General features: G+C 46.3%; 1 protein-coding gene across 1 annotated transcript; it reads right to left on the reverse strand.

Annotated features, from left to right (window-relative positions):
* Nucleotides 1–3,262: 3,262 nt before the first annotated feature.
* Nucleotides 3,263–68,034, reverse strand: LOC147751132 (uncharacterized). Its single transcript, XM_086937844.1, has 4 exons — nt 67,905–68,034; nt 63,833–64,032; nt 44,311–44,451; nt 3,263–5,996 (listed from the first exon to the last, which is right to left on the reverse strand). Exons 1-4 carry the CDS (start codon nt 68,028–68,030, stop codon nt 5,939–5,941), a joined length of 525 nt encoding a protein of 174 aa, XP_086793970.1. The 5' UTR covers nt 68,031–68,034; the 3' UTR covers nt 3,263–5,938.
* Between the last annotated feature and the right edge of the window lie 76,145 nt (nt 68,035–144,179).

Consider the following 144,179-nt stretch of genomic DNA (forward strand, 5'->3'; position numbering starts at 1 on the left):
CGTTTACACTACATTAGTGAATAAGGCACAGTTTGGCTGATCACTAGATTCTGGCAGGGATATAGCAAAGGACCGAGGAACATATGTACAAGCCCCTATCACCACCGGAGCATCACTTTTTGTTGACGTTCTGGGGCATGGTGCCATTTCCACTATTTACAAGGTGGCGCTAAGCTACTCAGCATGATTTCATGCCATCAGTATTTATCCAAGCACCTACTTCATGTGATTGCTGTCTTGTTCATGCTGTGGTCACATACCTGAGCAGAAAATAAACCCAGCACTGTTCTTGCCAACAGAGGAATAGGCAGGTGGCCAAACGCCACAGACTAGTACCTGGCAATTCCTGATTTTCTTCCAAAACGTCCTACTCCAGAAAGTCTGGTGATCCAGTTTTCCACCATCAAAACGAACCTCAATTCATTGTCTACGACTCTCCCAGATAGGGAGGCAAACAGAATTGAGGCGCTCGAAAAACAAAATTTCTATTCAGTTAGCCTAACCTTGAGGTCAATCAATGCTGTTTGTTTATTGGGCAGATATAAGCACACCTTCTGGAACATGGCCAGCAGGATTTTGCCAGAGATTCTGTAAGAGCTTAGGACCTCTTTGGGTCAGACCATTCAAGATGGTCAAGATGGGGCCAAATATGTGATCCATGCTGACCATGGTACTATTGATTGTCCGGGCTGTGTGGTTTGAACCAGTGTGGTGCTCCATCACCATGGAGGATGCAATTCACAGGGTTCTCAGGAGACATTCAAGCCTCCCTTAATGCTATGCCTTTTGATGGCTCACCCCTATTCTTCAAGAAAGCTGATTCTGCTTTGAAACGTTTCAAGAAGTATAGGGCTTGGGAAAGTGGTGAGCTGCCTATTAGATCCGGGATACTCTTGCTGAGTAGCCGTGTGCTTTACAAATGTCAGTTCGTTCATTTACTTATTAAGGCACCTAACAAACAGCTTCCTCACCAGCTTAGTAAATACTGAGTTTACTCGAAGGAATTTGCATATTGGCAATACCAGTCTCTTCAGCCCCTTTGTAGTCACTCCAGTCCTTTTGAGACCAGATTAGTTCATCTGGCAGGAAATGTGTAGATCCCCCCCGAGACAGCAGTCCCTCAAATCCTCTGACCCTGCTGCAATAAATTCCAAGGCAATTTAGTTGCCATTAGAGGTGCATACCTGCCCTGTGGGAGGTAGGATTCATCACTTTCTCGCAGAGTAGAGATACATAACATACTACAGATAGGTCCTCAACTGTTCCGCATTGACTATGCCCTTCCCTATATTTGTGCCCCACCGAATCTCCCTCCCAGACCAGAGTGGCTTTCAGAGGTGCACTTGTTCGTTCTAATGCAAGAGGTACACGCTTTATTCTCTAAAGGAGCCATCAAGAGGGTTCTGGACTTATAAACAGGGACATTGCTACTCTTGCTATATCCTTACGATGAAAGAAGGATGGAGGCCTTCAGCTTATCCTAGATTGCTGCCTTCTGAATGCCTTCCTACGAAAGGATAAACTCAAAATGCTCACCCGCGGCCGGATTCTGTCTCCACCGGACCCGGGCAACTTGATGGTATCCTTAGACCTGCAGGAGGTGTATTTTAATATACCCTCCTACTGTCTCACAGACGTTACTTGCAGTTCAGGGTAGGCCAAGAAGATTTTGTGTTTGCAGTTTGTCACCTTAACAGTGCCACATGGATGACCACAGAAGTTATGGCAGTGGTCACTGACCATCTTTGAAGGTTGGGATTTCCTGTATTCCCATATGGAAAGGACTGGCCTTGAAGGTAGGTTCACCACAATAATCCTAGACCACCTCCAAACATTATTGGGGGGTTTCGATCAATGAGCCAAAGGCCCACCTGACGTCCTTACGGAGGCCTTCTTTTATAGGAGCTATTTTGGATACAGTGCATTTTAAGGCCTTCTCCCTGTTGTAATGAGTCCAAGACATGGGCTATAAATCTGATGTTTCAGCCTTGGTACTGGATCTCATGAAAGCAGCTCTGAGGCTTCTTGGCCATTTAGCCTCTGCATCCTTCTAGATGACTATGCCAGATGGGATATGTGGGATCTGCAATGGAATCTCAAATTTCAGTGGGCCCAGCACAAAAAAAACTTTCAGATACCATTGAGATTTTGCAGGAGGCTGCACACTATTTACAATGGTGGCTGATTGACTGCAATCAAACCAGCGGCAGACCCCTCTCCCTTCCCCATCCAGACCTGACGGTAGTAACAAATGCATCACTGCAGGGTTGGAAAGCCATCTGGGGGAGGTGGAGATCAGAGGACTCAGGTCTGTGGTGAAAACTTGGCTCCCTATCAATCTGTTGCAGTTAATGGCCACTCAGCTACAGTTGAAGGCCTTTCTGCTTTCTATCAAAGGGAGGCTGGTGCAGGTTCTCATGGATAATACCACTGCCAAGTGGCACTGCAACAAGCAGGGAGGAATGTGGACTTGGGCCCTGTACTAAGAAGCCTTGCTGCTTTGGAGCATCAGAGATCTTCCCTGGTCATGGACTATCTGGCTGAATCTTTGAATGCCACAAAGGATGAGCTCAGCCATTAGTGTCTGGTGGATCATGAATGGCATCTGCACTCCAAGGTGGTGCAGAGCATTTTCCAGCAGTTGGAAGAACCCTAACTAGATCTTTTCACCTCCCTTGAGAACACTCATTGTCAATGGTTTTGTACATTGGAGTTTCGGCAAAGAGATAACTAGGAAATGCATTGTGGCAGTAGTTGAACACACAACTCCTGTGCATCTTCCCACCCAGCCTATCCTAGTCTGAGATCTGAAAAAGGTCAAAAACAACAGGACCCAAGTCAACTAAGTGCTCTAGGTTTGGTCAGAGGGGTGTGAAACCCAGAGCGTCTGGCCATGTGCGTTTGCCCTCTGATCAGGCTACCGCTTCAGGAGGATCTCCTATCCCAGCAGAAGGCCAGGATCCTTCACCTGAACCTGTCCAAACGACAACTGCATGCTTGGAGATTGAGCAGTGGAGGACAATTGCATTTGATCTACCACCTGAAGTTGTGGATGTCATGCTGGCTGCCAGTCGCTCTTTCACCAATTGATGTCGGTTGCTGGGACAAATGTGTGACCTAGTGTGGAATCCGCAAAACAGACCTTGTTTAAGCCAAGCTGTCGGATGTTTTATTGTTTGTTTTGTCTTTGGCCCAGCAAAGACTTGCAGAGGGCACTGTTAAAAGTTATTTGTTGGCCCTCTCTGCCTTTTTTTTGTTTATTAGACCAATCATACTTGTTTAAATCACATGTTGTCATGAGGTTAATTAAATCTTTGACTTACATGTCCCCTCCCAACCATTTTTGATGCCGCAGTGGGACTTTAACTTAGCCCTGAATTCTCTTTTATGTTCGCCCTTCAAGCCGGTGTACAGCTGCTCATTGTATCTTCTGGTTAAAATGATGCCCTTCCTTATTCTGATCACTTTATCCTGTGTGGGTAAACTTCAGCCGCTGCCTGTGCAACTGCCCTACACCACCTTTTTTCCAGACAAACTGGAGCTGAGAACTCTTGCTTTAGGCTTTGACTTCGATCTTACAAATGACCAACAGATGGACGACCAGGTCTTTGTGGCAATTCTCTGGGGTGAAAAAAGAAAAGCAGTGCATGACAGGACACTGTTGAAGGAGATAATCCTATCCATTATTATGTGCTACACACTGGCTATGAAGCAGCCTCCAGTGGGACTGAGGATCCATTCCTCCAAGGCTAACGCTGCTACCACTGCATTGGTACCAAGAGTGCCTGTCCTTGACATCTGCTGGGCTGCATCATGGTATTCAGTGCATACATTCACGAAGCACTACTGGTTCCTACGGGAAAAGCATTTGGCCTGTTCGGCCCTGCAAGATTTTTTGTTTCTGCGTCCTCTCCATTGACCCTTCAGGTTTGGGAGGTACTGCTTTCATATCTATTCTAAAGGTGAGCAATCTGAGGTTAGAAATATCCATCAGTAGAACACATAGCTTACCTTTGGTAACGCTCTTCCTGGTGGATACTTTATCTAACCGCAGATTCCTCACTGCCCTCCCCATTTAGTAGAGTGGCCTCATGTTGTTTACCATTTAAAAAGTTCCCGAGTGATAGATATGCAGACTGGCAATGACAATTGTTAATGGTCTATATCTGAAGACACGAAAAGAGTAAAGCATGGAACTGACATCAGCATGCAGAGGTTGCACTTACATGCAGCTTTGCTTCATCCCTTCTGGGGGCGGTGTGGAGCTACACAGTGCCACGTAGCTGCACATGGCAGTACTACTAAGACAACTCCGGGATTAAGTTTGGTGCCCTGGAAAATTCTAAAGGTGAGGAATCTGCAGTTAGACAGAGCTACCAGAAAGAGTCTTAACGAAGGTTAGTAACTTAGGGGCAGATTTACAATAAAAGTGACTCAGTGAGTGCCGCAAGCCATTTGCCGTCACCGCACTGAGTCACTTTCAAAACACAGAGATGCAACATATTTACAACAATATGTTGCATTTCTGTGCTTCCCTCTGCGCTGGCGGACAAACTGCTGCCATGCGCCAGCGCAGGCCCCCTAGCACCATGGTGCAAGAATGACTTCATTGTGGGGAGATTGTTTATGTGCAGGAAGGGACACCTTCCAGTGCATAAACAATCACCAGAGGTGATTTCCTCTTTCCATGGGAGCTGCAGAATGCAGCACCCATAGAAAGAGTAAAACAACTAGGATAAATGAATACATTTCTCCTCATTGTGCCTCTCTATGCCTCCCTTGGGAGGCGTACCATTCAGACACATTTCCTGATTTACGATTTCTCATGTCTGGTTCCATGGGTGTTTCATGGGAACACCCACAGCAACACCCATGGAACTCCCCTTTCACAAGGACGTGGGTGGCAGGGTGGCTTTTCCTGTCCTTGTAAATATGTGGTAGTAAAATGCACCACTGGTGCATCACAAAAAGTGACGCACCTGTGGCGTAAGGGGCTTATAAATCTGCCCCTTAATCTTCACAGATAAAATTTTCCATATTGGGAAGGGGTTGCTTTATTTGGGGGGTGTAATTACTTTTGCATTCACTGCTTTTTACGCTACCATACAGGAAGCTGGAATATTGAGAAACATGGGCACAAGTAATGGTGTAGTACGTTTTGTAACGAAAACCTCAATAACTCTGCTGAAACATATATTTGATCTCGAACATCACAGCTATTTTTCCCTTATAGAGGTGCTGCCCTGTCATCTATTGCAGGGTATAGTCATCTTAAAATCAGTGAAATGTATGTTGATATCTAAAGCCATGGTAATCTTTTACCCTACCCATTAACAATGAAGAATGCTCTTAAGACAGTGACAACATGACTCGATAAAATCTATGCAATCTATACTGGCATTTGAGCATTAAAAGCCTCTTTACAGCAAAATAAAGACTTTAATGTGTTATATGCACAAATAATCTCTATTTAAATTTTATTGAAGGAGAGATTCACCCTGCAGACAAAACACTGATGCCTCCTAGTCACCTACAATGCCTCTAATTTTAAGAGGCCTAAGTAATTTTAAGAAGATGCTTACGTTATTGGTGTCTGCCATTTGGTACACTGACCACCCCGCATCTGGGAGATGCAGGATTATATAAATAATAATTGTAAATGTAGGCTCTTTTGAATAGTGTATGCATTTGCAAGCGGTCTAGCCCGTGACAAAATATGCACCAAGGCTGGTAAACACAGAGTAATTTAGTGGTAAATAAATGTGACATTGCAGGTGGTGTACTCTGATGTGTGTGTGCTTGGTAGAGGAAGGAGATTTTAGCAAATCCGAATACATTTTCACTTCAATGCTCCCACCTTGGCCTTGCTCAGGTGAGTATGGAATGATGCTCAACAGTCAAAATGCCTGCAAATGTCTTCTTCATTCTGTGCCATCTGTTATTTGAAAGGCTGTCCACAATAGGAGACAAACTTGCCAACTTGTTCCATTTCGTTCCTTGTAGGGAAGAGATAAAAAAATGATTTTTAGTTTCATAGTATGAATTTCACAAAACGTATGGCACATTGTCTTTATAGGAATGATAGAACAAAACAATTAATTCTAATATTTTATGGTTTAAATCTTTTTATTGATTTCAAAACAAACAATAACCCAAGACCCTCGGCTCCTCAGATACATTGCAAAAGAGACAATAAAGTTGCGTTACATAGTTACTGTTGGTAATAGGCATGGAGCGGGTCCACGGAATAAACAAGGGAAGGGTCTAGTGGAAGATTGAAAATCTCCTCCCCAACATACCCCCTCACCCTACCCTCCACCCTCCCCACCCACCCCTTGTCCACCTTAAACTAAAAAGAGGGAAGGGAAACATGAATGAGAGCAGCCTGGCATTTAGTGAATTCTAATATATTAAATGATGAGCTTGGGTAGGCTTCTCAAAACACATTAAAAGCTGATTTTTAAATAATTTAATGCAAGAGGTGCGCTCATCGAGGTAGTACGTTCCTGGATAGAAACCACAGATCCCTGCACAAAGACAATCGTCTAAGTACTGCTCAGCCTTCTGAATAAATCACTAATGTAATTTAAGCCCATAATATATTAGATTTAATTCATCATATGTTTACTTTTTTTTTTATTATAAGCTTCGAAACATAGATTAAAAAGCAACTCAAAGAAAAGAGAAAAAATTGACACTTCGGTCATGACAGTTATAACACAATAGAATACATATGTAATACACATTAAAGTAAAAAAATGACGAACAGCAGTTTAGCACAAATCAAAAGTACGAAAAAACGAATTAATCAACCAATTCCTAAATGGTGCCCATATTTTCAAGCCCCTCTAACGTCTCCTCCTACCACTTCTCAATAACACAGCTGATTCCAGATTATACAGAGCTAAGATCCTTGCTCTCCAATTCAAAAATGTAGGAGGGACCGGGTTAATCCATTCAGAGGTTATGCATAACCGTACTAATGCCATTACAATACAGAGAAACGCGGATTCATGAGCTGATCTAACAGTTTGCGTTTCAGAACCCATTATTACCAGCTCCGAGGAAAATACAACAGAAATTTTTATGGAGTTGTTAATGGATGATTGTATATCTAGAAGAAATTCGCCCAAATTAATACATGAAAAAAACATATGTATATCATTGGCTGCCGGTAGACCGCATCTTGGGCAGCACTGAGCCCAACCGCCTCCCCATTTAGATATTTTAGCCGGGGTATAGTACAGGTCGAACAGCGCCATAAAGCTTTTGGAGCGAAGGCTCCCTGATATTAAAACCAAATTTGAAAGCTCCAAAGCAGAAACGCTGTCTGTGCCAACTTTTCCTAATTTAATATCCAGTTTTGAGTTCTGGGAGGAAAGATCGTCAGGGAGGCCCGCCAATAAGTTCTGATAAAGAGCCCCAATACGAGCCTTCCTCGGGATCAAATCCATGAGTGTGATTTTCCCAAGCGCAGTAGGAGAGTTTTGCAAGTGGTTGCCTATTTAGCTATGTAACTGTAAGTATTTGAAAAATGTGTGCGTGTCCAAACCGAACTTATCTTTCAAAGATATAAAGGAAGCCATATTGCCATCATAGGCTAAATCCCCCAACGTAAAAATATCATGAGATCTCCACCTAATTGTGACTGCATCCTGAAAAATAGAAGGCAATAGCCTAGCGGCTGCCAAAGGTGTATAGAAATTAATATTAGGGATCAGCCATTTCCGACGCACCTTCCTCCAGTCTGAATACATTGCTTTAATCACCTTAAACTTAGTTTTTTTATAGTAGCTGGACTCCAGGACTGAGGAGAGAATGCGCTTATCCTCCTCCCCTAAACCTATCTCGAATATAGAAGGACTAAGTGCTGGTGGAAGTGGGGCCCGCAGACCGAAGAGTGGCTGAGAAAGATGTTGCAGAAGCGCAGCCCAATTGTACAACTAGGAACTGCCCACCCACCCCTGTCCAAAGGCAGCCTTATCCATTTAGCAGCCCTTCGAGGAAGGTGATAACTCCATAAAAACCTATTGTTTTTTTGTACTGTATTGCGCACAGCTACCCGCAGTGGGTTTCCCAGCGCTTGTATGAATACCGCAAGGGAACCCTTCCTGGCTTTCCCTGTGAAGTGTCCACTCCTGGGCACCCCCATGGTGCAGGCCAGGCATCCCTCGCGTTGTGGGGGTCGTTGTGGAGACTAAGCAAGCTATTGCCCAGAGTTGCAGCGTGGGACCTATGATCAGAATAGGCACTGAGGCGAGAATATCCGGTCAGGGGAATGAGCCCGAGACCCACCGAGGCAGGAATCGAACCCTGGTCCCTGGCCAGAGCTCTGCATCGAGGTCTGCCTGCTCTAACCATTGAGCCACACTTCTCCACACAACATTGCAACATCTTTCTGCACTGTAAAGGCTGGCCTGGGTGAATTCCAAAGGAATAGTCTTAAAAATATACAGAAATTTTGGCAAGATCAACATTTTTAATACATTCCTCCTGCCAAATAACGTCAGATGTAAGTTGTCCAACCTGCGGAGAGTAGAATTGACAGTGTCTATTATGGGTAAGATGTTTATATCCGGTACCTGCTCTACTGCAGCCGTGATTTTAACGCCCAAATAAGTTGTACTCTGGATGATTGGGGCATCTGAAGGGTCCATAGTGGATGACTGGATGACCCAGTGCTGGCTCACTCGACCAGGAGACTGGCCGCCATCTTGCCTCAGACCTTCATCATATGTTTCCTATGGAATATATTTTAGGTAGACATGGAAGGATAAAATAGCTGCAATATTTTTGGTGAATAGGTAGCCACCACTTTTAGGTTAAGTGTTCCAGGCAGTGCACCATTTCTGGTTGCAAAAGATCTATTGACACATTACAAGAACTTACAGCCCACACATTGCTTACGATTGGTTGGCTTTAATGTCACTTTCGTTTGCTTGCCTCTCATTTGATGGCTTGCCTTGTCCATCTAGTGTGCATACCTCTCCTGGAGCATAGCCTTTTAGTTGTTTCGTTCCACTGCTGAAGTTTTAGGGGACTCGTTTTTCCTTTTTGCTTAAGTACTTCATGACATTGTGTGTGTTTTACAGGTGTCCTTCGTGTGCTTCTCTGCACACCCACAACCATGCTGCTCACTCTCATCCATGTGCTTCTCTCTCCCCTTGCTCCGTGTTGGTTTCTCCCACCTGTGCGCTTCTCCAATTGCCCGTTTTGTTCTCTCCCTCGTGTACATCTCCTTTTGCCACCCTTGTTGCTCCCTCCTTTTGTGCTTCTTTCCACTTTTTGCCCCCACCTCCTACCCTGACTGCCCCTGCATTGCCCCCTTAGCCTCCAACCCATACTCCTTTAAATATTTTTAATTGTAGCTTTTTTGGGGAGGGTAAGCCAGCAAATAGATGTTGGCTTCTCTGATTTTTTTTTATAAATAAAAGCACTTTTGCACTAATTAATTTTCTCTTTTTTTCAAATTTGCTGATCCATCTCGGATCAGCAAATAATAAAAAATGGCGCCCACATCCCGCAGATGCATCATGTCACATTCAAACACCCACAAAAGAGTCGGCTGCCAGCAACTGTTTCGATGCACATTTTTACCTTTTGTTCATGCTGTACCGCACAAGCTTTTTTTGCTAGTGCTTGTACACTGCACAATAAGAACAAAAGGCACTGGCAGAACCAACGTGGCTTTCTACTGCTTTCTGATGCACCCATGACAACAATGTGTAAGCATAACATGAACTTTTTACTGTATTGCTTGTACTCTATCTTCTGTTGGCCATATTCATTCTTTACTTCCCAATGTAACCCTGGATAAAACAGCTGCTCTCCGTGATGAGATCCGGTTCATCACGAGTGCTCATGCTAACAATCCCACCATCCAACAAACAGCCCCCCTTCCATCCTAGACATGTGTATGTGATTTCCTGTTTTGCTTGCGCTCGAGATGTTCTGATTGCACTTCAAAACATGACTGATGCAGATACAATGCAGTGTGTTTCACATTCTATAACTATCCTAAGTATATCTTTTGTAGAAAAAGAAACAATGCATTTTTGCTTGAGTAAGATAACTATTAGCAGGTTGAATGTATTATCGTGTTTATCTAAGTGTATGTTTAGTCTGTGTATACACAAGCTTGGTTTGTCCTGCTGCAACGATTATTTTTCCATATTCCTGTATATACAAGCTCACAGAAAAACGAAATGCATCTCATAAGTGCTTTAATAAATGGAAGAAGAATGTTCTATTTTTTTCTATATTTGTAGTTTACTTTTACGTACATCAATGATTATTATTATTTACATATCCTCACACTGGGCAATATGTGTTCATCATCGCAGATGACTGTTATGTACAATGAGGTATACGCATATGTGAATTGTGTCTATGATGAGTCAGGGGTCCTTAGCAGTGCAACAGGTGCAGTGGCACCGGGGCACAGGGCTGCGAGCACAGCCAAAGATGGATGTTTTTTTAATACCAACACAAGATATGAGGGGACAACTTTCATAACTTGGACCAGGGCCAAGGCATCCTTGCTGCACCACTGCTCTCAATTTCCCTGGTAGATAACGACCTACTATAATCCAATCAAAATGCGGCATTCTGGTTCTGTGCACTTTTGTGATATGAAGCAAAACATGTTTACCTGAATTAAAATCATTGCTAAATGCAGTGACTTTGGGTATGACCCACAATTGTAGGGAAGGGAATTGGCAGCTGTGGGTGCCATCTGCATAGGGCAGTAATGCTAAAAGAACATGCATTCTTCAGAGTGAGAATACAAGAGAGAGGTTAGCACTGGGAGCTAGAGTTCAATCAGTACAATGGACACTCGATCTATAAAGGGATCAGTGGAGCAACAAATGTGCACAGAGGTGGACTCCACATTGTGTATTTTGGTGCACAAATACGTTGCGCTTACTCATGACCTGTAACTTTTCCTTCAGCTTGTAAAGAAGAATCCTTAATCAATCATCAAGGTTTGACGATTATACTGTTCTTGTAATGTAGGGAGGTGGTTACGTCATGCATGAAAGAGCGGACTAGTGATTACAGCCAGCGGCGGTTCCTTCACAGGCGCGCAAGGGTGTTGACCCGCTACTTCTGTAAGCCACTGCATCCCGGGCTCATTAGTTAAAAAAAAATGCTTAAATAGCCCCGTACCTCCATTCTTTCTTCATTATGGGGCGGGGATGGTGGTCTGATGAAAGCCGTAGGTGGGTGGGATGAGCAGCTGGGGCTTTTAAAGGAGCTGTGCATGTCAGATTGACAGGTATTTTTGTGGTGGCCAATCTGACATGCGCAGTTCAGTCTTCCTCATTAAAGCCTAGCATGGAGCTGCGTAGGCGAATACACAGCCCCGTCAGCCTTCAATGGAGAGTTGGGTCTGCCATCGAGGCCGACATGACTTACAGGTGGGGGGCAGTGGTCCCGCGGGGTAATTTTAAATAAAAAATAAAAACTTACCTTCGGCGGTCGGTCCAGCATCACGTCACGCATGCAGCCTACATGCAGAAAGCAGGAGAGTGTGCATGACTTGTTTGGTCGGCCCTGGAGGTGACCAAACAGTCAGCACCCCAACATTGGGTTAGCCACTCTTCCCCAACTCACCCATGCGCCTGCCCACAACCAAACCCTTCTTCTGCTTTCTCGCAGTGTGAGAAGCAGAACCATAAAATGGTATTTATACCATTTTTTGAGTTTGCTTCTCGCACTGCGAGAAAGCAGTGGGGTGAATCCCTCTGCCAATATGGATAAGCCGCCCCTGCATGTCTGTGTACCCCAGCCAATCCAAGCCCTGCTGTTATCCTGTTTAGTACTATAAGCAGCATAAGAACAGTGCTTGGATTGGCTGTTTATCTAAGGTTTGTTTTTCCCCTGCCAGCACACACAGTAACGTTCCAGTAGCGTGACTCCATGAGGAAGGAGGATTTAACCTCAGGACTCAGAGTCTAACAGTGTGCTGAATCGCACATTTTATCACAGTAACTCGCCATGAGACTTCCAGTATTCACCTTATTGCCCCACCACTTTCAAAGTCAGAAGCCACCATTGATTACAGCCAGTTTACATATACAGCTTGAAAATAATGCTCTGTTGATTGATATCATGTGAGTTTGACGCTTCCTACTTGACACAGAGGCAGGAGAACAGCACAATTAATTTAAAAATAAAATCACATTTTCTTTGAACAAATAACTTTATAGTTTAGCTTTGAACAACGTTAGAATGGAGTCGGGTTAATTAAAATGGGCCAAAATAAAATAAATAAGGTTCTGAGGTCCAAAGCTATTTTGTGATCGCAAAAGCTCAAATGAGTTCGCAAACGCCGAAATTCGCAGAATTTCGGCGTTTGTGAACTCATTTTCGCTAAATGGTATGTATGAAAGAATTTGGGTGCAAAATAAGGAATTGCAAAATTTGTGATTCCTTATTTTGCGATTGCATTTAAGGAATCGCAAATTTTGCGATTCCTTAAATCCTTGCGATTCCTTAAATGCAATGTATCATGCAAAAAAAATTGCTAATTGACCTTAAGGAATCGCAAATTACCACCAACTTCAAGTTGGTGGTAATTTGCGAATTCCTTGAAAAATGCACTTTTTTGCATTTTTCAAAGTGCACCGTGAAGCACATACCACATGTGCACCCATGCTGTTTTCCGGGGTGCAACAGGGTGTCCTTTGGACACCCCTGCACCCTTGAAATTATTCTCAATTTGCGATTCTCAAATTGCGAATCGCAAATTGAGAATAACTTCCCATTCATTCCTATGGGCCTCCTGGTCCATAGAAATGAATGGAAAAGTATTCCATAATTGCGATTCGCAATTTGCTAATAGCAATTATGGAATTTTAAGAAATCGCAAAAAAATTCGATTTTCTACATATATACCAATTTGCAAATCTCAAATAGCGATTTCTTAAAAATCACTATTTGAGATTCGCAAATGGGTACCTTCATACATATGGGCCCCAAATCATAGGGTTTGCAACTGCAAATGGCTTTTTTTCTATTCAGTAAAATCCATTTTCCAAGTTGGAAAAGCCATACTGAGTCGCAAAATTGGCTTTGAGTCAAACTCTGAGTTGCAATTAAGGAGATGTTTAAGAGGTGAGGTTCTGCAAATCCTATCTTGTCCCGTGAGGTTATGGTTCCGTCACGATTTTGGTGATGTCGTACCGTAGTTAGTAAGTTCGGCTAATATGGAGTGAATTCGTCACGTTAACTAGCGAGTTCATTACGTATTCAGAGACTTTGTCTCGAATATGGGTTCCATTTTGTCCGTGCCTCCATTTTGTGTTGCCATCACGTAGGCCGATGAATGTGGTCGAACGAATAAAGCGACCTGGCCTTTTCGTACCGGTATACATTAACTAGGTTCTTCTTGACTCTAAGGTGAACTGTAAGGATCTGATTCCTTCACCTGAAACTGACCCTGCTAAGCCAATTTCATTGATTGATCGTTGTCTGAGATTGCCAATCAATGTTCAGGACATCGTTAATTTTTAGTTTCTTTAAACATGCCTTATCTTGCTCGTTATCTGTCATTGTTTCCTTTCTATGTTTCTTCATTACATGCATTGTGCTTTCAATTATGGGTTTGTCCGGTTTGTGGAGATTGGATTTGGGACATTCTTAATAATTTACTTTGGGTTAGGTTATTGCAAACTGAGTTTTCTGTCATGTGATACTTTGTTTGAAAATGTACCTTATTGGTTAGAATTTGGTGCAGTGGGTGTCCATTTATAATGTGAATATTGGGTATAAAAAGGGATGTTTCGCCTTAGAAAATTGAGCAGTCTCCTGAGAATTTACACCGTGATGTATTTCCAGGATCACTGTTACTAGCCGCAGCTAATAAATTATGGTCTTTGACGGCACCCAGAAGTATTCCGTGTCTCTGTATACCAAGACAGGTGAATCCGAAGACTTTTGTGCGTGCCCCTGGTGCCGCTGGGTTTAAAAACCGGTTCTTCAACTGGCGCCCAATGTGGGGCGACTTCAGTGGTACCGGTCCAAGCCCGAAGATTCGTGAGGAAATTCTGGAGGAGGGCCCCCACTTCATCGACCCCTGCATGTCGAACGTGGACTGAAGGTTTTTACTGCAAAGCTTCCCCTTTCCGACGGCTACGAAGGACTGCTGCCCTGACTGTCGCCCTGCCTTGGACCGTCTTGTGATGATTTGTAAGGCAAGACTTTAGACGGTCTTCTGGTGGCGTGACAGACATTTTGGTTAAGTACAAGTGGGTCGCTCCCACGACTTTGTTTTGTTTCTTGGGTTTCTTTGATTCGGTCTTTGCAAATACCGAAGCCGAGGGGCTCGTAAATTTGCGAGTATATCGTTTTTGATAACCCCTTGAAGTTTGAAGCTAGATTAGTGAGCTATAAGATGCCTGTCTTAGCAAATTTAGGAAATGGTTTTGTTGTAGTTGTAACAGGGATTCCCGATTTGATGGCTCGTATCCGATACCTCTGGTTGGAACTCCGACTTATGAGCTCTATTCAAAGCATGGCGTGGGTCCCATTACGTTTAATGAAGTATGGGTCCGCTATACGAAGATGGTATCTTACAATGGCCCCAACATGGTAGTTTCGAATCAGATGTTTTAGACAATCTAGAAGTTGCGCTATTTAAGATGAAAGCCCGGCCGGCGATGTTTGACTCTTTCCGCCTCTGGCGTAAGGAAGCCAAACAGCGAGAAATTAGGCAAGCTAAGAGAGATAGGAAAGAATAGAATATTGCCCTGCCAATTGTGCCAAAAGCCTGGGAGTCGTCATTAGTAGTGACCTTTCTATGACGCCCCAGATAAGCGCGGTAGTCTCCTCAAGCCATTTCCAACTCAGGAAAATACGGAAAATCTCCCGCCTACTTACATCCGAGGCCCTTATCTTGGCCCTGCTTGCGCTAGTCATGTCTAGGCTTGACTATGCCAATGCACTATATGTAGGCATTTCTGCTTACCAACTCAGGAGGCTTCAGTTGATCCAGAACCAGGCTGCCCGCCTGATCCATTTTCAACCTAGAGATCAACATGTCCGCCCTCTCTTAAAAAGTCTCCACTGGCTTCCGGTTGCTGCCCGCTGCAAATTTAAGCTTGGCTGCATCATCTCCAAATCCCTCGCTGGTCATGGTCCCCTCTTCATTTCTTCTCTCCTCCACCCGTATGTTCCTTCTCGAACTCTTCGGTCATCCCAATCAGCCTTGTTATCAGTCCCTAGATACAAGAGGAAGAAACACGGCGGCCTCAAGTTCTCCTTTTTGGCCCCCACCTTCTGGAACTCCCTCCCCCTCCCTCTTAGGTTGTCCTCTCCTTATCCCAAGTTCAGATCCTCCCTCAAAACTTTTCTTTTCACTGAATCCTATAAATAACTGTTTCTTCTGTTTCCTCATCTGCTCTCTCCATTACAGCGCCAAGAAACCTAACGGTTTTAGTTGCGCTCTAGAAATTTATTTAACATAACATAACATAACATAACATTGATAATACAAGCTGCTAGGCAGTTTAAAGAAGAGGAAGAAGATCGTGCGATTGAGGTGTCAGATAGACAACATTGCATGGCCATTGACAAATGTTACCCGGCTTTGCCACCTCTTCTTCCAAATGTGACTAATGACCCTGAAAAGGATCCCTTGATGTCGCATTTGTTGAGATTACCACCCCCTTATGTGCAGAGTGCTACGGCACCTCCGCGACCCCCAGTTGTTTAACTCCCTGTTGTTGCCCAGCCACCCGTTCCTCCACAGTTGGTTCTTCCTCCCCCGTCGCAGCCCCCTCCAGTGCCGCCAGCCTTGCAACCAGCCTTGCCTCAAACTCCTTTGCCTTACTCTCCTTTAACTTAGACTTCCTTTGCTACTGACTCTACGTCTCTGTCACCTCAAAAGACTTTGTCTCCTGTCCTCATGTCAACTTCTTCTCCTTCTGCTCGACAACGAATGACTGAGACTGTCACTAGCCTTTTGTCTCCTTTCTTTGGGTCACTGAATATGACCCCTGTTTCTGCACGTAAACAAACGCGTAGTCAGCTCCCTAGTTCTGAGGAGCGGACAGTGTTAGATCTCCTTGCTCGTAGATGGGTTTTGAATGCCTCCAAGTATAGTCCACAAATGGTTATGGATGTCTTCCTGCAGTGGGAGGCACCAAAACAAAGGTATGTTTTTGATGTTATGTGTACTTTCCTCCGTGAAGAATGGGCAGAAAATGAATTTAGTCCAATTCCATTGGAACTACTTAATGTTCAGTCTGAATTTGCTAAAGGGACGATAGTGGGTCCCGATGTTGAGGAAGCGGTAGAGACGCTTCTTACATTTTGGTGTAGACTTCCTTCTCAGTCGTTGTTTGAACCTGATTCTTCTGTTAGGAGAAAAGTGAAGCAGTACCCGATGAGAGAGGTTCCCCCTGTATGGAGAGAGGCAGTTTTGACTGATGCCGCTCATGGTATTGCGGCTGCACCAGCTCATTTTCAGCAAATGTGGGTACATGTTCCTTGGAAGAGAGCTGAGGTCCTGGCTCTTAAGCAGACTTTGCCTGACCCCCGTAAAAATCCTGCTGGTTATTATAAAGAGTTGTCCCAGACAGTTGATGCGTGTGTTATGAATTTAGCTGACATAGATATGTTGTTGGGTAATGTAGTTCCTCAACCTTTGTGGGCAAAGATCCGTCACGAGGATCATGCAGTAGAGTTAGGAGATACATGGGTTAATATTGCTGCTGCAGATGGTCGGCAGGTAGGAGGGGCCAAACCCGAGCCTTTAGTTGCAGATCTACCAGGTAGAATTATTAATTTAATGAAAACCGTGATGCCTCCTATGCGAGTGAATTAGGACAAGTTAGCAGCATGCAAACAAAAGAAATATGAGAGTGTGTCTGATTTCTTCACCAGGTTTGAGGAAACATTCATTGATCATAGTGGTCAGGACATGAGTACAGAAGGTGGTCAAAGGTTGTTCGTAGATAGGTTTGTCTTTAATTTGCTTCCTGAGCTTTCTAATAAGTTTAAGGACTCAGAGTTCATGGGCTGTTTCTTCTTCGGCCCAGATATTGGCAACTGCACAATACTATGAGAACAGAGATACAGATGAGAAGGATAAAGCAAGAAGGATAAAGCAGAAAAGAAGACTAAAGAATTAAAAACAAAGGTTCTTCTACAACAGGCATATCCGCCTCGCCCTAATCAGCGTCAGTTTCAGCAATCTTCCCAGTTTCAGCAGCCCCCACAGTTTCAGAGATTGTTACAGAAGCCTGAGTCTTTTCCTCCGCGACTTCCGCTAGGCCCTAATCAGTGCGCTTATTGTAGAGAGGAAGGTCACTTTAAGAATAGTTGCCCGATTTGAAGGACTGGGTTGTGCTAAGACCCAGCGGTGCCAGGGATAACACCTAAAACCTTTGTGGGTAACCTGTTCCGGCGTACAAATGACAGAGACACGGGACACTTCCTTCGGCGTCAAGGATTCGAGGTTTATTACTGCAGGGAACACAGAAGTCACAAGAAGTACAGCATGTGTAGGTTCGAGCAGTCTGATTCAATTTGTACCTGTGGATCGCTCCTTTTTATACAGTTTTCATGCATAGGATAACATGGTGCACAAAGGTTTACAACTTGGTTCCCATCGTAAAGACCATAAGGGGTTGCTTTCATGTATTCAGGTCCCGGAACATAAGTACAGAAACGTTTGGTAGTTCCCAACTGTAAAAGCCCATCTTCCCACCATTAGTACATTCCAATCAGTAGTAAACGAATCGAGGAAGAGACAGGAACAGGTGCAGAGGAAGACAGAAACAGTGGGGAGATCGGAAAGGGTGTAAAAAGGGGTGGTATCGGGAAACACGAGCTGCAGGCATCAATGGGGACGTGCTTAATGAATGCACAGCTAAGACAATAGAGCGGCACGGCAAGATGAGCCTCGAGCGGGGCCATCTGCCTTACGGTGCCATCCCCCTCATCATAAAGACACTTTCAAAGGAAACGTGTCTTCCGCAGGAGCTTGGGAATCCCAGGGTCGCGAAGCGGACAGCGTCCGTTCGCTGGCTACTTGAGGGCAAGAAACAAAATGGATGCTGTATCTAAGATGGAACCCGTGGGTTCAGATGAAGAAACCCACGAAACAAACGAACGGTTTAGGCTAGCACAACGAAGACGCGTATACCCACTAAACTCGTCATTTGCGGTTCATAGATACCAGACTCGACCATATTCGTGCGAGTCAAAAACACCACTTGCGATCGTCACGGAACCTCAGACGCTCCTTTTGCCCTCATGTAGGCAAGCACTAGTCGGAATCATACTCGATATTCATCAGACCATCTAGATGTTGCTGTAACATAATTCTATCCATCAGAGTTCCTTTGGTAACAGGCGGCTGTCTTATACACGTCGTAGCACAGAGGCCACATAAGGCAGGACCACACTGCACACAAAGACAACACGTGAACAGGAATGCTACAACAACCCCAATGATCATCAGAATTTTCCAACCCCAAGTCGACCTTAGGCCCCAAAACCACCCAAGTAGCGTCCAATCCCCTACGTCCACGTGTATGGACTCAGAGATCTTATGCAACTTTGAGATAGCTTGATAGACAGTCGGAGCGTTATCTGGAATTAAAATACAGCAGCTCGAATGGATCACCTTACATACTCCACCTCGATCTGCTAAGACAACGTCTAAAACCATACGGTTTTGTAACGTCATAAGCCTATCCGCCTGTAGCTCTGCTGTGATATTACCAAGGGCACTGGCAGTGATATTAGCTGTCGATTCCACCACTCGAGTCAACTGTCTCAGGTTCCTACTATTGACCATAGGTCCCCAAAACGGAAAGAAACCCTTGAAAAAGTCTCCTGCCTCTTGACCGGCAGTGTCCTCTTCGCTAATCACGCCCCTCACAATTCGAGTCTTGTGGTAATCGGAGGCAACTGTAAAAGTCGGCGGCAACAAGTTTGCAATATAACATGTGCCCGCAAAGTCAAGGGGCAACCATGTATATGCACGATCATAACAGACAAAGTACGTACCCTTGGCAGTCAGAAACACAGGGGAAGAGAGCATTGGTAAGACATACGTCTCGGAGCAAGCACTCTCTCCAAGATGAGCTCTCGGGCTTCGGCCACGACCTTTTAGACAGAAATTACCAAGGTGGGGTACGATCCATATTGGAGACAAGCTTTTAAGCTGTCTTTCACCCACGAGCGCACTATACTCAGCCTCACTCAGATCCCTATAGGCTTGCACCTCTTCCTCTGGGATGAGCGACGGCTCATAGATATCCCTATCTAAATCAGCAATCGCTATGGCCAAAGGCTTGTGGTACGGACCGGGACCAAAGTGCGGAGGACGTGGCTCTCGATTGGGGTAGGAATCTAGTGCACTTCGAAACATTGTTTGGAATGCTCGAGCTGAACCCTGGGAACTATAAGGAAGAACCAAGTATGGAATTCCCTTATCGGTGGTATGTGGCATTAACCCACACACCCAACAATTGGTAGTGTTAACCACCAACTGATGCTGATGAAGGAGCTGAACAAAGGAATTATTCATAAATTCCGCACGTCGGACCTGCTCGTGTTGAGGTAGGATGTGGAAGGAATGAGGAGAAACAGTGGATGTAGGTTTAGGTTCAGAAGTAGGGGTAGGTGAGGCAGAAGGCAAGAACGACTGTATCATGTAATACACCCCACCCACCAATAGCGAAGAAACAGTTAAGAACAGAAGGAACACCTGAAACATGAAGCATTTTGTACGAGTAATTTGCTGCAACTTGAATCTTTGAGTCTGAGCTTTTTCCAAATCCACCAGCTTAGAGAATACCATCCTCTAAAACCGTCCGCAACGTTTTTGACGCACTTCGTTCTGTGTAGCAGTAGTCAATCCCCAGGAGTTCCCAGTAACCGACGGCCTTCGACCTAGTGTCAAGACCTACTAACCAGAAGGAAGTACCCGCGCGGCCCTACGGTCCACCCGGATGTAAGGTATTTTTTATTTACAAATATATACAAAATCTTCTAGCTGTGGAAGCAAAAACACATATGGAAACAAACTCACAATATTACAAAAACCCACAATTATACGAGTGTGTTCAGACTGAATGGTGTCAATGGGGTAACGTAGATGTCAAAGGGGAAAGCAAAGCTTTTATTAGTCTTTGGTATTGGATCGCAGAAAATAGCGGCTTTTCCCAGGACGTGTCTGTTCGTCAAACAACTGATCCGATGGTGGGACAGAGTTCTGCTGATCAGTCAATTGTTCAGATCTTGAGCTTTTCGATGGCTAGTGTTCAACAATGTCGTTCTGCTGCACTGAGGGCTCTCCAACAGGCTGAGCGTCGCTAAAAAGGGACGAAGGTCTGCACAGTTTCCGTTTCAGACGAAGCAATGCCCTTCCTCACCCACGAGTCTGCTGATAAAGGTATAGGTACCTTTTTAGTATGGGTGGCGTGCACCCAGTTTTTCCGTCCTTCCAATCGAACAGCAGTCCTCGTGGCAAGGAGCACTTGGTAGGGTCCAGTAAAGCGGGGTTCAAGGTTGCGCTTTCGTCCAAAGTTGCGTGTTACCACCCAGTCTCCAGGCTGGAGCTGGTGGCCTGGACCCTCCGTCTGCGTCGGCAGTGCTTCAAAAACCTGTTGGTGAATTAACCTCAGTTTAGCAGTCAGATCATGCAGATAATCGATCAACATTGGGTACTCAAGATCAGAATACACACTCGGTCTAGGGACCCCCCAAACATTTGCAGGACGGCCGAACACTATTTCGTAGGGACTGAGCCCTACTCGGGAGTGTACAGTCGCCCTAGTTGACAGAAGAGCTAGAGGCAAAGCGTCAGGCCACGAAAGACCAGTCGTAGCCTGAATCTTCGCTAACTTCAATTTAAGGGTGCCATTATACCCTTCAACCAAACCTGCTGACTGGGGATGATTGGCGCTATGGAATTTTTGAGTAATTCCAAGGCCCTTACACACACTCTTCATCACACTCCCCACAAACTCACTTCCATTATCAGACCATACAATCCGTGGCATTCCATACAGAGGGAAGTATTCCTTCAGTAGGATTTTTGCAGTGGACAGAGCAGTGTTATCTTTGAGAGGGTAGGCTTCGATCCATCGGGAGAATGCGCAAACCACAACTAAAACGTATTTCAGGTTATTGCATCGCTCCATATGGATGAAGTCTAGCTGAATTACCTCAAAGGGACATGAAGGGGGAGCAAAATGGCCAGGAGGTGTAGGGGTTCCTTTACCAGGGTTGTACATCATACATATCATGCAATTCTTGACCAATCTCTCAGCACACTTAGTAATACCGTCATTCTTCCATACAGTGGACAACAACTTACAGATACCTTTCGCACTAATATGTGCTAAACCGTGTGCCATCGTCACAACAGCTAGTACATACGCATCTGGCAACATCCACCTCTTGTTCTCCGACAAATCGATCCAACAACCGTTCGCATCCAACTTTCCCGTGCTCTCTTTCCACTTCGTCTTTTCAGTCTCGGTGGCCTCGTTCTGAATCGCTTTCACACTCTCGATGGTGTCCTCACACATACCAGTCTCTGTAGGCCACCTAACCGAACTCGTCACATACATTCTTGTGCTAAGGTTCCGGGCAGTCTCCTTAGCAGTCTCATCCGCAAACGCATTTCCACGACCAACATCATCTGTCACCTTTCGGTGCGCACTACATTTAACAATCGCCACCTGCTCAGGCAAAGTAAGTGCATCCAAGAGATCATTCACAAGCTGTCCATGCTGAATCTTAGTGCCATGCGACGTCATAAAACCTCTCTCTCGCCACAATCGTCCAAAACTATGTGCGACGCCAAAAGCATATTGGCTGTCGGTAAACACATTCACCCGTTTCCCTTTCGACAACACACACGCTCTAGCCAAAGCAATCAGCTCTGCCGCCTGAGCAGAATTCTGATTCAATCTCGCAGTTTCCACAACAGTACTCAATGTCACCACAGCATACGCAGTCGTTACGTCACCATTCGGTAACTTAAAACACGACCCATCCACATACAAAGTCCCATCGGGATCTTCCAATGGTGTATTTTTCAGGTCCACACGACCTTTCGTTTCTTCCTCCATTCGTAAGTAGCAGTCATGAGGTGCTACTTCGTATGATTCCATACTGATTGGCAACAAAGTCGCCGGGTTCAGGACGTTGCAACGTTTTATTTGAATGTGACTTGCCAAAAGCGTCAACTCATAGCCAGACAACCTTGCACTCGTCAGGTGTTGAGTTTTCGTACGATTCAAAAGAGTGTCAACTGCATGCGGAACCATCACCGTAAGCATATTATCCATGACCAATCCTGCAGATTGTCGGATGGACACCGCAGCTGCCGCTGTTGCTCTCAAACAACTCGGCAATGCTCTAGCTACTGGGTCCAAGGTCGAGGAAAAATATGCACATGGACGCTGCTTACCGCCGAATTGTTGCGTTAGGACACTCAACGCACAACCTTCCCTCTCGTGAACGTATAGTGTAAACGGCTTACTGTAGTCAGGGGTACCTAACACAGGAGCCGAACACAACGCGTCACGCAGTTCAGAAAAACTTTTCTGACATTCTTCCGTCCATGGCAAAGGAGTTGGAACATCCTTGCACGTAAGAGCCACTAATGGTTTCGCTAGCAATGAAAAATTTGGAATCCATTGCCTGCAGTATGACGTGATACCTAAAAAGGCACGCACATCTCTCTGAGTCGTTGGCGCAGTCATTCGAGCAATCGCTGCAATTCTCTCTGGGGTCAACCTTCTTCCCTCCTTTGACAATAAGTGACCTAGATAGGTTACTTCTTGGCAACAATATTGCAGTTTAGAAGGTGACACCTTGTGATGTAAGTCACAGAGATGTTGCAACAACGACACCGTAGCAATTTTGCAAATGTCCTGAGTGTCTGCAGCCACCAATAGATCGTCGACATATTGGATCAAGGCCGCACCGGCCGGCAACACAAACGCATCAAGTTGGCCTTTCAAGGCTTGACTGTATATCGATGGACTCTCACAGTAGCCCTGAGGAGCGCGATTAAACCTAAAGCTGCGGCCACCAAGAGAGAAACCGAAAAGGTCTCTACTCTCCTCAGCAATCGGGATGCTGAAAAACGCATTTTTCAGATCGATCACTGAGAACCAAGATGCGGAAGCTGGAATCAGAGTCAGTAGAGCCGTAATGTCAGGCACCACAGGGAACTGAGGAATCACAATTTTATTCACCTCCCGTAAATCGATAACAAAACGATAAACAGGAGGCTTAGATGGATCAGTGCGCTTCAGAATGGGTAGCACAGGACTATTGCACAAGTTTCCCCGAGTCTCCTCAATGACGTCTTTCTCAATCAAATCGTAGATGATTGCCAACAGCGCCCGTGCACCATCAAGGGAGATACGATACTGGGGAATACGTGGCAAGCGCACATTAGATTTCAAATGAACAACATAAGGGGAGATATCAAGCAGGCCCACGTCATTGGGACCTGTCGCTCACAAAGATGCAGGAAGAGAACTCAATTCCGGTGGAAGCTTGTCGAGGGACAAGTACATAGGAGAGATAACTTTCTCCCCCAATGTAAGTTTAACCCCCGCAGGAGAGCAATACAAAGTCGCATACAGACGTTTCAGCAAATCCAGGCCTAAAAGATTCTCACCACAACCAGTAGTCAGAATCAAGGGAGCTTTGAGCTCACGAGGCCCAATGGTAAGTGGCAAAGGGCATGAAACCGGATTGCTAACAGGGGCGCCAGAGAATCCAACGGAAACATTTGTTAAGCCAGACAAGGATGCGCCAGGGAGTTTCGAATGCATGATGGAACTTTTCGCTGCACCAGTGTCCAACAGAAAAGGCTCAACGACGCCCGAGGTGGCAACTGCGACGTAAGGCCCTCTCTGATCGACCGGAACTGATACTACTCCCTCTCTTTGTCTATGGCTGTCCTAGTAATTACCATCGTCGATGTTGTGATCGACGTAATAATCGTCTACATTATACTGAGCAGATCTGCTTTGTGATGATCCACGCTGATCAAAACAATTGTTAGAATCGGAAGAATTATTGGAACGATCAGTTTGAACACCACGACCTCTACCACGTGATGCTTGTTGGGGGCCGCTACGACCTCCTCTAGATGAATTGCCACTGTTTATATCACGCAAGACTGGACAATCGAATTTCAGATGACCCTCGTTCCTACAATAGGCACACTGATTGTACCCCAATGAAGATCTGTCAGAAGAGGAGTCATTTCGGGATTGTGACCTATTCGACTGAGACTGCGATCGATTCCGCTGTTGCGAATCGTTCTGATTCGAACGTGGAGGATACGCCTGCTGCAACAGCACTTTCGTTTTAAAACTCTTTCGTCTTTTTATCGGCACGATGATTTTCCTCTTTCTCTCTATTCTCATAATATTGGGCCGCAGCCAATATTTGAGCAGAAGTAGAAACAGCCCACGCACTCTCAGAATTTCTCAATTTGTTGCTTAAGTCCGGTAACAAATTGGACACAAATTTGTCCACGAACAACCTCTGACCTCCCTCAGTACCCATATCCTGACCACTATGATCGATGAATGCCTCCTCAAATCTCGTAAAGAAATCAGAGACACTCTCGTCCTTCTTTTGTTTGCAAGCGGACAACTTGTCCCAATTCACCTTCATAGCTGGCATAAGTGTCTTCATAAGAGTGATTATTCTCTGGGGGAGATCGGTAATGAGCTGTTCAGGCTTAGCCCCACCAATTTGACGGGTGTCTGCTGCCACAAGAGCAGGCCAGTCACCACCCAACTCTGCTGCATGATTTTCTTGACGAATTTTCGCCCAAACTGGTTGCGGAACTACGTTACCAAACAACATATCGATGTCAGCAAGATTCATTATCGTAGCATCTACTAACTGAGACAATTCTTTATAGTACCCTGCAGGATTTTTGCGAGGGTCAGGCAAAGATTGCTTTACCTGCAAAACTTCCGATCGTTTCCACGGAAGATGTATCCACACTCTCTGAAAGTGTGGCAGAATCGGTGGAGCTCGAGTAGCATCACCCGGCATCCACACTGGTGGAACTTCGCGCATAGGATACTGACCAGGCGCTTCTAGCGGTCCCTCAATATCTTCTACAAACAATGCTTGAGGCATTATAGAGGGACGAAAAGACAGTAACTGCTCAACAGCATGTTGAACATTGCTACCCACTATCATTCCGCTCGCAAACTAAAGCTGAAGATTAGTTAGAGCAGACATCGTTTCTTCAGATGCATCAACTGATATTTGGTCACGCAAAACCTTACACATTTCCTCAAACACGAACCTCTGTGTCGGTATATTGAACTGAGAGAACGTCTCAATCACCACACGTGGAGGATTCCTAAGGGGATATTTCATCCAACAAAAGGGAGGGAAGAGGAGAGAGAGTCCATTCGTTTCCCCTTAACTGGTAACTGTTAATCAAAAGAGAACGGACACTGGTATCTGCAAAAACCATTAGTTTTTATCGAAAACCCTCATAGACATCCTGGAGTTGTTATAGCGGTATATCTTTTCATCCGCCCCATCAGGAGTCTTGGCATAGTCATAGGGTCAACGATTGACGTGCAGTATGCCTGCCTCACCCGAGGCTACTTCTGGTGTGTGCAGAAGTGTCCAGAAATGAAAAAAGGAATATTTTTAAAAAATAATGACTTAGCCTAGAGGACTTGGTTTTTAATCTAAAAAATTGGACTAGTCACTAATGTTAAAAGAGATTCGGATATTGAGGTAGTTGAGTTACTAAACTACCATATCACTTTTGACAGGAGTCGACATGTTTCAGCTCTTCGGGCCCACAGAGGGTCAGTGGAGCTTTCGTCAGGACATAAACAAAAAACATATGAACAAAAAGTATAACTCATACACCCTTTATGTGTATGGTGAAAATAACACAATGGAATTTCCGATCTGTGAAAGAAATCAATAAAGTCATTGTAACAACAGTGCGTTAACTGGGTTAAGGCAGACATTTATAAGTAGTAGCATTGTTAAATGCGAAGACGGGAGTAAACCTAATTATGGCTTGACTCTCGTGGAGTGAGTACGTAGGAGAAAACTCATGGGTTTGGAAGCTACGGGCAAACACTTCCAAGCTTTATATTTTTCGGGGTTCTTTGTGACATAGCATATTTACAAGTCTATTGCGGGTGAATGATTTGGCGCGGAATTCAAAAGTCGATAGAGGTGATTGCGGACAGTTGCAACAATTTAGGCTTAAAAGTAAAAAGGCATGGTAATAATACATATCGCCGATTGTGAGTCAATACATTATATAATAAACGACTCGCGTGTTCAGTGAATCGCGGGTGTTGGGAGACCTGGGTTTTACAAAAGGGGTTTACAACATTTGTGGTTTGTGCTACCAACTCCATGCACACCCCAAAGAAAACCCGTAAGGTACCTGGTGTTTTCAGTAGTTTTGTATCCAACAGGGAATCAGAGTCGCATCTGGATTTACTCTACATTCGAAATAATATATATTCATTCAGGTTATTATTGGCCGTCATCTTACCTCATTTCTTCGGGAGAAATCAAAGAACGCCATTCTTACCCATGCGGCATCAATCTGTGAGCCTTGTGCTGACTCTGCCCCCGGCTGTGGGCGGGTCATGAATTGCTGGTCTTTTGTACTGGCCAACGACACAAAGGAAGGACCAGTTGTTTATGTGGCCGCTATAGTAGGCTAGTGTATTAGACTTACGGAACCTGCTTTTACGTATCCTGAAACCTATATTTTGACCACATATTCATGTGAAATTCTGAGATGCAGTATAGTAACAGTTACAGATGGAGTACATTTTTAGTAAAGGTGATTCCACGGAATGTGGTCATTCATTCCTATTTCATCAGTCTTAAGGCGATCAACCCATCTCTGTTCTTTATTAAAAAGAACTTGTTCTGCGTTTTGATCCTTGATTTCAAGCATTTCTAGTACTGTCCACTTCAGCTCATCACATGTATGGCCCGCTTCTATGAAATGGGTGCACAGTTTGGTTGTATTCTTTTTTAATCTGACATTGCTCCGGTGTTCCCCTATGCGGAGTTTGACTTTCCTGCACGTCATGCCAACATACTGCTTTTGGCAAGGGCATGTGATCAGATATATCACGTGTGAGGAGTTACAGTTAGTATGGCTCCTTTGAGTCCATTTGAGATTGTCATTTAACTGTAAGGTCTTGGTACTCGACGTGAACTTACATACTCCACACGTGCCACATGGATAATGTCCAGTGACTGGCATCATATGTACATCTCTGATTGTAGATTTTAAGGGTGTTTTTCTAGGTCTTGTGTGTACAAGGAAGTCTTTTAAGTTCTTGGTTCTTTTGTTGGCAAAGCGCGGCTTTGGCCAGTTTAATGTTCCAGAGGTCAATATCTGCCAATTTTTCTTTATTAGTTTCTGCACCTCATAGGTTGCTGGGCAAAACGTAGTCACGCAGGTGACGAGATCTTTGACTGGTTCTTTTTGTATACTTTGTAGTAGACAGTCTCTAGGTTGGTTAGAGGCTCTTTTTTTGCATTTCGATATTATTGATGATGTGTAGTTCCTCTTTTTGAGTTTTTGGCTCAATTCGTCTGCTTGTTTTTTATAGTCCTCTTTTTTGCTACAATTCCGTTTGTGCCTCAGGAATTGACTATATGGGAGATTGTCACGCAGGGGACGGGGATGGTAACTGTGATAGGACAACAAACAATTTTTAGCTGTTGGTTTAGTAAATGTTTTTGTCTCCAATCTCCCGTTTTCCACAAATATGGTGAGGTCCAAGAAATCAATTGTCTCCTTGTGTGCTGTGGAGGTGAATTTTAGCCAGCGGTCTCTGCTGTTTAGCCATTCCAAAAATATTGGGAGGTCAATTTTGGTATCCCAGATAAGGAGAACATCATCAATATAACGTTTCCAGTATTTTATACTGGAAACGTATGGGTTGGTTTCGTGAAGGATGCTTTCTTCTTCAAGGCGGCTCACGTAGAGTCCCGCCACCGAAGGCGCAAACGCACTCCCCATGGAGGTGCCATGGCATTGTAAAAACAATTGGCCATTATACTCGAAGTAATTTTCTTGCAATGCAAGTCTGCAGCATTCGAGTATGAAGTGACGTGGGGTTTTGTATGTCCAATCAAGCTTGAAGAGCAAGTCCTCCAACATTTTTAGAGTGTCTTCTTGAGGTAGGCTGGTGTAAAGGGATTCTACATCCAGCCCTACCAGTAGCATGTTGTTTTGGTCAAAATTTACATCTCCAATCTGGTTCAGCAGGTCTCTAGTGTCCTTAAGATATGTTGGTGTCTTTTGTACCAATGGTTTTAAGAACTCGTCAGCAAATTTGGATAGGGGCTCGAGTAAGGAACCGATTCCCGAGACTATCGGGCGTCCAGGTGGAGGTGTTTTGTTCTTATGGGTTTTAGGTAATGAGTAGAAGAAAGGTATTTTGGGTGTTTTTGGTGTTAAAAATTCGGCCTCTTTCTTCGAAATCCATCTATTCATTTCTGCTTCGTGTACCATCATTGCGATTGTATTGGTCAATCTCTCAGTGGGATCCACATCTAGTTGTTTGTAGAAGGTTTCGTTGGACAATAAAGTCAGGCATTGTTCATTGTATCCTTCTTTGGTAAGGATTACCACCCGCCACCCTTATCAGCTGGTTTAATTATAATCTTCTCATTGTCTCTTAATTCGAGCAAAGCCTGTTTTTCTTTTTTGCTCATGTTGTGGTAGACCTTTTTGTCTTTGTCCAATTTGTCGATTCCTTTCATTATGGCTTGTTCGAAGGTTTGAACTTCGATTGGTACTGCAGCAGGGGGAGGACAGAATTTAGATTTTCTTCTGAGATTGGTATCTCCCTCCATCGAGGGGTTGTCGGAATTGCCAAAGAAAGCTTTAAGTTTTAGGGTTCTGCAGAACTCTGCTGCTTCACATTTGAGTTTGAAACGATCAGTTGTAGGCGTTGGCACAAATCCAAGTCCTTTGTTAAGGACATTTTGCTGGTCTTCGGTTAGGGTGATTGTTGTCAGGTTCACTATGAGTGAATCTACTTGCTCGGTGCCGGTTGTGCAGAGGCCATGCTTCTCGTTTGCACGTTGGGCTGTTGGTCTTGCCACTTGAGATTTTTCTTTTTGCCTCTCGTGGTGTTGTGGCCTCTCCCTCTTCTCTTCTCACCTCTTCTAGGGGCAGAACCATCAAAACTCGCTTCTGAGCCGTCTGAGGAATTTCCTCCAGATGTGTCTCCATCTGTGCCTTCGTTGGTAGCGGTAAAGTCTTCCTTAGAATACGGGTGCATTTTCTCCTGGCTGAACTTTTTTAGTTCTTTAGCCAGTTTCTGAAGTTTGTTTTGTGTAAGATATTCTTGCATATCATCCATTTCTTTATTGATTTCATCCAGGCGTTTCTTGTATACTTGCGGATTGATGTTTTTCTTTAGTTCATTTTCGCAATCTTGTATTTCTTTCAGAAGTGCGTCCGATAATCTTTTGGCTGTTTTCACTATTAATACAAGATAGTCCAGTGTGCATTTCCACGAGATGGAGGACCAATCGCGCCGGAAGACCAAATCGTGCAAAAAGATTCTAGGTGCGTTGGTGATCCATAAACCCTTTGGGGCGGATTTGGATCTCAAATATTCGGTCATTATTATTCCGTGTATTGCTGTCCGTATTTGCTCCCGTTTTTTGTAGTCAGAGTGTCCCACTCATCTGTCTGTGCGATTGTTTCGATAAGTTCTTGGTTCTGTAGTAAAGAATGGCCTGCTAGAATTTCGTCAATGTCACTGCCTGTAAAGCTTAAACCCATATTATTCTCCATGGTTCCTCAGTCTAAACGATTCAGAGTCTAGTATGCACTGTAACTAGGTCTCTTGGGAATCCCTGCAGCTGTGCGCTGCTTAAAGACTTATATCAAACAAAAGGGAGGGAAGAGGATAGAGAGTCCATTCGTTTCCCCTTAACTGGTAACTGTTAATCAAAAGAGAACGGACACTGGTATCTGCAAAAACCATTAGTTTTTATCGAAAACCCCCATAGACATCCTGGAGTTGTTATAGCGGTATATCTTTTCATCCGCCCCATCAGGAGTCTTGGCATAGTCATAGGGTCAACGATTGACGTGCAGTATGCCTGCCTCACCCGAGGCTACTTCTGGTGTGTGCAGAAGTGTCCAGAAATGAAAAAAGGAATATTTTTAAAAAAGAATGACTTAGCCTAGAGGACTTGGTTTTTAATCTAAAAAATTGGACTAGTCACTAATGTTAAAAGAGATTCGGATATTGAGGTAGTTGAGTTACTAAACTACCATATCACTTTTGACAGGAGTCGACATGTTTCAGCTCTTCGGGCCCACAGAGGGTCAGTGGAGCTTTCGTCAGGACATAAACAAAAAACATATGAACAAAAAGTATAACTCATACACCCTTTATGTGTATGGTGAAAATAACACAATGGAATTTCCGATCTGTGAAAGAAATCAATAAAGTCATTGTAACAACAGTGCGTTAACTGGGTTAAGGCAGACATTTATAAGTAGTAGCATTGTTAAATGCGAAGACGGGAGTAAACCTAATTATGGCTTGACTCTCGTGGAGTGAGTACGTAGGAGAAAACTCATGGGTTTGGAAGCTACGGGCAAACACTTCCAAGCCGAACAATGCCACTCAACACCAGACACAGCCTTTTTTAGGGAGAGGCCACAACACCACGAGAGGCAAAAAGAAAAATCTCAAGTGGCAAGACCAACAGCCCAACGTGCAAACGAGAAGCATGGCCTCTGCACAACCGGGACCGAGCAAGTAGATTCACTCATAGTGAACCTGACAACAATCACCCTAACCGAAGACCAGAAAAATGTCCTTAACAAAGGACTTGGATTTGTGCCAACGCCTACAACTGATCGTTTCAAACTCAAATGTGAAGCAGCAGAGTTCTGCAGAACCCTAAAACTTAAAGCTTTCTTTGGCAATTCCGACAACCCCTCGATGGAGGGAGATACCAATCTCAGAAGAAAATCTAAATTCTGTCCTCCCCCTGCTGCAGTACCAATCGAAGTTCAAACCTTCGAACAAGCCATAATGAAAGGAATCGACAAATTGGACAAAGACAAAAAGGTCTATAACAACATGAGCAAAAAAGAAAAACAGGCTTTGCTCGAATTAAGAGACAATGAGAAGATTATAATTAAACCAGCTGATAAGGGTGGCGGGGTGGTAATCCTTACCAAAGAAGGATACAATGAACAATGCCTGACTTTATTGTCCAACGAAACCTTCTACAAACAACTAGATGTGGATCCCACTGAGAGATTGACCAATACAATCGCAATGATGGTACACGAAGCAGAAATGAATAGATGGATTTCGAAGAAAGAGGCCGAATTTTTAACACCAAAAACACCCAAAATACCTTTCTTCTACTCATTACCTAAAACCCATAAGAACAAAACACCTCCACCTGGACGCCCGATAGTCTCGGGAATCGGTTCCTTACTCGAGCCCCTATCCAAATTTGCTGACGAGTTCTTAAAACCATTGGTACAAAAGACACCAACATATCTTAAGGACACTAGAGACCTGCTGAACCAGATTGGAGATGTAAATTTTGACCAAAACAACATGCTACTGGTAGGGCTGGATGTAGAATCCCTTTACACCAGCCTACCTCAAGAAGACACTCTAAAAATGTTGGAGGACTTGCTCTTCAAGCTTGATTGGACATACAAAACCCCACGTCACTTCATACTCGAATGCTGCAGACTTGCATTGCAAGAAAATTACTTCGAGTATAATGGCCAATTGTTTTTACAATGCCATGGCACCTCCATGGGGAGTGCGTTTGCGCCTTCGGTGGCGGGACTCTACGTGAGCCGCCTTGAAGAAGAAAGCATCCTTCACGAAACCAACCCATACGTTTCCAGTATAAAATACTGGAAACGTTATATTGATGATGTTCTCCTTATCTGGGATACCAAAATTGACCTCCCAATATTTTTGGAATGGCTAAACAGCAGAGACCGCTGGCTAAAATTCACCTCCACAGCACACAAGGAGACAATTGATTTCTTGGACCTCACCATATTTGTGGAAAACGGGAGATTGGAGACAAAAACATTTACTAAACCAACAGCTAAAAATTGTTTGTTGTCCTATCACAGTTACCATCCCCGTCCCCTGCGTGACAATCTCCCATATAGTCAATTCCTGAGGCACAAACGGAATTGTAGCAAAAAAGAGGACTATAAAAAACAAGCAGACGAATTGAGCCAAAAACTCAAAAAGAGGAACTACACATCATCAATAATATCGAAATGCAAAAAAAGAGCCTCTAACCAACCTAGAGACTGTCTACTACAAAGTATACAAAAAGAACCAGTCAAAGATCTCGTCACCTGCGTGACTACGTTTTGCCCAGCAACCTATGAGGTGCAGAAACTAATAAAGAAAAATTGGCAGATATTGACCTCTGGAACATTGAACTGGCCAAAGCCGCGCTTTGCCAACAAAAGAACCAAGAACTTAAAAGACTTCCTTGTACACACAAGACCTAGAAAAACACCCTTAAAATCTACAATCAGAGATGTACATATGATGCCAGTCACTGGACATTATCCATGTGGCACGTGTGGAGTATGTAAGTTCACGTCGAGTACCAAGACCTTACAGTTAAATGACAATCTCAAATGGACTCAAAGGAGCCATACTAACTGTAACTCCTCACACGTGATATATCTGATCACATGCCCTTGCCAAAAGCAGTATGTTGGCATGACGTGCAGGAAAGTCAAACTCCGCATAGGGGAACACCGGAGCAATGTCAGATTAAAAAAGAATACAACCAAACTGTGCACCCATTTCATAGAAGCGGGCCATACATGTGATGAGCTGAAGTGGACAGTACTAGAAATGCTTGAAATCAAGGATCAAAACGCAGAACAAGTTCTTTTTAATAAAGAACAGAGATGGGTTGATCGCCTTAAGACTGATGAAATAGGAAAGAATGACCACATTCCGTGGAATCACCTTTACTAAAAATGTACTCCATCTGTAACTGTTAATATACTGCATCTCAGAATTTCACATGAATATGTGGTCAAAATATAGGTTTCAGGATACGTAAAAGCAGGTTCCGTAAGTCTAATACACTAGCCTACTATAGCGGCCACATAAACAACTGGTCCTTCCTTTGTGTCGTTGGCCAGTACAAAAGACCAGCAATTCATGACCCGCCCACAGCCGGGGGCAGAGTCAGCACAAGGCTCACAGATTGATGCCGCATGGGTAAGAATGGCGTTCTTTGATTTCTCCCGAAGAAATGAGGTAAGATGACGGCCAATAATAACCTGAATGAATATATATTATCCCGAATGTAGAGTAAATCCAGATGCGACTCTGATTCCCTGTTGGATACAAAACTACTGAAAACACCAGGTACCTTACGGGTTTTCTTTGGGGTGTGCATGGAGTTGGTAGCACAAACCACAAATGTTGTAAACCCCTTTTGTAAAACCCAGGTCTCCCAACACCCGCGATTCACTGAACACGCGAGTCGTTTATTATATAATGTATTGACTCACAATCGGCGATATGTATTATTACCATGCCTTTTTACTTTTAAGCCTAAATTGTTGCAACTGTCCGCAATCACCTCTATCGACTTTTGAATTCCGCGCCAAATCATTCACCCGCAATAGACTTGTAAATATGCTATGTCACAAAAAACCCCGAAAAATATAAAGCTTGGAAGTGTTTGCCCGTAGCTTCCAAACCCATGAGTTTTCTCCTACGTACTCACTCCACGAGAGTCAAGCCATAATTAGGTTTACTCCCGTCTTCGCATTTAACAATGCTACTACTTATAAATGTCTGCCTTAACCCAGTTAACGCACTGTTGTTACAATGACTTTATTGATTTCTTTCACAGATCGGAAATTCCATTGTGTTATTTTCACCATACACATAAAGGGTGTATGAGTTATACTTTTTGTTCATATGTTTTTTGTTTATGTCCTGACGAAAGCTCCACTGACCCTCTGTGGGCCCGAAGAGCTGAAACATGTCGACTCCTGTCAAAAGTGATATGGTAGTTTAGTAACTCAACTACCTCAATATCCGAATCTCTTTTAACATTAGTGACTAGTCCAATTTTTTAGATTAAAAACCAAGTCCTCTAGGCTAAGTCATTATTTTTAAAAAATATTCCTTTTTTCATTTCTGGACACTTCTGCACACACCAGAAGTAGCCTCGGGTGAGGCAGGCATACTGCACGTCAATCGTTGACCCTATGACTATGCCAAGACTCCTGATGGGGCGGATGAAAAGATATACCGCTATAACAACTCCAGGATGTCTATGAGGGTTTTCGATAAAAACTAATGGTTTTTGCAGATACCAGTGTCCGTTCTCTTTTGATTAACAGATATTTCATCCAAGCCATCGCCATGTTATACAGACAGTCACGTTCCCTACTACTGGGAAGTTGACTTCGCCTTTGGGGGCCATTGGAACCAGCGGACTCAAGAATTGGTCCAAGAGAATTGAAGAAGTTAGCAGCAACAGAAGGGACACAACGTCCAGTAGACGGGGTAGTAGAGTAACCCAATGGGGTAACAAGAGAAGTATCAGAAACAGAGGGAACAGCAGGAGAAACCAGAACAGTAGAGGCAGCGGGAGCAGGAGTATGAGGAAGCGGAGGAGCAGTAGGGACAGATGCAGGCAGAGGAGCAGGAACAGTTGGAAGTACAGGAACAGGGGCAGGTTGGGGGACAGGGGGAACCACAGGAGCTGCGGTACCCTGTACATACGGAGGTGGTGACTTCATGAGATAAGACATTAAGGGGTCCTCTGTAACCTCCTCCTTCTTATCCGTATCGGCCGGTAAAACGGGATAGCACTTATCTATAGACATGCGCTGCAATCTATCGAAAACTTCCTTTTCCTTTTCCTCCTTATCTCGCTGGAACTGCTCTGCATTTCTTACCGTAGTAACAATACCTTCTCTCTTATTACGTTTAATCTGTTTGATTTCTCTCTGCTTGGCTTCTTTACGCCACAACCGAAAGGAATCAAACATGGCCGGCCTTGCTTTTCTTTGAAACAACTTAGCTTCAAGGTTATCTAAAATCGGAGTATCGAAACTACCATGAGGTGGCCAACTAAGGACACCGTCTTTCTTAGTGTATCGAACCCAACACTCATTGAACGTAATCGGACCTAATCCATGCTTACTGTACAGCTCATAAGTTGGAGTTCCAATCGGAGGTATCGGACGAGAGTCCTCCAATCGGGAATCCGCATCACAACTTCTAAGACAACTGAACAAAGTACTACGGCTAGGCATCGTGCACACTAACCGAGTTTCACAAACGTCAAGGGTTATAGGATCACAATATCCCTACAAAGAGCAAAACCCTCGGTTTTTGGCGACTGCAGACGTCAAATATCACAACAAAGAACAAAGTACCAAGAACCACAAATGCAATGGAACCGTGCAACAACTAAGCACCCACAACAACAAAGGACTCTGGGAGCGACCCACAAATACTTAACTCAAAGATCGATGGCGTCACCAGGAAGGCCCGTCTATCGTCTCGCTGTACCAAGGTCTACGCCAGGCGCCAAAACAGGTCTACAGTCAGGGCAGCAGTCCGTCGCAGCCGTCAGGAGGCGGGGATCTTCGCGGGAAAAGTCGTCGGGCCACTTGTTTCGACAACAGGATCGATGAAGCGGGGTGCACCTTCCCTCGGAGATTTCACACGAAGTTCCTCACGATCGTCGGGCTTTGGACCGGTACCACTGATGCAGCCCCACGTTGGGCGCCAACTGAAGGACTGGGTTGTGCTAAGACCCAGCGGTGCCAGGGATAACACCTAAAACCTTCGTGGGTAACCTGTTCCGGCGTACAAATGACAGAGACACGGGACACTTCCTTCGGCGTCAAGGATTCGAGGTTTATTACTGCAGGGAACACAGAGGAGAAGTGTGGCTCAGGGGTTAGAGGCGGCAGACCCGGAAGCCGAGATAGGCCCTGGACCAGGGTTCAATTCCCCGCCTCGGCGGGTCTTGGGCTCAAAAATTCCACGGACTCGATAATTCTCGGTCCGGTGCCTTCTCGACTCACGGGTTCACACTCTGCGACTCTGGGCAATAGCTTGCTTAATCTCCACAACGGCCCCTCGCAGCGGGATGCCTGGCTTTCACCTTGTGGATACCCTGCCGGGGTTATCTCACAGGGGAATACCAGGACGGGTTCCCTAAGCAAGCGCTGGGAAACCCTTTGTGGGTAGCTGTGCGCTATATAAGCTCAAATACATTTACATTTACAAGTCACAAGAAGTACAGTATGTGTAGGTTCGAGGAGTCTGATTCAATTTGTACCTGTGGATCGCTCCTTTTTATACAGTTTTCATGCATAGGATAACATGGTGCACAAAGGTTTACAACTTGGTTCCCATCGTAAAGACCATAAGGGGTTGCTTTCATGTATTCAGGTCCCGGAACATAAGTACAGAAACGTTTGGTAGTTCCCAACTGTAAAAGCCCATCTTCCCACCATTAGTACATTCCAATCAGTAGTAAACGAATCGAGGAAGAGACAGGAACAGGTGCAGAGGAAGACAGAAACAGTGGGGAGATCGGAAAGGGTGTAAAAAGGGGTGGTATCGGGAGACACGAGCTGCAGGCATCAAAGGGGACGTGCTTAATGAATGCACAGCTAAGACAATAGAGCGGCACGGCAAGATGAGCCTCGAGCGGGGCCATCTGCCTTACGGTGCCATCCCCCTCATCATAAAGACACTTTCAAAGGAAACGTGTCTTCCGCAGGAGCTTGGGAATCCCAGGGTCGCGAAGCGGACAGCGTCCGTTCGCTGGCTACTTGAGGGCAAGAAACAAAATGGATGCCGTATCTAAGATGGAACCCGTGGGTTCAGATGAAGAAACCCATGAAACAAACGAACGGTTTAGGCTAGCACAACGAAAACGCGTATACCCACTAAACTCGTCATTTGCGGTTCATAGATACCAGACTCTACCATATTCGTGCGAGTCAAAAACACCACTTACGATCGTCACGGAACCTCAGATTCTGCTACAGCGTCGGAATGGTATGTCTGGTTTGAGAGGTCGTAGTGGTTTCCAGCAAGTACCTAGGGGTAGGGGACTTGGTGAGTTTCCCCAGAATGAACGTTCCTTTCCCCCTCAGAATTCTATGATTTATTTTGATCAACAGAACGTTCCGTCTGTTCAGTCTGCTCAATATTACACTGATGATTATTATCTTGAAAGCGAGAGGGCTGATTTTAATGATAGCTAGGACAGCCATGGACAAAGGGAGGGAGTAGTGTCAGTTCCAGTAGACCAGAGTGGACCTTATGTTGAAGCGATTACATCAGGTGTGGCAGAACCTTTTCTTTTGGATACTGGTGCAGCAAAGAGTTCTATCATGCACTCTAAACTCCCTGGCGCACCTTTGTCTGGCTTGATGAATGTCTCGGTAGCATTTTTTGGCGCCCCAGTTCGTAATCCGGTTTCTTGTCCTTTGCCTCTTTCTATTGGGCCTTGTGAATTGGAAGCACCCCTTATTCTAACAACAGGTTGTGGTGAGAATCTGTTGGGTTTGGATTTGTTGAAAAGATTGCCTGCGACATTACATTGTTCTCCTTCGGGAGTACATCTTACGTTGGGTAAGAAAGTGATTACTCTGATGTATTTGTCTAAAGATCGGCTTCCACTGGAATTGCGTTCTCTGCCTGATACTCTCTGGGCTACAGGTCCTAATGATGTTGGCCTTTTGCAGATTCCACCCTACGTTGTTACCCTCAAGTCGAATGCTAAGCTACCTCGCATTCCCCAATGCAGGATCTCTAGTGATGGCGAAAAAGCTCTTTTAGCGATTACCTATGATTTGGTTGAGAAAGGTGTGATTGAAGAAACAAGAGGTAATGTGTGTAACAGTCCTGTTCTGCCTGTTCTTAAGCGTACTGACTATTCCCAGCCACCTGTGTATCAGTTTGTGATCGACCTTCGAGAGGTCAATAAGATTGTTGTGCCACAGTTTCCTGTTGTCACGGAGATTACGGCCTTACTGAATATGATCCCTGCCTCAGCTGCTTGGTTTTCTGTTATCGATCTGAAGAACGCTTTCTTTAGTATTCCGATTGCTGAAGAAAGTAGGGGTAGTTTTGGCTTCTCTTTAGGAGGCCGAAGTTTTCGGTTTAAGCGGGCTCCTCAAGGTTATTGTGAAAGTCCCTCCATCTATAGTCAGGCTTTGAAAACTCAGCTTGATACTTTTGTCTTTCCTTCTGGTGCGACTCTTGTTCAGTACGTGGATGATTTGTTGGTCGCTGCTGATGATGAAGAGATTTGTAAAGAAGTTACTCTTTCTTTGTTACAACACTTGTCTGACCTTCACCATAAAGTGTCACCTTCAAAGTTGCTGTATTGCCGCCAAGAAGTGACCTACTTAGGTCATCTCTTGTCGAAGGAGGGAAGACGATTGACCCCCAGAGCGGATACAAGCGATTGCTCAAATGACTGTACCATGCACACAGAGATAGGTGCGTGCTTTCTTAGGTATCACCTCGTATTGTAGACAGTGGATTCCAAATTTTTCTTTGCTAGCGAGACCTTTGTTGGCACTTACTCTTAAGGACTCACCAAACCCGCTTCCTTGGTCTGACAAATGTCAGAAGAGTTTTTCTGAATTGCGTGATGCGTTGTGTTCTGCTCCGGTGTTGGGTACTCCCGACTACAGTAAGCCTTTTACACTCTACGTACACAAGAGAGAAGGTTATGCGCTGTCAGTGTTGACGCAACAATTTGGAGACAAACAGCGCCCATGTGCGTATTTTTCAGCTAATTTAGATCCGGTAGCTAAGGCGTTGCCTAGTTGTTTGAGAGCTACAGCGGCAGCGGCTGTTTCTATCCAACAGTCTGCTGGTTTGGTATTGGATAATACATTGATTGTGATGGTCCCACATGCAGTGGATACCTTATTGAATAAAACTAAGACTCAACATCTTAATAGTGCGCGTTTGTCAGGTTATGAGTTGACGCTTTTGGCTAGTCATGTGCACATAAAGCGGTGCAACACATTGATTCCAGCTACATTGTTGCCGATTTCTGTAGAGACAGATGCTCAAGAACAGCATGATTGTTTTCTCCGGACAGAGGAGGAAACGAAGGGTAGAGTTAATCTGAAAGATACTCCTCTTTCAAATCCAGATGGTACCTTATGGGTAGATGGTTCATGCTTTAAGCTTCCGAATGGCGATACGACTGCAGCGTATGCGGTTACGACTTTGCACACGATTATTGAAACTGCACGTATTGCACAGAATTCAGCTCAAGCAGCAGAGTTGATTGCACTGACGAGAGCGTGTGTGTTGTCGAAAGGAAAGAGAGTGAATGTGTATACTGATAGCCAATATGCATTTGGCGTGGCTCATAGCTTTGGACGTTTGTGGAGAGAGAGAGGATTTCTTACTTCCCATGGTACGAAAATTCACCATGGACAATTAGTGAATGAACTTCTTGAGTCACTTACTTTGCCGACACAAGTTGCGATTGTGAAATGCAGCGCACATAGGAAGGTTACGGATGATGTTGGTCATGGAATGCGTTTGCAGATGAAGTAGCGAGGGAAACAGCGAAAGATGTGACAAGTCGTATGTATGCTGCAGGTCCTGCTAGATGGGTTATGGCATTAGGAATGTGTGAAAACACAATAGAAAGTGTGAAATCTATTCAGGCAGAAGCTACTGAGAAAGAATTGAGTGTGTGGAGAGAGACTACGGGAATGTTGGATTCGACTGGCTAGTGGGTTGAGTTGTCAGAACACCAGCGATGGTTGTTGCCTGATGCGTATGTGTTTCCAGTGGTTACGATGGCTCATGGATTGGCTCACATCAGTTCAAAAGGGATATGTAAGTTGTTGGCTCCAGTATGGCAGAATGCTGGAATTCCTAAATGTGCTGAGAATCTGGTTAAAAACTGCATGATTTGCTTGATGCATAATCCCGGCAAGGGAACCCTAACTCCAGCGGGTCATTTCGCTCCTCCAACGTATCTGTTCGAGGTGCTACATTTAGACTTTATTCACATGGAAAGATGCAATAATTTGAAGTATGTCCTTGTGGTTGTTTGTGCCTTTTCCAGATGGATAGAGGCCTACCCCGTCAAGGATAATACTGCTTTATCTACAGCCAAGGTTTTGCTCAAAGAGTTTTTCCCTAGGTATGGATTGCCAAGGATGGTATGGAGTGACAACGGAAGTGAATTTGTGGGTCAGATTATGAAGAAAGTGTGTGCGGGTTTGGGAATCAGGCAGAAATTTCATGCTGCGAATCACCCCCAGTCAGCTGGCTTGGTCGAATGCTACAATGGCACTCTTAAACTTAAATTGGCCTTGTTACAAGCGAGTCTTACATGGCCCGATGCTCTAACACTGGCACTTTTGTCCACAAGAAAGACAGTACATTCTCGTGTGGGACTTAGCCTATACAAGATTGTTTTTGGTAGCCCGGCAAATGTTTGGGGTGTGCCGAGGCCAAATAAATACAGTGATATTGAGTATCCTATGTTGGTTGATTACTTACATGACTTGACTGCTAAATTGTGTGTTCTTCACCAACAGGTGCATGATATTTTACCTTCATCCTCTGTGGATGCAGGTCACTCGATTCAACCTGGCGAGTGGACCCTCATGAGAAACTTTCAAAGGACAAAGAATCTGGAGCCGAGGTGGACAGGCCCGTATCAAGTATTATTGGCGACTCGGACTGCCGTCAAGGTTTGCGGCAAGAAAAACTGGGTGCACGGCACCCATTGTAAAAGGGTACCCTTACCCTTACCATACGATCAGTGGGTCAAGGATGGTATTGCGGATTCTGAGACTGAAAGGATTCCGAGATTTGTACCTTTTAGTGACGCACATTTGAAATGTACTCAGTTGGAACGTGCAGATGACGAAGTTTTGCAAGAAGCTGTGCCGCCGCATTTGAGACTTGATACTATGCACCCAGAGACACTCTTTCAGGATCAAACTGTGCCTGGTAAAGAACGCTACAACTTAAGGACTAGAATGGACAAATAAAATTTGAATGTTTTTTATGAATTACACTCTTTCAGACAAGAGATTTATTTTTTTTCCTTTATCTTTTTCGAGCTACCATCCGGGTTCAGCTACAGGGTCACGGTATACGTTCTTAAGGGGTGACCTGCGTATTGACGAAAAGTCTGCGGTTCTAGGGACGTCTAGGATGCCTGGACGCACACTTAAGTGAAGAAGGAAAATTGCCGTGAGCAGCACGTTAGAGGATGGAGTCTTCTGTAACTGAGAGAGCTGTTGAAAGAATAGATTTTAAGATAAGATTTTGTAGATTGATCCGTAACAAATGTTTTATTATATTGTGTTCTTTTATGTTTTTAAGTATCACATTAGCTTGTGTGGGTTGGATTGTTTATGAAACACCACTGATATCTGCATCCACCTCCCAACCTATGCTTTCCTCTACTACTGTTTCTTTGCACCAATTTTATACGTTGCCTGAACATGAACAGACAAGGAGGTCAGAATTTGTCAATAATTTGTTTATACAGCTGTTGCATCAGCATCAGTTGTAGTAAATACCACTAATTGTTGGGTTTGTGGTCTTATGCCTCATACGACAGAAAGAGGTATGCCTCATCTGGTTTTGCCTTTTTCTTTCAATGGGTCTGTATGGGCTTTTCAGACTATGTTCATCTATGCAAATGAGGTATATCCCTTACGTTCCGTGAAAGACAATCTGAGTATTAGTGCCTTGATAAAGGGAATAGTGGATATGATCCGAGATATTGATGCATATAATGCTATCCCTAAGGATGAGGCACTGGCTTATGTTGGTTGAAACGTGACTGGATATGGTACCAGTTTGACAGAGAAGTAGAGACGAAAAAGGTCTCCCCCGATTTGGATTGTACCCCATCGAGGCCACTTTTGTTTGCAAGGTAGTGGTCAAAATTCGAGAGCTCAGCTAGGTAAGAGTGTGTGTACTCAAACCTATGTCTATTCATCTCAGACTTCTCCTCCTTTCGTGCCAGCTAAAGGCACATATTTTGTTTGTCACGACAGAGCCTACACATGGTTGCCGCCTGATTTTTCAGGAACATGCTATGTGGCGTTTCTGCTTCCCCCTACATACACTACTACTTCCGACTATCATAGAACAAGATATGGTAGAGGTGTCTTCGATCAGGAAGATACTGCAGCACAAGAAGTAGGAGACTTTTTCAAGGGTTTCCTACCGTTTTGGGGTCCTATGGCCAATAGCAGGGAATATACGACAACTTACGAGAGTGGTTGAGGCCACTATAAATGGAACTGTAGTAATGTTACAGCCGAGCTTCAAGCGGACCGTCTTATGACGTTGCAGAATCGTATGGTGTTAGACGTCATACTTGCAGATCGAGGAGGGGTATGTAAATTGATCCAATCTAGTTGCTGTGTTTTCATACCAGATAATGCCCCTACAGTGTACCAAGCCATCTCTAGATTGCGTAAGATCTCTGAGTCTATACATATAGACGAAGGAGACTGGTCATTGTCTGGATGGTTTTGGGGACTACTGTCAAAATGGGGATGGAAGATTCTGATGTTCCTTGGTATGGTTTTAGCTATCCTCTTCTCCTGTTGTCTTTGTGCTACCATGTGTGTGCGGAGACCTGTCTCGAGAGAAGTGGAGAGTAACAGGATGATGCTCCAACGACACCTTGATGATCTAATGAATATTGATATAGACCTAGATTCAGATTAACGTGAGTTTAGGACTATTGCCTACGTAATGGCAAAAGGAGGGTCTGAAGTTCTGTAAATCCTATCTTGTCCCGTGAGGTTATGGTTCAGTCACGATTTTGGTGATGTCGTACCGTAGTTAGTTAGTTCGGCTAATATGGAGTGAATTTGTCACGTTAACTAGCGAGTTCATTACGTATTCAGAGACTTTGTCTCAAATATGCATTCCATTTTGTCCGTGCCTCCATTTTGTGTTGCCATCACGTAGGCCGATGAATGTGGTCAAACGAATAAAGCGACCTGGCCTTTTCGTACCGGTATACATAAACTAGGTTCTTCTTGACTCTAAGGTGAACTGTAAGGATCTGACTCATTCACCTGAAACTGACCCTGCTTAGCCAATTTCCTTGGTTGATCGTTGTCTGAGATTGCCAATCAATGTTCAGGACATCGTTAACTTTTAGTTTCTTTACACATGCCTTATCTTGCTCGTTATCTGTCATTGTTTCCTTTCTATGTTTCTTCATTACATGCATTGTGCTTTCAATTATGGATTTGTCCGGTTTGTGGAGATTGGATTTGGGACATTCTAAATAATTTACTTTGGGTTGGGTTATTGCAAACTGAGTTTTCTGTCATGTGATACTTTGTTTGAAAATGTACCTTATTGGTTAGAATTTTGTGCAGTGGGTGTCCATTTATAATGTGAATATTGGGTATAAAAAGGGATGTTTCGCCTTACAAAATTGAGCAGTCGCCTGAGAATTTACACCATGATGTATTTCCAGGATCACTGTTACTAGCTGCAGCTAATAAATTTTGTCTTTGACGGCACCCAGAAGTATTCTGTGTCTCTGTATACCAAGACAGGTGAATCCGAAGACTTTGAGCGTGCCCCTGGTGCCGCTGGGTTTAAAACCCGGTTCTTCAGAGGAGCATTTCCTAATTGCAGTTTGCAAACCAGTGATCGGTTCAAAGGAACGGGTTCCTTTTCGTGAATCCTGTCGGGTGACCTCATAAGGAGCAGGCAGTGGTCCAGAGTACACCGATGAAAACAAATTTCAAACTATGCAAATCTGTTTTCCACAACATGTTCATTTTCTCCTCATGGCTTCATCAACAATGATAACAATAGACAGTGTGTGCTATGTTCCCTAGCAAACACGTGTGAGAGCACACCACACAAGTAAGTCATAAATATGCTTAATTGCATGTTTTATTACACATATATGAATTAATTTAACACTGGTTTACACCTGCGTGATATCTATGATATTTCATAAGGCATATGTCTACGATGAAGATACCAACTCTAGGTTACTCACAAGATGGATTACCTTTGGCTAAGCTGTAGGGCATGCATCTTTTAAGGGTTCAGTCCCTTCACCTTCTACTTATTGTAGCAATATATAACGCCTTAGAAAGCACCACACTTTACAACATTCAAGCTATGGTTAAAAGAAATCACCGTTTAAATATTTCTGAAAACTCTCCATCAAAACAATGACCCAGAATACCTGGTGGGTGTTGGCTGCAGCAGCCTTTTGCAGGGTTTCTCCTGTTCCTTCTTAGAAAGCCTAATATGGTTGAGTGAAAAGGGGTCTGTAGATGCTTTGCAAATGTTGAAGCCTGTAATCATCAGCTTTTCTGTTCCTTCTCTGCAGGAAAACGAGAGAGTAAACCATGATAATACCTATGTGGCTAAATGTGCAAAGACAACCCCTTCACCAATCCCCTTCTTAATCGCCAGATCCATATTTTCTTGCAGGTCATCAACTGGCTTACTTCTGCTCAACTGCAGGTGGCCCTGACCTGGGTAATGTTGAGCTTAGCAAAAATGGAAGTAAATTATTTCACCTCCATTCACTGCTCCTCACATGATCCAAAATCCATTCCCCTGTTGATCCATATTGCCACCACCTCCAACAGGAACCTCACAGTGCAAAATAACAGCCACATGGTGCTGTTCTCCTTTATCACCTGCACTCTCTACCATGGTTTGAACAGCTGCAAATGCAAAAACAACTGTTGATGGACAGAATGCAGAACAATGTCAATCATTCACCCCAGAACAGAGATCTGGGCACAAATCCATCGTTTTTTTGCTCACTGTGCCATTCCAGTTTGAACCCAGCCATATGCAAATCAGTCTTGACCCTGTGGCCCATGGGAACAGTCCAGCCTGAACTGCCAAGCCAGGTCCTCCCTGGACTGGAAACAAGCATCCTAGGATGGCTTGATTCCAGTGGCATAAAGTGCACGGGACTCACGTCTGAGCATACCCGTCCCACTCGGGGTGACAAATGTAAAAACAAGCATTTGCAATGCAATAGGTCTCGCATTTGCGAGATTCTGAGCTATTGACATTGTAAATGACAATGCCTTTTATTTATGTGTTTAAAAAAACCTGCAATAATAAAAGGCATTGTCATTTGCAATACCAATAGGTCAAAGTTTCTAAAATGCAAGACCTATTGCATTGCAAATGCTTGTTTTAGATTGTTCTGGTCAGTTAACATCATATGATCGGATGTACATGCAATACAGCACTATCAAATATTAGTGAAAGATTTGGTTGCAATGTGGCTTTATGCTATATACATATAAATACAAACACTTGCTTCACGGTTGTACAAATATTCGGCATGTGTGAAGGATGATTATATAGCTTTCTTTGAGACTGTCTTTAGCGACGAGTGACAGGCCATGTTTTTAATTTATCTGTTAGAGAAGCTTCATCTGCGATGTTGTGGTTAATGAACTGGTAGCATATAAAGTATTGGGATTGTCTTAATTCACAATAAAACAATTCAAATGGTTTGAAACTAAGATGCATTCCGTTAGGAAATGACGAACAAATAAAATAAAAAATAGGGTGCATTAAGGCCGAGCTGGCAAAGAAGTTATACACGTGCCTTTTATGTCAAGTGTTTAATATGATCCTTCCCATACTTGGCTGCGAGGAGTGTGTACTCGCTCTTTTAACCTTCTTTCTAGGGTGTCTTGGAGAATGTGTGCTTACGCCGGGTTAGGATTCTGAGCCTGGGGAAAGGAGAACTACACTGCGTTTTGCAGGACTTGGGGTAGGGAGTGCAAACTTTCCCTTAAGGAAAGGTCCAAATAATAGACTCTGGTGTTTGTCACAAATAGTGTGTGTTGAGGGGGGGGGGGAGGGGGGGGGGGGAGTGGAGCGTGGGGATGCATACCGACTGCACTGAGAAAGCCATGTGCTTCACGACAGCCGTAGATGGACTGGCAGTTCCCTTACATTCCAGTCACATCCTGCTCCTTAATCCTAAACAATTCTTAAAAGCTGATGGATCCCATCTGGGCTGCCTGCCTGCCAAGAAATTATTATCGCTTCTAGAGCCGAAAGGTAGTTTTTTGTGGGTAAAATCGCTGTAGGGCCGTTGAGGCTCAGATAATGTAAACCCACCCCCCAGACTTCCACGGCTCAGCAGTGAGCGACCCGCGGCTCCTCAGAGGCAGGTGCACGAGCATTGCATTGCGGGGTGTTCTTACCGGGCCCCGCACAAACAGCGCTGCAGCGAGCAACGCAAACACTGCTAAATGCACACAGTAATTACCGCTTCCACCCACCAGGCCAAACCACCACGTTAAAAGGAGTCAACCAGGAACCGCTCCAAAATAACCACGCTGGTTTATTCACCCAACTGCCCTCATGCGAGGCATTCAGCTGACCACAGAGTTATCCCCGCACACGACCACTTAGAAAGTGGTCCACACAGCAGCGCACGCTGAAGGTTGCATTAAAACTAAGCATGGGGCGAGCACTCACACCTCAACTAGCGGAATGACACAAGCGAAGAAACCCGTAGTTCCGCAGTGTTCCTGTCCCAAGTTAACTAGACGAACACTCATGCATAGAGCAGAATGAGGTAATTGTTCAACAATGTAGAAAACTGCCACAGAACAGGGGCACTTGGCCGTGAGGGATACAAGTCAACAGCCTGAGAGCACAAGTGCAGCTCCTACCTGAGCGCCAAGAGGTCAAGTCAGCTGTACGGAAAGGATGACCGGCAGCGAGCACAAGCCACCCACCCCTATCTGGGAAAGTTGCTGAGTTTACCCCATAGCAAGTGCAGGGTGTGAGTAAGCGCCCCCGCCTGGACTTCAGCAGTGCACAGGTGGACGATGGAAAGAACTGAGGCAAAGGGAGCGCTAAAGGCTCCAAGATAGGAAAAACAGTGATTCACGGTTTTTCGGTCATTAATAAGAGGCTTTGGCCCGCCGCACAGCTGTCTAATAAAAGCAAAATAACGAAGACTGGCGCTTGTTCTTTATTTGTAGTCCGTGATCGCAACATGTTTTACACAGTATTTAACATGCTGTGATGGCTGCAGCGGTCGCAGGCGCTTCACGTTCCTTGAACAAGTGCACTCATTCGGGGGCCAAGAGACGACGAGGTGCAGCATCCTGCCTGTTAGACCTGACATCATTGGCTTGAGTCTCTCCTCCATTTTTTCTGTTTGCCTCCACAGTTTTTCGATGTTTTGCTGGTATCTGCTTTGGGCGCCGTGCCACTGCTGATCAGTGCCACAGCGCAAGTGCTCCCGATGTTAAATTGATGTATCGATTGTATCCATGTTTGGCCTATTTGGTTTACTGTCAGTTCCTAGTCTAGTGCACCAGGAGTGCCGGGGCTTGTAAATACAAATGCCGCTCGTGGGCTCGCAGCACGTGTTGTGCCACCCACAAGAGCGGCCTCGTAAAAGAATCTCTTCGGGTCGGTCATTGCGAGACCCAAGTGCAGCCTAGTGCTGTCGCCCAGGCTGCGCAAGTATACCTACTTGCCAGCCCCTCAAACCTTCCCTTAACTTCATGTTAGTCACCCCTATGGTAGGCCCACGGGCAGGGTGCATTGTAAGTATAAGGTAGGACACGCCTGACCAAGTTGGCATGTCCTAATAGTGAATTACAGCCATCTTCGTTCTTCACTATTGCGAGGTAGCCTGCTCTCCCTTAGTTAGGATGGGCCGCCGGGATTATTAATGCTATGATCCTAGCTGGCTCGGGGAGCATGGTGCAATGTCGAGTTTGGTATCCCTGAACTCAGGGTTTAATTACGCATCCGTTGGTGTGGATGGTTTTTGGACTCTGGGTTTGAAAATAGCACTTTTAGAAAGTGTCTATTTTCTTGTCTAACCATATCTGGTTTCTGCTGGTCTTGCGTGTGTGTGACAGGAGCTGGGTGGCTCCAGAGGTCTGGATGAGTCAGTCTGGGATGAGTGGGACATTTGCGTTGAGAGTAGGGGGAGAGTAGTTGCTGATAGCCTGCCCTGCCTGATACAATGCTGGCTCCACCTCCTGCCAAGCGGCTGATGGCTCTGTGCCTGCCATGGACGATCGTAGCCCCACCTCCTGCCAGGAGGCCGATAGCTCTGCTCCTGCCAGTGTCAATGCTGGCTCCACCTCCTGCTGGGCATCTTAGGACCCAGCCCCAGCCCTGCTCAGTGAATAAGCCAGGTACTTCTGTCTGGCTCCGCCCACAACAGACCCAGGATGTTAGGAAAGTCCCCGGCATGGACAAAGGGATCAAAGCCGAAAAGGGGTATAAGAGAAGGACCCCTGAACTAAGAAATCAGATCACTTCTGACAAGGAACCCTGTAACCAAGGACAAGAGGCCTGCTGATCTGAGGACTTGCCTACCCCTTCTGCCAGTGTGCTGTTTGCTGGGGGGAATCCTGCAGTGCTTCTTTATTTTTGCCAAGGAACCAGGGGAGAGGAACTGTGTGTGTACTCTCACGCTTGCTAAGAAAATCTCCAAGGACTGGAAGAGTGCCAGTCTCCTGCTGAAGTCACAGGGCTAAAGGACTTCATCTGCTTAAAGTGCTATTTGCTGGAACCTGTGAATCCAGCACCTCTGAAAGAGCCAGCAATCTCGACGCCGACGGACGTCGCCGAATCCAGCTCGACGTAGTGGGTAACGGCCCCAGTGTCCCGCTTCCTCGACGACCGGCCGCAGGGCCTGATCGACGCCAGCAGCAACACCAGTGAGTGGGAGTACGGCTCCAGCTCCAAGGGACCTCGTGTCTGCACCGCTGCTGATCGCATCGCCCTCGTGCCCTCTCGACGCCGTGAGTGCTGCTCAAACTTTGCAACCGCATCATCGACAACGACGCCTGCTGAGGCCTGATCAACACCGAAGACGCAACGCCGGATTGCTCGATGTCGCTGATCATCGTGTGCTTCACTTTCCAAGGTACTGTGTTGTTGGGGGTCCGTGCGACTCCGGGCTCGACGCAGCGCTCCTCGCGGTCGACGCCGAAACCTTTGGATTAACTTTGCCTCGACGTATTTATTCCGATTGTGTACATTTTTGTCGTTATTTGGTCTTGTGCTAAGCCTTATATAAAAATCCTTATTTTTATAATACTACTGTGTCGTGTCCATTTGTAGTGCATTCATTTTATTACTGTATGTGGTCATAAATGCTTAACACACAGCCTCTGAGATAAGCCTGTTCTGCTCTGCCAAGCTACCGAGGGGGTGAGCAGGGGTTATCAAAGGGTGTGATCCCCTTGCCCTGACTAGAAAAGGTGTGTCCCTATTTGTCAGAATTGTATACCTCTGCCAACTAGAGACAGCCGGTTCTAACACTGCCGAGTCCACAGCCACAGAGCTCGTGCTCTCCTACACTCCTCGTCTTCCAGGAACTTTTCGCGACAATGAAAAGTAAAGGTGCCCAATTCTGCCCCTCAGGACTTAACAGTCACAACAAGCTTTTCTAAAAGTTTAAACAACCGCAAGAGGGAGCGAGCCGCCGAGCCGTAATAAATCCAGCGCGCGGTGGGAGACACCATGCGCGTGCACATCGCCTGTCCGGCGGCGGGCGTGCACATGGTTTGTCTCCCTTAGCGAACTAAAGCAACAAGGAGCAGAATGTAATACATCCGGGTACCGGAGGCGGGGAGGCGGCTGGAGAATTTCCGGGTCAGTAGAGGCGGCTGCTACAGGCAAGGGGTGCGCTGGGGACGCGGCATCCGCTTCCACTCGGTTTCGGCGCATGGCTGTTGGGTGCCGTTTCAATTATGCTGGCCAGGCGATGCGGTGGAGATACGGGGAGTCACGACAAAAGAGCCAGGTGAGTGGGGGGTGGCTGCGTGCATGTGTGTGTGCGCGTGTTTGTGTGTGTGTGTGTGTGTGTATATATATATATATATATATGCAGTGTGTGTCTGTGTGCGCATGCGTGAGTGAGGCTGTGAATCTGAGGCATGGCTTCTGCACGGCGCCGTGCGCGCCCTCGAGGGCAAATCGGAGACGCTCGTGCCTGTACGCTGTCTCACATTCCCCCGAACACGCTAACAAAAGGTCCTTCACTACGCTCGACCTAACAACAGTTGATGGACAGAATGCAGAACAATGTCATGTATTCACCCCAGTACAGAGATCTGGGCCTAAATCCATCGTTTTTTTTGCTCACCATGCCATTCCAGTTTGAACCCAGCCATATGCAAATCAGTCTTGACCCTGTGCCCCATGGGAAGAGTCCAGCCCAAACTGCCAAGCCAGGTCCTCCCTGGACTGGAAACAAGCATCCTAGGACCAGTTTCGGGCTTTCAGCCCTCTTCAGCAACGATAGCTTGATCCAGTGGCATGGACAGCACAGGACTCATGACTGAGCATACCCGTCCCACTCAGGGTGACAAATTCAAAAACAACAGTTGATGGGCAGAATGCAGAACAATGTCCTAAATACATCATTTTTTTGCTCACCATGCCATTCCAGTTTGAACACAGCCATATGCAAATCAATCTTGTCCCTGTGCCCCATGGGAACTGGGGTGGCTTGGTGAGCAAAACAACAATGGATTAAACCCAGGTCTGTGACTGAGGGTTAATGTTTTGCCTTTGTGCAACATTCCGTCAATCATCTTGTGTGTTTTGCTGTTCATCCTATGTGAGAAGGGTATGCCCAGACGTGGGTCCCGTGCTCACTACGCTACTGGAGTCAATCTATCCTGGCTGAAGACGGCTGAGAGCCAGAGACCGGTCCTAGGATGCTTGATTCTGGTCCAGGGAAGACATGGCTTGGCAGTTCGGGCTGGACTGTTCCCATGAGGCACAGGGTCAAGACTGATTTGCTTATGGCCATGTCTGAACTGGGGTGGCTTGGTGAGCAAAATAACAATGGATTAAACCCAGATCTGTGACTGGGGTGAATGTTTTGCCTTTGTGCAACATTCTGTTCATCATCTTGTGTGTTTTGCTGTTCACCCTATGTGGGAAGGGTATGCCCAGACATGGGTCCTGTGCTCACTACGCCACTGGAGTCAAGCTATCCTGGCTGAAGATGGCTGATCGCCAGAAACCAGTCCTAGGATGCTTGATTCCGGTAAAGGGATGGCATGGCTTGGCAGTTCGGGCTGGACTGTTCCCATGAGGCACAGGGTCAAGACTGATTTGCATATGGCCATGTCTGAACTGGGGTGGCTTGGCGAGCAAAATAACGATGGATTAAACCCAGATCTGTGACTGGGGGTGAAAGTTTTGCTATTGTGCAACATTCCGTCCATCATCTTGTGTGTTTTGTTGAACAGCTGCAAACTCTATGCCACTTCACATTCCTTTTGGTGCACCTCCGAAATAGTGCATGAAAAACCTTGTGCTTCAATAATATGCAACAAAGAAGGGGATGGAAGGAATACTTGAATTAATCTCAACCAGACATCTTTCGGCTTGCACTGGCTTCCTCAGTAAAGGATGGATGGAGTCTTGTGGTACAATGAGCGTCACATCACATCAACATTCCATCACAAGAGCAAAAGCACTGGCTAGCAATAATATTGTTTAAACTTATTTTGTCTCCTAAGTATATTAAGTGAAGCATTATTCAAGGATTAGGGCTGAGTTAGGGCTAAATGTGCATTTATATTTTAGTATGTGCTTCATATTTACCATTATTTTGTCTATACCTATATTGCATTTATATATATAAAAAAATGTAATGTATTTCAACATAAATGCAGATGATATAATGGTAACAGTAATATACATATCACTTGCACACAAATATTACAGTAGTTGATACAGACATTCAACCATCCAACACAAATGGTTCCTCTTCCTTGAAAGCATCCTTTGTCTTGCCTCCCTCATAGATACTGACCAACTTGGCTGGTTAGAGGTTCTTCACCCTGATATAATGCTACTTACAGAACATTTCATGCACTTAGTTAAGACCATCTATCAATGAACCACCACCCACATCCTCCGCTGTAGTCTTAAACCTCCCTAGTAACCCATAACGCTCAGATGACTGCCAGGTCCCACTCCTCTGCCGCTCTTGTCTATGTGCTGGAACATCCAAGCAGTGGACCTAGGACTATCACCATCTCTATTGGTGCTTATAACTGCACCTAAGGAACACTAATTTCATTGTGAGTCATTCTGACAATGAACACCTTAATCCCTACTATGTAAAATGCCTCACCAGCTATGGGCTTCCAAGAACTTTCAGTTTTCAGCTAAGGTGTTTGTCAACATCCCAGCTACCCCATTCCACCCACATTTGTTCCATGGGTTGTGTTTCCATGTTTTGTATGGCAGATATGTATGTACTGCATTAAGGATCTAAATATGGAATTTTTGTATGAGATGTGATTCTTCAAAATATACAAATACAAGCTTGTTTTTGTATCTTATTTAGCGTACCAGAGAAGCGAACGAGTAATAACAAGACAGTAGGCAATCCTCTTTTCTCTGTCCCAGCACCATATAACATAATTACACTAAACAGGGGTTTAACTTTAGGCAGGTTTTAAGGGTGTGGTACTCCACAAATAAATACATTCCTGACTTGGCAGATGGATCTGGGGGCCCTGAGTCGGGCCTGCTATGTCTGTGTTGGGTTTTAGAGACAGTATTAACTTGTTCATTTTTTGAATCAGGAATTTAAAGATGTATTGACTTATTTACAAAGAAATTAGGTAATCTGCAAACCTAGAAGACGCTCTTATGAGCAGGTGCAGATAACCACTATTTGTAATTCACAAACATTGACTGGAACAGGCTTGGACAGATGCTCCAGTCTCACTTTTCCAGGAACACTACTGGACAAGCCAAGTGACATTCTGGTTCTGTGTGACATTTTGGATTGTACTATTTCCAAAATGCAGATTGCACAAACAGTACACTTTCTGCTTATGGATTTTTTTCCTGCAAAGAGAAACCCATTCCCTTGCAAACTACAACAATTTGGGGTGTTCCGTTTCTCTTGCCACTCTTAAAACGGATTTACTTCCCGTCTTGCTGGAGCAAATCTCTGACTGTCTAAAATGTGGAAAAGGGCCTGATAGGAGTTTGAGAATACCCCAAACACTCACAAGTTGGTGGGCATTCACAAACTCTCAAGGCAGACCTTGGTTGTGCCTTCCACATCCAACTTCTTTCATTATGCTACTGCATAATTCTACAAAGTGACATACAATCCTTTGGTGGATACTTGACAGGCATGTGTTTACGGTCATAAAACAGGATTTGTGAATTGGGTCCACAATGTCAATATGTTATGGAATGGAGGAAGCCAATGTAAATAGCAATGGCTTACATTCCTGTTTTGGGGGGAGGTGGTGTATGAAATGAGACAGCAGGTCAAAAGAACACAACACCCCATACTTTTTTAATTTAAAATTGCAGAGCTAGACTGTGAGCTGAAAACAGCCCTGGAAAATGCTATTAATTTCAGTCATTATTCCATTGACCAGGAGCAACACAGAAAGGTAGTATGACCCTTTCCAGAAAGTTATGGGCAATCTCACCAGCAAAATCAGAAACAAATTTGGGACTTAACAATTAATTTGGCAGCACATTTTCTAAAAGACATTATTGGTTAAAAAGTGTCAGATTTAAAGAAATGTCAGGAATTAGCACAACAGATTTGGGTGCTCACATATGTGCTGTATCCCTTGGTCATCTCACTCCTCGATCTTGTCAGCAACCTCTTCTTTAGTTGGGAAATTTGCGGTTCACACCCTCTGAATCTCACCAACTACGCTAAGCTACAACCCGGTGCTAAAATTAACAAGTTGAGTTTGAACACATGCATCGCTGCAAGTTCCTTGGCTGGTGATAAAGATAAACAAAATTGTTTTAAATCAATTATCTATATAAACCGGGAAGTCATATTTGTAGAAACATCGCCCACAATGTACATTGTCCTGTGCGGTCGCTCCCCTCGCCCTCTGCCTCCCCCAGACGCTGCACTCACTGCTGACTGTTTCCGCGCCTGCCTGCCTGCCTGCCTGCCTGCTGTTGAAGCGCACTCAGCGCTTGGTATCGTTTTGCAGTTTATTTACTTGCTATTAAATTAGTGCACTCGGCGCTTGGTGATATTTGCCTGCTTGCTCAATATTGTTTTCCTGCTGCGCATCACTGCTAGTTGGTGAGGGGAAGAGACGATTGTGTGGGGTGCATTTCTCTGTATTTTGTAGCGTGTTGCCCACTCCGGCTGTGTCTCAGTTTCGGTTCTGTTAACCCTCGGCAGCCCGTGGCTCCTCCCAGATCCCGCCTCCCAGCTGCCCCTCCCACGCTCCGCCCCCCTCCACTCTCCATTTATGTCAGATGCCCCAACGCGCAGCGTCCACGCGCTGCGGCCGCGCCGAAGGTGCACCAAAGGTAAGCCCGTCTACGCCCGTCCGCGCCTGGCCAGCGCCCAGTGCCAGACCCCCTGCTTCCCGCAATGCCCAGCCCACTCGCATCACTTACGATGCCACCACCCTCCTAGCCCTTAATCCCGGCCGTTCCCCCAACTGCGTCCAAGCCGCTCCTGGACACACCCATGGACCCTTCTCTTGCAACTCCTGCAAGTTCGACGGCACCAAAACCAACTCCTCATCCACCAACACCAAACAGAGACCTGACACCAACCACCTAAAATGCATCCTGCTCAACACCCGCACGGTCCACAGACACGCCATCGACCTCTGGAATCTACTAGACACCATCTCACCGGACGTCGCCTTCCTAACAGAAACATGGATGAATGCCTCTTCAGCCCCAGACATCACCATTGCCATCCCGGAAGGATACAAGGTCATCCGTAAGGACCGCATCAAGAAAACAGGAGGAGGCATCGCTATCGTCCATAAGAACTCCATCCGCATCTCAACCAGCTCAGACGTCAACCTTGCCAGCGCCGAACACCTCCACTTCCAGATCCACACCGACCCCAAGACCACACTCAGAGGCACCCTCCTCTACCGGCCTCCAGGACCCCGAGCACAATTCAGTGACGACGTCACTGACTTTATCACCCCACACGCCCTCCCCTCCGAGGACTACATTCTATTGGGAGACCTAAATTTTCACCTGGAAAAGAGCAATGACAGCAGCGCCACCACCCTTCTGGACAATCTCGCCAACCTCTGACTCAAACAACTTGTCACTACCCCCACCCACATTGCAGGTCACACACTCGACCCTATCTTCACCTCCAGCAAACATGTCTCATTCAGTCACACCACAGCTCTTCATTGGACGGACCACAGCTGCGTTCACTTTATCTACAATAAGACCACAATCCACAACCATCCTCAACCCACCCTGCGAAGAAACTGGAACAAAATCACCATCGACCAGATCTCCTCATCGCTTCTTCTAAACCCCCCCACCCACTCCTCAAACCCCGACCAAGCAGCCATTAACCTCACCCAATGGCTATCCAACAGCGCCGACATCCTAGCACCGTTGAAAAAACGTCAAATCAAACTAGGCAGCAAAAACGCCTCCTGGTTCAACGATGATCTTAAGAAATCGAAGAAACTCTGTCGCTCCCTCGAGAAGGCCTGGAAAAAAGACCCAAACACCAGCACCAGGGACGCCTTCAAAAACGCCACCCGCATACACCACCAACTAATCCGGTCTGCCAAGAAAGCCGCATTCAAAGACCGACTAGATAACAACGCCCACAACAGCAAGGAATTATTCAACATCGGCAAAGAATTTACAAACCCATCAGCCAACTCCAACGACATCACCCCTTCACAAGCCCTCTGCGACTCCCTAGCTTCCTTCTTCCACAACAAAATCGCAGACATCCACAACAGCTTCGACAACCGACCTGGAGATCAACCCACCCAACCTTCTGCAGGACCTTCACCCCCCTTGAACATCCTTAACGACTGGAACCCAATCTCCACTGAGGACACCATCCGCCTGATGAACTCCATCCACTCAGGATCCCCAACTGACCCATGCCCTCACCACATCTTCAACAAAGCAGACTCCATCATAGCCACACACCTCCGAGATGTCATCAACTGCTCCCTCAACTCCGCCACCTTCCCGGAAAGCTGGAAACACGCAGAACTCAGCGCCCTTCTGAAAAAACCCACAGCTGACCCCACCAAACTCAAAAACTACCGCCCCATCTTGCTTCTTCCATTCCCGGCCAAAGCCATCGAGAAAGCTGTCAACAACCAGCTCGCCACCTTCCTCGAAACCAACAAATCCCTCGACTCCTCACAGTCCGGCTTCCGAGCCAAACACAGCACTGAGACCGCACTTATCGCAGCAACAGACGACATTCTAACTCTACTGGACAATGGAGACACAGTCGCCCTCATCCTCCTCGACCTCTCTGCTGCCTTCGACACAGTCTGTCATAGCACCCTGCTACAGCGCCTCAGAAACGTCGGAATCCAAGGAAAAGCACTGGAATGGATCACCTCGTTCCTCACCGGAAGAACCCAGAGAGTCCGCCTCCCACCATTCAAGTCAGAAGCCTCTGAAGTCATCTGCGGCGTGCCACAAGGATCGTCACTCAGCCCCACCCTCTTCAACATATACATGAGCCCCCTTGCGGCCATCGCTCGCCAACACAATCTCAACATCATCTCCTACGCTGACGACACTCATCTGATCCTCTCACTCACCAAAGACCCTAACACCGCCAAAACCAACTTACACGAAGGAATGAAAGAAGTAGCCGAGTGGTTGAAGCACAGCCGTCTGAAACTGAACTCAGACAAAACAGAAGTCCTCATCTTAGGCTCCTCCCCTCCGCCTGGGATGACTCTTGGTGGCCGGAGGCCCTTGGAAAAGCTCCCATCCCGACGGACCACGCACGGAACCTGGGCGTCATCCTGGACTCCTCACTCTCGATGACCAGACAAGTCAACGCCGTTTCATCATCTTGCTTCAACATTCTTCGCATGCTCAAAAAAACATTTCGCTGGATCCCCACCGAAACTAGAAAAACGGTCACCCACGCACTGGTCACGAGCCGACTGGACTACGGAAACACCCTATACGCCGGTACCACCACAAAACTCCAGAAAAAACTCCAACGCATCCAGAACACTTCAGCCAGGCTCATACTAGACATCCCACGTAAAGAACACATCTCTGGTCACCTGAAAAACCTCCACTGGCTCCCCGTAAATAAGAGGATTACTTTCCGCCTCCTAACCCACGCACACAAAGCACTTTACGAACTTGGACCCGAATGCCTCAACACACGACTGTCCTTCTACACCCCCTCCCGTCAGCTACGATCCTCCAACCAAGCCCTTGCCACTGTACCTCGCATCAACAAAACCACCATGGGAGGCAGATCCTTCTCCTACCTGGCAGCTAAAACTTGGACCTCACTTCCCACTCACCTTCGCCTTACTCAGAACCACATAGCATTCAGAAAGCAACTTAAAACTTGGATATTCGACAAGTAATTCCCCACCCTTCCTCAAGCACCTTGAGACCCTATGGGTATGTAGCGCGCTATATAAATCTCTTGACTTGACTTGACTTGACTTTAGAAATTAAAATTTGTGCCTGATTACAAGTGAAATACGACTATGCCAGCACTTCCAAATGCTTGTATTAAAATATGCTGGCATAGAGAGAGGTGCAAAAAACACAGTTGATGGACAGAATGTACAACAATGTCATACATTCACCCCAGGACAAGGATCTGGGCCTAAATCCATCGTTTTTTTGCACTCCACACCACCCTGGGTTAGACACTGGCTATATGCAAATCAGCTCTGACCCTGTGCCTCATGGGAACAGTCCAGTCCGAACTACCAAGCCATGTCTTTCCCAGACCGGAATCAAGCATTAAAAAATAGCGACTCACAAAATAGGGTTTAGTGACTCGCAATTAGACGCAGGTTTCTCGTGATAGTGATTTCTGCTACGCTTATGATCTCAGGACCTTGAGACCTAAGCCCCTTATGTGGGGTTTCACTCTTTTCTTGCTTATATTGGAGCTTCTATCTGAACCTGGATATAAACCTTTGGAGATTTTTTATTTTACATGACTATTTGCTATGCAATATGGAATTTTGATTGCAGTGTGAGAATATACCTTATTAGAATTGCCCTGAGGAAGTCTTTTCCGTATTCCGCTTTTAGACGAAACACGTGTTGGCTAGGATCCACAAGGATGCTACTATGAAAAAATAAAGGAAGAAGAAAAAGTAGACGTGTGGACTTGAACCTTTTGTTGGACATTTACTTGTAAACAATTGTACTTTTGCCTTTGCTCGGGATACAACGGTTTTAGGCATCCCTTCCTAGTTGCAACTCGTAGCCCTATGTATTAATGTTTTGTGACCACAATTGCGGTCGCAAAACACTCGCAGTTTACAACCCTTTTCAAGATGGTGGTAATGCAGTCGCAAATGCAGGGGAAATTATTTTTGGGGGGCAGGCAGTGATCCCACGGACCACTACCTGCCCTTACACAATGAAAAGAAAACATTTCATTATTTCTTTTTTTAATGCATCCCGTTTTCTTTAAGGAAAACGGGCTGCATTAAAAAATAAAAAACTGTTTTATTTAAAAGCTGTCCCAGACATGTAGGTCTGCTGAGCCCAGCAGGCCACCATACCTGGGAGGGCCAGCCATTCCCAATGGGGTCGCAAATTGCGAGTGTCTCATTAATAATAATGAAGGTTCGCATTTGGGACCCCGCTGGGAATCTCAATCAGTGTCTCAAACACTGTTGTACATCGTAGATTGCGAGTCGCAATTTGCGAGGCGCAATTTGCGAGTCGCAATTGTGTGCAAATTGCGAGTCGCAATTTATAATGATCGCACATTTTGCCCTTAGTCTTTTTAATAGAAATTGAAATTCTTCAGCAGGGTGAGGTTGAAAGATGCATCTGACAAACCCCTATATAAGCTGGATAGCCAATGGATGAGGTTCCGCTGGAGCTATTGGTGTTGACAGGAAAAGCTCAGAGCAGGAAATATTAGATTTTACAGTTGCCAAAGTCCCGAAAGGACAGTTAGGTTGTGAAACTTAACCTGGTCAAGAGATTGGAATTTTCTTTTTTAGAGCCCTAAATCGTCAAAAAGGGCAATTCTGAAGCTGTATCCATCAAAGTTCCTCTAAAATCAGACCCCTTTGCCATGAGGTTCTGTTGAACCTCCGAAACACTTAAAAGTCCAGGAAAAAAGACTCCTGAAGCTTTTTATGTCCCTTTAGCCTCACTGGAGTACAGTAAATTGCACCATGGAACCCAAATCTTAATTCTGGGTGCGAGTAAGAGCAGGTCCTTCCCTTCAGGTCTCCACACAGATGAGACAGAATTTCCAGTTCTCTTCTGTTCCGCTACAGGCCCAGAAAGTGCCCTGATGACCTGTGTGTGAGATGCTTATTTTGTTTAATTCACTAATTAGGTGATATGGGAACTCCTGGACACTTCTTGACTAATGGGAGAAAAGTCCTCAAGGGTAAATCTTCTCACTTTTACAGCACATTTTGGTTGCCTCACTGCAACAATTCCACCCCATTCTCAGTAAAATCCATCATGGCAAAATCTTTGCGCCCCTGTAGGGAGCTTGTGGCGCTCCTGGGAGTGTGTTTAGGGTAATTAACAGTCCCCAGGCACTCCAAATTGGTTCTGGGGCCAGCTACTTCCTCCACTGAGGCTAAATTAAGGAGTTAAAGTGTATTTTGGAATCAAAAGACCACTTGTCTGCAGGCTTTGCTTACCACGAAACTAAAAATGTTTGCGACAATCGTGTACACTCCTAAATTGTCCAGCCTGCATTAAGCTGGGTTACATTCCTTCCACACCCTCCTATAACCCCTATGAACAATCCAGCCAGACTCAAGCCATTGTCTTCGCTCTGAGAGAATTAGTTCACACCTCATCAAAGCTGCATTGGCAGGCTAGCTGCAAGGAGGCCAACGTGGGCTTCAGGAAGGAAAAGTATTACTTTTTAAAAATTACCTTATATATGTTTATATCCATCTGTCAAAAAATCAACTTCACCATTGAATCAGATTTTTTATAAATATTAAAAAGCAGTGGTCAAACCTTCTCTTTAGTGTATTCCAAACCAAATACACAAGACTAACACATTAACAGTACTTTAGATTGTTCTTGATAGAACTAGCTAGGGCCCTAAAAATGAAAATAGCTTTCGAATAAAGGTAACTGTAAGAACATGCAAACTTTAAAGTCTTACATGTTCCACTTTTACGTACCATGGAACCTGGCTTTGATGGCTACAAGTCTACATACTTAATATTTAAAAGTAGGGGTTCCCTCTTGCAAAATAGTTTCTTTTGGCAAGTATACCTATAGTTTAAATGCTGCAGGAGTCAGTCTACACATGTATGCTTGAAGCCATGTTTTCCTTCTCAGCTTAGTGAATGACACAATATGGGCTGCATTCCACAGGTGACATTTAACTTTTCATGTCATTGGTATATTTCCTGTGCCCTCTACTATGGCTTTTTTTTTTTTTTTTTACAAAGCTTTATTTCGATATGATAATATCTTAAAAGCACAAAACAGTTAAAATACAATTCATAATATTAAAAACACTCAATAAATAATTAAAAAGACAGTTTAAAACAGTATTAAACAATTTACAGCTTTGAGTTTAAAAGAAAACAGGATGCCAAGGATTGCCTGAAAGAGGGTTCATCGCATAGCTTTACATCTGATCACCCACGCCCAACTAAGAAATTTGGCTACCCCACACGCCAGTACTGTGTTAGAATCTGATTGCAAGATTCTTAGAGCTGGGGCATAACATCTAGTCTTGAGAAGGAGACAAACAGGTTTTAACCATTTAGATCTGGGCTTGTTGTAGGCACAGCAGACGAAGAAAACATGTGGGATAGTTTCCAGTTCGGTGCTGCAGTGTGGGCAGGTGGCAGGCGTCTGGTATGAGGGTTTCCATTTTGAGGTGCGTTCGCGGACTGGTAGGGTTCCTATTCTAAACTGTACATACAAAGCCCTGTCTTTTGGTTTTCTAATAACGTCCAGGTAGGGTTCAAGAAAGGGAACAGTTTATGCAGTCGGAACTCATCGGTGAGCCTGCCCAAGTTATCCGCTCTAGATTCCTGGGCATCCACCCACCGCCGATAAGCCCGATTGACTTCTAATTTGGACAATGAAGCACCGGACTCCCATGCCACCCAAAGGCCGATGGCCAACAGGAGTTCCTTTAATTTGGAAAGCCAGGCTATTTTATGTGACCCCTGCAAGCTCATGATTTCTTTGAGGCCGTCTGCGTAGCTCTCTAGCTCCGGTGTACGCCACAGGCGAGCCCAATAAAGAAGCGGACGCAGAATTATAAGGTCTTTGATAGATCTGCGTCCAAAATCGTATTGAATGGGCTTGCTAGGGGAACTCCTGGGGATGGACAACAGCTCTTCATAAAATTGGTTTTCAGCCATTGCTAGCAGGTCAACATTGCTAAAACCCCAGAGCTCTGCCCCGTACAGTGCACTGCCTACTGCTTTTGCTGAATAGATCTCTAGAGCAGGGGCTATGGGTCTAGAAACTGAAGATCTATGCTCCCTGCTTATAGCACCCACGACCCGTTTGTGGTTTAAGGCCATTTTTTCAATGTGGGTTTCCACTTGAGTTGGTCAGATATCCTAATCCCAAGATAATCAAACGTTTTGACCCGCTCAAGCGGCTCTTCATTGAGGGTGAGCGTGCGATTAGCTTTTTTGCTGGGATTGAAATAAAGGAGCTTAGTTTTGGAAGTATTGATGACCAAGCCCCTTAATTTGCAAAAGTCACAAAATCGATCTAGCAATTTTTGGAGCCCCATGGGCGTTTTGGAAACTAATAACGTGTCGTCAGCAAAGAGCATGGCGGGGACCTTCACACCGGCCAAACTAGGGGCGTCAGCATCGATGTCAGTTAAAAAAGAAACCACCCCATTGACAAATAGGGAAAAGAGGGTCGGCGCCAGAACACACCCTTGGCGGACACCTCTGTTCACCGGAATTTTTTCTGTTAACTGCTCCTTCGTGCCCCACCGAATGCGTGCGTAGGTTCCATCGTGCATGCGAGCCAGCAGGTGCAGAATGGGCGGAGGGAACCCCATCTCGTGAAGGACTGCCCACAGCCTCCCTTGGGGGACCAGATCGAACGCGGTCTTCAAATCGATGAAGGCCAGGTACAGACCACCCTTGCTAATTGAGACGGTCTTCCAATGCAATAGTAGCAGTCTGAAAGCCTGGTCAACAGTACTTGTACAGGCCCTAAACCCCGCCTGGAAGGGGGAGATGATGTTATTCTCCTCTGCCCAAGATAGGATCCTTTCGAGGAGGACTCTGCTAACCACCTTCTGACCAGCGTCAATCAGGCTGATCGGCCGATAGTTGGCAGGGTCACCCCTCGGCCCCCTCTTATATATATAGGGATCACTTCTGCTCCCTTCCAGGAGTTTGGGACTGGAGACCCTTGGAGAAGGGCATTGGTCAAGAAGGCGAAGAACTTGGACCATTGCTTAGGGCAGGCACGGAACAGATCGTCAGGAATGCCATCCTTGCCCAGTGCCTTGCCTGGGACGATTTTGTTGATTGCATATTCTACCTCCCATTGCCCTATTCGGTCCATGAATGGGGGTAAGTCATGGTGGAGTGGTGAGTGTTCAGCTGTTACATCGGGATTCTCGGGGGCCCCTACCCCTGCATACAGTTTCCTGAAGTGATCGTACCATTCCCCATCCGTGATGTGGTTGGGTAGTTGGTCTGTTCCATCGCCATTATTATTTCTCACTAGAGCCCAAAAGCGTTCCCCATTCCTATTCTGGCTAGCCAACTTTAACTCCTCCCAGTGGGAATCATCCCAAGCCCTTTTTACCACTAATAGTGCGCGCCTATACACGGCGCGAGCTAGGCGAACCTCAGTTGGATCTCGGGTTTTGATGGCACAGATTAAATTAGACTTAGCCTCCCTGCAATCGTGGGTATACCACCTGGCAGCAGGTTTCCTTCGTTTCTGCTGGCTTGTCCCACCTCTGTCATGGAAGAGGGCGGCCATTCTATCTATTGTCTCCTCATATACCATATTAACCTGAGCGGCACATCGGCACAGAGTGTAAACATGGAAAGTAGAATAGCCGGGCTTATATACTGGTTCCAAGCACCATGTCTCTTGGAAAATACACAGGTCGTACCTTTCTATCAGTTCATTCCAATCAGGGAGGGTTATTTTATTCCTGAGCCCTGCGATGTTCCAAGAAACCACGCTCAAGTCTCTACTTTTACCATTTGTGGGTATTGTGACAGGTTCAGTCCCGTATCCAACTGAGGAATTTGGGGTGTTGGGACTGGCGGGAACTATGAGCTCCTCGATCCCAGCGTTACCTGTAACCTGCGGCGTATTACAATCTGCCTCAATTCTACTCTCGTGTGTGGAACAATTATTGCCCTCTGCTTTATGGTTGTCATCCCCGGTTACCAAATGGATGGGCATTGAGTTACCACAGTCTAGACTTAAACTCTGTAAGGTACAAATTTGGTTGTCTGTAGTTTCAGTTAAGGCTATAGGTGAACGAGATGTTCCCGGGGATTCCATAAGTCAATCAACGGCCTCCAGTGCACTATACCTATTTTAACAGGGAATGGCTTTAGTAGAAGGCTTAATATGTATATTGAGGATTAGCCAATTTAGGCAGTCAAAGCACAAACGCTGAGGCAGGTCTGCAGTGCCTCAGTATGCAGAGTTAAAAAATCAACATTATCAGTAATAGGGAGATCACGCAAAAAAGAGGTACTTTCTCTCTAATGGATTTCCAATGCAGTTACCTTGTTGTTGCAGGCCACAGTGGCTGATCGTAGTTTGGCTGATGCATTCTTCCCTCATCTCTAGTCCATTTTGCCCTGGAAATGGATTCAGTGTTATTTCTTGCACTCTTGACACTTTGAATGCTTTTCACACTTTGGTCATCATCGTCTCCATGAAAATCTCTGACATTGTGTAGTTTTACTCTTCCCTTTGACCTACTCTAAAGAAAAAGAAAAAGAAAAGAAAACGATTTAAAAAATCCATGTTGTACATGTCTACGAATAGGAAGGCCCCTATGAAAATGGTGAAAGAATATGTTGGGTTGGGTAAAGGCCCTCTATGTCTCTGGTATGACTAAACCTCATATGTAAGTTATGTAACAAGAAAGGAAGACTCTGGTAATGAAGAATACTTCTGTATAATTCAGGCACAATAGCGAAAAATAGCAGATGGGATGGGACTACATTTCCTTAACACAGTGATAGAAATGAATGTTTTAACAGCATTATTCTAATGTCACTCTTTTCATCTTCTAATGTTTTCAACTTAATCAAGTCCTGTCCCCTTAAAAAGAGTTACTGCTCTTTTATGAACTTTCTTTGTGGCATGCTTTTGGGTATGTTACTTGTAAAAACATGTTTATATCTGTTTCTGGTGCTCTATAATTTATTCTTCTTCAGATTGCAATTTGTATTTACTGCTGGAAAGAGCCACATACCTATGTTGTAATTATGTCTTTTGTAAAGAGGGAACACTCTGACTACTACTAACATTGACTCCTACCATTTATGATGGAGGGTAGGAGTGTATCACAAATGATAGAACTAAAATGGAATTATCTGCAAGTGAGACCAGCATAGTACAACACGGTCTATGTGGATGAAGAAAACAGTAGTGTTAAAGGGGTTATTAGGGTTCATGAATAGTTAGTGTTCAAGAGTAGCAAGGAGTTCCTAGGATTCCAGGAATGGTAGCTTGAAGGGGTGATGGCGCAAGGTGGGAACAATTTTTTTTTATATACCCCTTGTAAAATTAACTATCCGTAACAATAGTATGTACTAAACGTGTGGTTTTGAAATTAACCAACATGGAATAGAATGCACATACACAAATACACTTGGGATACTAATTTGCATGAAGTTGCCAAGCATAATTTACTAATTTGTCATATATTGTGTTATAAAAGGTTACGCATTTGTCGTAATCTAATAAAAATTTGCATGAATGTGCTTTTAGTCTGTTTATTTGTGGCATAAATCATGAAGATTGGTAAGTAAACACACGCATATGTGTTGCTTAAAGGTAGGTAAATACTAACTGGGATATTATTAGAAAGGGGAGGTACACAGAAAGGCTTTGTTTTGTAAATGTATGTTTTATTTGTGTTTGTTTCTGTAATAGTTCCTAAATTGAGGCCTGTGTGAGCAAACAAAATGGGACTGACTCTAATTCCGAGGTGGCGGCCGAAGCCCGCATGCGCAAACTGGAGATGTGAGCTGCCTGTGCCAGAGCAGTATGGGTCAAGGACAGCGTGCCCTGCTTCATGGGGCACATGCCAAGTTTGTTGAAGTCAGCAAGTTAACTCGTGGGAATGGGACATCGAATAACAATTTAAAGGACACTTCGAAGGAAGTAAAGTACGAACAATAGCACCACTATTTTTTGTGCCATAATGATGACTCCGCACAAATTGAACAGTAAAGCGATGAGGTGATGCTCATCCAACTCTAAATTGACCAATCACGGACGTTTTAGGACAAACGTTACAAATTTAGACAGATAAGTTAGTGAAAAAGGGTATAAAAGAGGACATTTGGGAATTTGAAGGGAGCTTGCTTTTTGACTTGATCGTTGCACCCCGAGATGCTGTTGGTCTGCTCAATTTTCCTTATGGCGCAGAGACTTTGAAATTTTTCTGAACTTTAACTTTTGAAAGCGTGCGAAGACATATGATTTTACTGAATTGTCATGCTTATAAATAAATGTCTTGAATTTAACCTTTCTTTCAGGATTATTAATGCATAACTGAATCATTTCTTTCGAGTAAAAAACATATAGATCATGCTAGGAGATTTAATCTCCAAATAAAAATTAAATGAATGTAGAATTAAGCAGGTCTTGTTGTCCTTTAATTAACTTTTACTAGCTGATCCATCAAAGAAATGAATAGTGGGGTGTTTTCAATCTTTCTTTTAGAACAACCATGGTATTAAAATAAAACTGCAGCTGTAAATAATGTATGCATTTTAAGTTTAGGCACTCCACTGTAGCACCGCGGCTCTCCTTTTAGTTCTTCACTGAATCCTCGGAGTAGAATAAATGTGTGAGTGGATGTAAGGTAAGAGTTATGGGCCCAGTTGTGAGAAAATAGTGAATTGCTCCGTGGGTTAAGGTGATGGTTTATAAAGAATTTTTGGAGCTGCGTTGCATCAGGGGCAGTAATGGTGTTTTAGCAATAAGGGATGTACAATATAACACTAAGGCGTATTAAATAAGTACATTTAACTTAACGTAATACATACAAATATTAAACTTTAAGCAAATTAAACATATTAGTAAAGTAATTTTTAAAAATTATATAAATTTACCATTAAATTAACTTTTAGGAGCCAGGAGCTTAAATAAAGGCCTCTCCAATCTCTTCAACTATGATTAGAAAGAAAAAAACATTCTCTCAAGGAGTGCCACGTTAAGGCGTCTCTGAGGTTGGAAATGGAAAGGGAAGAGGAAGTGGGTTGAACAGCAATACAGCAACACATTCCTCCTGACTGCCCTCCTCTCATCTGTACTGCTGCCAGAGAAGAACAAACACCATAGTTATGGCATGTGTTTGACCAAAAGTTCAAGCTCTGTTGTGACAAAATTGATGTGATAAAGAGCTCTGACTCACGCAGCTTGATAAACAAATGATTACACAGCTCTTGAAGAGTAAGTGCATTTTAAGTGAACACATACAACTTCGGCCCAATCAAAACATTCACTCCTGTTCACTAACATGTGGGCGAATAAAAAGCCCCTCTCTGTAGTACTCATGAAAGCTTGTGCTTTTGGTTGATACGGTCTGGCAACAGCGACACTACCAAACCAGACCTAAACACATATGGAATAGGTGCTCAGCTACTGCTTTGCGTTAGCATCTGCCATTTACAGAATACTTAGAACAAGTGTTTTTTTGCCTAATGGTCTCATTGAACAGCTCCTTGAGTGGGTGAGGCTTCACTTGCACACAGGCATCCCTCATATAATGTGGTCAGACATCTGGCTCAGACAATTCTGAATAACAAGTAAGGCATTATGAAGTCACCAAATCCGCAGAGGAAACCAATGAAAATTAGACCTGCTTTTTACAGACCTAACTTATGAGGGTTAACTAAGAGGCATCAATGGACACTTAGGGCCAGATTTATCAAGGTTTTTCTTCACCCTCAAGCCACACAAAGGAGCACAAGGGTGACGCCAAACCGTAGTGAGATTTATCAAGCCACACAAGGCCACCTTGCATGGCCCTCCATGGCTTGATAAATCTGGAGTAACGCAAGGCAGCGCAAATTGCTGCCTTGCATTAATCTGCCCCAGGGAGGCGTTCCATGGGTGGAGCATCCACCCAAGGATTTTTGTGCATTCCCAGATTTACAAATAGTGGTAGACCTGGTAATACGTCAAAATGCTATGTCTTCCCATGTGAGGCGTAACAAGAAGAATTTTTTTAATTTCTCCTTGCTTTTTCCTCTTTCTACATGTGCTACATTCTGCTGTGCACATAGGAAGAGGAAAATGCCTCTGAGGATTGTTCTTGTGCAGGAAGGAATTTGACCACAGCATCCATTTTACTATTGGTCCGGCCCAAATGGTATTTTTCATAATCCCTATCTGACTGGTTGAGCCTTCTACTTGCATACATACATACATATGTGTACCATGGTGGAAGGTAAAGTGTATGGTATGATGGTGGAGTCTTAAGAAATAATATGTTCCATACCACACAATGGTCAAAAACTGCAAACCATGACAGACAAGAGAATATTGACTGGTTCGTTTCATCTTAAAGGCCCTGGGGAGGGCTCGGTTTGTGGCCGAGCAGCACATGATTACCTGATACCTCACGGACGATGCCAGTGAATACTGAGATGGCACAGGGGATCCACGGCCTTCTGGAAAAGTGGCTCTCTCCAAGTCCTCTCTGTTTTCGGAGCTCGCGACCTTATCTTCAAAATTCATCACAATATTTCTGCAAGGAAAACTAACAGAAATGTAATTTGTTAATCTATACAAACTTCAGTTATACAATAACCAACTATTAATGTTTTCAATATGCCCACTCACCACCAACCATCATTTTATGTCCAACAATTGTGAAACTAAATTGCATTCAGTAACAGCAAAAAAGTGACAAATTAGTAAAATTCATTAATCTCAGTGTCCTTTTTAGGTCTCGCCTGAGACAGCGCATGCTGTCTCTTCGAGACATTTAGTAAGTGGCCTTTAAAAGTGCCACCAGAGGCTTTTGCTGGCATCCAGCTTGCGATCCCGGGCACGTGCACAGCTGCCATCTGTGTTTTTATTGCTGTAATCAGGCTCCTCTGCTCAAACTCCCCCCGCCCTTCTCCCCCTCCCTCTTCGTCAGTTTCATTTGTGTCTTCTATAGCTGTGAATGCTCCTCTGCTCGCACTCCCACCACACTTCTCCCCCTCCCTCTTTGTCAGTTTCATTTGTGTCTTCTATTGCTGTGAATGCTCCTGCTTCCACCAGGCACACACACCACCAGCCGTCAGTGCATGCTTCCACCAGGCACACACACCACCAGCTGTCAGTGCACGCTTCCACCAGGAACATACACCACCAGCCGTCAGTGCACGCTTTTCCACCGGGTGCACACACCACCAGCCACCAGTGCACGCTTCCACGAGGAACATACACCACCAGCCACCAGTGCACACTTTTCCACCAGGTACACACACCACCAGCCGTCAGTGCATGTTTCCCCACCAGGCACTCACACCAACAGCCATCAGTGCACGCTTTTCCACCAGGCACACACACCACCAGCCGTCAGTGCACGCTTCCACCAGGCACAGACACCACCAGCTGTCAGTGCACGCTTCCACCAGGCACACACACCACCAGCCGTCGGTGCACGCTTCCACCAGGCACACACACCACCAGCCGTCGGTACACGCTTTCACCAGGCACACACACCATCAGCCGTTGGTGCATGCTTCCACCAGGCACACACACTACCAGCCATCGGTGCAAGCTTCCATCAGGCATGCAGCCCCAGCCGTCAGGGAACGCTTCCACAAGGGCAAGCACCACCAGCCGTCAGTGCACGCTTTTACCAGGCACACACGCACCACCAGCCGTTGGTGCATGCTTCCACCAGGCACACACACCACCAGCCGTCAGTGCACGCTTTCACCAGGCACACACACCCCCAGCCGTCAGTGCACGCTTCCACCAGGCACACATACCACCAGCCATCAGTGCACGCTTCCACCGGGCACACATACCACCAGCCGTCAGTGCACGCTTCCACAGAGCACACACACCACCAACCATCAGTGCATGCTTTTACTGGGCACACACACCACCAGCCGTCAGTGCAGCAGGCAGGCTCTTCTCAGAGTTTCTTGGTAAATATGTGTTCGATGTCTGGGACGGAGTGGGTCGAGTTTCCTTAAACCATGCAGAGTATGCAGGTGCAGTGCATGAACTCCTGTATGAGTGAGTCAAGCTGCCTGGGGCTCACTCACTCCACACAATGCGCCAGCACCAGGCTTTTTCTCATTCGCAAAGTTGGGCGCATGGGCAGCTCCAACACCCCCGGGAATGACTGCTTCCTACAACCAGAATGGAAACAACATTCAGAGCAATGAAAACAAGTTCATTTGATGCAAAGAACTGTTCACAAATACCATGTCCAGCTATTGTAAATCTGGCAACTTAAACAAAACAGCAACAAAAAACAAACAAGCATTGGCATAGTCAATAGGTCTCGCTTTTTGGACCCTATAAGTATTTAGTTATGCAGCAGAATACCCTTGGTGCAACAACACTAACTGTTGCATGGCTAAACACTTATAAGGTCCCAAATGTGAGACCTATTGGCTATGCCAATGCTTGTTGTATTGTAGATCCTTGACTTTCAAAGTCTTCCATCAACGTAGCAGATAGACCAGGGGTCGTATCATTCTTGATAAAACCTTCTTTTATTATCACAGTGTCCCCACTTCTTAAAAGTGGCGACGAGGATGGGATCTGAGGGGTGAGGACATTTGGGGGCATATTTACAAGGAATTAACACCACCAGAACATTACTTTTTCTGACGCTCTCGTGGCATTAACTCTTTCACCTTGCTTACAAGGCTGTGTTAAGCCACTTAATGTGGATTACCACCACCTTGTAAATAATGCCCTTTCCCACGCAGAACTTACCGTGAAAGGGGCATGTAATGGGTGTTGTAGTGGGCATTCCACCACAACACCCATTGCTTTTTTACGCTGCCCCATATTTACAAGGTATGGGGCAGGACCAAAAATACAGCCTGGGAATGCCTGGTATAAGCAGGCGATATGAGGAAAAATGTTTACTTTCTCCTCGTATTTTGCTCTTTCCACATGTCCTACATTCTACAGCACAAATAGAAAGAGCAAATCACATGTAAAGATTGTTTATGCTCCGGAAGGTGTCCCTTCCTGCACATAAACAATTACCCCTGCAGTGCAGGCACCCTAGGCAAATTGCCACTAGGGTGCCTGAGCTGGCATTAGGCAGGTTTTTAGCGCCAGTGCTAGGGGTAATGCAGGGATGCACCGCATTCTTGTGAATACAGCGCATCCTGTGTTTTGAAACTGTTGGAGTGCGGCGTCACCAATTTTGGCTTAACACCGCAGTCCGACAGTTTCTTGTAAATATGCTCCTTGGTGTGAGGAGGTCCTCAACCACATACCTGGAGGCTGATGCTGTTTTTTCTTCCGGAAGCATGCTGGTTGCAGCTGCAGGTCTTTGGATCGGTAGCTTCTGGCTCCTTCGGATATCACAAGTTTTTGTGCGAGAAATGTAGGGAAATTCGAGTACAGAGCTCTGCGAGTAATGCAGGCTAGTTTAAATTGTATTCTGGCCTCTAGGGGAAGCCAGTTCAGAGCTTTGAGGTGGGGAGAGATGTGATCAAATTTTTTTGAGCCCATTAGGAGTCTGGCGGCGGTGTTGAGGCAGGCTTTCAATGGGGCCAAAGAGTTCTTGTGTAGCCCTGCAAGAGTAGAGCATCCATATTCAAGTCTGGAAATGACTAGGGCCTGGAATGCCGTTTTAAGGTCGGACGCATCGAGGAAGGGTTTTAGGTTTCTTAGGTAGCTCAGGTGGAATCTAGCCATTTTGGCCATAGAATTTATATGGCCTTGCATATTCAGGATGCCTTCAAGGGTTATTCCAAAGGATTTTGCTGAGTCAACAATGGTAGGAGTTCAGTTTAGTGCTATGATGGTCTTGATCCATTCCTGGATGTCTGGATTGGGTTTGGATTGGGAGATCAGAAGAAATTCGGTTTTATTTGCGTTGAGTTTCAGCTGGTAGGCAGTGAGCCAATGAACTGTCAGTTTCAGGGCCTCGTTTAGGGAGAGAATATCCTCAGGGAAAGAAATTTTTATGTAGACCTGTGTATCGTCGCGTACATGGGTAGGAGATGTTGGCAGCACAAAGCACGTCTGTGAGAGGGTCAAGTTAAAGGTTGAAGAGGGTGGGGGAGAGGGTTGATCCTTGGGGGACTCCAACAGAAACCAGAGAGGGGGCGGATAGATCACCATTGATGAGGACTCTCAGTGAGCGGTTTTGGAGGAAGGATCTAAACCATTTAAGGACGATGCCATCCAATCCCATTCTGAGTTTGAGGCGTTCTAGGAGAATTGAGTGGTTCACCGTATCAAAGGCGGAGGAAAGGTCTGGAAGGATTAGGAGACAGGTTTTACCTCAGTCTAGGGCTTGGAGGGTGTCATCCACAATGTGGAGGAGGATGGTTTACGTGCTGTGCCCAGATCTGAAACCTGATTGGAAGTCATCTAGCAGGTGAAAGTTGTTGATGTGTAGGCTTAGCTGCTGTTGCACACATGTTTCGAGAACTTTGGCAAGGGGTGGGATGTTGGATATGGGTCTATAGTTCTCAGCAGAGGCAGGGTCCAGCTTGTTTTTTTTAGGATGGGCGAATCAGGGATCGAGCCCTGTAGGAGGGAGGCGTTGATTATTACGGTCCAGGAAGGGATGATAGCCTGAGAGGCGGCAGCTAGATAGTTAGAGGGGAGAGTATCATTAAAGTGATTGTTCGGTTTTAAGGAGGCAAGAATTCTCGAGATAGAGTGATCGTCATAGATTTTAAAGTTGGACCAGTGCGCTAGGTTTTTGGGTGAGGGTTGGGAGGACAACACGGAGAGAAGATGTGGAGCTGGCTGATTTTGATTTTGGAGGTGGGTTGCGGATTTAAGTTCATTTCCTAGGGCAGAGATTTTGTCACAGAAGCCCTGCGCCACATTATACCTGCGCCTGGTATAATGTATGCAAAGAGGGCCTTCCCCCCCGCAAGAAAGCCTCGTGGAAATGTTGCAGTGAAAAATATGAGATTTCACTGCGACACTTCTAGGACGCCACTGCTTCAAAACCTTACGCCTGACTCATGGCAGGCATGAGGGTGAAGCAGTGCCATAGGCACAGGCCTACCCCATGCATTGCTGGAGTTGCGTCATGCTTGCGACACAACTCCAGTAATGCATGACTTTTGCGCCAACAGATACATCAGGATTCCTGACATATCTGTCTTTCCTTGCCACATGGAGAGCTGTACATTAAATATGGAGCATCCATTGTGTCACAAGGAGGGCTCAGTGAAAACTGTTGAATGGCTGTTTTGTTGCAGTCATGCAACAGTTTTCATAAATGAAGCCTGCAGTGTGTTCACTGTGTTGTCTTTCTTGGGAGTGAGAAGACTGGAGGAGTTCGGGGGGCACTTGTCAGGTTTCGGCGTGTATTTGGGCAGGAAGGCACCCCTGTGTGAGGCACATGATGCCTTAACAAGTTGTAGCCATTTCAAATGTCATAGTGCATTCTTGTGACAATGCTCGTGAAAATGTCATAGCGCATGCTTGTGCCAGTTGCTGAGGAGGTGGCAGACTGACAAGGGGTTGTTGTATCCTTCTTAATGTATAGGCATTTATATAGCGCACTACTTACCCGTAGGGTCCCAAGGCGCTTCAACCACTGCGAAACCCTTCCTGGCTTCCCTGAGAGATGGTCCCTTAATGGGTATCTCCAGGGTGAGACCAGGCATCCCCAGCGGTCTGGTGGGGCTGTTAGTGAAGATGAGGCAAGCTAATGCCCAGAGTTGCCGAGTGTGATCGCTGATCAGAGTGGGCACTGAGGCGAGAGAATTATCGAGTCCGCTGACCCTGGTCCAGAAACCTGCCGCGCCAGGAATCGAACCCTGGTCCCGGGCCGTCCTCTGCTCTCGGGTCTGCCGCCTCTAACCAGTGAGCCACACTACTTCACTAACCCCTCCTTTTATTATCACAGTGTCCATACTTCTTAAAACGTTGCTTTATGTCGACACATGCTTTTTTCATGTGGCAATTGATAATAAGCTGGCTTTCCCAAAGCTGTGTGGGTGACAGGCAACTGTGAGGGGGAAGCACTCGAGCGTAACAAACCCCCCACCCCCCTGCCAGTAGCCAAAAAAATGAAAAATAAAATCATCATAAACCCGCGTTTATTAGCACTGTTTTTCTCCGTAGCATCATTTCCAGGGAACTGGGCCATGTGGATGACAGGCAGAGGGGGAGTAGTAGGTGCATTGTTGTCAGTATGCATGATGGTTTGGCCGGCCGTCTCAGGACTGCAAAACAGTCATGCACACTGAAGCGGTTTCCAACTTCATCTGCATTGCCGGGTTTTAGACAGCAGGCACCCGCACCCAGTCTACCTGGGAGGGCAAATTCAGGGTACTCTGGCCAATCCTGATGCTACTCCTAGCATGGGAGCAGTGTCAGGATTGGCCACTGGGAATTCTGGAAGCCTGTGCCTGCAGTGCACGAAGCCAAAGAGAAACATCTGAGGGGCAGGTACGGTTTTTTTTTGGTTATCGGTCGTCCCCAGCCCACCCTTCCACCGACCCTGTCATTTTGCAAGGACACTGGCTGCCACTGGGTGTTTACAGGCAGGGGGGGGGGGGAAGAAGCACATGCTGGGGAGAACACGAAATGTAGGAGAAAGGGTGTTAACCTGGGGGAGAAGCACACCAGGGAATGAGCAACATTGATAGCAGGTGTGGGGGAAGCATTTTAGGGAGAGAGCAACAAAGGGCGGGTGGTTCCAAGGGAGAAAGCACACGAGAGAAAGAGTTTCAAGGAGCAGTTATTTTTATTTTTCAGAAGGAGCAGATGCACATGAGAGAGAAAGCAATGTGTAGTGCGGGGCTGTACAGGCACGGGGGAAGCAAAGCATCAGTAGATGGGAGGGGTGTCATGAAGGCTGAGGAATGAGCAGCGACGGGTGCTTTGGATTAGGCCCATTTGGGAGCTTATGCCACAAGTCCTAGATTTCCAGCCTGGATGGGCCTTCTAGATCTTCCAATATTCCCTGGTTAATATATTGAGTAGCACTGGCCAATAGCAGCAGCTGATATTCACAGTAATTGAAAACCACAAGACTGTGGAAGCAAATGCAGGTTTTACCTCCTCCCAGCAATTAGAGGGCAGGGGAGGGGAGCTCGCAAGTTTCAGAACACACTTCAAAGCAGTCCAATAAAACGAGCCTGGCACGTGATTTAGTGTTTGCATAGTACAAAGCAAATGTGGCTTTTATTGGAATATTGTCTTTCCCTGGAACATCATTATCGTTGCACAACCAACAAGCTTCAAGAGAGCATCGGTGGGGTGGGGGGCGTTCAAGAGAAATCGGTTCACATTTGAAGCCCTTTACTTCCAAGCCAGCAGATCCAGAGTCATGGCTGATACAGGAATTCATTCATGGGGCAGATGAACAAGCCCCTTGCAACATTTTTACGACACGTTGCATCACTTCTGTGACGCAGCAGCCTCGTAAAAAATGAGCCACTACTCGACAGATTTAGAACGTGTCGCATCTTGTGAGATGAGTCACGTTGTAAAGCCTTGTGCTACATTATACTTGCGTCCGGTATAATGTAGCGCAGGTTGGGCGTTCCATCGCAAGGAAGCCCCGTAAAAGTGACGCAGAAAAATCTACAAGTTTTCACTGAGTCACTTTTACGTCTCCGCTGCGTCAAAACCTTACGTCTGCTTGAAGCAGGCATAAGGAGTGACGCAGCATGTTAGGTATTGCTGAGCATTGCTGGAGTTGAGTCGCACTTGCGACACGACTCCAGCAATGCGCTGACCTTACGACATAAGATGCAACACGCATCTGACTATCCTTGCGCCATAGTGAAAGTTAGGGACAGGCTTCCAGTCGAGGTCAGTCTAACTCTGGACCAGTTTTTTTCAACTTTACTAGTTTTGCCCTTGATGAAGCTCGGGGATTTTCGAAAAATTAAATAAAATTATATATCATGATACTTCCCAACCTTAGACAACCCTAAATACAACAGGATGCATTTGATAGGAAAGTGGAACTTCATACAGAAAAAAAAGACTGAAGCCGCTTCATGGGAAATTGTATTTAAAAAATAACCTAGTCAGTTCTGCTACTTCACAAAAATATATGCACTCCCAAACAGCATTTGATAAAATGGTGTCATCAAAAATCATCAAATGTGTGTCAATAGGCAATCAAAATGTACCACTTAGATGTTCTTATGGACAGAGCAAGCACCTGGAACAAGATTCAGAAATGAAAGAAGGTTTTAACGTTTATTTTTAAAAAGTAAATTTTATCAAAATCTTCTAATGCGCATTGTTAGCTGATTCTAACCACGAAGGAGTTTTATTTTTGAAATTAGGACTGCATAATATTTTACAAGAATACATTTGAAAATACACTAAGGTAACCAATCATCTGAGAAAAAAATATCTAATGGCAGTTTATATTTCATTACAGGCATGCCAAATGTATTATATATTACATTAAGGCAGATTTTTCACATTTTTTCAAAGAAAAAACAATTGTTACATTGTGTTCATTGTGCTGCTCAATGTTGCTTTTTGTACCCAGTTACCAAATAGTCCAAAGCTTGTGTAATTTTAGTAAAATCAAGCATGTCAATAAGTTAATCACTGGCTTACATTTCATATTTACCCAACTTCACACTACCAGATCTCCCACTCCCATTTTTATATCACTGAAGTTGCTACAGGCCAAGCTTGTCCCATGTTTGTTGACGGGTTGGTGTGAGACTTTTTTGACGATGATCTTCAGTTTCTCCAAATGCAGCGAAACTGCATTCCAGAGTAACTTTCACTCCTATGGCTGTGTTGTAAATTGCCATCAACGGGACAGCTATGGCATGTGAAAAGGGAGGTGATATGGTTTGTCGCATCTGTGCAGAGAATGGCAGGACAGACAGAGAGACGATGAAGATTGTGATTTCAAGCTATCGCTAGAGGGGAAACAGGCTTTACACCGCGGCTCGAACCACGCTGTGCCTTAACAGCGCAGTCCCTACCACGGATGCGTCTCTACAATCCATTCCTTTACCACGCAACTCGTTACAATGACTTGCCCTAAGGAAAGCGTTGTTGGTTTGGTGTTGGACTTTAAGTCCAACACTTTCTCTGCTGTTGCACAGACCGGAGTTGAATAGTAAATTATACTATTCCAGTTCCAGCAATTTTCCAAAGGTAGTCATTAATACGACCTGCGTGGTAATAGAATGCGTTGTAAAGACACATTTGTTGTTTGGCAGTCGGGTCAGCATGACTCGCTGGTGGGTTCGTGGGGAGGGGAGGGGGGGCGGGGATGTTTTTCTGCTGAACAGGAAGCAGCCACATGCAGCCTCCCTCCCCTCCCCTAGCCAATCACAACGCTGCAATGGCAGCGTTGTGATTGGTGTGGATGGCGCCCAGCCGACGCCTATGGGGAGGCCATTTTCTCTTTGTAGGCTGCGTGTAGCCTACATAGAGAAAAGGCACAGTGTGCATGACTGGTTTGGTCGGCACCAGAGGGCCAACCAACAGTCAGGGCCCACATCATTGGGCAAGCCACTCCTCCCCTACCCGCCTACCCGCCTGCCCCAACCAGGCATACCCTTCTGCTTTCTCGCAGTCCGTGAAGCAGAAACATAAAATGGTATTAAAAATACCGTTTTATGTTTCTGCTTCTCGCACTATGAAAAAGCAGTGGGGCGACGCTCCTCCGCTCTAATGGAGAAGCCGTCCCTGTTGTTCGGACCACGTTATTAAGGCAGACATGATTAACGCCTGCGTGGATCCGACATACAACCTCAACCTTACTAGAGGTGTGGGGGTCGTTATGAAGGATGATCCAGGGTTGGAGCATTGCATATTCAAGAGGAGATGCTTAGATTTGTCGTGGGCTGGAAAATGGTTAAAAAGAGTGAGAAACGCCATGGGGAACTGAGGCCACAACGGTGCAGAAGGGCAGAAAGAGGGAGACACATTTCCAAGACAGGAAACAGATGGCCGCAGGAGACAGACTGAGAGCTGGCGAGGATGGAGGTGAGGCTGCACTAGGTGTGATACAGAGACCGGAAATGAGGGAGCGGACCAGAGAACGAAAGGGAACCTGGTGTGACCCATAGGGAGAGTGGTAGATGGACACAGCAGGAATCAAGTCAGATGCATCCATTATGTCCATATATGACCCAACTGCTCACAGGTAGCTGTAATAAAAGAAATTAGTAAACCAACAGAGAACAAAAGCTTGATAGACCAATGGATATTAATAAAGAATTCATGTGTCTGTCCAGGTCTAGTAGGCCCACCTGAGTGATGGCGGCGCGTGTCGGGGTGCGCAAAGCTGCGACCGTGGTAGCTGGGCTCTGTTCATGCTCAGGGTACTGTTCCTCTTTATGAAGTAGTCGATAATGGTTGCCAGCGAGACATCAGCTTCCTTGATGGTTTCCCTGCTGGTACTGCTGCTGATTACCGGAAGCTGTGGCTCTGTGGTTGGCATGTTAGTTTTCTTTGCGTGCTGTTCAACGTTCTGAAATGGCAAATGAGGATGTAATTAGAGCATTAAGTGCACCTTGCTCTGGTAAAAGCAAGAGCAACTGACCTAAGGTATGCTCAAGTGCACATCACCTAATATTTTATTGAGAAGGAGAGTGCTGTCTGCATTGATTGTGATCACAATTAATAACTACCAAAATGACCGAGCAAACAAATGCAACGAATTTACTTTTTAGCTTACTCCCGGTGTACTTTTTTTGAAAATGTGTTTTTTACCCTGAAGGAAAATTGATCAGCTATTAAAAACTGCTTTTCTCCCTGTAGTTCTTTCTTTCTCCCTTGCGTCGCACATACACAAACCACCCGTGTCTTTTAGGTTTTTTTTTAACTCCCTTCAGCCTATTGTTGCTCCCAGTGCAGGAAAACAGTCAAACATTATAACCTGCCAGCCTATTGCATCGTATCCTTGAAATCAGAGTGAGACAGACCTCAATATTGAAGTAAAATACCGGACGTCAACATGCTTTTAAAGCTTGCATGCAACGGTCGCCATGTTTTTATGTCAAGTTCTGTTTTTTTTTGGCTAGTAACTGGTTGGACTTTGTCATGTTTTCAAAGTGCAATATATGTATGAATGTTTGTACCAGGGGACTTTCCCAGTTGTTTTCTTCTACTGGATGCACAGGTTTATCAGCTTCTGATGGTTAGTCATTTAGGAGGCAACATTAGCCGATTATACCTTTGAGACAAATGGTGTGCAATATATGTTATCTTGTTCTGAATGCTTAATATGCAAATTGGTGAGAGCATATGGATGCGCTATGAGGTGGCAATTGTTAAGATACTGTCTAGATTTGGTATGACCTCAAGACTAAGCAGCTTCCAAAAGATGTATGGCATATTTTCCATATTTTAGGATGCATTTTCAACTTGCTGTTCTGCTTCAATCCAATCTTGCACCTGGGAACTAAAAGCAGGCAATCTGCGTCAGCAATCACAATTCTTGAGAAAACTGATGATGCTGGATCTTAAGTGAATATGCTATGGCTGCATAAAGAGTTTTCTCCTTTTAATCTTGATTTTTGATTACCTTTACTACAAGACAACATAATAAGAATGGCCTTAATTTTTAAGTTTAGACAACAGACAGCTTTTATCTGTCTTGCCATCTTCATTTAATCAAAACGTGTCATATAAAAAATAAATAGATATGTAAAGGAGTTTTGGGGCAGCCCTCTTCATTAATTTGTCTCAGAGTGGCACTCCCAATTTGCTTCAACCAATGTCTGTAAACGGCGTGGGGGAGTGGATCAGCCCCGATCAGCCATTGCCTGTATTACACAGTGTGTGACAGTATTTGTCTGATTGCAGGTTCAACTAAAATTACTCTACTGCAGAGCTAGGGCTTTACTTTTCAGTTGGCTCCTTTCATTTATTTTTTAAAGATTTTATTAGTCTATTGTTTAGATTTTAATTTCCGAGGCATATACTAGGAAAAGTATATTGAATGTTTCCTTAGACCAGACCTATTAGCTTTGCCAATTAGTGCTACAATGTGGTGTAAAGGAAACAAGAGTAGCAACTTATTTTATATCCATGGTTTTCAAAAGCAGTGGTTTTGCTGTAGTGCCATTTAATGTACCTTGGTTCATTGAGCTCAAATGAATGAATGTGGTAATGGGATGCTTCCGCTGTCAGGAGGGGACTTCGGGCCGGATTTGCTAAGCTGCTGCATCGCCATTGCATCGTGCAAGGGCTTAAGTTATGTTATGTTATGTTATTTTTATTTGTACCGCGCACAGCTGCCCCAGCAAAGGGGCGTCCTGGCGCTATGAGAAGGTAAACACAAAACCGCATTAAAAGCGGGCAGAAAGGAGAAGAGACACAACAGATGAGCTAGACAAATAAAAAGGTCTTGATAGCCCGTCTAAACTGAAGGAGCTCATCGATGGCCCGGATTTGTGGAGGAAGAGAATTCCACCAGCTCGCTGCCAGGACTCGAAAGGAGCGGCCACCAATTCTGCTCAACTTAAAACGCGGGACCACTGCTAAGTTCTGGCCTAGCGATCTAAGAGTGCGAGAGGGGACATAGGGGATCAGCAGTTTCTCCAAGATTTGTGGGGAAGTACCCTTGAGGATTTTAAATGCAAGGGAGAGAACCTTGAATCTAATCCTCTGCTGCACAGAGAGCCAGTGGAGAGAGCGCAGGGCATTGGACACCGAGCACCGCCTAGGCAGACCTGTCACCAGTCGGGCCGCAGCGTTTTGAGCCCGCTGGAGCCACAGAAATTCTGACTGGTTAACCCTCGCCAGTAGGGAGCTGGAATAGTCCAGCCTGGACAGCACTGATGCTTGGACCACCAGCTGTCTTGTGGGTGCATCAAAGAATTTGAGGATGGGTCGAAGTCCTCTGATGATGCCATAGCAAGAAGCCGCCACCTTCTTGGTATGGCAGATGAAACTCAGAGAAGGATCAAGCCACACCCCCAGGTTTTTTATCTCTGCCACTGGGAGGGGAGTCACACCCAACTCCGAAGGCCACCATTTGTCACCCCACAAAGCCACCTGTTTACCAACCACCATAATCTCCGTCTTCTTGGTGTTTAACTGGAGACAGTTGGAATTCATCCAGTTAGCCACTTCCCGCAATCCATCACAGAACCTGGGAGCCTCCAGGTCTGAGTCCCCACTCAGTGTGACCGCCAGCTGCGTGTCATCTGCGTAAGAGACCATGGTCAGGCCCCACCGCTTGACGACCGCAGCCAATGGTCTCACATACAGATTGAAAAGGGTGGGACTCAGTGATGACCGCTGTGGGATTCCCTGGTCTAACGGGTAGGATGACGACTTACCGGGCGGGATCGCCACCTGGAATGACCTATCCGTAAGGAAGGATCGAAACCAGTGCAAGGCGGAGCCAGAAACGCCCACCTCTTCAAGACGCCGAATCAGAATCCCGTGCGAGACCGTGTCGAAGGCGGTACTGAGATCTAATAACAATAGTGCCGCCGTCCGACCGGAATCCAGCACGGAACGCAGATGCTCGACCATCGAGAGAAGGGCCATCTCCGTGCTGTGACCCGCACGGAACCCGTTCTGGGTAGGGTCGAGAATGTTAAGCCTACCAAGATCGTCTGTAAGAGTGGCATTCACATGGGCCTCCGCTATTTTCGTGGCCCAAGGGAGAAGGGAGATAGGGCGTTAGCTTTCAGGTTTAAGGGGGTCAAGGGTCGCCTTCTTCAGAATTGGCATGACTACTGCCTGCTTCCATCTGACGGGAACCACTCCAGAAGAGAGGGACAGGTTGATCAAGGATAGCACCCGGGTGCGGCAAACCGGCGCCAGGGTCTTGAGTTGGGCCAGTTTCAGAGGGTCTGCCGGAGATCCAGACTTGATTTTGGCGCTGAGAGAGTCAAACACCTCCAAAGATAAGGGGGGTAAGATAGAAAGACATTTCCCCTCACCTAAGGTGCGACCAACCTGCTCTAACATCAAGGAACCCGTTGGAAAAGTGCGATAGATGGCTTGCACTTTTTCATGGAAGAAAGAGGCCAAACCCTCACAATGTGAGTCCGAGCATATTTCCACTGCAGTTGCTCTCTTCGCCATCAGGTCCTTTAATACTTTAAAAATAAGTTTAGATGGATTGGCAGGATTCTGAAACTGTTGAGCATAAAAGGAAGCACGAGTTTGACACACTGCCCTGTGGTAGATCTTGACCTTGGCCAGATAACATATCTTCAGATCTGGGTCGTACGACTTCCTCCATAATCTTTCGGCCTGTCTACAGGCCCTTTTCAGAGATGCCAAGGAAGTGTCATACCAAGGACTCGGCTCCTTCTGATGACACTTGGACCAACACATAGGAATCAGAGAATCGAGGGCACCAGATATCCACTCACAGAAGGAGTCGTATCCACAATCGACCTCGGTGAACGGACCTAAAGGAACCTCCTCGAGCAGATGGTAAAAATCCTCCAGTCTTAATTTGTTCCAGTGTCGTTTAAGAACAAGTCTGTCCTGAGATAGAAAAGGAGAGTCAGACAAAGAGCATGCCGTTTTCACCAGCATGTGGTCTGTCCAGACCAACTGGGAGGAACCAAGAACTCTGAATCCTTCTAGATTTGTGAAGAACGGGTCAAGAGTATGACCACCTCTATGTGTGGGGAAAGTAATCATCTGCGAGAGCTGTAGAGCCTCAAGATCCGCCAGAAAGCGCCTAATAGAGGGTAAAGAAGGGCAGTCCAAATGGAGATTAAGATCTCCCACAACATTAAAATTTGCGCATCCTAGTGCCTCTGTACTAATGTACTCAGGAAGAGCAGCCCTAAAAACAGAGTCACAGCCCAGAGGCCGGTAAATTAATAAACCAGAGAAGGTAAACTGGTGACTAAACGCTATTTTAAATAAGGCACCCTCACACCCCAAAAGTTCAGCGGCTTTCCACTCGCAGGGATAACACCGTTTGGTGGCCATCGCAATGCCTCCACCTCTAGTCGTCCGATTTAAAGTAAAAATAGCATACTCTGGGGGAAAGGCTGGGTTAATTATCGAGGAGTCAGAGTCCTGGAGCCATCAATGAGAAGGTCGTAAACCTCCTGATGGTGCTTTACCACTGATCTGACGTTTAAGCTCCAGATACTCCGGTCCCGTTGTCCTACTCTCTTTATAACAGGCCCCAAGGAGCGTATAAGAGAGGGGGGTTCCAATGACCAAGCACCACACCTACAATGATATGGGCCACAAAGCGGGACTACAGGCGAAAACTCGCAATGTGTACATCGGTCCCGAAGGGCCAGTAGATCGGCCCTACTATAAGTTCTCAAAGGTAAAGTCATGATGGCCAGGTCCAGAGTTCTGCAGCGGGCCGCGCCTCCTTAGCGCGGATGGGCGCAGACGGGCAGGACTCTGGCACGACTCAGGCACAGCGAAGGCACGCCCACTGCACGTAACCGCTGCGCATTGGAGGGAGCTTTAAATAGGCGTCCCTCCACTCAGCCGGAGCGCTAGACCGCTCGTCAGCAACACCCACCCAGAGTGAGCACCACTCCAAGATGGCGCCCAAAGTGAACACCACTCCAAGATGGCACCCAAAGTGAACACCACTCCAAGATGGCGCCCAAAGCCAATCCCATCCCAGAAACCGGACCCGCCAAAACAGCGGTGAAGGAGCCGATTAGAGTGCAGGTGAGGGGGTTACAATAAGTCCTATTAAAATCAAGGCAAAATACAACTAAGAAGAACACAAATAGTTATAAGGGTAGCTTTAAAAATGATAGCGCGGTATTTAGGCTCATAGCGCGATGCAAAGCGCGAGTACCTTCTCAGGGCAGTCCACAGGGCAGGTCGCCTTAAATAGGCGTCCCTCCACTCAGCCAGAGTGCTAGACCGCTCGTCAGCAAGTGAGCACCACTCCAAGATGGCGCCCAAAGTGAACACCACTCCAAGATGGCGCCCAAAGCCAATCCCACCCCAGAAACCGGACCCGCCAAAACAGCCGTGAAGGAGCCGATTAGAGCGCAGGTGAGGGGGTTACAATAAGTCCTAGTGAGATTTATTAAGTCTTGCACAGTCACCTTTCTTAGCAAACCCAGAGCAACCCAGGCTAGCGGAAATCGCTGCCTTGTGTTACTCTGCCCTGGGAAGGATTCCATGGGTGAAGCGCGGCATTCCCAAGTATCCACTCATGGATTTGAATAAAATTACAGATTTACTAAGGGTAATAAACCTGGGATTTTTTTAAAAATGATACGCCTCCCAAACAGAGGTGCAACTGGGAGAAGTATCTTCATTTCTCCTTGTTATTTCCTCTTTCTATGTGGGCTGCTAAATGCCTCTAAGGTCTGTTTTTGTGCAGGAAGTTTCCCTTACTGCACAAAAACAACTCTGCCTGTAACATGGCAGACGGGTGCCTGTGTTGGCACTTGGCAGCCCTCCGCGTGCCAGTGCAGGAAGATAGCAGGTATAGTCATCTCGGTGCCTCTATGGCGCATTCTTGCTGCTCCCTCTCATGAAGCGTAGCACTGGAAGTTCTGTTGCTGTGTTACATTGCGTGACGTTTTGATGAATCTGCTGCTGTGTCTACACCTCATTAGACACGGTTGTCTCTGTTGGTGCTTTCACACATGGCACTTAATTACTGGCATACAAACACTTAAGTACGTAGTGTAATCAAATCTCACCTTATTTAGGGCAGGCTGTGGTGCATTGATACAGTGTGATGGACAGCCTTTTGTTTGAAAACTAGAAGGAAGCACTCCTCTGTCTGTGATGTTATGCAGTTCAGGACAACAGCTCCGAGGCTTGCCCTCTCTTGTGCCACCACCATCTTGGCACAGATATGTTTGTGCTTTTCGAGGTGCTCATCTGTTTGATCGGGGGCTTGGTTTTGCTGGGTCTGCAAACATCCTTCATCCAGTTCATTGCTGCGAAAACAGGTTCCCCCCGCATGAATACCCACGGGCTGTGATGTCAGCCGCTGGCCTGCATGTGCCAGCATGCCCCTAATGGTTACTCATTGAAGGAATTCCAAGCTGCATTGGAAACCCTCCCGTCCTACACTCTCCAGGTGTGCATTTCCCTTTTCACATGCAAGTTAGATGGCATTATAAAAGATACTGATGTCATACATTACCCTCCTCCATCCCCCACCTTCCAATAACCTTGCCTTCAGCAGGCAAAGCCATGTTCACTCATTCATTTCTTGTCCTCCTCTCGTGTCCCTTGAATGCAATGCTTGGGGTTCTCTGTTGATGCAGTAACACCAGCCTGCCTGCCTTATGGGCTAGCCCAAGCTCTGTTGTTCCCCAGCGGATGCAAGGACAGGGAGCACTTACTGAATTCCAACAACTCTTCAGTGTCGACTCTTAGAACTACAAGCTGTATTTGCCATAACAAACTAAAGAACATATTGCTGATCCCTCTCATTTCATTCCATAACAATCTAATATATGATTCCTTCCCCTTTCCAAACCTGTGGTAAGTGTAACCATGAGCCAATGAAAGGCATTTTAAAGTTACTATGCTACCCATACCCCCGCCTGTAGAACAATCAGAATCATGAGGAAAAGACATGAATGAAGGGGCATGGCTTGCATAAGACACAGAACCCTACCAGACTCTGGCAGTGGGGTATAGGAGCAGTTGTACGCCAAAATATAAACCACAAAGATCTCAAGCTGCAATAAATGACTACACAATCTCCTCATCGAGCGCCTCCGTAGTGGGGTATAGAAACGCCACATCTACTTACCTTGATAATATTGTGCAAATCGACGATATTAGGGCAATTTGATACCTGAAAGTCAATATTATGCCACCACACTGAGGGGTGGGAGGAGGAACAAAATCAGCACCACTGAGCACCACAGTGGAGAATTTGCAAAGCTCCAACTCCACATGCAATACTCCTGGTCAGGCAATTTGCACGCCTCTCAAGGGATCGCAGACTGCAAACCCGTGACCTCTGGTCCTCCAGTCAAGACGGCCATTAATGCAGCACAACAGCATGTCAAGCGGTAAAGTCCATATGGCCAGCTTAAACCGGACAAAAAAGATCACGGCTAACCAGTGCTAATCCTGCATTACGCAAGTTAGGTACTAGGAAGGAGAGGTCTTCTCAACACCCCAGCAGAAATTAGAGATCCCTAGTCAGACACAAAAAAAGGTCACACATCCAGGGCACTGCAGCAGCTACTACTTGTTGTCACAAAGATTTAGGCAAATGTCTCCAGGTCAAAGTTTTGCAAACGGGCCCAAATTTTCATTTCACCCAGATAGGAAATCAATTCTTAAAGGATGCAATCACATAAGACTGTGATCCAGGAGGGACCATCTCACTGCTTCCTGTCTGTCTCGTTACTAAACCATGTACAATTTAGATTCTGCCACTATCGCTGTCAAGTAAATGTGTGTGTCTTGTAAAGCGCACTGCTACCCGGAGGTGTCCTGGCGCTATAGACCGCTGGGGAACCCGTCCTGGCTATCCCTGTGAGATGTTCCCTCCTAGGTATCTCCAAGGTGAAACCAGGCATCCCCAGCAATGGTGGGGGGCCGTTGTGGAGATGAGGCAAGCTAATGCCCAGAGTTGCCGAGTGTGATACCTGGTTAGAGTAGGCACCAAGGTGAGAATTATCGAGTCCGCTGACCCTGGTTCACGACCCTGCCGCGTCGGGAATTCCCGGGCAGTCCTCTGCTTCCGGGTCTGCCGCCTCTAACCAGTGAGCCACACCACTCCACTGCTGCTTGGTGTCACTGACTTCCTCACTGGGATTTCCCATTGAACCTTCTCCTGTCCATGACCTTGTGCACCAGTGTGAAGTCTTAAGACTCCCAGCCAGGCTTTACTTAAAGTGACACACATCTGAAAGCATTGGTGAATCTTAACCATATCGCCATCTTTTATTATAAACGTGCGCCTTTCAAGTCTGGCTAGATTGAGAGTTAGCACCTTCAATATTATAATGAAAATGGTATTATGAGAGTAGCTCAAAGAAAGAATACTGCAGCACATGGCAGTAGCAACGGTTCAGGTACAGGAAGTCCTTGGGCATAGCACACCTTCCGGTTCATTCCCTGGCTTTCGCGTGGCATAAATACAGAACTGTTTGCACCGTGCCCCGGCGTCCTTGTGTGTACGTAGGCGTTTGAGATGATATAATGTGTCCTCTTAGAACCCACGTATCTATTGCTCATTCTACAAGTATGTTACGGTCAGCTGAGGGCCCAGGCTTCATATGTTCACGGCTACTTCCGGTACAGTGTGCTTGCTCGCAAACAATAGCAGCCTGCCCTGATAGTCTCCTGTCTCATGGCCCCCTGGTGCAAACGGTGGTGCGTGCCCTGCTTAAGATCATAAAGCGGCTGACCCCAAGAATGACCTCATGAATTAAAAAAGATATACATAAATTAAAGTGAACACGTGTGCATAAATGCGTTTACAATAATGGCTTTAGTTCCAGACAGGTTGAACACATACATTATTAATGTATTCTTGGAACCTGTCAAACTCCTGATAATCGTTTGCATTAATTATAAACCAGCAACCTGCAAAGTAGTTCCGGTAACACAGGATAGCCCAATGCCTCTTACACATGCTTACATGATCAGACATACAAGGTGGCATCGAATAATGGCCTTTATATCTCTTATGTTTTTCAGAACTACACTTGGATGCCAAACAAAGAATAATTGTTTTGAAGTTTTCAAAAGTTTTTCCAAAAAGTGATTTGAATGATTAAATCTATTTTTATGAAAGGGTAAGGTTTCTGATGTCAGTCCCACCGGGGATTGGTGATGAGAGCTTCAGAAAATACTTACAGCTGTTTGTGTTTTTTTTTGCTCAGGAAGCTTTCCAGCCAAGCCTTGGCCGATTTAAATGACAAACACCTTTCTCGCAATGGAGATAGTGCCTGGATACCCCTAGGTGTGAAAAGCGCGCTCTACAAATACATGATTTATTGATTGAATTACTAAGTTAATCAGGTCTGCCCAGTGGTGAGTGGTCAACTAGTGGTTCCTTGTTGGACAAGGGCATGTTTAACCACAGCGGGCCCACCTGCTTACATTATATTGTTGGGTCCGGTCATAGTCGGCAGTGAGACCTCCATTGTTACCATCTTTCTATCTCGAGCGTAGAGTGAGGTCACTGAACTGGGGAAAAAAGATTGGTCATTGCGAATGGTCACCTTAGAACAGAGGTCTTCAAACTTTTGAAGGTTGAGCCCCCCCAGCTGAATTTTTTTAAATGTCGGGCCCCCCCCACCACCTGACAGAAATTTCTGGAATCTGGTACACTACATAATCGACCGCCACCCGCATATCCCGGGCCATATCTTGCAAAAAATGTCCAAAACAATGAGTTTCCTCCTTCTCCATGAATTCCCTCACTACCACTCACCAACAATGCACCTCATCTCGCAATATCACCTTTCCCGTTTGTGTGGGGGAAGCTTGCACTGCTAACCAATGCTCCATGATGTACATATATTTGGGGAGAGCTTGTAATGTTCGCTGAGTGTGAAGGAAGCTTAACCTGCTGCAGTCTGTTTCATATCTGCGCTGCATACATGAAGGATACTTGTACTGCTGTTGCCACACCCCTGGAATCCCAGCTCCTTTCATATGGGGGAAGCTTGCACTGCTGCCCCTATGTTCCACGATGTATATGTATTTGAGGAGAGTTTGTACTGTTCTCTGAGTGTGAAGGAAGTTTGTCCTGCCGCAAGCTGTATCCTAACTGTGCTGCATGCAAGAGGAATAAATGTACTGTTGTCGCAACACTAAGGAATCCCTTCTCTGTTTGTGTGGGGGAAGCTTGCAGTGCTGATGCATGTACTTTGCCTTTTCTCAGTTCGTGAGGCTATAGTGCACGGCTCCCTTTCTGTTCTTGCTCTGTACTTGTGAGCATGTTTACACTGCTCCTGTCCCTGTGTGTGAGGAAAGTCGGTCACAGTTTCCAGTATAAGGAAAGCAGTGCTGCTGTATCTGGTGTGGGTCTGTGCAGCAAGCTTCCACTGCTGGAGACTGTCAAACCAGTGTACCGTGTGAATGAAGGGCGCTTGTCCTGCTGCCAGCGGTGCCACTCATGATTCACATCTGTGTGTGAGGAGAGCCCGTGCCGTTGCTCCTTAGACTGAACTTGCTGGAACCACTAATGCATGAAGTGGTTTGTGCAAAATCCACAGATTTAACTGAGCACAAAATGTGGTTTAATTGTAGATTTCCGTTGCTGAAGGCCCCTAAACCTGCCATTTAACAGAGACACCTTTTCCATGTGTTGAATTGTGTTTGCTCCTCACCGAGTCCGCCTCCCGTGGGGTTCAGGCACCAGATGTGAGACAAAGACAGGTGCAGTGTGAGTGCTTTCACTTTGGTATCTCCCCACTATCCCTTGAGAGGCCCCCTCGCCTCTCTCCATACGTATAGATGCTGCTGTGAAATATACTCCTGTTGTTGAAATCCCGGCATAACGTGTTAATCGCAGCTCAGAATCACGGCAGGGCCAACTCAGCCTATTATCCTTTTCAACAAAGGTAGCACTGTAGAACTTGAGATGTACACATCTGTAATTTAAGGTGTCTAGAAGGCTCAGTGCCGCGTCAGCGTGCTGTAGTCCTCTGGTACATGCCTGCCTTGTGCAACAGTAATAGGGGAAACAGAGCAGTGAGGTCATGTGTGCGGTAACATGTGACGTGTATGTTACTGCCTGTACATATCTGACTCATTCAAATCCGGGTGAGAATCCGAGGTGCGGGTGTGTCATGAGGCGCGCGGGGAAGAACGCTTACCTATGTGTGCGGGCTTCCCTCTGACATGGAAAATAATTCTGGGCCGCGGATAGTGCAGTGTTCAGGGTGTACTGCGCATGCGCACTGTCCTTCCTGAGGGACTGATCTTGTTGGCATTACCCCCTTTGTTTGCTCGTTACTGTTCTGCTCCTGTTACGGGGCAATGTGTATCGACAGTTGTATTTCTTTGGTGTGTTTGCTCTTGTGTGCTGTTTTATACGTCTAAGTGTCCAGGGTAGTATTTTGCGCACTGTGTGTATCTCCTAGAGTTAGGAGCATAAGGTGGGCAGGGAGCTAAGAACTTCCAAGAATCCAGAGTTTCCGAGGGTGGCTGAGAGAAGGGTTTCCAGATGGCCAAGGCTTTGAGGGTTAAAGGGTGTCCTTTCACTGCTGAGGTTATGTGAAGGTTGAGCATGTCTGAGATATAAGTTTGCTGTGATTCGTGCTGTGTCGTTATCCATACATAGCATTTCAGCTGTAGGAATTAACTTGGTTTGCTCGGTTGAAATTGCAACAGCCCCTCCCCCGACCCCGTGTGTCAGCCCGGGTTCAAAACAAGCAAAGGCAATAGTGCCAATATCGGCCCGCACCCGCTTACACACAACCCCCCCCCATTGCACAATAACGGACACCACACAAGTTGATGGAGAAAGTTGTTGCAGTTTATTAGCATATACATTATGCCAACATGTTGGGTTAACTTATGGGCGATCCAGAACAGGCCGCCCCTCGCGACCCGCCCACCTGACCGAGCTATAACCCCCGCGGTGTTAAACCTTAGGGGCGTTATCAGTTTGGGGGGGAAGGTCTAACCCCTACCCCCGGCAAACCTCTCGTTCGCCCATTTACTCAAACCCCCCCCCTCGGGGGGCAGAGCGTTGGCAACCCCCGGTTGCTCAGGTACACAACCGCCCGAAGGACTAACGGGGCGCCGCCAGTCCCCCAGGATCCTTTTACTGTGGATCTCCCTGGGGGATATATCGCTCACGCACCCTTCCGGTGCTCCTGTAGAGGGTACCCTTCTGTACCTTCCTGTATTGGATCGCCCTGTAACTCCGCCTGCAACACAAAACAATTCATTAGAAGTAGCCCCCCCCCCACCCCGATCTGCCCAAGAGCAGGGTAAGCGGATGGGAGGGAAAAGAACGCCGGGCAGTCCGGGTCCGCGCTGTGGGATTCTCCGGAGGTGGGGGGGCGAGGGTCTACACGCCGCTGCACAGGACCAAAGAGGACGCCAGACCCTCGCCCCCCGGACTATATAGCCCTCCCCCCTTCTCCCCCAGGACAGGAAATGATCTCACGCGTGGGGGGAATCCCAGGTTGTCCACTGGCTGACCACCTAGTCAGCCAACCACTAGACCGCTCAGGGTCCGTGCCATCCTATGGCACTAAGGATGGCCGCCCTCGCAGGTAGCCACCTTTGGTGTCCCGGGGCAGCCTGTCATAGTGCCAATATCGGCCCGCACCCGCTTACACACAACCCCCCCCCATTGCACAATAACGGACACCACACAAGTTGATGGAGAAAGTTGTTGCAGTTTATTAGCATATACATTATGCCAACATGTTGGGTTAACTTATGGGCGATCCAGAACAGGCCGCCCCTCGCGACCCGCCCACCTGACCGAGCTATAACCCCCCGCGGTGTTAAACCTTAGGGGCGTTATCAGTTTGGGGGGGAAGGTCTAACCCCTACCCCCGGCGAACCTCTCGTTCGCCCATTTACTCAAACCCCCCCCCCTCGGGGGGCAGAGCGTTGGCAACCCCCGGTTGCTCAGGTACACAACCGCCCGAAGGACTAACGGGGCGCCGTCAGTCCCCCAGGATCCTTTTACTGTGGATCTCCCTGGGGGATATATCGCTCACGCACCCTTCCGGTGCTCCTGTAGAGGGTACCCTTCTGTACCTTCCTGTATTGGATCGCCCTGTATCTCCGCCAAGGCTCCCGGTGCGGCAGCCGCCGTCCGAGAGTCCCCCCATCCCTTATCTGTCCTCCATTTACAACCCGCTGCTCCCATCGCTTCAGATAGATCCAGCAGGAAAATGGCTATCCCTACTTCTGATAGATGAACGCCATCCTCATCAAAACAACCCGTACACTTGGTGTGCAACAAACTGTGTCTTATGAAGCCGAATCCCCTCTGCTCTGTGAATTTGCGCATGGCACTGTTCACTCGTCTGCGGGAAGTTTCGACGGCCACCCCTGATCTAGCGCCCTTCCAATGCAGTCTTGGAGTGATCTCGGACCACCATACTTCGCACCGCCCCAACAGATTGCTCAAATTGCTCAGCGTGCCCCTCATTAACTGCAGCAGGGCCCTGCGCTCCAAGTCTGGGTCCGCGCTGTGGGATTCTCCGGAGGTGGGGGGGGCGAGGGTCTACACGCCGCTGCACAGGAACAAAGAGGACGCCAGACCCTCGCCCCCCGGGCTATATAGCCCTCCCCCCTTCTCCCCCAGGACAGGAAATGATCTCACGCGTGGGGGGAATCCCAGGTTGTCCACTGGCTGACCACCTAGTCAGCCAACCACTAGACCGCTCAGGGTCCGTGCCATCCTATGGCACTAAGGATGGCCGCCCTCGCAGGTAGCCACCTTTGGTGTCCCGGGGCAGCCTGTCAAAGTCTGGAGTGCAGTTGGCTCCCGAGTACAACGTTAAAAAAAAACCTGCTACAGTGAAAAATACAAAAATACGTTTTCTATATACAATGCACTTTTGAGTTAAATAATTCAATGTGTGCTAATTAAGTGTACTATTGAGAAGTAAAATGGCCACTCATGTATTACAGTGCAAGCACTCCATACAAGGTGAATGATACAACAAACTGTCAGTTTCATCAGGTGAGAGAGTAATAGTCTTCTGCACGGAGCCACAGCCCACATTATGTATATTGTAAAGAATTATTAACAATAGATCTCATAGATAGCTACGCTGTCAAGCAAGACATATAAAGAATTTCGTGAGTGGAGTAAAAATCCTTATTGCTCTTTGCAAGTATAGGGCTTACTGAGGCATTTCCAGTGAGAAGCCGATGCACGTTTTTAATATGTTCGCTGACTGCTCGTCTTCTGATAGGATGAGAAGTCTGGAAGTGCTGGCCCATTTGTTGTACCCAGTGATTGTAAATCTGGAGTCAAAAATAGGAAAGGCCCATTTAATCAGCTGGTGTGCACCAACATATTCAAGCCAGTAAGTAGCCTTTTACCCAAACCTGTGTTATTGTGTTGACCAAGCAGATGGTCCTGCGGTTTATATACGCTGCTGTGTATACAGGTTGTTTTTGCAGTTTGCATTCTCCCAGGATGTCCTACTTCTACAAACAGGCTGCTGAGGTCTGTAAAACATAACCCTACAGCACATGATAGGGCTCCAGCTCAGCATTCCATTTCCAGGCCCCCAGGCCAATACCACCTCTGTCATTACCCATAGTCCGAGACAATGACTGCAGGCCAAAACCACACTGTTACTAAACTTGAAGATCTCAGATGCTGCTGCAGCCAAAACTCGCTGGTGCTGCTATAGACATTAATGCAAACAAGAAACCAGGGCACCCTGCCGCCTAATTGGGTAGTAAAAGACAGCCATAATTGGGGTATCACTGCACCTGCTGCACCAATGATGGCTGTGTCATTGCTGGTACCCGACGAATGTCCCCTAGCACTGAAAGTAGGACAATAGCCCATTGCCTTCTCTTATGAAAATTCAGAGTCTGAGAGTCCGGGCTGACACCCCTGTGTGTCAGTCCGGGCTGAGACAGTTTCCCCGCACAGCTGCACCAGAGTATTTCACAGGTCATTAAAATACCATTTACATGTTAATGAGGCTTTTTAAAAAAAAATATTTTTATTGTAAAAAGAAAAGTTTTTCGGCACACACATAGCACAGAATACAAAATATTGATACAAATATTAAACCAAAGTTACTATCAAGAAAAACTATATAACGATAAACAGGAACTTTTTTCTTCCACATAACCATCAAAGCATAGAGAAGGAAAAGGAAAAAAATATTATTAAATCAGGCAAGGCTTTCATTTAGCATTTCTTTCCAACGATGTACAGGTTCCCATATCTTCCTACCCAACCTCTTTGCCCTTTTGCCTTTCCTAGCATATATACCCTTTTCGAGATTGAACGTCCCCAATAGCAAAGCAATCCACTGTTGTGTTACAGGAGGTGAGGGATCCAGCCAAACTCTAGCAATCAACAATCTGTACACCGCCATTGCTACAAATAAAAATGTATTTATTTACGAGATTTTTATAGCGCAACAAATAGCCTGGGGTGTCTCGGCGCTGTGGAGCCACTGGAATCAACCATCGTCTTACTGGTTAAACAACCAAGTTTTTAAGAGCCTGCGGAAGCTCATCAGGTTAGGGGCGGTCTTAATGGCCAGTGGCAAGAGATTCCATAGTTTTGGAGTGGCCACCAGAAATCGCCTGTCTCCCCATGTGACAGTTCTAGTGCGCGGTACAGGGAGGAGGCTGGTGTTTGCCGATCTTAATTGCCTCTTGGGAGTGTGGGGCTGAAAAGCTTCGGTGAGGAACCTGGGTCCTATGCCATGCACTGCTTTATAGGCAATGCAGAGGGCCTTAAATTTAATGCGGCTCTCGACTCTCAGCCAGTGGAGGTGGCGAATGGCCGGGGTGGTGGGCTTGCGGCGGGGGATATTTAGGAGGATCCTTGCAGCCGCGTTCTGGATAGACTGCAACTTCGTAAGGACACGCTTCTGAGTATGTAGAAAGAGAGCGTTCCCATAGTCAATTTTTGAGAAAACTAAGGTGGAAACCAGAGTTTTCCCGGCTGAGGTAGGGAGGTAAGGCAGTAATTTCTTAATTTTTTTCAAAATAAAGAAAGATGAGGAGACAACCTTATTGGTATGGAGGTCAAAGGACAGTTTGCTGTCAAAGATCACTCCCAGGTTTCTGGCTTTTTCCACTGGGACAGGTGGGGGACCCAGCTTTTCAGGCCACCAGGTGGAGGACCATTCAGGGGAGAGCCTGCCGAAGGTCATGATCTCGGTCTTATCCGAGTTGAGCCTCAGACAATTCGAGGCCATCCAGGAGCTGACCTCAAGCATGGTTCTTTGGAAATTATCTGCCACAGTAGGGCCATCTCTGTGGATAGCCAGAACCAGCTGGGTATCATCTGCGTAAGATGTGAGTCGTACCCCATGGGCCTTAATTACCCTCGCCAAGTCCGCTACGTAGATGTTGAATAGCAAGGGACTTAGCGAGGAGCACCATCAAATCCCCTAACCCCTAGCATAATTACCGTTGGTGTTAAAATCACCTTCAGATCAAGTGTGCGGACCATCAATTCTTCAATACCCTTCAATAACATTCTTAATTTAGGGCATAACGCAGTTCCCCTCTTCTCTTTGCACTTTATATGGATCTGTATCTACGCTACCTTAATCTTAGTCCCAGTATCCCCGCCTTGTGCGTAAATGGGCTAGAAGTTAATGTGCTGGCGTACGCAGATGATGTCGCTATAATTACCCCTGATCCAGCAAAGGCAATTGGAGAGATAGAGCAAGAGGCCCTTAAATTTGGCATAATCTCTGGATATAGACTTAATAGAGCAAAAACACAGATTATAAAAAATGCAATGGTTCGATGCAATGATTCACGCGTGGTCTTGGCAGCAGTTTACCTAGGGGTTGAAATCTCGCCTAATTTAGAGACAGTGGTAGAACGAAACATCTCCCCCTTAATGAGGAAAGTAAGTCTAGATTTGGCTAGGCTAAACAATCTTAGACTCACGTTAGTGGGCCGCACTAATGTCATCAAAATGCTTATACTCCCCAAATTTCTTTATTTTTTTCGAACGATACCTCTTATGTTTGAGTCGATCTGGTTCAATAAACTGGAGTCGATTCTTAATAAATTCATCTAGTCATATGGAAAGACCAGACGGGCTTATAAATTTATGACTTTACCAAGGGATAGGGGAGGATGGGGGGTTCCTGATTTTAGGTTATATTACTGGGCTTCGGTACTTCATTATATTCAGGGTCTGATTGGAGCAAGCGAAGGGGATTTGAACGTTAAAGCTTTCTCAACTATGATTTATTCTATTGTATTGGGCTCAGATACTGCGAATGCTTTCTTAAACTGCACTGACTCTTCATACTATAAACGTACACGCTTCAAGACAGTTGCTGCGGCACATAACATTTGGTCAGCTGTAGCAAAAAACTGTGGATTAGGAAGATATAACAGGTACACAAGATTATATAGGAACAAGACTCTATCACCTTTAATTTTTGCCGATGCCACTATGGCAGAATGGGATAGAAACGGTATTAAGAAAATAGGAGATCTGCTGGGCTTAGATGAAAAGATATTGCAATTCTCAGATTTGGTGGCAAGATTTAATATAGCAAGACAAAGCTTCTTTAAGTATATGCAGATCAGGAGCTTTTTCAATAGGAAAAAAGGAGGTGAGGGAGGACTCGGTAAAAATAATATTATGGAAGCAATAGCGCAAGGCGGGGTGTGCTCCATCCGATATTTCTATGCTAATTTGGCAGAATTGATGAAAGATGATACTGACAAATTTGGCAATAAATGGGCTGGGAAATTAGGGATACAGAGTCAGTTTTTCCTGGACTCATTGGAGTTAGGATGTTCTGTTTTTCACTCTGCCTCGCTCCAATCCCAACATTTTAAAACGCTCTACCAACTCTACTATACACCGGATCGCATTGCACAGTGGGGTGGTACTACAGGGACTACTTGCTGGCGCTGCAATGCACCGGCAGCGGATAGCATCCATATATTTGCGTTACATGTTAATGAGGCTTTGATGGTTTTCACCCCTTCTTAGGGCCCCTGAAGCCCCACTCTGCCGTTTGCTTGAAGAATAAAAAAAAAAACGCCCCTCCCGAAATTTGATTCTAGGTGCGCGCGCCCCCCCTGAGACGGTGTCGAGCCCCCCCAGGGGGGCGCGCCTCACAGATTGAAGAACTCTGCCTTAGAACCGGAGCGTGACAGAAATTCAGTTGTCTGTTTTGTCTATAAATGAGCGTGTTCAGACCTATACCACCATGGAACTTTGACTACCTGTTATAAACAAGCATTGGCAAAGCCAACTGATCGTGCCCATGGCTGTTGTGCAGTGTGCCTAGAACTAATAAAAAATGTGTTTTTAAGTTTTTTTGTTTTTTTTTTAAACAGCAGGTTTCACCATAGCACTTTTTTATTGCAACATGGAGTGAGGAAGGGATGGGGGAAGATAGGGAGGAAGGAAGAGAAGGGCATGGTTGAGGGTAGAAGACTGGCAAAATGGGATTGTCAACCACACAGCAACAGAGGGTGCGTTGTAGGGGGGGGGGGGGCAACTACATAGACATAAATATATTTGTACAGCAACGACTGTCTGACACATAGCGTGCTCTTCGCGCTACACTGATTACCTCCCACAACGCTCTCCCTGCTCCTCATGGCCTCCTCCACCGAGAACTGAACATTCCCAACTTTGAGAAGGTAACTTTTTCAGTAGGCCTAAACTGATGCCTGTAATCAGTCGGCCTGAATTTGAGACTTTCCCCCTATCTAGCATGACAGATAACCATAAGTGGAGCTGTGTGCTTTTAGGAGCTCCACCTACCTTAAATCTTTCAAATTGCATATCTCCGGTTCTACAGATATGATTTTGGTTGTTTTGGTGTCAAATTATTTAATACGTTTTACTCTATTTTCCTAAATTGATATGGGGGTTTTCTTGTTTTTTGCTTTTCCTTTTTTACTGTTTGTGTGCTGTGTGCTTATTTTGCAGATTTAATAATAATGGTTCTGTCGGTACAAAATACCTGATGCTTTGGTATTTCACCGATATTATTTGTTTACTTTGCCCCTGGAACAGAATACAAAGTTAGCACAATTTATGGCTCACACAATCAAAAGCACTGACCAAAGGCTAAAAAGAAAGCAAATTTTTACTCAAATACTTTCATATTTTGAATTGAAACATACAATACAACAAAAGCTGTCCCTAAAACATACTTAAAATATAATTTGTCATACAAATGTTATGCAAATGATTGATACACAATAAAAACAAAACAATCACATTTGTTATTTCATATTCTCATTGTTGAAGACAACTACATATACAATAATCTAATAGGTGCAATGATTCGATGTTGGTTCCTAAGAGATTTTGAATAGTTGGTTCAAACAACGAAAGGGATGCGTCGACGTTTCGACCCTGGGAAGGATGCGGTGATTTAACGCATCAAGGGCGGGTCTTCATCAGGACTGTATATCTATATAGGACAGCCTGTTGGATATATAATAAATAAATATCAAGAATTGGTCAGTGGACAAGTGTCTTAATGGTTTGGGGGCGTGTTGATTCGCTCTCCTCTTGAGAACCTGCTCCGCTCGGAGACCTGGTCACTTTCTGTAACGAACTGTTGGTCAGCCGACTCAGACAGCGTAGATGCTCTTCTTACCTATAGTTTAAGATACGGTAATCATCCATTCAATATTTAGCCAATCTCTGAGTTATTCAAATGGTATTCCACATTGCTTTGTGTAGATACATACCTCTGTAGTAATTTATTTGTACAGGAGGCAGAGCAAGACGATTATTCTCCAATTTATCTATGAATTAAATTAGGCATAGTATTTCAATTGTCAGCCCATTCTTATGTAATTACTAATCACATTTTACTTATACCCATGGGGACGAACCCTCTTAACCCCGAGTCACTGCTTGGATTTTAAACGGGCTAACATTTGTGTACCAGGTGCTGATGTTGCTAATTTCCTTCTATCGATCACGTCCGCGTGGCCATCTGGATGTGTGCTTATTTTGCACATTGCCTCTAAGTTAAGCCTGTCTGCTTTTGTACAAAGCTACCAGAGGGTTAAGCACAGGTTATTTTTGTGATTTACCTTGATAGTAATTGTGTGTGTGCTCGAGTACGGTTGCACCCCTTCAACCAGTATCTCAATTTCTCACAGATTTCTATGAAAATCATTGATGAACTGTTGCATTAAGGCAGCACAAGCATGGTTCTCCTCTATAAAATTAACGAGTCTGGTTAATTTTGGAAATGAGACATGCAAAACAACGCTACATGTTTACAGCTTTGTGGTTTAGTGCTTTACGGGTCAATGAGGTTTTACGTATTACCCGTGCTCGAGGTGTGAAATGTGTCCTATTCTCAAACACAGTAAATTATTTGTCGACGTTACGTTTTTGCTGTGTTGGAGAACTGTACAAGGCAGAGGCAGCCGCATAAGCAGTAAAGTTCTATTAAAATAAACACACAAAGAGCTGCAGTTATGCAGAAATTGTAACTTTGTTCGGCTTACTCATATTTATTGTTTGTGACTTTCTAAGCGACACAGGGCCCATGCCCAGGCAGTTCCAATACATTGAGACACATCCTTTCTTTGCAGAAAGGAGAAATTCAATGACAATTTTCAATGTGAAAAAGGAACGTTCGTTAATTGGATGAAAATACTCTGGGCACTATGGGTTTGTGCAAAGTTTAAAATTGGTAAATAAAGTCAGGAATCTTTACCTTTGTGATGGCAGTGAAAGATTCCAGACCTAAAGTCTAACTTTCTGCCATCCACTCCCCGCAGCCAGATGACCCTCATGAGAAGTGCAGAATGTTATGTTGCAGGTAACTCGCTCCCAGGTTTTGCTCATTACCCCTCCGGGTGGCCCTTAGTCTCGGAAGGTCCCGCTGACATTGAGGAAATGCTTCAGTGCCACTAATCACCCTTTGCCTCACCACGGGAGTCCCACCCTAAGAAGCGGGACTTCTTGCAGGCAAGGAATGCAAGTCTGCCCCCATGGGAAAGTCATAGTGAGCAGTGGTGAGGCTGTGCTGGCAGGGTCTAATAAAGGCTTCCAGTCCAGAGTGCAAATATTGTCTTTCAGTTGCATATGGTTCTATTTTACTGCATTTTAAAATGCAATTTATCATTTTCACACTTCCCAAGGTGGTGGAATGAAAATGTACATGATTGTCTAAAGCCTTCTGAGTTTGCAACTGAGCACGAATTTTATCTGCTGTGCGCAGCCCACTTGCATTTTATAGTGTGGGAAGGCGAAATGCTGACTTGATGCATGAAAAATCAGTAAAGAAAGAAGATATTAATTGATGAAGATATTAATTGATGTATCTTTATTCAGCTCTCTTTCAGAGCAGTGACTTGCAAGAGAAGGACTCTTGGTGAGAACACGTGTGCCAGAAACTGACAGGGTTGCATTAAAGCATTACTTCTATTGCAGCTGAGCCTCTTGCATTTTTTAGGGGTGCATTAATTGAAAATGTTTATTGGATACATTTAAAATAGGGTCAAAGTAATTTGAATTATTGATCTAATAGATCAAGCGTATAAAATATTTTCCAGAATGTATATTATTTATTATTTATTATTTAGAAGTTTTCTATAGCGCTAACAAGACCCGAAGGTAGCAGAGCGCTTTACAGTAAAGGCATGAAAAGGTGGACAAAAAGACAAGTAACAAATAAAGGTGATCATCAAATGACAGTTCGTACAGTAGGACTTCTTGGCAATAGGATACAGAGTTCTCACATAGTTCTGGGGATGGATGTTGATCCTAGTTACCCAGGACCTAGGGAACGGATGAGGAACAAGGATTTGAGTTGGCTCTTGAATTCCGCATAGGACGGTATGGTTCTGATATGCGGGGGGATAGAGTTCCATATTTTGGGGGCATTTCCTGAGAAGGAGCAGTCCGCAGTTTTCTTCTTTCTGGTTTTTGGTAGGATGAGCAGCAGGGAGTTTGAGCTTCTCAAGATTCTACTTTGGCCAGCTTTTGTGAGTTTGTTTGCCAGGTATTCTGGTTTTCCGGTGTGGAGGGCCTTGTGGGTTAGACAGGCAGTTCTGAAGGTGCTACGCATATCCACCGGGAGCCATTCAAGTTCTTTGAGTGCAGGGGAGATGTGGTCGGATTTTTTGCATCCTGTGATCATTCTTGCTGCCGCATGCAATGTTGTTTTTAATGGGGCCAGGTGTGATTTGGGGATGCCTGTTAGGATTGAGTTCCCATAGTCCAGTCTAGATAAAACTAGTGATTGCGTGGAAAGTTTGAGGTCCTTGTTGGGAATGAAAGGTTTGATTTTATTCAGCAGTCTGAGGTTAAAGAATGCGCTTTTTGCCGAGTTCTTAATGTGGTTTGTCAAGGTTAGTTTGGGGTCTAAGGTGAAGCCCAGAGATTTTACGGAATCAGCTAGCGTGAGAGAACCTTTAAGAGCATCGATCGACTTCAGCCACTCGATGATTTGAGGGTTGTCTTCTTTGTTTGAGATGAGAAGAGTTTCGGTCTTGTCGGGATTGAGTTTCAGGTGATTCTTTGTCAACCAATCTTGAACATCATTTAAGACGGCATTTACTCGGTGGATGTCGTTAATAGAAGAGGTTTCCAGGTAGATCTGTGTGTCATCCGCGTAGAGGTGGAAGTGGATATTGGCATTCCTGAGTAGTTTGGCGAGTGGTTCCATATAGATGTTGAAGAGCTGAGGAGAAAGTACTGATCCTTGGGGGACACCCCTGTTGACTTGCTGGGATTCGGAGGTGAAGTTCTTCATTTTTATTATTTGCGAGCGGTTGTGTAGAAAGGAGGAAAACCAATCGAGAACTACCTCGCCGAGGCCAGCTCTTACTTGCAGAGTCTTGATGAGGAGGCTATGGTCCACCGTGTCGAAAGCTGCGGATAAATCAAGGAGTATGAGGAGGCAGCATTTGTCAGCGTCAAGGGAACCGTGAATATCGTCTATGATGTTCAGCATCGCGGTTTCTGTGCTGCGGCCTTGTCTGAAGCCGGATTCGAGGGGGTCTAGGAGATTGATGTTATCCAGATGATGAGTCAATTGAAGGAGAACGCATCGTTCCAGTGTTTTGGCAAGTAGAGGGAGGTTAGATATCGGTCTGAAATTGTTCAAGTCAGTAGAGTCAAGACCGGGTTTTTTCAGCAAAGGGGTGACTTGTCCCATTTTTAGACAGTCGGGGACCACTCCGCTTTGTAGGGAGCTGTTTATGATTTTGCCCCAGATAGGTGCTAAGGTGAGCTTCATTTTTTTGATTAGTGAGGGGGGAATGGGATCTGAGATGTGAGCTGATGGTTTGGAGGTCGAGATCAGCGAGATTATCTCAGTTTCCTGCACGTGGCGAAAGCTTAGCCAACGGAGGGGGGAGGAGCCGGAAGGTAGGGCCTGAGGGATGGCCGCGTTGTCCTTCGGGAGGAGTGAGTTGTTGATGTCTAGAGATAATTCGATTTTTAGGACTTTGTCGTTGAAGAAGGTGGCGAAGTTATCGCATAGTTCTTTGGACTCCTGCAGGGGTGAGGGCAGAGGCTTGGATGTTTGACGTCTGATAATGTTGTAGAGCTCCTTAGGTCTGTTTTTGGAATTGGCTAGTGCCTCTCGGAAGAAGCTGGATTTCTTGTTTTTGATGTGGTTGTTGTATTTCCTGCGTGCTGTTTTTAGTTGTAAGTGAAGGATGGCTGTTGGGTTGTTTCTCCACTTTCTTTCTTTGGCTCTCAAGGATCTTCTTTCTGCGTTGAGGTCCGCATTGAACCAGGTTCTGGAAAGGGTGGCACGGCTTCTTTTGAGCTTTAGTGGAGCTAGATTATCGAGAATGGAGACTAGCTCGGAGTTGTAGTGGTCGATGAGATCATTGGTCGAGAGGTGCAAAGAGTTGTCTGGAAGAAGTGAACTTAGTTGGCCTTCTAGAATGTCTTGGGGTACTTGGGAGAGGTTTCTTGACCATTTGGGGGGGTCTTGGGGAGGTTTGAGCGGGATGATGGGGTGATTGATGTGAAATAGGATCAAATGATGATCTGACCAGTCAACAGGTAGTATGTGGTTGACCGTGATTGAGTTCTTTTGTGCGATGATGGCGTCCAGTGTGGCTCCTTTGTAGTGCGTCTCCTCAGTGCAATGTTGAGTGAGGTTGTTTTCGGCGAGGAGGCTGGATAGCGATTTGATTAGAGGGTTGTGGATTTCGTTCCATAGGAGATTCAGGTCACCAAGAATTATGTTGTTGGAATCACCGAGGGCGACTTGTGCAATCAGGTTGGATAGTTGATCTCCAAACTCGTTGTTTCTGCCCGGGGGGTGATAGAGTAGATGACACAGTAGAGAGTCGTTGTCTTTGGTTTTGATGACAGCGGATAGATATTCGAATGAGTTGTACTCGAAGGAGGAGGTTTCTGTGATGCACCAGCTGTCCTTGTGGATGATAGCAACCCCACCTCCTCGTTGATCAATCCTGTCTTTGGAGATGAGGGAGAAACCAGGAGGTACCAGCATGTCAAGGCAGGGAGGAGATGCCTTGTTTAGCCAGATCTCCGTGAGGAACGCAACGTCAATGTCATGTGTGAGGATAGCTTCGGCTAGGTCCGTTGCATGTAGTGAGGCCGATCTGCAGTTGATTAGGAGGCAGTTGGTGATTTTCTCCTGATTGCTGGTGATTTTGTCTTTAGCCTCTCTAGGTATGGCGGTGAGGACTGGTAATCTCTGTCGTTTGAAGGTGGGTAGGTCTTTCCGGTAGCTCGTGATTACTTGGATATTAGATTTAGGTGAAACTGAGATGGTAGGGTCGTAGGTAGTGGCTAGTAAGGTTGCTTCTCTGTCTGACATAGGAGCTTCTGATCTGCGCGGTCTGGAGGTCCGGTGTTTTGAGTCTGCTAGGGAGTGAGAAGAGATAGTGGTCGGGGGCCTGATGCATGGGGCTCTGGAGTGTTCGAATTTTTTGGGACTGGAAACCGGGTCCTTGGGATATGGATCGATCGGGTGGGCATTGAGGGCTACTGTGGGCCCCTGGGTGGTGTTGGTGTTGGCGTTGGCGGGGAGTGGGGTTCGGAGAGGGGGTTTGTGGGGTTTGCAGGCTATACCGAGGTTAAGAAGGATTTCTATTAAGCCTTGAGTGATAGTGTCGACCTGGTTTTCAAGAGCTGTGAGCCGCTTTGTTATGGAGTCAATGGGGGGGTTGTGAGCAGCTGTGGAGGGGCCGAGCGTGTTATAGTTAGAGAGGGTGGGTTGAGAGATAGGGATCGGGATAGTGGGAGGGGGAGGTTTGGGGAGAGGGCTAGGGGGGGGTTAGACGTGGGAGAGATAGGGAGAGGGACAGGAGGAGGAATGGACAGGGGAGGTTTGAGAGTAGGGGGGAGACTAGAGGGGAGGCTCGTTGGCTGGGGACTGCCTGTTGGCAGGAAGGGAATTGTCCTAGGCGGTGGTCGGTGGCTGTGGCTGGGGGGGGTGAGATGGTTAGAGGGCGGGGTGGGGGGTGAGGGTTGGGATTCCTGTTGGTGGTGGATGGGTGGGCGAGGGGGATGAGATATGGTGGGCGGGGGGGGGAGCCTGGCAGGCTGCGAGTGGATCGAGAAGGGGCGTGTCGAGGTCTTCTCTGTGTGCTGAGAGAGTGGTCGGTGAGGGTGAAGAGGCGAGGTGTGGAGGGGTAGGGAGGGCTGCCTTGAGAGAGGGAAATAAGGAGTCAAAAGCTTCCAGGTTGTCATTGTTGGCTTGTATGAGGACTGTGCCATTGGTGAAGATAGTCACGGTAGTATAACCTCTGCCAGCTGATCTGAACGGAAGAATCGCAGTTAGTTTGCAGCTGTGAGGAGTGGAGGTAGTTTTGGCGATGAGCATCCGCGTTCTGATCGTGGAGATCCAATATTCGGGTCTTTCGGTGTGAAATATTAGATCCATCTTCATCGGTCCTAAGGAGGTCGAGTGGTAGATGTCAGTGATTAGGGTTTCTTTATGTTTGCAGATGAGTTTCTGTTTGAAAGTGCGCCGAAGCTTTGTAGAGAGAAGGGGGGGGTAGATGATGGTGAAGGTGTTCCGACTGTGAGGTTTGAGGTGGGCAGGTGGGGCTGGAGAAGGTGGAGGAGGCTGGTCCCGGGCCATCATGGGGATGGAGAGGGGGTGGGGGGGGGGGGGAGCCTGATTGAGTTGCGATGAGGGGCTTGGCGCTATATGGGCCCAAGGTGGCGAACCGTGGGGTACCAGAGGAGCGAAGAGTGGAGCGAAGAGGGTGAGGCTCCAGGCCTAGGAGGGGGTCTTAAAGCCCGGGTGATTCTGCTTAGGAGTTTGTAGGTAGCCAGGCTCTAATTGGCAGTTGGACCTTTGTGAGCTAGCACCATGGGACTGGTGTGTGGTGGAGACTCTGCGCAGGAGAGGACATGCAAACTGCCTCCCGGGCAAGCACTTCGACAGTCGGAATAGTGCAGGGTCTAGCCTGACGCCGTTATATGCGATATGTGGAGAAGTGTGGCTCACTGGTTAGAGCAGACAGACCCTGAAGCAGAGGTCAGACCGGGGACCAGGGTTCAATTCCCGACGCGGCAGGGTCTTGAGTTCAAATGTCCATGGACTCGATAATCCATGGACTCGATAATTCTCGCTTCGGTGCCTGACCTAATCATGGGTTCACACTCTGCAACTCTGGGCATTAAGCTTGCTTAATCTCCACAACGGCCCCCCGCGGCGGGATGCCTGGCTTTCACCTTGGGGATGCCCTGTAGGGGCTATCTCACAGGGAAAAGCCAGGACGGGTTCCCAAGGCAAGCGCTTAGAGACCCCTGGGTTATAAGCGCTATATAAATCCAACATACAATACAATACAATTTATATAACTTCAACTCGGTGTAAATATTCACAAACCAATCGACCTGCAGCAAGTTACAAGAACAGCTTTATGAAATGAGGCAGGCTCTCACAGTAATAATAAAAAAACGAAACCTTACCTACCCTCTAGCGGTGCCTTTTGGTCTCCAAAGGTTTGAATTAGGGCTCTGGGACCCGAACCAAGCCTTGCAACCAATTCCTCTCACCCCATTACCTACGGCACGTGGCCTATTGTGCCTAGAGAGCACTGGGCAAAAAGAGTGGCTTGTGGCCAGAACCCATTGCCCCGTTTCTTATTGAGCATGGTCTAATGTCATGCTCCCTTTACATATGACCCACAGGTGGAAGGTAGTTATGCCCAGTGGGTATATGGCTTGGTTGTATTCTGCCTGGAGCAGCTACAACAGTTTAAAAAAAATCTCAAATCTGACTACGGGCTTCAGAAATTTTGATCTTGCATTGTTGACACCACTGTCAATAAATGAAGAGAGTTTCTTCAAGCACATGCTGTCTAAATATAGCTCTGTCGGCTACCCTTGACCCGTTTACCCATTTTCAGTGCCCCAAGTCCCTTCTTTACAAGATTTCTTCCCAATGGCCCTATTCCCATGTCTACCTGACATGGTGGGTGGCAGCCTTTTTTTAAGTTCTTACTTTCCAAGAATTCCCTATACTAATTTAAAAGGCAAATGTTATCAATCCACAGTTAACTTACTTATGTAAACAAGAAACACGAAACTCTCCTCGATATTAAGGCTAACAGGACTACATACTCAGCATAAAACATTAACAGTTGTGGCTGCTACCTACTAATGTGTTCTCACAACAACTCGCACTTACTAACCTAAGCAAACAACAAACACTTCTTTCTACCAACACTGGGTCTCGCTAGAGTAGCGTGCTATCTGTCCTCAAAGCCCTTCGGCCCATTATCATAGTTATTAAGAGCTATGCAACTAACCATACCATTAGTTTGATTGCCAACTCACAAGGGACGATCTGTTTTTTATTTGGTCTTATACTTGGGATTGCCAAATTCATATTACAGACAAACCTGACGAGCCGATCTGTAGGCAATGGATTCGTTTTCATTTATGTTAAAGGAATATTTTTTTTAAAAAGTTGAGCACATGTACATCAAATCAAAAGTCCGACTTCATATTCAGTATTGTTCAACCTGCAGGCCTGGGGATACCTTTTTGCAGAACTCTCCCTTCTTAATCTGAATGGGAAATATTCTTTGCAACCACAACCTTTCTTACCACCCATGTGAACTATCTGCTTGAAACTCTCCAGGAGTCGGTCAAATGCATGCACTCCTTTGTTTTCGAAAGTTTCATGCAGAGTTTTCAAGAAGGACCAGTATAATTAGTGATAATAACGCTCTTAATAAACACCAATCCTTTAAATCATATCAACAGAGTTGCCATTAACACTGGGTAATATTGGAGTTTAATGCATGGGAAAATAAAGGTTTGGAGGTTGGTGCAAGGCCATGATGTTCTTTTTCTCCATTGCTGACAGATGTACAAAGATTGTTGCAGTCACACTCACCCTTCCATGCAGACACACGTCCTATCATGACTTGGGAAGAAGCAAGAGTCCTTCTTGTGTGTAGACATCAGACGGGGATACCAAAAGTCAATCTTTCAAAAAAGAGACGTCTTTTGTTGGGCTGGAAGAGGTTGCAAGGCGAGCTCGCTTATTCTGGGATTGATTGTACGGACTGACTCGCCATCTTTCACACCCATCAGTACACTGTGCATTAGCGAGATTTAAAATGCATATAAAATGTTGCAGAGTGGCACAGTCATGGCTTAGTTCTCTGTAGTACTAATTGAAGGCTTGCAAAGAATGGCACTTTTCCACCCATCCCTGCACTTTGGCACACATTTCCTAGCTGCATGGAAAAGAGAAGTGCTCGCCGTGCGTGCAGGTGGCAGGGACGGAAATGAACCTGCGGCATTTTCCACAGAAGCGCCCATGATACGAGGAGAGGTATTTCGCTGGTAGTGGGAACTCCAATTCGCAATTGTGAGTCTGCGCTCGGACGTTTTAGGTCTGAAAACGCTGGACCCGATAGTTTTAGGCCTGCCCTGCCAGATTCGCCTCGGGAGCAGGGACGGCGGGCAACAACATTGCCACGCGCCCTATAGCAATATGGGAGTGGGAGGATCAGAACATGCTCCCCTCGCATAGGCACGAGCGTGCCCCAGAACTCTACAAACACCCCACCCCCATTGCACACTGGCATCCCAGTTGACACTTCTGACTGCACAGAGCAGGCAGAAAATGTCAGTGTCTTTTTTTCCAAAATATGGGAACACTGACCATTAAAGGCCCTGGTAACTCCGAGGTCCGAGCAGTTATTCCCCATTTTGGCGGGGAAATCTTGCAATGGCTGGATTTGGGGCAGAAATACCGACCGGTGACACAGATTCACACTAAAGTCTGGCCGACTCTTGAGGATTGACAAGAAAGGGAGTGTGCGCTACCTGCTGGCATGGAAAATAAGGAGTGTGGGGGGTAGAAATGAAATACATATTCAAAATTCCATGATCGGGGGCCTAGGTCATCGTTCCCTACAGGGGGTCATCAAAGGCACACATCGTCTCACAAGGTCATTACTAATGTCCAGCAGTCATCATAAATTGAAGAGCGCATTGGTGCAGGTACACCTCCAAATCAAACTGTCCTATTTTGGTAGAGACCGTTTAGTGGTTAGATCAGGATCCGTGGATATAAAGACGTAGCTACAGACAAGGGAGTAGCCATAATATTAAAATAGCCCCTCCCCCCCCCCCCCACTTGAAACATACCTCTCTCTGATCAGAGCGAGTGCGCATAGCTAGCAGATACAAGCTTCCTAAAAAGAGTTCCTTTCACTCTCCTTTCATTTATCCTTCCATCTATTCATTCATCCATCTGCCCATACTTTCACCTTTACAGATACCCACCCATTGCCCCATCAGTCCATCTTTTCATCCAACCTTCAATATGTTCATGTATCCTCAATCTTTTCACATCCATTCACTCTCTCTTCTTCATCTGTGCATTCTTGAATACTCCCTTCCATTGACACTTTTATCAGCCAATCCTCTCCCTCTTCCATCGAGTCATTCATTCACCCTTTCATCCTACCTTTCTTCCATCTTTCACTTCACGTTTCCTTCCTTCTTGTCACCCCTTCTTTCTCTTTCCGTTTACTTCCTGTTATATCTATCCATCTTTTTTTCTACTTTTTATCTTTTTTGTGTATGTCTTTCCATCCCTGTGCAAGCCATCTGGGAGCTCCCAACACTCTATCATGGTATTTGGTAGCAGTGTCATTTATTGTCATTTTGTCTGCAAACCTGCAGACATAAGAGGTCTGTAAACAATTAATGTTTAGGTGGACCCAGTTCACCAGCTTATGAGTCCCAGTGGGAGCCCGCACTTCAGCTGCTAAATTGGGGGGGTTTCCTGCACCCCTGGCTACAGACAAGAGGATGCATCAATATGGATAGGAAGGGGAACCAGGAGCAGGGTATGGTCCAGTGTCCGTGCTCCAACCACAGAACGACTAATCAAAATAAAGGGACACTGCCCCAGAGGCGGGGCACAATGAGTCACCCACTCACTAAGGGGAAGAGAAAGAGGCAAGAAAAAAAGAGGAGACACTAAGGGCCAGATTCATCAATGGTTCAATGCAGCAAAGCAACTTGCTGTGCTGCGCGGAGTGAAAGGTTAAGGGCGGGAATGTGCCATATATGGCGCATTACTGCTCTCTGCCTACCCTGGCGCACACACTGCTGCATAGCGCATGGTGCAAGGGTGCCTGCGTTGCTGGCAGGGTTATTTTTGTGCAGGAAGAGACGTCTCCCTGCATGAAAACAATCCTCTGAGTTTTTTTCCTTTTTTTAAGTGTGCTGCAAAATGCAACATACTTAGGAAGAGGAGGCAACAAGGAGAAATAAAGAGATTTCTCTTGGTTGTGCCTCTGGTGGGTAGGCTTGCATTAGATTTGTGATGCATTCCCAGGTTTACCAGTGTCGCTAAATCTGGGAATGTGCCAACATCCACGGGTGGTTGCATGGGAGCACCCAAGCTCCACCCATGGAACATCTTCCCAGGACGCAGTAACTCAAGGCAGTGTTACTCTGCGCATAGGAGAAGACAGAGGGCCAAATTTACCAAGGGATTGTGTTGCCCTTGCGTCACACAGGGTGTCATAAGGGCAACGCAAACCCCGTCAGATTTAGCAAGCAACACAAGGCCACCCTGCATGGCCCTGCATTGATTGGTAGATCTGGAGTAACGCAGGGCAGCGCACGTTGCTGCCTTTCATTACTTTGGCCCGGGAAGGTGTTCTACGGGTGGAGTGTAGGTGTTTCCACAACATCTATCCATGGATTTTGGTGCATTCTCAGATTTACCTCCACTGGTAAACCTGAGAATGTGTCAAATGCCAGGTCTTTCCACCAGAGGCGCAACACAGAGAAATGTCTTTAGCTCTCTTTGCTGTTTCCTCTTTAGAGGGAAATCCTCAGAGGATTGTTTTTGTGCAGGAAGATGTCCCTTCCTGACAAAAACAATGCTGCTTGCAACGCACACACCCTTACACCATGCTGCAAGTGTGCCTACGTTGGTGCTTGTGGAGCACAACATCCACGACTCCTCCCAATCCGGCTTCAGAAAAAATGACAGCACTGAAACCGGCCTCCACACCGCAACAGACGATATCCGCACCCTACTGGACAAAGGAGAAACAGCAGCCCTTATCCTCCTCGACCTCTCAGCGGCGTTTGACAGTCTCTCACCGCACCCTAATACACAGACTCCATGAGGCAGCAATTCAAAACAAGGCCCTCAACTGGATCCACTCCTTTCTCTCCGGCAGAACGCAGGAGGTCAGACCCCCCCCCCTTTTCTCTCAGACCCTACACCAACCACCTGTGGAGCCCCCCAGGGGTCATCCCTCAGCCCTACGCTCTTCAACATCTACATGGCTCCGCTCGCCCCCATCGTCAGAACCTACGGACTCAACATTGTGTCATATGCAGATGGCACCCAACTCATCCTCTCCCTATCCAACGAACCCAACCAGACACAATTTTCGAGAAGGCATGGAAGCCGTCGCCAAATGGATGAAAAACAGCTGCCTTCAACTAAACACCAACAAAACGTAAGTACTCATCATGGGCCCACACCAAACGCCTGGAAAGACACCTGGTGGCCCCCTGCCCTCGGAAGTCCGGCCAGCCCACGGACCACGCACGCAACCTGGGAATCATCCCGGACTCCGAACTCAAAATGGACCGCCAGATCAACGCCGTCGCGTCCTCCTGATTCCACACCCTCCGCCTCCTACGCAAGACCTTCAAATGGATCTCTTTCGAACACAGAAAGACCGTCACTCACACCCTGGTCACCAGCCGACTCGACTATGGCAACGCACTCTACGCCGGAATAAACTAAAACCTCACATGCAAGCTACAGAACATCCAGAACGCCACCGCAAGACTGCTCCTCAACCTGCCAAGACACTTCCACATCTCCCAGCATCTGCGCGAACTCCGCTGCCTCCCCATCGAAGCTAGAGTCACCTTCAAGATACTCACCCGCGCTCACAAGGCCATCCACGACACCAGATCAGCATACCTGAACAGCCGACTCAAATTCCAAATACCCCAAAGGACCCTAATGCTCAGCCCAGCTCTCCTACGTCGAAGTCCCCCGCACCAGAAAGACCAGATCAGGAGGCCGCTCCTTCTCCTTCCACGCGGCCAGTGCCTGGAACGCCCTCCCTCTCCACCTCAGACATTTCTCCCCATCTTCACAAGAAACCTCAAAACCTTGCTCTTCGACAGACCCCCTCCTTGATGGACTGGAACCTGCAAACCCCCCCCCCCCCCCCCAGCACGTTGAGACCCTCACAGGTGAGTAGTAGCGCTTAACAAACACCTGATTGATTGAGGCAGCAGATTGTGTGCCAGCACAGGTAGAGAGCAAGAAATGTCCGTAAATTGGTAAATATAGCACATTGCCCTCTCCTTTTCACGCAGCTCAGCAAGTTGTCTTGCTGTGTTGCATTGTGTGAACTATTGATGAATCTGTACCAGAGTGTTCTGTTTGAACCATACCTCGGAGGGTCAAGAAACAAAGGAATCACCTTTACTTGACTTGTCTAGCACCAAACTCCTAAACACTCCTGAAAAGAAGCACGCCCCAAAATGCTGATCCGATATACAGCTATATGCACAGTTGGTAACTCATTAGGGACTCTGTTGCTAATGGAAACCCATGGTGCCACTAGAGAGGTGCATCATAATAAGAATATTGCATCAGAAATGTATACAAAAAAAGTCCCCAGATGGAGTCACCCACAGCACATCCATGCCATTGTTAGGGTTTTGTTGTAAAGTACAACATTTGGCAGTGCGTGGCTTCTCGGTGCAGCAAATGCTGAACATGCTTTGTTGATAAGCAATGTGCAGCTATTGGCCATGTCATGTCGTCTAATTCTGGTGAATTACATAGAGTGGAACATGTCACCTTTAACCCACTTCGGAGAGAGCTTTGTACACTTAGACTTGCATTATGGGTGAGTTTCGGCGCGGTTGACACCGTCCTGGGTAGTTGTACCATGTCGATCAGAGAGGAATTAGGTATTCTGTGGGTGCATCTGGTGTGACGTTATGCTATTCTGTGTGTTGTTATTTTGTGCTATACAACATAATGTTATGCTATGTGATGTGTTTAAGAAAGCAAAACATGTCGCCAGGGCCCACTTCAGAGCACTTTGTTTCATTTAAGTTTCTAAAACGGGTTGCTAGGCCTGAAGTATTTGTGAGAGTAAAAAATCTTCTTTTGTAGAGCGTGTACCATGTATAGCATACTTTGGGCGGATATTCTAGAGAGTGATATTACGCCAAGCAATAACACAAAGTCACAATATGTATGGTGCGCCGGATTTGACCTCGTTAATATGGCATCAGGATGGCGAAAACATTGGGTAGTGATAATAAAGGAATCAGTTGAAGAACAGCTATGCCATGACATCAACATGATTTTAATTGAATGACTTTGCGCATCATTGTTCCAAGAGTGAGTCCATTTTCTAAGGCCGATAGCGCTGTTTCAGCTGTGAGGAGCTACTATGGGAAGTGAAGTGACCTCTTATAAAGACAACACTCACCTCAGGTACAGCGGCGTCCAGTTGGTCCACCTCTCGTTGTCCTAAAGAGCCTCTCAGCCTTGAGAACACTGTGCAGCGGAGGGGTGTGCAGCCTGCTCCGAGACGTGGTTCTTCTACTTATGAGGCACAACATGCGGTGAACATTAACAGGACCTGAGGGGAGAGAAAGGAGGGAGAAGGAGCACAAAACCGACGCGGCCCTTCACCCCCTGCCAAGCTGTGCATAAAGATGAAACCTTCATGCATGAAAGTGACGTTGTCCTGGTTACAGAAAGTTAGAACATAAGGCAACCCCACCTCTAGGAAACCGTTTCAGAACAATAGGCTGAACTTTCCTAAATGTTCAGTACGATAGTTCTAGCATCTGATAATTCACGAACGTACTGTGTATGCATGCTTACAAAAAAACATAAGTGAAATTGAGACTTACACAAGACGTAACAAATAAAGATAACTGAGATGACTCGCATTGTGTAGTATCTTTCCTATCTACCTTGCCACATAGTGACAGGACCAGAAACCCCTTCACAAGCTTATTTCACAACTTTTCTGGGGCTTTTATATATATCATACCTGCAGCATCGCAAGCCAGCATCTAGATTCTAGAACTTCTGCCGGTGAAGGAACTCGCTTACAATATATAATCCTGTTTGGAAGGCAGTAATACCTCAGTCCATTTCTTAGGGTGGGGCTGAATCTACTCTTCTTAAAAGTAGGACCCTCTCGACCTCTTGGAGAGGTTTCTGTGAGGCTGACAGGGCCTGGATCGGGGAGTAGGGGGCGCGTACAGCATAGCTATTTTGAACCGAAAGGATACACACATGAACAGTAGCTTGTGTCTTTTTCATTATTGTAACGAGTGGCACATTGGAAATTCACCGACCAATCGCCATGCAGGGCGAGAAAATCAGCAAAGTAAAATGCTAACTCATCTGTAGACCATATCCTCATGAAAGAAACTACTAATTGGTAACTAAAACAGATGGGGAAAAGAAGAACACAGCCATCAAGGAAGAAAAGTAAAAGGGAAAAGCAAACACGCACCCACAGTGAGGAGAAAGGATTTCTAATGTTCCACTCTTGTTACAGTAATCAGAAAAACTCAATAAAGAATTGAAAAGACAGAAACCCGGGTCTGCTGATGGTAGTGAGATAAAACCTTCCCCCGACTGAGTGCAGTGAGACTCCTGAGATGGCTTCCAGGAGGGCCTAAGACCCTTGGAGAACCATTGGGTCTTTTTGCCATCCTTGAGGCCAGGAGAACCAGCTTGTTGTCCTTTTCCGTGAAGTCCATCCTCTTGGACTGCGGAGGGTAATTTGAGGAGGATCATGTGCGGCTGGAGACTTTGAGAGAGAGGTTGCCCTTGAAAGACTGAAAAGCCTTCGCCAGTGGAAAGGAGAACTTTGTTCTTTAGAAACAGCTAGAGGTAGCTGGTCATGACCGTGCCCACTAGCACTCTTGGAGGACTTATCAATGGAGGGGCTGAACAGCGTTTTCCCATCTAACAGGTAAACGAATTTCTCTTTCAGCTCTGGCTTGAGATTCAAAGAGTTGAGCCCGACCTTCCAGCATAAAGAGAGCCAAAATGACAAGCTCCTTGCCGCAGTGTCCATGAGACCCCAAAACAGCATCAATTTAATTTAGGCTGCTTCATTGTCCGGGCTAAGCATTAGCCAATACTCCCTTGTGGGTATAATTTAGAAGTGAGTTGTACCATTTGTCAGGATTTGGCCAAAGAAGACTAGCTCAAGATGCGATCTGATGATAATCTACAAAACCCCTCACCGGGAGGGTTGGCCTATGCTCTCAATCACATGCGCTCACTAGCAGGATCTCGACAAGGGAAAAGGGCTTAGAGATTGGAGACAGAAAGAAGACAACCCAGGTTTCAGAATGATAGATGCTTATAAACAGGGTATCAATGTACATCTCTCAGTATGGTAGTATTAGAGGATCTGAGAGGTAATGGAGAATACTTCAGAAGCTGAGTGTAGCAGGAACCTTACAGCACAGGAAGGTTGCAAGTCCCACACTGATTCTCGCAGTGATTACTAAAAGTCACAATGAAGAACCCACCATGCTTTGTTGTGTGTCCCTGATTGGTTGGTTGAGTTAGATGGTAATGCAAGCCCTTTCCTCTCAGCTCCAGCATCCATAGGCCACCATCCACCTCTTTCAAACCAGCCCTGGTCTGGTTTTATTTCTTCTGTTCTGTGATGCTTGACAATGTGAGATTTATGCGCGAGCTCTTTCTTTATTGTGCTGGTCTGTCACATCTTGGGCATCCTACCAATCATCTGAGACCACCACTTGAGCTAGTACTATAGTTGTAACCCATAACTGACTTAATTGTTTTGGCCTGCATGCAAGAGAGACCTCATGATTGCTACATTCTTTTTCCATACATTTCAAGATAAAATTTGCTTTTAATCAATCAATCATTTGTAAAGCGCACTACATACCCGCAAGGGTCTCAAGGCGCTGGGGGGGGAGGGGGGCGCTACTGATCGAACAGCCAGGTCTTGAGAATCCTCCTGAAGGTCAGCAGGTCTTGGGTCTGTCGTAGCCTCAGTGGGAGGGTGTTCCATGTCTTGGCGGCGAGGTGGGAGAAGGATCTCACACCCGTGGTTGTTCTTCGGATGCGCGGGACGGTGGCACGTGAGAGGTCGGCGGAGCGGAGCTGACAGTTGGGGATGTAGAAGGAGAGCTGTCTGTTGAGGTAGGCTGGGCCAGTCTTGTGGAGTGCCTTGTGTGCGTGGGTGAGGAGCTTGAAGGATATCCTCTTGTTGACGGGGAGTCAGTGCAGGTTTCTCAGGTGGGGGGTGATGTGGCCGTGGCGTGGTACGTTGAGGATCAGTTGTGCCCAGGCGTTTTGGATGCGTTGTAGTCGTTTGATGAGCTTGGTCGGGGCTCCCGCATAGAGGGCATTTCCGTAGTCGAGTCTGCTGCTGACGAGGGCCTGGGTGACTGTCTTTCTTGTATCTGTCGGGATCCATCTGTAGATCTTGCTGAGCATGCGGAGGGTGCTGAAGCAGGAGGAGGAGACGGAATTGACCTGCTTGGTCATTTAGAGCGTTGAGTCGAGGATGATTTCCAGGTTGCGTGCGTGGTCGGTGGGTGTCGGGGCTGCCCCCAGAACCGTCGGCCACCAGGAGTCGTCCCAGGCTGAAGGGTTGGAGCCGAGGATGAGGACCTCCGTCTTGTCCGAGTTCAGCTTCAGACGGCTGGTCTTCATCCAGTCGGCGACGGCCTTCATTCCTTCGTGGAGGTTGGCTTTGTCGGTCCTTGGTGAGGGAGAGGATCAGCTGAGTGTCGTCGGCGTAGGAGATTATGTTGAGGTCGTGCTGTTGGGCTACGTGTGCGAGTGGGGCTATGTAAATGTTGAACAGCGTTGGGCTGAGGGAGGATCCCTGGGGTACGCCGCAGATGATCTTGGAGGCTTTGGAATGGAATGGATGGAGGTGGTCGCTCTGGGTTCTGCCGGAGAGGAAGGAGGTGGTCCAATCCAGAGCCTTGTCTTGGATCCCTGCGGCGTGGAGGCGTGCACATAGTGTGCGGTGGCAGACGGTGTCGAAGGCGGCAGAGAGGTCTAAGAGGATGAGTACTGCGGTCTCGCCATTGTCCAGCAGGGTCCTGATGTCATCGGTGCCGGCGATGAGGGCAGTCTCGGTGCTGTGGTTGTTGCGGAACCCTCACTGGGAAGGGTCCAGGATTTTGTTTTCTTCGAGGTATCGGGTTAGCCGTCTGTGGATGGTTTTCTCGATGACCTTGGCCGGGAAGGGGAGCAGAGAGATGGGCCAGAAGTTCTTGAGGTCTCTTGGGTCTTCCTTAGGTTTTTTTGAGTAGGGCGTTGATCTCGGCGTGTTTCCAGATCTCTGGGAAGGTTGTGGTATCGAGGGAGAGATTGATGACGTTGCGCAGGTGGGGTGCGATGGAGCTGCTTGCTCTGTTGAAGATGTGGTGCAGGAATGGGTCTGACGTGGAGCCGGAGCGGATTGTGCGCATGGTCTTGATAGAGTCATCGATGCTCACGCTGGCCCAGGCTAGCCGGGGGTAGTGGTCGATGGCGTACGGAGGGTCTGTTGTGGTGCTGTCTGTTGCGGCTGTCTGGGTGTTGAAGCTGTCATGGATGTCTGCTACCTTGCGGTGTAAGAAGGTGGCGAGGGAGTCGCACAGGGCTTGCGACGGCGTGACGTCATTGGTGTTGGAGCTGGGGTTGGAGAGAGTTCCTTCACGATGTTGAAGAGCTCCTTGCTATTGTGTGCGTTGTTGTCGAGGCTGTCTTTGAAGGAGGTCCTCTTGGCCGCCCTGATGAGGTGGTAGTGGTTGCGGATGGCGTCCTTGTGTGCTGCGTGGCTGTCCAGTATTTGTTCACTGCGCCATTTCTTCTCTAGTTTCCGGCAGGTTTGCTTGGAGGCTAGGAGTTCTGGGGTGAGTGAGCAATCAGTTCAATGGAACAAGCTAGAAGGTTCCCACAGCCAAAACTTTGGGCTGTCTTTGGAACAGTGATACACAATGTCCACAGCTTAAATATAGGTTGCTGACTGCGAGGGAAGTTTCACCAAAATTGTGCTAAAGGACCATGGGCTATATGGACAAAAATATTTGAATGCAGAAGCCAATTGAAGCTGAAATAGAAGCACTGGGGCAGGCATGACACCCCCTCCTACCTACCTACCTTTCGGCTTCACACCAAGAATTAAACGAAGACTTGTTGGTATAGCCTAAATCCACAGAGTTTGAGGGACTTTAGCAAGTCAAAATCCAGTTGGTCCTTGTCTTATTGATCGAGTGATGCCTTGAAATCCACCTTCCCTGGCTGCAGAATATGTAAGGAGGAATTTAAAGTGATTAAGATTTGCAGAGAAATTGGGGGGGGGAGGGGGTCTGAACCTCTGTTTGAGCCCAGGAATCTGGAATGGTTCCAGATCTTCAAAGATCTAGAGCAACAGAATGCAGGGTCACATACATCTGGGTTTGGTGCTCCTCAGGAGTCAAGGTGACCTTTGAGCAAGCCTAGGGAGAGTCAGTAACCTGAGGACCTAACCCAGTGGGGGCTAGTACCTATGGCAATGAAGAGTAACAAAGGATTCTGATAAGTGAAATTTAGTTTATTATCAATAAGTAGAAGTGAGCTTTCCTGGTTGCGTAGTCTCAGACTCAACCATCGGTAACGTACTGAGCATGGAATCCACTCACTAGCATTCAGATTCAATGCACAGCACGAGACAGCATACGGAGGTCACCACATGGCTCTTCTCTTTTGAAAGATTACAAACTGTAACACTAATAAAAATGTACACAAATTCACATATACAGAATAATCAAACAGAACAAAATATAAATAGAAACACAGGCAAATAGATCAAGAATGGGCATATAGAATACCAACAATCTATAAGTAAAATGAACAAAATATTTGACCACATGGTCAAGTATTGCACTACCCCAAAAGAAAGCACCGACTCCAGGAATACAATATCAAAAGTGAAAAACTAGACAAAATCTCGGTACTTGCCGGGAAATGTAATTCTCCATGTGCTGTGTCTCAACTTCACACCTTTAGCTGAACCACCTGCAATAGAGTACAAGTCTTCTGAACCAATGTTTCCCTTGCCACACACAACTTATCACGATAACCCCCCCTCTTTCCCTCCCTTCTGCAAATTGCTTCGCACTGGTTCCACTTGGACCACACTCTTATCATTCTACCATTGTCCATTTCAACTTGCACACTATTACCATTCACCTTAATGACTGATCGGGGGACCAAACCTGGTTTTGCCCTTGTTCACATGAACAGGTTTACAAATGCGAACCAAATCATCAATCTTTACCTCCCTTTTCTTGATTCTGTTTCTGTCATCAAAATTACGTTTTTGTTTTTCCTGAAAAGCAGACTGTTTTCCTGACTATCTCATCTATTGTTTGGTCCTGCTTAGAACATACCCATTTGTTCATCCAAGCTGTACAGAAGCACTTGGTTGCCCTTCCCTCACGCAGCAATTCGAATGGAGAGACACCTGTTGCTGGATGAGGAGTTATACGATAAAACCAACGCATAATCTTAACTGCATTGACAATTAAATATTTATTAGCAATTGCCCACTGGGTACATCTCTTAAGACTTTGTTCCTTCTCTCTACTAGCCTGTTAGTTTGAGGATGATAGAGAACTCTTGAGATGTTTTATGGCACTTGTCTCAAGAAATAGTCTAAACTCATCTGCGATAAACTGTGCACCATTATCCGAGACCAGAGTTGCAGGAAATCCTTTCCTCTTGTTGGACAAGCCAGTCTCAATGTACTTCATGACTGACTTAAGAGTCAGTCAAGTCCTCCTTTCTCCAGCAAGTGCAGAGCTTGATTATAATTTCCCTTCTGGCAGTTGCCGTATGAGACATTGCACAAGCTTTACTCTAACAAGAGTCTCAAACTCCACGTTTACTTTGAGCCTAAGATGGCCGCCACGTACATCAAGTACGTCTCCAATCTGTGTTTCACCGCGCCGTATGCGTTCCACCGCTGTGCTTGTGCTCTCTATTTTGCGCATCTACAAGTTTTTTTTTCTTCCCCAGCTTTCTCGCTCAACACCACTTATCTCCAGTCTGACTGACTGACTGAATTATTTTTAGAGCGCTCTTATGCCAAGGCATCTTGGCGCTGTAGGACGAAGGGTCCATATCACGGTGTTCTTCTCCTTTAGACCACAGCACAGGAACTGTTCCTGTCCTCAATATACTGGCTGCATAGCTTCTGCTGACTTCGTTGATGTCTACGATGCATCTGTGTGAACAGCTCGCTCGCTCGTCACCAAAAATATGTGGCAATGAAGAGTAACAAGGGCTTTTGGTAAGTGAAATGTAGTTTACTATTGATGGAACTGGGTTTTCATGAAATAAAACCTGCTCGGATTGAACCCTCAGTAGCATTTATTAACAGTGTGCAGTGAAAACGTATGTGGAAAAGCATCTAACACGAGGGAGAATGCTACTAGGCAAGTGCGTACTAAAGTACTGAACTAGGCCGCAATTGCTTTGGACAAAACAAAAGTAAAAAGACCAATGCTGCTTTAGTGCATGTTATTAACATTTGCTTGGAAAATAATTTTAACATGGGTTGTGCGTGGATAGATGCAGCATCGGCTTGGTGCGTAGTGAAAAAGCATTACAAGTTAATAATAATGCCAGTGTTAGTTTCCAATAGAAGCATGGTTTTCTACTCTGCATGAAGTTAATGGAATAGAATAATAAATATGTGAAATTAAGAGTTTGAAAGGGAAGAGTGAGGTGGAGAAGGATTTGTCCTTCAAGAATCCTTAGTGTCTGCCAAGAAGTTTGCATGAAAATGCGATTTGATTCATCAAGCGGAGGATACGCTTCCTCTGGAAAGGCACGAGTGGCACAAAAAGAAATACAAAGTTTGCAACATAACCAGCATGAAGGAAGAGAACATTTGATAATGGATTGAATCATATTTCCTGGGGTGGAAGTTGTTGTGATGATTAAATAAAATAATGGGACATTTATTGAGATGGACATGTCCAGAGTGGTGTGACAATACACTCCCTTCCTTAACCAATCGAATGTAGGATAACCCTTCGTTAGATACAAGTGTGGGTTGGACATTTTGGGTCTGAGGGTATAGTTGAGGTGCATGGTGGGAGGGGTTTGCGTATCGCGCACTGATGGTTGACGAATTCAGAATGTTTGAGAGATCGTCGCTGTTGGCTGCACCCCCACCCTCAACATCAGAGGCAATGGAGGAGACAACTCTTGTACCAGAGGCAGTTGCAGGATTTGGGAGCCTGGACACATCAGCCTTTCACCATCACCTAGTAAGAGTGAAACTGCTATTATGCTACCTTTTATGCTCATAAAGCTGGTGTCTACATGCATGTAACACAACCTTACTCAGACATATCGGGATGGTCCACGTACATGAAGGAAAAACCACACATGGTGCATTACTGGAAATGTAGACTCCGACATCAGCAGTGTATTTGATGTCAGATATCAGAATAATAATGTTAGCCAAATCAGATATTGTGTCACACAACATTTAAATGACATTCTCATTATCCAATGAGGGACACGTGTGGAAGTTCTTTGAAAAACCAGCAGATGAGGGAGAAGACCAGAGCCAGATGGATGACGTTTCAAGTGGAGAGCCCAAGAGTGTGCCTATCACATCATATGGGCAGTCCAGCACAGTGTCCATCTTCCTCCAGCCAGTAGTAGTGCAGGGGCAGGATACCAGGCAGCCACACACTAGCTGCATTCAAGTCAGCAGGGTTCAACAGCAGCGCTCCTCTCCACACAGACGTAGACACCATCCGGGAAGGCAACCATCAGGGTCCAAGTTGACATCCGGCCGACAGGTGTTGTAGGGCGGGCTGGAAGAGACGATGCTGCAGGTTCAGCGCTTACAGCAGAAACAAATGCTCTTGATCAATTGTAAATTGACCCTGAGATTCAATACCATTACCAAGCAGTTCGCAGATAATCAGGCCCGCATGGACTCTAAATTGGATGCTCTGACGGGTGCCGTCACACAACTCTGCACTGAGCTGTCAGAGAACAGGCTCCTGCAAAGGATTAGGGAGAGGAGCAGACGTGGCAGGATGAATGCCATGACAAAGTCAATAAGGAGGCTAGAAAAGGCTACTACTACCCTACAAAAGTGTACAGAGGCTCTACAGGAGGGGATGGGCCACTACAGTTGGGAAGTATCATGGGGCCCAACACAGAGCCGCCGTGGAGGTCATCCAAACTGCCCACATTGCCAAAGGGGTGGGTGCTGAGGGTCCTGATAGTAAGGTGTCAAGTCTCAGCAGTGTGTCTGCCTCCAATGTCTGTGTGCTGCGCCAGAGGGCCACCCGCACTCCAGCACCTACCTATAGCAGTGGCTCCCATACTCAACGCGCTCCGAAGAAATGAGTGCAGGTTGAAAGCCTGGATTTTCTTTGCAATTTTTCTTTTTTTTCCATTCAGTTGGTGGTGACTTAACCGACCAACATGTGCCCTCAATGTACATATGATTATGTGTGACAGACAGGTTGTCTGTCTCTGTTTGCTGAACCCTGGCATTAAAGGGGGCTTTATATTGAGAAATCAATTATTTGGTGTAGGAAAGTATCTCTTTGGCAAGGTTATCCCCACCTCTTGTCTAACTCTGATGCATCTTTGACCGAGTGTTCATTGGGTTCCTGCTAACCAGGTTCATAGAACCTGTGTTCTTTCCCAAAACTGTACCTTTGTTTCCACAATCGGCACACCCCTGGCTCCCACATAAGTCCCCTGTAAAAGGTATCAGTCGTACCAAGGGCCTTGTGACCAGAAAGGATATCTAAGGGCTGCAGCATGTATTATGCCACCCTAAGAGATCCCTCACCAAACACAGGCATAATGTCACAGCAGCCTGTGTGTTTTGGTGCAGATAAAAGAGAAGAGTAGACTTGGCACACATCCCTGTGTACCAGGCCTACCAGGACTGCAAGACGCATAGGTAAGTCAGTCCTAAGGCAGGGTGCACTATATCTCATATGAGGCCATAACTGCACAAGCAGATATGTTCCTTTAGTGTTTAAGTCCATTCTTAGATATTATACGTGCACAGTGAAGCCATACGGAGTACATGGACAGGAAGCTTGCAACTATGCGTTTCACAGCTCCATGATAGTTTCACCGAATTCCAAGATGTTTGGTACCAAACATCACAGCCTAATAAACCCACACTCATGCCCTGATGCCAGTGAAGGATTTATTAAGAAATGCACCCAGAGGAGACCTCAGAGTGCCCCCTGAAATCCTACCAACTCACTAGTGCATGAGTGACTGGCTCCCATCAGCCTGCTACCTTTAGACATGTTTTTGACCCCCTGAGGTAGGAGCCTTTTCCTCTCGTGGGTCAGAAACAAACCCTTCTCTGAGTGGAAGTGCTTCACACCTACCCCCAAGCAGGAACAGTAGTGGCGGCTGGTACCTGGAAGCAGCAGTGGGGCGGGGTGTGGGGATGGGGCGGGGTGTGGGGATGGGGCGGGGTGTGGGGATGGGGTGAGGTGGGGAGATTGGGTAAAAAATAAACAATTTGCTTCCGGCCGCCTCTCCTATGTCCACTTCCTGGGTTCTAGGGGGAAGCAGCAGACACCAGGGCTCCCACAGCCAATCACAATGCTGCAATGCCATTGTCGAGCTCGCCGCACCCCCGCCATCACCTCCATGGAGTACATTCTACTCAGAGACCTTAACGACCAACTTGACAGCCGCAACGACCCCGACTCCACCACTCTGCCCAATAACCTTGTCAACCTTGGACTGAAGCCGCTGGTCAACACGCCCACTCACAGAGCTGGACACACCCTCGACCCCATCTTCGCAGGAGGAACTAACATCTGTTTCAGCCACACCACCAGCCCCCCTGGACAGACCACCACTGCGTCCATTTCACCTTCAACACCTCCACCGCACCCCAGCCCACCTGCGCCCGCCACGAAGGAACTGGAGCAAGGTCACAGAGGAACTCCTCAACAGTACCCTCCTCCAAGAGCCCCCCAGTGCCACGAGCAACATCAACTCCACAGTCAAAGAATTTCACCGCTGGATCTCCTGCTGCGCCGACAAGCTTGCACCTCTCCGCCACCCCGCCAAACAACGCCCTCTGAATGCCGCCTAGTTCCCCACAGATCTTCAAGAAGCCAGGTGCTCCTGCAGATGCCTAGAGAAAACCTGGCAAAACCAGAAAACGCGAAAGCCCGGAACAACCAGAGGAGCGCCCTGAAGGAATATCACCAGCGCATAAGAGACACCAAACGGACCTTCATAAGAGACAAAGTCCAGACCAACGCAGACAACGCCAAGGAACAGTTCGTCATACAGCACTTCACCAAACCCCACAGCAAAGCCACAGACCTCACATCTTCCCAGGAACTCTGCAACAAACTCAGCTCCTACTTCCATATGAAGATCAAAGCACTCTACAACAACTTCAGCGAACAGACGCCGAACACCAACCCCCTCTCTGCCACTGCAAACAAGCCAACAGTCACAACCTAGAATCCCGCCACCCTTGAACACATCACAGCAACCATGAAGAAAACTCCCTCAGGGGCTCAACGAACCCCTGCCCACCCCATATATTCCACAGGGCCACTGCCGCCATCGCACCCGAACTAGGACGGACCATCAACGTCTCCTTCAGATCCGGCATCTTCCCAGATGACTGGAAGCGGGCTGAGGTTAAACCCCTCCTCAAGAAGCCAACGGCTGACCCAACAGACCAGAAAAACTACCGGCCCATCTCACTCCTCCCCTTCACGGCCAAAGTCACAGAGAGACTCGTAAACGCCCAGCTGACCGCCTTCATCGAAGAGAACTCAATCCTTGATGCCTCACAATCCAGATACCACAGCAACCACAGCACCGAGACCGCCTTCCTCACTGCAATGGACTAAATCTGCATACTACTCGACCAGGGACACACCGCAGCCCTCATCCTTCTAGACCTCTCCGCAGCCTTCGACACCGTTTCACATCTCACGCTCGCAGCCAGACTTCATGACACAGGGATACAAGGAGCCACCCTCGACTGGATCAAATCCTTCCTCTCCGGCAGAACCCAGAGGATCAGACTCCCTCCCTTCCTCTCTGAACCCCGTGACATCAACTATGGAGTACCCCAAAGATCATCGCTAAGCCAGACGCTTTTCAACATCTACATGGCCCCCCTCTCCGCCATCGTCAGACAGCATGGGCTCAGCATATGATCCTACACCCAGCTCATCCTCTCCCTCACAAAGAACCCCGAAGACACCAGACTCTGCTTCCACGAAGGAAGTAAGGACGTCGCAGCATGGATGAATGACAGTTTCTTGAAGCTCAACTCAGAGAAAAACGAGGTCCTCATCCTCGGCACCTGCACCTTCCCTGGGACAACACCTGGGGGCCCTCAGGAAGCCACCCACCCCTACAGACCACGCACGAAACCTGGGCATCATCCTCGACTCCTCCCTCTCCATGAACCGCCAGATCAATGCCATCGCTTCCACCAGTTTTAACTGCCTGTGTATCTTGCACAAGATCTTCAAATGGATCTCCCCTGACTGCAGAAGGACCGGCACCCATGCACTCATAACCAGCAGACTGGACTACGGAAACGCCCTATACACTGGAATCAACAGAACTCTTCTACACAAACTCCAAACCATCCAGAATGCCGCAGCCAGACTCGTCCTCAGAGCACTACGTCGCAAGCACATGAACCAACACCTACACTGGCTCCCCGTCGAGAAAAGGGTCAGCTTCAAGGTCCTCATCCACACCTACAAATCCCTCAACAACATTGGACCCAAGTACCTCAACGAGAGAGTCTCCTTCCACATACCCAAGAGAAACCTCCGCTCCCTCGACCTTGCCCTGGCAGAGGTACCCCGCATCCGCAGAAGCAGAGCAGGCGGGAGAGTCTTCTCCTACATCGCAGCCAAGACCTGGAACGAGCTCCCTGTGAACATCAGACGCTTCCTTGCACACGGTCAGGAAGGACCTCAAGACCTGGCTCTGTGACTGATCCGGAGCTGCAATACCCACCCTCCCCTCCCAGCACCATCCCCTCCCCAGCACCTTGAGACACTCACAGGTGATTAGCGTGCTTTATCAACTCCTGATTGATTGTCATCACCAGTAAGGCTGTGCTAATGCTTCTTTAATGTGTTTCTCAATGTAGATGTTCCTTTGCTAAAAGAAGTTATGACTCTTATGACCTCTTCTTCTTCTGTGGTTTGTTCCTGAGAGTTGGATCTCTGTATTATGTCTACCTTTCCTACAGCAGAAATGATGATCTTTTTATTGTAGCATCGCTCTGAAAATCTAGTTATCATAATTTTTCTTTTTCAAATTTTTGCTCTGAGCTACAAATTCTTTTCACTCTAGAAAACTCTCCAAAGGATATGTTATAGATTGAATTCAGAGAGTCAGTACTGTTGCAAATAGCACGCTGTTCCCTGCAGTATTGTTGCATATATCAAGCTGTTCCCTGCTGTCAAAGTGTGGTATAAACTTGTCTCCAGTTTCTATCCTGTCTCAATAGCTAGTTTTCTTTCGGTCTGTAATACATGGGAATTTTAAATTAAAGATATTTTCGTTAACGGATGAAACTGAATCTTTCAAGCCCCTTCCAAATGAATATATATCTTACCCAGAGCAGCACGTGGTTGTAATATACCAGTGTGTTGCTGGCGACCTACTCCTCCCAACAGCCCATGAATAAATTTGCGTGGTTGGGGGCGAAGCAGGTTTCAAACACCATGGCCTAGGTTTGTCTGTAATGTTGGTCATCAAAAATGAAGAAATTATTATTCAGACAAAATTTGTTTTACTGCTATGGGTTGATCAAATGTGATATTAAATCTACCTTCAGATCTTGTGTATCTCGCTTTTTTCAATTCCTTGATAATTCCATTTTCAAAGACATCAATTGTGTGGTGCTGACCATTGCTAGAAACACTGCTCCGGTCAGGCTGTACCCTTAATTCTGCTAGGTTAAAAAAAGAATCAGGTACACCTTCTGAGTTGTTCTCATGTTATATAACCGTGTAGTAGTACCTCAATGTTACTAATAATTAAATTGCTCATTGCAGGTTTACGTTCAACTGTATTAGCCCAAAAAGACCTGTTGGTATGGTCTAGTATTTTAACTTCAATTTTCTAGTGAAATGGAACGTGTCCACTCTACCTTGTGTATAGTCAAATTCCTTGCTAGGACAGAATGACAAGCTTGAAGATAATGCTTCTAACTCAGTCTTAAATACAATACGCTCCGATACATTTACCACATTCATTTTGTCTGTTAGGTGCCTCACTCCTTTTCAGTCTCCTTTTTCTTGCCTGCCTGTACCTTATCTTCTTTTGCCCTTTCCTCTTTGTCAGTCTCTCCAAGGGCATTGTTGTAGCATTCCTTTCAAAAGCATTCATAATTCCTCCCAAAAAAAAAGTGTCCCTTGACAATGAAGAGTATGATTTCGATGTACTGCTGTGCTCTGAAGTGTAATTTTCTATTTCAACCTTAGCAGCTGGATCCTCCAATTTATCCATTTTAATCTAGAGCTTTTTAGGTTTCGCCTAGCGGAAGCTGCGCTCTGCGCAGCTTTTCCGCGCAGGCGAAATCCTGTTGAGTTCCATAGTGTGGCTTTGGTTCGGCCCTCGTCCTTGATTGGCTGGCTCCGTAAACGGAGCCTTGCCATTGGACGAGGGGCCTGTCCGTCAATGCCGGACCAGACACGGGGGCGTTCCCGACATTCTTTGGCTTTTGCCGACGTCACGGGACGCCGGGAACGCCCCCGTGTCTGGTCCGGCATTGCCGGCACCTCCCTTGCTGCTCGGGTCTCCTTATTTGTTCCTAGATGCCCCTCTCCCGCCTCCCTCGTCCTCTCCCGCCCCCCTCCCGCCGTTCGTGTACTCTCCCGCCTCCCTCGTCCTCTCCCGCCCCCCTCGTTCTCTCCCGCGCCGGCCGGCCGTCGTCAGCTCTCTCCTCCCCCTTTCCCGCCCCCTCCTGCTTCTTTCCTGGAGGCTGAGCGAGGCGGGCGGGACACAGCGGCTCCGTCTGGACCTCTCCCGGGCCGCTCCAGGCTACAAACACCGCTTGGCTCTGCAGGCATGGACCGCCACCACCGCACCTCCCCACCGGGGGCCCTGGAGTGCCAGCCTAGGGTCCGGAGCAGCGGCGGTGAGCAGGACGCTACAGGGTGAGCAGACGCGAACTTCCGCCCCTTCCCCAGGCCGCTATCATCTTTAAACTGTCCTCGCGGCTTCCTGACACAGGATGGGTCCTGCACAAAGAGGTTAGAACAACAAGCAGGGGGTATGCAGCAAGAGGGGAGGCGCAGGAAGCGAGGGGGTTCGGGAGCGAAGGGGGTGGCCATGGGGGAATGAGAGACGGGGTGGGCGCAGGAACAAGCAGACGACGAGAACGACATGGAGAGAGAGGGTGCCTTGCATGAGGAGGAGAACGAGCGAGCATGTCTGTAGTGAACCGTGGTAGTGCTGAGTGTAAGGGTTATGCAGGAAATGGTGCAGTGCCAGTATCTTTCCCGCCCCCTCCTGCTTCTTTCCTGGAGGCTGAGCGAGGCGGGCGGGACACAGCGGCTCCGTCTGGACCTCTCCCGGGCCGCTCCAGGCTACAAACACCGCTTGGCTCTGCAGGCATGGACCGCCACCACCGCACCTCCCCACCGGGGGCCCTGGAGTGCCAGCCTAGGGTCCGGAGCAGCGGCGGTGAGCAGGACGCTACAGGGTGAGCAGACGCGAACTTCCGCCCCTTCCCCAGGCCGCTATCATCTTTAAACTGTCCTCGCGGCTTCCTGACACAGGATGGGTCCTGCACAAAGAGGTTAGAACAACAAGCAGGGGGTATGCAGCAAGAGGGGAGGCGCAGGAAGCGAGGGGGTTCGGGAGCGAAGGGGGTGGCCATGGGGGAATGAGAGACGGGGTGGGCGCAGGAACAAGCAGACGACGAGAACGACATGGAGAGAGAGGGTGCCTTGCATGAGGAGGAGAACGAGCGAGCATGTCTGTAGTGAACCGTGGTAGTGCTGAGTGTAAGGGTTATGCAGGAAATGGTGCAGTGCCAGTATCTTTCCCGCCCCCTCCTGCTTCTTTCCTGGAGGCTGAGCGAGGCGGGCGGGACACAGCGGCTCCGTCTGGACCTCTCCCGGGCCGCTCCAGGCTACAAACACCGCTTGGCTCTGCAGGCATGGACCGCCACCACCGCACCTCCCCACCGGGGGCCCTGGAGTGCCAGCCTAGGGTCCGGAGCAGCGGCGGTGAGCAGGACGCTACAGGGTGAGCAGACGCGAACTTCCGCCCCTTCCCCAGGCCGCTATCATCTTTAAACTGTCCTCGCGGCTTCCTGACACAGGATGGGTCCTGCACAAAGAGGTTAGAACAACAAGCAGGGGGTATGCAGCAAGAGGGGAGGCGCAGGAAGCGAGGGGGTTCGGGTGCGAAGGGGGTGGCCATGGGGGAATGAGAGACGGGGTGGGCGCAGGAACAAGCAGACGACGAGAACGACATGGAGAGAGAGGGTGCCTTGCATGAGGAGGAGAACGAGCGAGCATGTCTGTAGTGAACCGTGGTAGTGCTGAGTGTAAGGGTTATGCAGGAAATGGTGCAGTGCCAGTATCATCTTAAGGGGTTAGGGGACCCCGGGCAAACATACTTTAGGGGCCCCTGCTAAGAACAGCTTTATATGTTATATCCGATTTTCTGCTAATTCACGCCCCATGATGACAAAAAACATTGAATAATACCTTAAAATCTGAGATGGAGGAATAGACCGATGGGCGATAGAGAGAAAGTTCACTTTCACAGGAGCCCCTGGGAAATTGCCCGCAGGCTCCGTGGAAGTCTTTAGTGCATGTTAATATAACTTGTATATACCCCTGCAAGCTGGCCTCATAGAGCTGTTGGAATTGGATACCATTACTTCCTGGTCTCCCGGGTTTCTTCACAAAGCAGAGCCTTTCTTTTTAAATTGGATTGGCTGTAGTCTGGGTGGGTTAATATTTGGCATACATGCGTGGATGGTTAATATTGTTTGGTATATATGCAGCTGGAAATAATAATTAATTTGAGTACTTGCCACATAAAGGATTGGTATCGGGTAAACTGTAAACAGGGTTGAGCTGACCGACTCATCAAGGCAGTGCTTAATTTGTAAAAGAATAAGAGCCTGGCCCAAAGTTTTGCTCAGAAGCCAGAGGCTGACTTTATTGAAGATCCAGTTACCAAATTCTAACGCTCTATAGTCCTGATTCTACCTCATGCCTTTTTTATCCTCACCACACACTTCCTGCCTCGTAATTTCAGTCATGCAGGTTTTTGTTAATTCCTGCTTTCACGCTTTGTCTCTGCTTTTTAGGTTTCCTGTTTATATCACCGTGTGATGTCACAGTACCCTCATTGTTTATACCACCCAGCTGTGCTCAGTTTCTTTATAGCACCTTGTGACATCACAGTGCTACTTGTTTACATTGCCCTGTGTGGCTCTCCTCTTGATACTCTTCTGCAGGAGTAAATGCACAAGCCAGTTTTCATCGTAGTGCAAAATGATAACTGAAATAGTTGCAATCCAAATCGCATTTGCGAGAGATTAAGCTATTGCCATTGTAAATGACAATGCCATTTATTTATCTGTTTTCAAAACCAACACATAAATAAAAAGTTTGTCATTCACAATGCCAATAGCTCAAACTTTTCCAAAGGCGAAACCGTTGCATTGTAAATGCTTGTTTATAGATTCATCAAAAGTGTTCCAAGTCAACTTCAGCACTCTACTTATCAATTTCCTGCAATGCCTTATTCCGACCCTACCACGCATATTTTACACAAGAATGTGCAACACCCATGCTGAGCAGTTATGGGAATCTGCAGCCCAAACAAATAAGCATTTTGTTCTGGCATCACACTGGAGTATACACATTTGTTTATCACAGGGATCGTGAGGGAATGTGTGAGTAAACTAAATAAACACAACATTCCGGAAAGCCTAAAGTCCAACCAGTGTTTAATACAAAATAGCAACCATCACATTAAAAAAAGCGAAGATAATTGTCATTTCAACTGAACATGGCTCTTGCTAGTAAAAGGTCAGTTGGAACTTAGTGTTAATAGTACCCCGAATTTTAGACAATATAAAATATGCTTTCTCTCAATACAAGTGTAATCATGTGTCAAAAACATGTTACTCTCAGCAAAACCTTATCTAATGGGAAGGTGGAAGACCTGAATGTCCTTGAGGGGATGATATTATTCATACATAGAATACAATAGCACATTATTCTCCTGAATTCCTGCATCCATTTGCCAGTTTCAAAGGCGAGTTGGCGCTTCTATGAAATGTGCAACTGTTCAACCCAAGAATCCTGGCCATCAGGATTGGCCGTGCCGGAACTTCTGGAACCTCCCACAGGACTTCTAAAAGAAGGAATGTGTAAATCAGTACAGCTGAACCTGAAGGCATCCCACTGAGAACCATTCATTGGAAAGCGTATGGCACAAAACTGAGGGCACTTCTTTTTCTTTGACTAAGAACTGCACTTACAGATCCTCACCACTCATCCGTAGAAGATCACCTGTGTCATTCTATGGTATAGTTTCCACTTCGTAGTGATCCGCGAGCGAGAGACAGCTGCAGGGTACCCTCTCACATTAAGGGAACCTACTGGTGAGCTGCTACCAGGAACATTACTTATCACTACACCCACTGCCACAGAAGAATCACCTCTCAACAGAGTACATAAAACACAATCACTCTGTATGTTGATACAATGCACAGTGGTCGTTTTGTCTGACAGAATCTGAACAGTGCTCCCCGCGCTGGAAGGTAGACATGTCTTCACTGAATGGCAGAATACCAGCAGATACAACACATTTATGTGCAGAAGCTGCTTAGATGTGGACCAAACGTTTGGACCATCTTGTCACACAGATGGGCAACTTGGCCATGAGGGGAGGTGTCTTTGACAACAGTAGTATGTGCCTACACAGGTCTGAAAGAAGAACACCCACAAAGCCGGAAGGGAACACGTGCATATCTAGGTAAACTGATAGGAAGAACTGCACCTGAACTGAGAGGCTCCCTTGATTCTTGTGCCACTGCCATCGCAAGCACCACTGGAGGGACCTCATCTGACACCTGCAGGGTGACACCAACAAGATAAACAAGACCATGCGGTGCTAGACCTGCAGAACCTGGAGTTGTGTCAGAAATCTCAGAATCAGCTGGATATTCTCAGAGGGGAAAAGCCTTCATGCAGGTGGAGGCTAACCTCCGTACTGGAGGCAGGTGAGACTTCCTGTCATTGACAGTAATTCCAAGTCATGGAGGAGGGTTATTGTGCGCTGAAGATGCTCATGGGCTAGCACCATGGACTCCACTTTAACTAGCTAGTCTATAGAAATACATGGACTCCTGTCGGCAGGGACACTGCCACAACGGCCAGCACTTTTGCAAAATGAAAACTACTAGTGCTGGGATTCCACGGTGAACCTCGAAGTTTAGAAGGGTCAGGTAGAATTGGGAATGTAAGAAGATGTCCTGGAGATCCAGGGATGCTAACAAATTCCCAGCAAAACTTGGAGCAATGATAGCATCTGTAACCTGTCCCGTCTAATAAACAAGTTTAGAACGTGGAGCTCCAGAATAGGTTTCAAACCTCTGTCCTTCATGGGCACCAAAAATTAAAAAAATTAAAAAAAGAACATAAGTACAATCCTAATCCTCATTTTTTCCAGTGGTCTCACCTCTATGGGCCTTCCTCTGCAGGACAAACACTTCTGTCTCCAAAATTGTGGCGTATTCAGGAGACCACTTCCTGCTGGAAGGAGGCCAGTACAGAGGGAGGGACAAGAGGGGTAGGGCATATTCCTGGATGATCTAGCTATCTGTCGTAGTTGTCTCCCAAGTAGTGGAAAAATGGGAGTCCCATCCCCACACCAGAAGGTTGTGACATAAGGGGGTGTGGGAGTCAGGTTTGGAAGCAGAAGAGCTAGCAGAGGACTGTGCGCCCACTGCTACTGGTGATAACCACCCCTAGATCCATCCTTCACCTGGAATTGGCGGTACATTTGCTGTGGAGTTCTAGTAGCCTCTGGTGGCACCGTATTACCCTAGAATAGCCAAAAAAGACGTTTGTTACTGTTAATGCAAGTGTGTTGCAGTGGAAGATAGGCTCCACAAGCAAGCCATAGCTTTACTAATCTTTCAATCAGCCTTCTTCAACTGCTCACGATCGACTAGCATGTGCATGAGGTTTGCTTGGCTATCTCCTAAAAAGCCATTTGAACGCATGCACGCATAGCAGCGCTTTGTGCTACGGTGTCCACACTTTAGGATCTGTTAGGAAGCTCCCACACTACTGTGATCACATGAGAAAAAGCTTTTCATGAGATCCTGGAGGTTGACCAGGAAGTTTCAGCAGGTCTCACACAGCATGAACCTTTCCATACCATAAGGCAGATTGTGTTAGCAGGGTGGCGCAGGGCAGGATGTCAGAAGCAAAGACTATATGGAATAAGGAGTCAAGTTTTTTCCAGTTTATCTGGAGGTACTATTGGAAATGCATTCAAATTTGGCTTGGAGGAAGGTGATTTGGCTATCAGTTTTCCGGTGAAGGGTGAGACTTCATCATCACCAGGAGCAGGACTGTAGAGCCTGGCTGTTTTGTTGAAAGCTGGGTCCAAAAAGGGTTTCTACCATGCAGCTCCGAGAGGATCCAAGGGAACCCCATTAAATGGAAGAAAGGGCTTTGCCACTGATGTGGAGAACTAGAATATCTCAGTCAAAATATTAGATGTCACCTCCGCACAGAACACGGTCATTTCCAAGGCTTCGTCTTCAGTGAAAGTGGACAGGCCAATTGCATTTTGTCAGCCAAGACACATGCATCAGCAGCCTCATCTATGCAGAGATAATTATCAGGCATAGCAAGGGTCTCTGAGGTGCAGCTGAACAAATCTTCCTTCTGGCCAAATCCCTGAGTCCTAGGAGGGTGTTTCAACAAGGGCTGGTCATAAAAACACACCTCAACTTTGTTTTACCACACTGAGAACGTCAGATAAATTTAAAACTAGTGTCATATTTAGCTCAGAAGGTGGTGCACTGAAAGAGGCTCTGACCAAATCGGCAGTAGTGCAGTGTTTGGTTTTAACTTCATCTTAGGCGTTCGAGCACCTCCAAAGCAGTGTCAGGGTTGGTGGTGCATCATCTGCTTCCTTATAGGAACATGCTCAACCTTGGAGGGTGACTGAGGGTACATCCAGCATTGCCAGCCAGCAGGATCAGCAGTAGAGCAAGAAAAGCTGTCAGGATTCTGAAATGGTCCCTGGAGTGAGACAATTTCAGTTTCCTCAAGGAAGAATACGGATTTTTACTTCCCATGTTTTTTTGTGTGTTTTGTACCAAGATCTTTTGGGAAATTTTTCCCTCCCATGAGACTGGGAGAATCACTTCGGCCCATTCCTGCATGTTTTGTCCGAAAATAGCTTGACAACCTGCTTGGTCATGACTTTTGGGTACTTGGTGGCACAGGAGTCGCTGCACAAGGCATCATCTTCCTAAACACCATATGCAAATGTCATGTAGGTCCAACAAGACATCTGTTTGTAAAATCTGCGACAGGGTTCATCCCTGAGAGTTTTGGAGAAGTCTATGACCTAGTTGCTGCCATAACACTCAGAATTTCATTGGTAAGGCGCAGTAAGTGCTCTGGATCGCACTGAGAAGGAGCAGAAAAATAGGAACTGATACCAGTGGGCACCATGTATACTTCAATGTCGTCATGTCCAGCAGGCGTAGTCTCAGATTAAACCTTGTGGAGTTACCTGGCAACAATGGAGATCAGTTGCTGGGGAAATTATTTTCAGACTAGTCGAAAGCCTGGAAAGATAGACTTAGATAGGTAATCTTCTTGAATATTACTCATGTTATCACAACTGATGTTTTCCTCTTACTGAACACCATATCAAGCACAGATGCCTTTGGCAGGCGTACAACATGGATACCAGATTTTCACTTTGATTGGTCGCTTGGTGGAAAAAATGCAACCCACTGTGAACGGTAACTGACATTATGGAACGGTAATGGTAAATAAAATAAAGCACAAACTAAGACCCATTAATCTATGCAAGTCTGTTTTATCTTGGGCTGGCACCATTCTATCACTTTCCTAGCTTCTGAGGTTCCACCATGAGTGAAGATCTCATCACTACTTCATTGCCCTGCAGACAACAGTCCAGGCTCTATGTCTATAACCCTACTGGTAAAGGTAGATTCACTGCTCGTGCCTCTTCACACCTTTTGCCTCACAAAGCAACCTAATACAGCACATGGGCCATTCAAGAGTCTGGTGGCACCTAATGTTAGCAGCTCACAGGTCATGAAAATCAAAATGGCACTAGACTAACACCCTCTTCCTGCAAGAGCATGCCACCACCATGCTGGCCTACTATTTAAGACAGGCTCCTCCTCTGCAAGGAGGAACTCGCACATTCAAACAGGCTTTCCCAAATGATAACATTAACACAGTGTGCCGAGCCTTTGAGAAGCACTGGTATAAACACTACATTATTTGTAGTTAGTACAACATACCGTAATAATAACAGGGGCCTACGCATAAGGCAATTTTATGATTCATTTAAAAAAGGGACAGATGAATGAATATCAGTTTGCAAAATACTAGTTGCAAACTGATGACCAATATTGTTGTGACCAATAAAGATTTTTAAGAACTGACCGAAATGTCTGCTATAAAAATCCGAATTTTAGTGGGTGGGAATCAGACCTACTTCATGAATATTAAAGAGTTAGATCACTACAATTGGATGCAAACACTGGGATGGTGGCCCTACTGGGATCAGCAGATAACCAAGTCTGATCAAACTTAAATACAGTCAACTTTTTTTATGTACAAGTTACTTACCTTTGGTAATGCTCTTTCTGGTGGATACTCTATCTACAGATTATTCACCTTGTGAATATCCTCCAAGCACCAGACTGTTCTCGGCATTGCTCCAGCATGCTAGTAAAAGATATTGTGTGGGTCTGTGTCTACTCTATTCTGCCTGGAAAAAGATACCAAAGCCACATGTAAGTGCCAAGCCTGCATTTCTGGACTCTGCCTGCACTGTCTGACGCAGGGCTTCACAAGTTATCAGACATGACTGTGCAAATCTCCAAATTGAGACCATTTTTTTAAATGGAGAAAAAAAACTCCACTCAAAAGAACAGGGCAGTGAGGAATCAACAGTTCGATAGAGTAACAAGTAACTTGTTCTGATGGATACTTCTAACCCACGATTCCTCACCATGCGAATCTATACCAAAGCAGTAACTCCTAGGGTGGTGGGTATGTAGAATAGCTCAAACCAGAAAGTGTGCAAGACTGAATCACGGCAGTAGTGATTTGTGAATGTGGGACGGGCTGCCTACTATCTTATCAATAAAACATTTATGCAGCCTTTAATAACTGACTCCTTGGACTTTAACAGGTCCGGGACATGGACCAAGAAGGCATGTGCTCATCTATGTTAATATGTATCAGGACCAGAGAATGCTGGAGTACACTGAACTCCTTGTGTGCTACTCAAGATTGTAGTTTCCTTTGCACTTGACCGATTCCACCCTAGTGAGTGGGGCGGAGATAGCTGTAGTAACATGTACATTGGTCTTGACATGCCTTTCTTATGTGTTTGATCTGTATTAGGTTACTAAATGCTTAGATTTCTTCATGTGCGCTATTATTTTTTCAGCTGTGGCGTTCTTTCAACAATCTGTTCACTTTATTACCTCATTGCGTCTATGAAGCCTATGTAACCGTTCTAATCTTCTCATTATAGCAGTTGAGGCTGGAGATGAAACGTGGGTTTCTTGCACCAATAAACCTATCTTAATTTATATAAGCCGTATTCGTTGGGTGCTACAGAAGCCATGCCACATTATTTACAAATGTGAGTTTTCCCCTGCTATAGTAAAGTCCCTGAGCACTTTGCCCGTCATGTGCTTGTGGTCAAACCCACAGGCAATGGGAGCTTTCCAAGGAACCCGGAAACACATTCTCACCTAAACTGGCCTCTGAAAAGCCACTGTAGTAGGAAGCCCAGGAAAACTGACCAGGTGCAGGAGATGCTGCTGCAGGAATGAACGAGACCTTTGAAAATTGCAAACTCCTTGATTGACTAAAGGCATATTATTCTGACCATCAAGTGTGCAAGTACTGGTACTCAGTCATTTTACTTAATTTCAACCAACACTGAGAAACTTTATACCCCAGCAGCAGGAGAGAATATTAAACCTGAGTGGAACTTTTGCATGGTTGCCATTTTCCCTGAAGAATGGAACTACTGCCAGAAAAGCCTGTGCCCTCACATTGCTGCATGACCTGCAGAGAGAATAGCCAGGTACCTATCATGTGCCGGACTGTGCCTTCCAGGAGCTGTAACCTGATCCAAGGGAAGAGAACCAAGGCCCAGAAGATTGGAAAATCTGCATTGGGACATGTTGACGGATGTTGAAGATGTAAATCCAACTGCCTAGGAAATGCAAGAGACACATAAAAGTCGTCTGCAAACCTACTTAGCCCATCAAGACAGGAGTGTCTATTATCTACACGTGTTATCATTGATACCATTTATATTTTTTAGAAACTTCACATTTCCATCATTGATGATGCCCAGACATCATAATTAATATAGCCAAATATATAAATTATCCACCCCGTAATGACAGGAGTGTAGATTAGTAATACACAGGAGTCACTGAATCTTGATGAAAAAATCTTGATTTATTTCTATTCTTTTTGAAGATGTAAACATGAATTCAGTCCAGCTAAAGTGTTTCGTCCTAAACAGACTTCATCAGGTTGTAAGTAAATGCTCAAAACCAGGTGTAAAACCAGCAGTTGATGGACAGAAAGCAGAACAATGTCATACATTCACCCCAGTACAGAGATCTGGGCCTATATCCATCGTTCTTTTGCTCACCATGCTATTCCAGTTTGAACTCAGCCATACGCAAATCAGTCTTGACCCTGTGCCTCAGGGGATCGGTCCAACCCGAACTGCCAAACCAGGTCCTCCCTGGACTGGAAACAAGCATCCTAGGACTGTTTTCTGGGTTTCACCTCTCTTCAGCCAGGATAGCTTGATTCCAATAGCATGGAGAGCATGGGACCCACATCTGGAAATAACGTCCCACTAGGGGTGACAAATGCAAAAACAACAGTTGATGGACAGAATGCAGAACAATGTCATACATTCACCCCAGTACAGAGATCTGGGCCTAAATCCATAGTTTTTTTTGCTCACCATGACATTCCAGTTTGAACCCAGTCATATGCAAATCAGCCTTGACCCTGTGCCTCATGGGAACAGTCCAGCGCGAACTGCAAAGCCAGGTCCTCCCTGGGCGAACCAGGTGTATCATCTCTAGTTAGGCTTTGCGCTGTAATTCAGTGAGTCCCTGACAATAGTATCAAAGAGGAGTTATCAAATATTCTATGTTGAACTCCAATTGATTTATTACAACCCTCCATCTTCCTCATCAGAAGTGAATTCACTATGAATAATTATATTGCTCTTCCATGGATCCAAAGCAACAGCAACCACCTACTGGATTCACAGTCGTCTGCAAGCCTACCTGGTCTTACTGACCTTTCTACGGGTGATCCTGAAAGGGGACCTTTGGTCACTTTAGCCAGCTTGCAAGTGTGGATTTGTGTTCTGTTGAGGACTCAAGAGTTTATCTCCCAATCGTGACTTTATTGAAGAGTTTTGCTTCAGCTTGGTAATTGTCCATCCCTAGAAGGAGTTCTGTCAACAAGTTTATTCTGTGGCACACTGCTCTATATCAAGTCTTGAGTTGACTGGGGAAAACTACTCTGGACCAGCTTTCTGTTTCGGTTCGAATACACAGTGGCTATCTTGTTGGAGGTGGGATTTTGTGGCGTTGATGGTAAAATTCAACTTGTGAAGGTCTATTGTGACCGATACGTCTTTGCGGCATTGCTGGTGGGTGGCACTCTTGATCAGTCAGTCGTCGAGATAAGGGAAGACGTGGACGCCCTATCTGTGTAGATGTGAGACGAACATGGTGAACACCGAAGGTGCAGTACAACTCAGAAGGGGAGCCTTTGAATTGGGAATGTTTTCCACTGACCACAAACCTGATATATCAGCGATGGGCTGGATGTATTGGTATGTGAAAATAGGCATGCTTCTGTTAAAGCACGGTCATGAAGTTACCTTGCTGCAGAAACAGAATGACTTCCTGGAGAGTGATCTTATAGAAGTGCTCTGAAAGTAAGTAATCGTTTAAGAGCCTAAGGTCCAGAATGGGACTGAGGGACCCTTCCTGTTTGCGTATTAGAAAGTACAGAGTACACTCCCTTGCCCCAGCTAATGGTAGGGAAGGGTTCCATAGCCCCTTTGAGAAAGAGCGCTTGGACCTCCTCTCCAAGAAGCATTTGGTGTGCTGGGAAGAGTCTGTGCTTGTAAAGTGGAAAGGTGGGAGGCGTGGAACTCAGCTCCAGACAATAACCATGTTGGATAATATCCACCACCAACTAATCTGAGGTGAAGGTCTCATGTGGGAAAGAAGCCTTATAGGGGCCACCCAACCTGTGTTGTGTAGTCGGGTGGAGAGAGAAGACGCAAGTCTAGTGGTTGTGGTTGCAGCTCCTTTTGGGGAGCCATCGTTACCTCTGCCTTTAGAATGGTTACCCCAGTACGACCCTCTAAAGAACTCCTGTGAGAAGACTGCTATCCCTGGGTGAACTAGACGAATGTGGAGGCTTCGGGGGAGGTTGCATTTGAGCCTCCATAATAGGGTATGCCAGAAAGGAGCCACAGGGAGAATGTGTATGATGTGCACCCATCGTCTTAATTGTCTCCATATATTCCTCGATCTTCTCTAACATTTGGTACACCTGTGGGCCAAGGAGATGCTGGCCATTAAAAAAATTGTTCAACAGGTTCAGCTGAACTTCTGGCTAAAAGCCAAAGATACAGAGTCAGGCGTGTCTGCGTAGAAGAACACTGGAATGAACTCCTGGCAGCGGTGTCTGTGGCATTTAGGGCACAGCAAATAGTGTTCGATAACTGCTTGCACTCTATTTCGTGTCCTCACTTTCTGTGGAGGAGCTCCTCCATCTTGCCCCAGTGGGAACGACCATATCTTCAAAGAAGGCCATTAGAATTGGTGATACTCCATTGGGAGGCTGATTGCTCAACAAGCCTTTTGCCCCCTGCATCTATGCTCTTACTCTCATTCTCCTGTAGTGGGGCATCCCTGCTGGCCTGCGAATTGGCTCTCTTACGAACAGTAGCAAAAACCAGATAGGCGGGAGGTGGCCACAAATGCAAATGAGGTCAGTAGGAGAGGCTTTATATTTTTTTATCCACCCTAGGTGTAGGACACTGGCTCAGATAGGGTTCTTGAAGATGTTTTGGTGTGTGGCGTTGCAACCCTTAAGCATGGGAAGGTACAGAGTACAGCAGTGAATGGAGGAGGAGGTTTCAAAATGGAAATAGTCCCCTACGGACTCTGTATGAAGGTCCACCTTAAGAAATAAGGCTGCCCTGCCAATGAATTCCTAATAGGATGTGTGTGAGAAAGTGCCCTCTTTCTGCATGATGTACTTTGACTGAGTGTGCCCTGGGCTCCTGCCAATCAGGTACCCAGGGCCTATGTTCTTCCCCTAAAACTGCATTGAAGACCAAACCCAATTGACACTCTATGGCCATAGGTCAGTCCCTGCCAAATGCTACCACAGGTGCCCATGGCACTGTAACCAGGGAACGCCTCTAAGGGATGTAGCACTTATTGTGCCACCCTTAGAGGCCCTGTACCTTTACACTCACACACTGCCTTTGCAGGCTGCGTGTTTTGGTGCAGAACAAAGTGAAGAGTCTACATGACACATCCCCGTTTAAGAAACAAAACCGGTAAAAGGAGGGTCCTAGGGTATATTTATAGACCAAACACAGATAAAGCCCCCAAAAAGACAATAAAAAAAACTGTAAATATCTGTGAGTCTGGACAATCAACTTGCTCTCCTATGGCTAGCAAAAAAGACTCCCTGACAGAACAAATGACAATTATTCATAAATATGACTCAAGCACATGCTTGAGTCACATTTATGATTAACCCAGAGGACCTGCCCTACCTTCCAAAGAAAAGACTTTGTCTCATGTGAACACCGGATTTTTTCACCAACAGAATTCAGCTCCAGCAAAAACCGCAAGTCTGCACCACTCTGCACCAGTCGCCTACTGTGCGAGTGGCCTCACACCACAAGGAGGTCTTCCCGGTGATCCAGTGATCCCTGACCTGCCTCAAGCCTCCAGCCGACGCCTGCAGACTCAATCCATAGGGTCCCCCAAACCGCGACCTGGAGCTGGTAGGAAGATCCGACCCTGTGGCCCAACTGACGGTGTCTAACCAACCCCCAGCATCCCAACTTACCTCTCCAAGTGGTGGTCGCACCCAGAAGACCTTCGTCCCCGAGCCTGCAGTGTGCTGGCAAATCAGAGACTCCCCATTAAAAGTACAGGCACCCAACAAACCAGCACCCTGCACCCGGCTGCCTTAGTGCTGTTGAGGGTGTACCTTTGGTCCTATCTTGTACCCCCATTTGCCCTGAGCTAAAGTCCAGGAGCTTTGCTCCCACAACCGTGTGTCCTGCTCGTGAGCAGCCACCAACTGGAGGCCCCCATTGGATAACATTGGATCTCAGCACTCTGCAGCCGGCCGCCCTAGAGCAGCCGAGTGTGTAACAAGAGTGCATCCTCGCACTGGGGGACCCCGGAGTCTAACCCGAGAAACCCAACTCCCACAACAAAGTCTACCAGTTAACGGATAACATTAACTTTTTTGTGAAGTTTTTACGTGTGGAGTTGGAAAATCTATAAAAGTCTTTAAAACTGTAACAAAATAAAACGCTTTAACTTACCTGTTGACAGGAAATGTCCCAATGTAGTATCCAGGTATACTACACTGTGTAAGAAAAGTAATCTGTAAAGTAATCTACTTGACATCCTATTGAAAAGCGAATACAAAGTATATGTACAATATTCCAAAGCATTGAATTACCAGTGATTCTACTGTAATCAAACCAAAGTATGTATACAACAGCAATTCAAACTGTATTATCACTGCAAAGTATAAATCACTTACCTGTGCCAGGCTTGCTTGCTTCTAGGAAATAAAATAACTAAAAGAATATTTTGTATACAAACAAAATTGATCTCAGTTCAGTCTGAGTCTGTGACAATCATTTGCTGATTGAGTGTGTACAGCAAATGCTTAACACTACCCTCTGATAAAGTCTTACTGTTCGTCCACACTACCACAAATAGAGCGTAAGGTATTATCTACTTTTACCTCTGCCTAACTTTGGGGTTCCACTGGACTCTGTGCACACTATACCTCACTTTGTTATAGTATATACAGAGCCAGCTTCCTACAATGTGGAATCCTCCGGAGGGGAGGGATGGCCAGGGTACAGGTCAGGGTCGGTGTCCTCCGGTGGTTCTGTGTCATTAGAGTCCTAGGGTTCACCCTGTGGATGGGTGTCACGTGTCATCTCCTCCCTTATGCCTTCTCGTGTTAGTGTGCAGACCCCTGAAGTGTGATGTCCAAGGGGTCCCCTGGAGATGTAGGTGGGAAAGGTGAAGACAGAGAAATTGAGAGGACTATGCGTGGGGTAAAGGGCTGGTAGTCTTACCAGCCTTCTTGCGCAGATTTAATGGAATCAGAATGTCCAAAGCTCTCTAGGGACAGCTGGTGCTTAAAGGGTGGAACAGCAGCAGACCCCGGAGATCGGGCAAGGATCCGGCCTGTATGGGGGGTGGTGGGCCAGTTGTTTCTGCATTTCGTTGATCTCCTCCTGCAGGTTGTGAAGAATCAGTTCAACTGCACCGGTCCTGCTGGTCAATGCCAAAGTCTTCAGCTCCAAGGGCAGCTTCACTTTAGGAGCAGAGGCAGATGTGGCCGGTGCTGTGGATCAGTTAAGGTGCCGACGTCTGAGTAGCTGGCGCTGAAGCAGCAGGGCCCAAAGGCAGTGGTGATCTATAGGCATGTCTCTGGCGGTCCTAAGTGGTTGAGTGCCCTTTGTCAGAGGGCTGCTTCAATTGGGAGCAGTGTCAAGGGGTGGGGGTGCAGTGCTCACGGACTGCTAGGATTCTTTCCAAATTGGAGCCAGAGCTTTGCTCGGGGTAGAAAGCCTCATCTGCAGCTGACAGTATCAGATGATGCTCCCCTTTCGATGTCCTCTGGACCGAAGAGGAAACTACCAAACTACCTAAGACTGACAGTAAGGGAGACATGATCGAAATGCAACACCAGCAGAGGAAAATGTTCTATGTGAACTGAAAAGAAGGACTGCCATGGTGGTGACCTCAAGCACGTAAGCACAGCCCGAACCCAACGGTGGAAATAACACAATCTAACAATGGAGCCAATGACCATGTACATTACCAGCAAGAGGAGGAATCACTATACCTCGTGACTTGAAAAGCAACTTGCATACATCTGGGCCCAACACTTGATGGCAGGACTAGGCACAGCCTTTGTATCTACAGCCACATGCCTTGAACATATGGTTTTCAGTTTTGAAAGAGTCTCAATGAGGAAGTCATTCTCTTCTTCCTCTATATGCATGGTCCCCTTGTGGATGTGCAGCCACCCTTATATCTACAAAAATGGTGCTACCATCTGGTGGGGGACGCCTTCACTGGCTAGTAAAACGGGATCCTCTGTGTCTACACTATAAATGTTCAATTTTTCATCTTGCTTATCTGTTGATGTAGGTTCTAGACATGTTGGTGAAAGATGACGGATGTCTCCTCAACCAAATCTTTTTGTATAGACTATGGAGACATTCGTGGTGGCATGTTAAATGGGTGTGTGCCTTCTTTTTTATTTTGGAAAATTCCTAACATTCTCAGAAACTCCAACCTCAAATCTAAGTTTTTTATTTTTGGGAAGGTCTGATGTCTTCAGGAGTGGCCTTGTAACAATACAACCTGTGTATGGGTTAAGGTAAAGGGTTCTTTGACAAACATCTGGCATTTCCAAACCTTCATGCGGAGTCTGTGGGCTTGGCATCACAGCCTTCGAGGCTTTTGTGAGAAGTTGGCCTGGCATATGCAGTCCACTATTCTAGTGGGCACATTGCACTAGTCCAAACAACCCTTATTGATGGTAGGTTTAAGACAACCTTTATAGAAAGCTATCCTAGTGGTAGCTGTGGAGAGCAGCCTTCAGGCTAAGTCTTGAAGGAATGTAAAGCAGCTTGTTTTACCAATCTATAATCTTGTCAATTACCAAATGGAAGAACCACACCAGATATATCTCATATGTATTTATTCTAAACACATCCTTCTAGTCTCTTTATGAGGCTAGAGGCAAAAGTACATTCAGTAAACTTAATTAGCACTCAGTAAATTAGCACAATATACATTAAGCCCTAGGGGCGTACCAAACCATGTATTAAGAAAGTGGTATAAGAACCACGACTGTCAAGACAAGGCCTAGAGCCTGTAGAACCGCTGGGGCCACCAGGAACCACCCAAAGTAGTGACACAGGGGACCCACGGGGGCACGTGCAGTGTCTAAACACAGCCACGAATCACCATTAGATTATTTGGGAAAAGTCGCGGTTGGAATTTTAAAGATAATGGACACTTCGAAGAGGACGTGGAGAAAATCCGTTTAGAACTAGGAGGTTCTACAGTCAACACCCACGGGAGCACCGGAGTACTAGAGTTACCTCACCCAGGGAAACCGGGTGCATAGGTGTCTTTTCATGTCGGGTTTCGTCGTCGTTTTCAATGGCGATCTGCTGCAAAGTGCTGCTGGCGTCCAAGTGGAAAGTGTCCGGGTGGATCCAAACCTGGATCAAGGATGAGAGGAACCTGAAAGCAGAGGGGACAGTCTGGGTCACTTGCAAGTGACCAGGAAGGCGATGAGCGGATGCCCACCGATGTAAAGTGATTTCAGGTGAAGAAAGTGCAGTTGGACTCCTCAGCCATGAGGATCAGGAGGCATTGACGACAACCAGGTGCTGGATTTGAGTGGTCCCACAAAGGAAGTCGAGTGCTGCAGTGTCGGTTTACGGATTGGACCCAACAAGCCTTGGCAACAGCAACCCACGCAGGAAGTAGAAATCGGCTACGGTGCAGACCAGCAAGGTATGAGGGACTCGCCACATGGTGGGGAGTCAGGGCACATCTGGAGAAACCAGGGAAGCCCAAGGAAAAGTAGAGTTACCTTCGAGGGGACCCACCAGTTGACGGACCAGGGATCACAAAGGGGCCTCGAGCAGAAATGCTAGAAGCGGGCTCACGGAACACTCGTGGAGTGTAGGCCCACAATCTTTGGTGCAGATGGTGCTCTGGACTTGGACTACAAGTAGCCCGATGCACACTTCGGGAAAGCTCGGGAAGTCGATGCACTAGCAAATGTGCACGATGTCCAGGAGTTCCGGTCCCACGACACTCATGAGGGCTGCGGGTCTCCGCTTTGCTGGGATCTCGTGTCGGCCTCTGAGAAGTATGGTTGTCCTGAGTCGCAAATACTTCGGAGTCCAGCGGGAGCTTCAGAAATGCCGACCGGCAAGATGCTTCTTTGGTGACTGCTTGAGCAGG

The sequence above is a fragment of the Lissotriton vulgaris genome, chromosome 1_1, assembly GCF_964263255.1.
Source record: "Lissotriton vulgaris chromosome 1_1, aLisVul1.2, whole genome shotgun sequence".
Lineage (NCBI taxonomy): Eukaryota > Metazoa > Chordata > Amphibia > Caudata > Salamandridae > Lissotriton > Lissotriton vulgaris.

Excerpts from the sequence above, each read along its gene's own strand:
- LOC147751132 (XM_086937844.1), bottom strand. The coding sequence starts at position 68,030 with ATGAATTTTGAAGATAAGGTCGCGAGCTCCGAAAACAGAGAGGACTTG. Across the intron at positions 44,452-63,832 it reads CTGTGGCCTGCAACAACAAG|AGAAGGAACAGAAAAGCTGA; the intron begins GTAACTGCATTG and ends GTTTTCCTGCAG. Across the intron at positions 5,997-44,310 it reads CTGCAGCCAACACCCACCAG|GAACGAAATGGAACAAGTTG; the intron begins GTATTCTGGGTC and ends CTTCCCTACAAG.